Source organism: Salmo trutta, chromosome 15, assembly GCF_901001165.1.
Source record: "Salmo trutta chromosome 15, fSalTru1.1, whole genome shotgun sequence".
NCBI classification, from domain to species: Eukaryota; Metazoa; Chordata; class Actinopteri; order Salmoniformes; family Salmonidae; genus Salmo; species Salmo trutta.
In genome coordinates this window covers 52,095,092-52,239,270 of record NC_042971.1, presented here as the reverse complement: position 1 = coordinate 52,239,270, position 144,179 = coordinate 52,095,092, and the positions used below count along the sequence as shown (strand labels likewise).

The window sequence follows — 144,179 nt, the reverse complement described above, 5'->3', positions numbered from 1 at the left end:
GTGACACTGTCTGTGATTTGTTTACATGTAGAATTCAAGGCACACTTAACCAGCATGGCTACCACAGCATTCTGCAGCGATACGCCATACTATATATTTTGATTTGTTTAACACTTTTTTCTTACTACATTATTCCATATGAGTTATTTTATAGTTTTGATGTCTTCACTATTATTCTACAATGTAGAAAATAGTACAAATAAAGAAAAAAAACCTTTAATGAGTAGGTGTGTGCAAACTTTCGACTGGAACTGTATGTCCACTTAAAAAGTGGTGAAAATTCATTACATTTTAATGATGGTAGTATAATAAAGTAAAGAAATTATACATTTTCATCAAATGTTTGATATTTTTATGTTTAGTTTTTAAAATTACTAATGGCCCAAAATACCATTAAAACAAAAAATTTATTAGTAGATGCAAAAAAATGTAATTTCATTCTGTTGTGCCTGGACTTAATTCAATCAAGCATGATGGTCTTATGACTTTACAATGTTAGTTTTTACGGTGGTCGTTACTACGGTAATGCAATGTAACAGTGCGTGTGAGTGTGAATGTGTGTGTGTGCATGTGTGTGTGGATGTGTTTGTGACTTCTCTGACACTCTCTCTGCACACTGAGATGAAGACTATCTGTATCCAGCAAGGTCACTCCAGATCCAATGCAATATTCAACATCCGTCCAGGTCCCTAGGACGTTGGGAGAGGGCTTCAATACCTGCCACTAGGGGCATCGGTGAGCTCCAGCTCTGAGGATCACGGGTTCAATCCCAGTGCTAGGCACCTGTTTGAATAGTTTTTTGTTTTAACCCTATCCTAAACCTTAACCGGGACCGGCTCCACAAGTGGGCAAAATAGGGCTTAGCCCCCTCATTTGAAACGTGTGCCCCCTCAGTTTTAGTTTTATGTCCTTATATAAAAATTGCAAAAAAGTACAAACCATTGAGTGACAGGTTGGCGCAAAATCTGTATCTCCGCTGCGCTGTGTCAGCACACTGGACAGGGTGCAATGCGGTGTGTGTGTAGGGGGGCTAAGGAAAGGCACTGGGGTGGTTAAAAAAACGCTTGTCATCTGTTTTAGGCTAAGTGAATAACGTGGTATGCCTCCGCCTGTAATATTTGATTTTGATTTATAAAGGCATGGTCAAGTTTACCATTGAAGCTCCTTCACTGAACTCTGCCTCATGCCCCACTACAAGTTCAGTTAGCTTCTTAGCTAGTTATAAAAAAAGTGTTATCAGCCTTAGCCTAGTTAGCTAGCTCAAACTAGCTAATCTAACACTGCCACGATGGGTTTCAGAAATTAGCTTCGCCAAAGTACCCAAATAAAGCAAAAAGGAGAAGGAGAGTGATGAGCAGCAGCATCAAACCACCAAGGCCACCGCCAAGCACAGCAGCGATGATGCTGCCGAGCTCCAGCTAGCTCCGCGTGCAGAGCCTACCCACCCTTCTACAAGCGCCACCAGGATAACAGCTCCACAGCCCCTCCCCCTACAAATGTTCCTGACAGGTTTACTGTCCAAACATTTATTTAATAGCAACTGGTTCATAGGAAGAGTGGCTGGAATACTTGGTTATTGCAGATGCTGCATGTGTTTTCTCTGCTACCGCACGGCAAGCTGTACCGGAGCGCCAAGTCTAGGACCAAAAGGCTCCTTAACAGCTTCTATCCCCAAGCCATAAGACTTCTGAACAATTAATCAAATTGCCACCGGACTATTACATTGACCCCCCCCCCCCATTTGTTTTGTATACTGCTGCTACTCGCTGTTTATTATCTATGCATACTCACGTCAACCCTACCTACATGTACAAACCACCTCAACTAATCTGTACCCCCACACACTGACTCGGTACCGGAACCTCCTGTATATAGCATCGTTATTTTGTATTAGTGTGTTAGTGTTACTTTTTATTATTTTTTTTAACTTTAGTTTATTTGGTAAATCATTTCTTAACTATTGAACTGCACTGTTGGTTACGGGCTTGTAAGTAAGCATTTCACGGTAAGGTCTACACTTGTTGTATTCGGTGCATGTAACAAATAAAGTTTGATTTGATTTGATTTGTTGGGTCTAACGTTAACGCAGACAAGGACTTCACCCAAGCTAGATATTCTAACTGGAAGCATGATATTGATAGTACCAAAGTATTCGCTAAGCACGCGTCAAGCAAAGAGCATTTGAAATGCACTGCCTGTCACGGCTGTTCGAAGGAGCGGACCAAGATGCAGCGTTTTCGTAGTTCCACATATTTATTTAAACGTGAAACTTAATGCAATACATAAATAACTTGAAAATAGGAAAACAACAAACCGTGGCGCAGGAGGAACAAACACATTCACAAAAGATAATAACCCACAAACAAAAATGAGAAAAACCCCTACTTAAATACAATCTCTAATCAGAGGCAATGAGGATCAGCTGCCTCCAATTAGAGATCAACCCCAAAAAATCCCACATTTTACATTTTACATTTTAGCAGACGCTCTTATCCAGAGCGACTTACAGTAGTGAATGCATACATTTAATTTCATCTCATTTCATACATTTTTTTTTTCTCCGTAGAAATAGACAAACCAGAACCTAAACATAGAAACAGAAAACATAGATTAGCCCAAAACATCCCCTGTCACGCCCTGCCCTACTCTACTATAGAAAATGACATCTTACTAGGGTCAGGACGTGACAGTACCCCCCCCCCCCCCCAAAGGTGCAGACTCCAAATGCACACAGACAAAAAACAAAAAAACAAAAACAAAAAACAACCACAAAACACACAGGGAGGGTAGGGTGGGTGACTAATGTCTATGGCGGGCGTAGTACCCCCACCACCCGCTGATCCCCCCGCTTCTGTATGTCCGGAGGAACCAGACCATGGATCATCGCCAGAGGCTTCGGACCGCCAACCACCGCTGAAGACTCTGGGCTAAAGGCTGCCGCCGAAGGCTCCGGGCTGAGGAGCGCCGCCGGAGGCTCCGGGCTGAGGAGCGCCGCCGGAGGCTCCGGGCTGAGGAGCGCCGACGGAGGCTCCGGGCTGAGGAGCGTCGCCGGAGGCTCCGGGCTGAGGAGCGTCGCTGAGGACCGAGTGCTCACAGCAGGCACTGGCTGTACCGGGATATGGACGCGCACTGGAGGGAGAGTGCGAGGAGCAGGAATCGGTCTCACCGGACTGGGGAGATGCACTAAGGGCCGAGTGCTCACAGCAGGCACTGGCTGTACCGGGTTATGGATGCGCACTGGAGGCCTGATGCGTGGGGCTGGCATAGGATGCGCCAGACTAGTAACACGCACCTCAGGGCGAGTGCGAGGAGCAGGAACAGGACGTACTGGGCTCTGGTGACGCACTGGAGGTCTGCTACGTGGGACTGGTATAGGAGGCGCCAGGCTAGTACCACATACCTTCGGGCTAGTGCAGGGAGCAGGGCGTACTGGGCTATGGTGGCGCACTGGAGGTAGAGTGCAGGCACAGGGTACACTGGGTCTTGGAGGCGCACTGGAGGTCTGGAGCGCACGTCCTGGCTGGATGGTCACTGTAGCCCAGCACGGGCGGAGCACTGGCACAGGGCGAATTGAGCTGTGCTGGGGAATGAGGGCTGCTGTGCGTAGAGCAGGCGCAGGATAAACTGGGCCGAGGAGACACACTGGCGGCCAGATGCGCTGAGCAGGCACACTCCTTCCTGGCCGAGTGCCAACTCTAGCACGGCAACGCTGCGGAGCCCGTACCGACAGCACCAGACTGTGCGTGCGGATGGGCGAGATAGTGCGCATCACCCCGTAATACATCGCTCGCCTCTCTGCACGCCTGCTCAGTCATGCCCTCTCCGCCAGTACTTCCCTCCGGAATCTCACGTCAAGCTCCGATTCTTGGTTCCGGTTTGCTCCACGGCTCTCTCCTGTACGCCCGTGAAGTTAAGTCAGGGCTCCCCCCTGACCTAGCCAAACTCCCCGTATGCCCCCCCCCCCCCCCCAAAGTTTTTGGGGGGGCTGCATCTCAGTCTTGCCTTTCGGTGCATATAACGCCTCGTAGTATCATCGCTCTGTCTTCGCTGCCTCAAGTTCCTCCTTCGGTCGGCGATACTCCCCAGAAAGTCCATTTCTCCTGCTGCTCCATTCCACGCTGCTTGGTCCTTCGTTGGTGGGTTATTCTGTCACGGCTGTTCGAAGGAGCGGACCAAGATGCAGCATTTTCGTAGTTCCACATATTTATTTAAATGTGAAACTTAATGCAATACATAAATAACTTGAAAATAGGAAAACAACAAACCATGGCGCAGGAGGAACAAACACACTCACAAAAGATAATAACCCACAAACAACAATGAGAAAAACCCCTACTTAAATACGATTTCTAATCAGAGGCAATGAGGATCAGCTGCCTCCAATTAGAGATCAACCCCAAACAATCCCAACATAGAAATAGACAAACTAGAACCTAAACATTTAAATAGAAAACATAGATTAGCCCAAACACCCCCTGTCACGCCCTGCCCTACTCTACTATAGAAAATGACATCTTACTAGGGTCAGGACGTGACACTGCCCTGTGGAAAGAAAAAGTTTAAAGTGCTGTACTGAGGTATCAACACTTCTTAATGATGGGCAGCTGGCAAGAAATCGCATGGGTCAGCGATTGTGGACATTGTTGAGTTCCTTGTTTCAAACCAGCAACCACTGTGGGACATTGGACGTAACAAACGTGTTCAGTCAGTACAAAAGAAGCATGCTACACCTGAGGAAAACTCAACTATAACAACTGGCATCTGAGAGAGATCTTACAATACATTTTCGGGGAGAATGGAATGATCGATTAAGCAAATCCAACTGAAAAAATATAAATTATTGGAACCAAGACATAAAAAGAACTGATGTTGGCACTAGATGGAGGGAAAGTTGGAGCTTAACTAACGAAATTACAGTTAACCAAAATGTACGCTTAATCCAGTACAAACTAATGTACAGAATTCACAAATTCTACAGCACAACGGCAGAGTCATGTTTTAAGTGTAAAACTAATAATCGCTCAATAATCCATGCTGTGAAGTCCGAAAGTTATGGGCGGAGGTAGAAAGTTGGCTGTCAGAAGTACAATGTAAATGTACTTGTCACGGTTGTCGTAGGGTAAAGTGGACCAAGACGCAGCGGGGAAATGTGCACTCATCTTCTTTTTATTAAATGGACAAGAAGGTGAACCAAAACAACACGTACACAAAAAAAACACAACGACTAATAACAGGCCGGTAAGGCATAGAAATACATTAACATAGAACAGTGCCCAAAACCCCGGAATAATAAATCAAACACACCACTAAACACACAACCACCCCGAACCACATAAAACAAATACCCCCTGCCACGTCCTGACCAAACTACAATAACAAATAACCCCTATTACTGGTCAGAACGTGACAGTACCCCCCCCCCCCCCCCCCCAAAGGTGCAGACCCCGGATGCACCTCACACAAATAAACAAAATAACCCCAAAACAAAAATAAATCCCCTAAACTAAAGGGAGGGAAGGGAGGGTGGCTGCTGGTATGAAGGGATCAGGAGACAGGCGCAGGAATGCGTAATATTTTTTAAAAATGTCTTTACCCCAAATTACTGCGTGCCGTGTAAAGGCACGGGGACGAAGACCAAACAAACACCATACGAAATACAGGGTTGAAACCCAAACAAAAGAGCCAGGAGTACCTCGAAGAAATAACACAAGCGCACGATGATTAACACACGGGACGAGACCCGTAATCATCTGCGCAATCCACAATGGCACGAAAGCCAAAACACACAGCACAGGTACTCACACGCACTAACGGACATCGTAACAATAATCGACAAGACATTGGTAAACCAAGGGCACACTTATACAATTACTAATCACTGGGAATAAGGGCCTGGTGTGCGTAATGAAAGTTCCGGAGGGATCCGTGACAGTGTGAGCATGTGGGTTTGGGCAGATAACATGTAGTAGTTGTTTCTCTGCATATGTAAGTTGTTGTTCCTATCTATAAGTTTGTATTTGGAGTAAAAAAAAAGAAGGAATGATCGATTAATCAAGAATTTCCACAGAGTATCAAGCAGGCTCCAACTCTTCTGAAAAGGTAAGAAACAATCTAGATGGTTGGCTTTTATCAAAATCGAACTTTAGTGTGTAGGGTGCTGTCCATGGTGCTGATAGAGAGCAGCGGAGATTTCGCGCCAACTTCTTGATCAAAAGCATTTCAACTTTGATGTTTATTGTGGTATACAGTGGCTTCAGAAAGTTTATACCCCTTGACTTATTCTACATTTTGTTGTGTTACAGCCTGAATTCAAAATGGATTAAATTAGTGTTTTTTTCACCCATCTACACACAATACCTCATAATGAAAAAGTGAAAACATGTTTTTAGAAATTTTTACAAATTTATTGAAAATGTAATAGAGAAATATCTAATTTACATAAGTAATCACACCCCTGAGTCAATACTTTGTAGAAGCACCTTTGGCAGCGATTACAGCTGTGAGTCTGTCTAGGTAATAATGGGTAACTATTGGCTAACGTGTAATAATTGGAAAATAAAATTGATGACCTACGATTAAGATTATCCTACCACCGGGACATTAAAAACTGTAATATCTTATGTTTCACCGAGTCGTGGTTGAACGACGACATGAACAATATAGAGCTGGCGGGATTTTCCATGCACAGGCAGAACAGAGAAGCTACGTCTGGTAAGACGAGGGGTGGGGGTGTGTGTCTATTTGTCAATAACAGCTGGTGCGCAATGTCTAATATTAAAGAAGTCTTGAGGTATTGCTTGCCTGATGTAGAATACATTATTATAAGCTGTAAACCACACTATCTACCAAGAGAGTTCTCATCTATATTAATCGTAGCCGCCTATTTAACACCACAGACCGATGCTGGCACTAAGACCGCTCTCAACCAACTCTATAAGGCCATAAGCAAACAAGAAAATGCGCATCCAGAAGTGGCGCTCCTAGTGGCCGGGGACTTTAATGCAGGCAAACTTAAATCAGTTTTACCACATTTTTACCAGCATGTCACATGCACAACCAGAGGGAAAAAACTCTAGACCACCTTTACTCCACACACAGAGATGCATACAAAGCTCTCCCCTGCCCTCCATTTGGCAAATCTGACCATAATTCTATCCTCCTGATTCCTGCTTACAAGCAAAAACTATAGCAGGAAGTACCAGTTACTCGCTCAATACGAAAGGGGTCAGATGATGCGGACACTACGCTACAGGACTGTTTTGTTAGCACAGACTGGAATATGTTCCGGTATTCATCCAATGGCGTTGAAGAGTATACCACCTCAGCCATCGGCTTCATCAATAAGTGCATCGACGACGTCGTCCCCACAGTGACCGTACGTATATATCCCAACCAGAAGCCATGGATTACAGGCAACATCCACATCAAGCTAAAGGCTAGAGTTGCTGCTTTCAAGGAACGGGACACTAATCCGGACGCTTATAAGAAATCCCGCTATGCCCTCAGACGAACCATCAAACAAGCAAAGCGTCAATACAGGATTAAGATTGAATCCTACTACACTGGCTCTGACGTTCGTCGGATGTGGCAGGGCTTGAAAACTATTACAGACTACAAAGGGAAACCCAGACGCGAGCTGCCCAGTGACGCGAGCCTACCAGATGAGCTAAATGCCTTTCATGCTCGCTTCGAGGCAAGCAACACTGAAGCATGCATGAGAGCACCAGCTGTTCTGGATGACTGTGTTATAACGCTCTCGGTAGCCGATGTGAGCAAGACCGTTAAACAGGTCAACATTCACAAAGCCGCTGGGCCAGACGCATTACCAGGACGTGTACTCAAAGCACGCGCGGACCAACTGGCAAGTGTCTTCGCTGACATTTTCAACCTCTCCCTGATTGAGTCTGTAATACCTACATGTTTCAAGCAGGCCACCATAGTCCTTGTGCCCATGGAAGTGAAGGTAACCTGCCTAAATGATTACCGCCCCGTAGCACTCACATCGGTAGCCATGAAGTGCTTTGAAAGGCAGGTCATGGCTCAGAACAACAGCATCCTCCCGGATACCCTAGACCCACTCCAATTCACATACCGCCCCAACAGATCCATAGATGACGCAATCTCAATCGCACTCCACATTGCCCTTCCCCACCTGGACAAAAGGAACACCTATGTGAAAATGCTGTTCATTGACTACAGCTCAGCGTTCAACACCAGTGCCCACGAAGCTCATCAATAAGCTAAGGATCCTGGGACTAAACACATCCCTCTGCAACTGGTTCCTGGACTTCCTGACGGGCCGCCCCCAGGTGGTAAGGGTAGGTAACAACACATTCGCCACGCTGATCGTTAACACTGGGGCCCCTCACGGGTGTGTACTTAGTCTCCTATTGTACTCCCTGTTCACTCATGACTGCACGGCCAGGCACGGCTCCAACACCATCATTGAGTTTGCTGATGACATAACAGTGGTAGGCCTGATCACAGACAATGACGAGACAGCCTATAGGGTGGAGGTCAGAGACCTGGCCATGTGGTACAAGGACAACAACCTTTCCCTCAACGTGATCAAGACTAAGGAGATGATTGTGGACTACAGGAAAAGAAGGACCGAGCACGCCCCCATTCTCATTGACGGGGATGCAGTGGAGCAGGTTGAGAGCTTCAAGATCCTTGGTGTCCACATCACCAACAAACTATCATGGTCCAAGCACACCAAGACAGTCGTGAAGAGGGCACCTATTCCCCCTCAGGAGACAAAACCTATTCCCCCTCAGGAGACTGAAAATATTTGGTATGGGTCCTCAGATCCTCAAAAGGTTCTACAGCTGCACCATCGAGAGCATCCTCACTGGTTGCATCACTGCCTGGTATGGCAACTGCTCGGCCTTTGACAGCAAGGCACTACAGAGGGTAGTGCGTACGGCCCAGTACATCACTGGGGCCAAGCTTCCTGCCATCCAGGACCTCTATACCAGGCGGTGTCAGAGGAAGGTCCAAAAAATGGTCAAAGACTCCAGCCACCCTAATCATAGACTGTTGTTTCTGCTACCACACGGCAAGCAGTACCGGAGCGCCAAGTCTAGGTCCAAGAGGCTTCTAAACAGCTTCTACCCCCAAGCCATAAGACTCCTGAACATAATGGTTATTTTACGCTGCTGCTACTCTCTGTTATTATCTATGCATAGTCACTTTAATAACTCTACCTACATGTACATATTACCTCAATTTCCTCGACTAACCGGTGCCCCCGCACAATGACTCTGTACCGGTACCCCCTGTGAATAGTCTCGCTATTGTTATTTTACTGCTGCTCTTTAAGAACTTGTTACTTTTATTTCTTGTTCTTATTCATATTTTTTAAACTGCATTGTTGGTTAGGGGCTTGTAAGTGACTAATAAACATTTGATTTGATTTGAATTACACTTTGGATGGTGTATCAATGCACCCAGTCACAACAAAGACACAGGCGTCCTTCCTAACTCAGTTGCCGGAGAGGAAGGAAACCGCTCAGGGATTTCACCATGAGGCCAATGGTGATTTTAAAACAGTTAAGAGTTTAATGGCTGTGACTGTAGAAACTGAGAATGGATCAACAACATTGTAGTTACTCCACAATACTAGCCTAATTGACAGAGTGAAAAGAAGGAAGCCTGTACAGAATAAAAATATTCCAAAACATGCATCCTGTTTGCAACAAGGCACTAAAGTAATACTGCAACAAATGTGGAAAAGCAATTCACTTTTTGTCCTAAATACAAAGTGTACAAAGCAAATCCAATACAAAGCAAATCCAGTACAACATATTACTGAGTACCACTGTCCATGGTTTTAAGCATTGTGGTGGCTGCATCATGGGTATACTTGTAATTGTTAAGGACTGGGGAGTTTTTCAGGATAAAAAAGAAATGGAATGGAGCCAAGCACAGGCAAAATCCTAGAGGAAAGCCTGGTTCAGTCTGTTTTCCACCAGACACTGGAAAATGAATTCACCTTCCGGTAGGAGAATAACCTAAAACACAAGGCCAAATCTATACTGGAGTTGCTTACCAAGAATACAGTGAATATTCCTGAGTGACCAACAGGGCTGACGTTGTGGGTGGGCCTTAAGGGGCCTGGCCCGCCCTACCGTACTTCCTTGCCCGTCCAAATAAAATATTGAAATATTGATCATTTATTTGAACGAGACGCGCGCCAACAGAAAGACGCATCAGTCTCAGATAAAGCATCCGAACGAGTGAAATAGCACCCCTCTATCTCACTATGTGTAAACCATGTAAACATGCTTTATCTGGACAAAAATGGCTGAACAAAAAAAGTATGGCATGTCATACTCTTTCTGGCCAGACAACATCAGATACATGGGATACATATAGTAAGACAGAGGGGTGCTGTTTTGCTCACTAGGATGCTTTCTCCGGTGAGAGAATTTCAAAGCAAGAGGGCTCATTCTCTCCAAAAATAAGCCCAATATGTTTCTATGGGCATAATATGCAGAACCTAAGCTTGTCGCCTGCCTTCCCGCCTTTGGGACAACAACTCCCATTGTTAGGTCGGAGACATGAGCATCTCCTCATTATATACAGATCACTGGTTTCAGCCTCTTGTGAATGGTAAAGGAAAGTTGGCGGGTGCACAGTGCACTGTTAGGATGCTGTGCCCAAATTATATAGTTACTCGTGTCTAAATAAAAACATTCAAAATACTTCACCAGAGAGTATATGATTTAGCCACAGAGGATCAATAGCTTCTTTTAAAAAATAGCTGTGGATTGTTTCAAATCACAAGTGTAGGCCTATGCCTATTTGGGAAGCCCGCAATTTGGGCAAGCGCGCGTGGCAATTTGGTAAAACATGTCCATAGGGGGAGCAGCAGGGGGGAAGTGAGAAGTGAATGAAACAATAATAAAAAAGAATAATATATACATATTTACAGCTGTAATCTGATGGTCTGGGGGTAGAAGCTATTGGCCAGTCTGACAGTTTTTGCCATGATACTCCGATACTTCCCTTGTCTCAGTGTTGGAAGTTGGGAGAACAGGCCGTGGCTCGGGTGGCTGAAGTCCTTGATGATCTGCTTGGCCTTCCTGCAACATCTGGTGTTGTAGGTGTCCTAGAGGGCAGGCAGATGGTGTGAGCACCCAATGGTGCGTTCGGCTGAGCGTACCACCCTTTGTAAAGCCTTGCGGTCAGCGGCGGTGGAGATTCTCTACCAGGCTGGGATGCAGCCCAATAGTATGCTCTTGATGGTGCTCCTGTAGAACACTGTGATGCGCCCACGGGGACAGGCTGAATTTCTTCAGCCTTATGAGGTTGAAGAGTCGCTGCCGCGCCCTTCCTCACCACGGTATCCATGTGGTTTGACCATTTCAGCTCATCTGAGATTTATACACAGAGGAACTTTTAAGTTTTTGACCGTCTCCACGGCGGCCCGTTGATGAGGATGGGGGCATGCCCAACCTGGTTTCTGATGAAGTCCACAATCAGCACCTTTGTTTTTCTGACGTTGAGGGAGAGGTTGTTTACCTGGCACCACATCGTCAGTGTCTATTTCCTCTCTCAAGGACGTCTCGTTGTTGTTGGTAATCAGGCCTACTACTGTCGTGTTGTCAGCAAACTTAATGATGGGGTTGGTATTGGTATTTTATTAGGATCCCCATCAGTTGTTGCAAAAGCAACAGCTACTCTTCCTTGGGTCCACACAGTACATGAAACATAATACAGAATGACATAATACAGAACATCAATAGACAAGAACACTACATCATTTTTTTTAAAGGCACACATAGCCTACATATCAATGCATACACACAAACTATCTAGGTCAAATAGAACTGTGTGAGGCCACGCAGTCATGGGTATACAGGGAGTACAGGAGGGGACTGAGGACGCATCCTTGTGGGACCCCGTGTTGAGTATCAGTGTGGAGGAGGTAATGTTGCCTGCCTTCACCACCTGGAGGTGGCCCGTCAGGAAGTCCAGGACCCAGTTGCATAGGGAGGAGTTCAGTCCCAGGGTTGGGAGCTTTGTGATGAGCTTATAGGGCACTATGGTATTGAAGGCCAAGCTGTAGTTGATGAACTGCATCCTCACATATGCATTCCTTTTGTCCAAGTGGGTGAGGTTTGTGTGCAGTGCAATGGCGATTCTGTCATCATGATGACGGAAGTGAGTGCTACAGGTCAGTAATCATTCAGTTCAGTTACTTTCCCTTTCTTGGGCACCGGATTATAGTAGACATCTTGAAGCAGCTGGGAATAACAGCCTGGACTAGAGAGAGATTGAAAATGTCAGAAAAACACAACAGCTAGCTGCTCTGAACATGCTCTGAGGCCGCGGCTAGGGCCGGCAGCCTAGCAAAGGTTAACAAAGTTGAATGACTTACATACGTCCTCTGTGAAGACCTCGTTTTCCTCAGCGGCTCTCCTCGGCAGCTCAGAGTTGTTATGTTTCGAAGCGTGAGAAAAAGGTTTTTAGCTCGTCCAGTAGGCGGTGTCCACAACATTACTGGCTTTCTTTTTGTAATCTGTGATTGTTAGTAGCCCCTGCCACATACGCCTCTGAACACCAGATCTCAGCTTAGGTGCACTACTTTTCATGGTTTCATTACACAATGGTGCTGTTTTAGGTATTTCTATTTTAACAGGATGGGGAAAGTGGGAAAGAAAAAGAGAGATAGGAGGAGGGGAGCAAACCCAGTATCTCAGATTATTGTGAAAGGGACACAAATTGCTTATTGTAAATTTGTAAGAAGCACGCAAAAAAGTGTATAGAATGCGTTATGAAGAAAGAAAATCATGTAATACATGAAAAATGTCTGTCACTTTCTTATTCTATCAATCTCGCTAACAATCTCTCTATCAATCTCGCTAACAATCTCTCTAACAATCTCTCTATCAATCTCGCTAACAATCTGTCTAACAATCTCTCTAACAATCTCTCTATCAATCTCGCTAACAATCTCTCTAACAATCTCTCTATCAATCTCGCTAACAATCTCGCTAACAATCTGTCTAACAATCTCTCTATCAATCTCTCTAACAATCTCTCTAACAATCTCTCTATCAATCTCGCTAACAATCTGTCTAACAATCTCTCTATCAATCTCTCTAACAATCTCTCTAACAATCTCTCTATCAATCTCGCTAACAATCTCTCTAACAATCTCTCTATCAATCTCGCTAACAATCTCGCTAACAATCTGTCTAACAATCTCTCTATCAATCTCTCTAACAATCTCTCTAACAATCTCTCTATCAATCTCGCTAACAATCTGTCTAACAATCTCTCTATCAATCTCTCTAACAATCTCTCTATCAATCTTTCTAACAATCTCTCTATCAATCTCTCTAACAATCTCTCTATCAATCTTTCTAACAATCTCTCTTACCTAACTTCTTCTCCATCCCTTACATCTTATTCCTCCACCCCTTCTTCTCTTTCTCCATTCTCTCCAGTGTGTTCCATGATCCCCCTATCCTCAGCACCCTCCCTTGTCCTCCATCTCTTTACCCCTCTTATATCCCCTCTCTCCTGCCCTCTACTGCTTCTCTATTATCCTTCCTTACTCCTGCCCTCTACTGCTCCTCTATTATCCCTCCTTACTCCTGTCCTCTACTGCTTCTCTATTATCCCTCCTTACTCCTGTCCTCTACTGCTTCTCTATTATCCCTCCTTACTCCTGTCCTCTACTGCTTCTCTATTATCCCTCCTTACTCCTGTCCTCTACTGCTTCGCTATTATCCCTCCTTACTCCTGTCCTCTACTGCTTCTCTATTATCCCTCCTTACTCCTGCCCTCTACTGCTTCTCTATTATCCCTCCTTACTCCTGTCCTCTACTGCTTCTCTATTATCCCTCCTTACTCCTGTCCTCTACTGCTTCTCTATTATCCTTCCTTACTCCTGTCCTCTACTGCTTCTCTATTATCCCTCCTTACTCCTGTCCTCTACTGCTTCTCTATTATCCCTCCTTACTCCTGTCCTCTACTGCTTCTCTATTATCCCTCCTTACTCCTGTCCTCTACTGCTTCTCTGCTATCCCTCCTTACTCCTGTCCTCTACTGCTTCTCTGCTATCCCTCCTTACTCCTGTCCTCTACTGCTTCTCTATTATCCCTCCTTACTCCTGCCCTCTACTGCTTCTCTATTATCCAAATCAAATCAAATCAAATCAAATTTATTTATATAGCCCTTCGTACATCAGCTGAAATCTCAAAGTGCTGTACAGAAACCCAGCCTAAAACCCCAAACAGCAAGCAATGCATGTGAAAGAAGCACGGTGGCTGGGAAAAACTCCCTAGGAAAAACTCCTGAGAAAGGCCAAAAACCTAGGAAGAAACCTAGAGAGGAACCAGGCTATGAGGGGTGGCCAGTCCTCTTCTGGCTGTGCCGGGTGGATATTATAACAGAACATGGTCAAGATGTTAAAATGTTCGTAAATGACCAGCATGGTCAAATAATAATAATCATAGTAATTGTCGAGGGTGCAACAAGCACGTCCGGTGAACAGGTCAGGGTTCCGTAGCCGCAGGCAGAACAGTTGAAACTGGAGCAGCAGCATGGCCAGGTGGACTGGGGACAGCAAGGAGTCATCATGCCAGGTAGTCCTGAGGCATGGTCCTAGGGCTCAGGTCCTCCGAGAGAAAGAAAGAAAGAGAGAAGAGAGAATTAGAGAGAGCATATTTACATTCACACAGGACACCGGATAAGACAAGAGAATACTCCAGATGTAACAGACTGACCCTAGCCCCCCGACACATAAACTACTGCAGCATAAATACTGGAGGCTGAGACAGGAGGGATCAGAAGACACTGTGGCCCCATCCGATGATACCCCCGGACAGGGCCAAACAGGCAGGATATAACCCCACCCACTTTGCCAAAGCACAGCCCCCACACCACTAGAGGGATATGTACAACCACCAACTTACCGTCCGAAGACAAGGCCGAGTATAGCCCACAAAGATCTCCGCCACGGCACAACCCAAGGGGGGGCGCCAACCCAGACAGGAAGACCACGTCAGTGGCTCAACCTACTCAAGTGACGCACCCCTCCCATGGACGGCATGGAAGAACACCAGTAAGTCAGTGACTCAGCCCCTGTAAAAGGGTTAGAGGCAGAGAATCCCAGTGGGAAGAGGGGAACCGACAAGGCAGAGACAGCAAGGGCGGTTCGTTGCTCCAGCCTTTCCGTTCACCTTCACACTCCTGGGCCAGACTATACTTAATCATAGGACCTACTGAAGAGATAAGTCTTCAGTAAAGACTTAAAGGTTGAGACTGAGTCTGCGTCTCTCACATGGGTAGGCAGACCATTCCATAAAAATGGAGCTCTATAGGAGAAAGCCCTACCTCCAGCCGTTTGCTTAGAAATTCTAGGGACAATTAGGAGGCCTGCGTCTTGTGACCGTAGCGTACGTGTAGGTATGTACGGCAGGACCAAATCGGAAAGATAGGTAGGAGCAAGCCCATGTAATGCTTTGTAGGTTAGCAGTAAAACCTTGAAATCAGCCCTTGCCTTAACAGGAAGCCAGTGTAGGGAGGCTAGCACTGGAGTAATATGATCAAATTTTTTGGTTCTAGTCAGGATTCTAGCAGCCGTATTTAGCACTAACTGAAGTTTGTTTAGTGCTTTATCCGGGTAGCCGGAAAGTAGAGCATTGCAGTAGTCGAGCCTAGAAGTAACAAAAGCATGGATTAATTTTTCTGCGTCATTTTTGGACAGAAAGTTTCTGATTTTTGCAATGTTACGTAGATGGAAAAAAGCTGTCCTTGAAGCAGTCTTGATATGTTCTTCAAAAGAGAGATCAGGGTCCAGAGTAACGCCGAGGTCCTTCACAGTTTTATTTGAGACGACTGTACAACCATCCAGATTAATTGTCAGATTCAACAGAAGATCTCTTTGTTTCTTGGGACCTAGGACAAGCATCTCTGTTTTGTCCGAGTTTAAAAGTAGAAAATTTGCAGCCATCCACTTCCTTATGTCTGAAACACAGGCTTCTAGTGAGGGCAATTTTGGGGCTTCACCATGTTTCATTGAAATGTACAGCTGTGTGTCGTCCGCATAGCAGTGAAATTTAACATTATGTTTTCGAATGACATCCCCAAGAGGTAAAATATATAGTGAAAACAATAGTGGTCCTAGAACGGAACCTTGAGGAACACCGAAATTTACAATTGATTTGTCAGAGGACGAACCATTCACAGAGACAAACTGATATCTTTCCGACAGATAAGATCTAAACCAGGCCAGAACTTGTCCATGTAGACCAATTTGGGTTTCCAATCTCTCCAAAAGAATGTGGTGATCGATGGTATCAAAAGCAGCACTAAGATCTAGGAGCATGAGGACAGATGCAGAGCCTCAGTCTGACGTCATTAAAAGGTCATTTACCACCTTCACAAATGCAGTCTCAGTGCTATGATGGGGTCTAAAACCAGACTGAAGCGTTTCGTATACATTGTTTGTCTTCAGGAAGGCAGTGAGTTGCTGCGCAACAACTTTTTCTAACATTTTTGAGAGGAATGGAAGATTCGATATAGGCCGATAGTTTTTTATAATTTCTGGGTCAAGATTCGGCTTTTTCAAGAGAGGCTTTATTACTGCCACTTTTAGTGAGCTTGGTACACATCCGGTGGATAGAGAGCTGTTTATTATGTTCAACATAGGAGGGCCAAGCACAGGAAGCAGCTCTTTCAGTAGTTTAGTTGGAATAGGGTCCAGTATGCAGCTTGAGGGTTTGGAGGCCATGATTATTTTCATCATTATGTCAAGAGATATAGTACTAAAACACTTTAGTATCTCCCTTGATCCTAGGTCCTGGCAGAGTTGTGCAGACTCAGGACAATGGAGCCCTGGAGGAATACCCAGATTTAAAGAGGAGTCCGTAATTTGCTTTCTAATGATAATGATCTTTTCCTCAAAGAAGTTCATAAATTTATTACTGCTGAAGTGAAAGCCATCCTCCATTTGCGAATGCTGCTTTTTAGTTAGCTTTGCGACAGTGTCAAAAAGAAATTTCGGATTGTTCTTATTTTCCTCAATTAAGTTGGAAAAATAGGATGATCGTGCAGCAGTGAGGGCTCTTCGATACTGCACGGTACTGTCTTTCCAAGCTAGTCGGAAGACTTCCAGTTTAGTGTGGCGCCATTTCCGTTCCAATTTTCTGGAAGCTTGTTTCAGAGCTCGTGTATTTTCTGTATACCAGGGAGCTAGTTTCTTATGACAGACGTTTTTAATTTTTAGGGGTGCAACTGCATCTAGGGTATTGCGCAAGGTTAAATTGAGTTCCTCGGTTAGGTGGTTAACTGATTCTTGTCCTCTGACGTCCTTGGGTAGGCAGAGGGAGTCTGGAAGGGCATCAAGGAATCTTTGGGTTGTCTGAGAATTTATAGCACGACTTTTAATCTTCCTTGGTTGGGGTCTGAGCAGATTATTTGTTGCAATTGTAAACGCAATAAAATGGTGGTCCGATAATCCAGGATTATGAGGAAAAACATTAAGATCCACAACATTTATTCCATGGGACAAAACTAGGTCCAGAGTATGACTGTGGCAGTGAGTAGGTCCAGAGACATGTTGGACAAAACCCACTGAGTCGATGATGGCTCCAAAAGCCTTTTGGAGTGGGTCTGTGGACTTTTCCATGTGAATGTTAAAGTCACCAAAAATTAGAATATTATCTGCTATGACTACAAGATCCGATAGGAATTCAGTAAGGAACACTGCATATGGCCCAGGAGGCCTGTAAACAGTAGCTATAAAAAGTGATTGAGTAGGCTGCATAGATTTCATCACTAGAAGCTCAAAAGACGAAAACGTCATTGTTTTTTTTTTTGTAAATTGAAATTTGCTATCGTAAATGTTAGCAACACCTCCGCCTTTGCCGGATGCACGGGGGGTATGGTCACTAGTGTAACCAGGGGGTGAGGCCTCATTTAACACAGTAAATTCATCAGGCTTAAGCCATGTTTCAGTCAGGCCAATCACATCAAGATTATGATCAGTGATTAGTTCATTGACTATAACTGCCTTGGAAGTGAGGGATCTAACATTAAGTAACCCAATTTTGAGATGTGAAGTATCACAATCTCTTTCAATAATGGCAGGAATGGAGGAGGTCTTTATACTAGTAAGATTACTGAAGCGAACACCGCCATTTTTAATTTTGCCCAACCTAGATCGAGGCACAGACACGGTCTCAATTGGGAAAGCTAAGCTGACTACGCTAACTGTGCTAGTGGCAGACTCCACTAAGCTGGCAGGCTGGCTAACAGCCTGTTGCCTGGCCTGCACCCTATTTCATTGTGGAGCTAGAGGAGTTAGAGCCCTGTCTATGTTCGTAGATAAGATGAGAGCACCCCTCCAGCTAGGATGGAGTCCGTCACTCCTCAGCAGGCCAGGCTTGGTCCTGTTTGTGGGTGAATCCCAGAAAGAGGGCCAGTTATCTACAAATTCTATCTTTTGTGAGGGGCAGAAAACATCCAGCGATTGAGTTGTGAGACTCTGCTGTAGAGCTCATCACTCCCCCTAACTGGGAGGGGGCCAGAGACAATTAATCGATGCCGACACATCTTTCTAGCTGATTTACACGCTGAAGCTATGTTGCGCTTGGTGACCTCTGACTGTTTCATCCTAACATCGTTGGTGCCGACGTGGATAACAATATCTCTATACTCTCTACACTCGCCAGTTTTAGCTTTAGCCAGCACCGTCTTTAGATTAGCCTTAACGTCGGTAGCCCTGCCCACTGGTAAACAGTGTATGATCGCTGGATGAATAGTTTTAAGTCTAATGATTAGTTTTAAGTCTGCTCCTCCCACAACGGGAGGAGCAGAGACCAGAGAAGTCTCGGCCTCCGACTCCGACTCGCTTAACGGGGAGAACCGGTTGAAAGTTTCTGTCGGCTGAATAAGCGACACCGGCTGAGCATTCCTACAGCGTTTCCCTCCAGACGCCATGAGAAAGATGTCCGGCTGCGGGGACCGTGTGAGGGGGTTTATACTAACGTTACTATCTGTACTTGCTGGTGGCACAGACGCTGTTTCATCCTTTCCTACACTGAAATGACCCTTGCCTAACGATTGCGTCTGAAGCTGGGCTTGCAGCACAGCTATCCTTGCCGTAAGGCGATCGTTCTCCTGTATATTATGAGTACAACGACTGCAATTAGAAGGCATCATGTTAATGTTACTTAGCTTCGGCTGTTTGAAGTCCTGACGAACCATGTCCAGATAAAACCTCCGGGGTAGGAAAGTTGAATGAAAAAAAAGTTGAGTGAGGGAAAAAGTAAAAATATACGGTAATGAAAAAGTAAAAACCGTCAGGTAGCAAAGTAAAAACGGCAACAAAAACGCACAGCAGCGTAAACAAGTCTGCAAGTTGTGACCGGAAACAGGTCCTGCCTCGTTATTCGTATCCCTCCTTACTCCTGTCCTCTACTGCTTCTCTATTATCCCTCCTTACTCCTGCCCTCTACTGCTTCTCTATTATCCCTCCTTACTCCTGTCCTCTACTGCTTCTCTGCTATCCCTCCTTACTCCTGTCCTCTACTGCTTCTCTATTATCCCTCCTTACTCCTGTCCTCTACTGCTTCTCTATTATCCCTCCTTACTCCTGTCCTCTACCGCTTCTCTATTATCCCTCCTTACTCCTGTCCTCTACTGCTTCTCTATTATCCCTCCTTACTCCTGTCCTCTACTGCTTCGCTATTATCCCTCCTTACTCCTGTCCTCTACTGCTTCTCTATTATCCCTCCTTACTCCTGCCCTCTACCGCTTCTCTATTATCCTTCCTTACTCCTGCCCTCTACTGCTTCTCTATTATCCCTCCTTACTCCTGTCCTCTACCGCTTCTCTATTATCCCTCCTTACTCCTGTCCTCTACTGCTTCTCTGCTATCCCTCCTTACTCCTGTCCTCTACTGCTTCTCTATTATCCCTCCTTACTCCTGCCCTCTACTGCTTCTCTGCTGTCCCTCCTTACTCCTGCCCTCTACTGCTTCTCTGCTATCCCTCCTTACTCCTGTCCTCTACTGCTTCTCTATTATCCCTCCTTACTCCTGTCCTCTACTGCTTCTCTATTATCACTCCTTACTCCTGCCCTCTACTGCTTCTCTATTATCCCTCCTTACTCCTGTCCTCTACTGCTTCTCTATTATCCCTCCTTACTCCTGTCCTCTACTGCTTCTCTATTATCACTCCTTACTACTGCCCTCTACTGCTTCTCTATTATCCCTCCTTACTCCTGTCCTCTACTGCTTCTCTATTATCCCTCCTTACTCCTGCCCTCTACTGCTTCTCTATTATCCCTCCTTACTCCTGTCCTCTACTGCTTCTCTATTATCCTTCCTTACTCCTGTCCTCTACTGCTTCTCTATTATCCCTCCTTACTCCTGTCCTCTACTGCTTCTCTGCTATCCCTCCTTACTCCTGTCCTCTACTGCTTCTCTATTATCCCTCCTTACTCCTGTCCTCTACTGCTTCTCTATTATCCCTCCTTACTCCTGCCCTCTACTGCTTCTCTATTATCCCTCCTTACTCCTGTCCTCTACTGCTTCTCTATTATCCCTCCTTACTCCTGCCCTCTACTGCTTCTCTATTATCCCTCCTTACTCCTGTCCTCTACTGCTTCTCTGCTGTCCCTCCTTACTCCTGCCCTCTACTGCTTCTCTATTATCCCTCCTTACTCCTGCCCTCTACTGCTTCTCTGCTGTCCCTCCTTACTCCTGCCCTCTACTGCTTCTCTATTATCCCTCCTTACTCCTGTCCTCTACTGCTTCTCTATTATCCCTCCTTACTCTTGTCCTCTACTGCTTCGCTATTATCCCTCCTTACTCCTGTCCTCTACTGCTTCTCTATTATCCCTCCTTACTCCTGTCCTCTACTGCTTCTCTATTATCCCTCCTTACTCCTGCCCTCTACTGCTTCTCTGCTGTCCCTCCTTACTCCTGCCCTCTACTGCTTCTCTGCTATCCCTCCTTACTCCTGTCCTCTACTGCTTCTCTATTATCCCTCCTTACTCCTGCCCTCTACCGCTTCTCTATTATCCCTCCTTACTCCTGTCCTCTACTGCTTCTCTATTATCCCTCCTTACTCCTGTCCTCTACCGCTTCTCTATTATCCCTCCTTACTCCTGCCCTCTACCGCTTCTCTATTATCCCTCCTTACTCCTGTCCTCTACTGCTTCTCTATTATCCCTCCTTACTCCTGTCCTCTACTGCTTCTCTATTATCCCTCCTTACTCCTGTCCTCTACTGCTTCTCTGCTATCCCTCCTTACTCCTGTCCTCTACTGCTTCTCTGCTATCCCTCCTTACTCCTGTCCCCTACTGCTTCTCTATTATCCCTCCTTACTCCTGCCCTCTACTGCTTCTCTGCTGTCCCTCCTTCCTCCCGTCCTGCCCTCTACTGCTTCTCTGCTGTCCCTCCGTACTCCTGTCCTCTACTGCTTCTCTATTATCCCTCCTTACTCCTGCCCTCTACCGCTTCTCTGCTATCCCTCCTTACTCCTGTCCTCTACTGCTTCTCTATTATCCCTCCTTACTCCTGCCCTCTACTGCTTCTCTATTATCCTTCCTTACTCCTGCCCTCTACCGCTTCTCTATTATCCCTCCTTACTCCTGTCCTCTACTGCTTCTCTATTATCCCTCCTTACTCCTGTCCTTCTACTGCTTCTCTATTATCCCTCCTTACTCCTGTCCTCTACTGCTTCTCTATTATCCCTCCTTACTCCTGTCCTCTACTGCTTCTCTGCTATCCCTCCTTACTCCTGTCCTCTACTGCTTCTCTATTATCCCTCCTTACTCCTGTCCTCTACTGCTTCTCTATTATCCCTCCTTACTCCTGTCCTCTACTGCTTCTCTATTATCCCTCCTTACTTCTGCCCTCTACTGCTTCTCTATTATCCCTCCTTACTCCTGCCCTCTACTGCTTCTCTATTATCCCTCCTTACTCCTGTCCTCTACTGCTTCTCTATTATCCCTCCTTACTCCTGTCCTCTACTGCTTCTCTATTATCCCTCCTTACTCTTGCCCTCTACTGCTTCTCTGCTGTCCCTCCTTACTCCTGCCCTCTACTGCTTATCTGCTGTCCCTCCTTACTCCCGTCCTCCCTTCTCCCTCTCTATCTGCCATCTTCCTTGAGAGTAGCGTTTAGTGATTAATGTGAGTTTTAATTGTCATGCTCACTTTCATACTCATTAGAGTGTATTATGCAGCAGTTAGGGTATTACAGTTCAGCCTGAGATTTCATGCATACTGATGAGGATGCAAATGAGCCTGGCATGACAGGATCTCTCTCTCTCTGTGTGTGTGTGTGTGTGTGTGTGTGTGTGTGTGTGTGTGTGTGTGTGTGTGTGTGTGTGTGTGTGTGTGTGTGTGTGTGTGTGTGTGTGTGTGTGTGTGTGTGTGTGTGTGTGTGTGTGTGTGTGTGATCCCCTGGTGCTAGCAGCAGTGTCGTCCGTTATCTTCCTCAGTTGCCGCCTTAGCCTCTGCGTTAGAGAGGTCTGGCTATAGAAATCATGTTATCGTAGCTTTGAGAGGAACCTTTATGACTGAATAAGATGAAAATACTTATATGCTCAATGGAAGATGCTGTATAAGTCCTTATTCAATAAGGGGCAACAGTGTCAGGTAGGAATAGGAATCCATCTACAATTAAGTCCATCAAACTTATAGGACTATGAGTTTTGTATATATTCCGATTTTATGCAGTATTTCTGTCACATGTCCATGATTTATGAAGTTCCAAGAGTCATGTCAGCCATGTTCTTATTGCAAGTGAAATTCTTGGAGAGAGAGAGAGCGAGAGAGAAAGAGAGAGAGAGAGACACGAGCAGAAAACCTACGAAAATGAACAACCATGACAAATGGTTTGATGAAGAATGCAAAAACCTAAGAAAGAAATTGAGAAACCTATCCAACCAAAAACATAGAGAACCAGAAAACCTGAGCATACGCCTTCACTATGGTGAATCACTAAAACTATACAGAAATACACTACGGAAAAAGGAACAGCACGTCAGAAATCAGCTCAATGTAATTGAAGAATCCATAGAATCTATCCACTTCTGGAAAAATTGGAAAACAAAAAGCAACATGACGAGTTATCTATCCAAAAAGGAGATGAATAGGTAAACCACTTCTCCAATATGTTTGGCCCTATAACAAAGAACAAACAGCAAAAACATATACATGATCAAAAACAAATATTAGAATCAACTACTAAAGACTACCAGAACACACTGGATTCTCCAATTACATTGAATGACCTACAGGACAAAATACAAACCCTCCATAGGCCTGTGGTGTTGATGGTATCCTAAAGAAAATTATTAAATATATAGACCACAAATTCCAATTGGCTATACGTAAACTCTTTAACATCATCCTTAGCTCTGGCATCATCCCTAATATTTTGGAACCAAGGACTGAACACCCCAATCCACAAAAGTGGAGACAAATTTGACCACAATAACTCCCGTGGGATATGTGTCAACAGCAACCTTGGGAAAATCATCTGCATTATTATTAACAGACTCATACATTTCCTCAGTGAAAACAATGTACTGAGCAAATGTCAAATTGGCTTTTTACCAAATTACAGTACGACAGACCACATATTCACCCTCCACACCCTAATTGACAAAGAAACAAAAAAAACAAAGGCAAAGTCTTCTCAGGCTTTGTTGATTTCAAAAAAGCTTTTGACTTAATTTGGTATGAGGGTCTGCTATAGAAGTTGATGGAAAGTGGTGGTGGGGGAAAAACATATGACATAAAATCCATGTACACAAACAACAAGTATGCAAAAAAACACACACTTCCTTTCCACAGGGCTGTGGGGTATTTGGTATTATATTAGGATCCCCATCAGCTGTTGCAAAAGCAGCAGCTACTCTTCCTGGGGTCCACACAAAACATGAAACATTACATAATACATAACATTAATAGACAAGAACAACTCAAGGACAGAACTACATCAATAAAAATGTTATTTTAAAAAGGCACAGGCAGCCTACATACCAATACCAACACATACACACAAACTATCTAGGTCAAATAGGGGAGAGGCGTTGTGCCGTGAGGTGTTGCTTTATCTGTTTTTTTTTAAACCAGGTTTGCCGCTCTGTTCTGGGCAAGCTGCAGCTTAACTAGGTATTTCCTTGCAGCACTCGACCACACTACTGGACAATAATCAAGATAAGACAAAACTATAGCCTGCAGGACTTGCTTTTGGAGTGTGGTGTCAAAAAAGCAGAGCATCTCTTTATTACAGACAGACCTCCCCACATCTTTAAAACCGTTGAATCTATATGTTTAGACCATGACAGTTTACAATCTAAGGTAACGCCAAGTAATTTAGTCTCCTCAACTTGTTCAACAACCACACCATTTATTACCAGAACTTAGGGAATGATTTGTACCAAATACAATGCTCTTAGTTTTAGAGATGTTCAGGACCAGTTTATTACTGGCCACCCATTACAAAACAGACTGCAACTCTTTGTTAAGGGTTTCAGTGACTTCATTAGCTGTCGTTTCTGATGCGTATATGGTTGAATCATCAGCATACATGGACACACATGCTTTGTTTATTGCCAGTGGCAGATCATTGGTAAAAATAGAAAAGAGTAAAGAATCTAGAGAGCTGCCCTGCGGTACACCACACTTTACATGTTTGACATTAGAGAAGCTTCCATTAACGATAACCCTTTGAGTTCTATTAGATAGATATCTCTGAATCTGTCAGCTGCGTTGTAAAAAGTGGACCAAGGCGCAGCGGGTCTCGTGCTCATCTTCCTTTTTTATTTGGATACACGTGAACACTTAACAAAAATAACAAACAACGACGAAAAACAGTCCTGTAAGGCTACACAGCTATACATGGACCATAACTACCCACAAACACAGTGACAAAAACCCCCTACTTAAATATGGCCTCCAATTAGAAGCAACGAAGAACAGCTGCTTCCAATTGAAGGCCAAACCAAACCTGAACATAGAAATAGACTAAATAGACATTCAAACATAGAAATAGACAACATAGAACATACCCAAAAACCCAAGACACATAAATCAAACACACCCCCTGCCACGTCCTGACCATACTATAATAACAAAATGACCCCTTACTGGTCAGGACGTGACAGAATCCATGATATGACAGAGGTTGAAAAACCATAACACATACATTTTTTCAACAACGGATTATGGTCAATAATATCAAAGGCTGCACTGAAATCTAACAGCACAGCTCCCACAATCTTCTTATGATCAATTTCTTTCAACCAATCATCAGTCATTTGTGTCAGTGCAGTACATGCTGAGTGCCCTTCTCTATAAGCATGCTGAAAGTCTGTTGTTAATTTGTTTACAGAGAAATAGCATTGTATTCGGTCAAACACAATTCTTTCCAAAAGTTTGCTAAGAGCTGGCTGCAAGCTTATAGGTCTGCTGTTAGAACCAGTAAAGGCCGCTTTACCACAAAGTAGCAGAATTACTTTGGCTTCCCTCCAGGCCTGAGGACAAATATTTTTCTCTAGGCTTAGATTAAAGATATGACAGATAGGAGTGGCTATAGAGTCAGCTACCATCCTCAGTAGCTTTCCATCTAAGTTGTCAATGCCAGGAGGTTTATCATTATTGATCTATAACAATAATTTTTGCACCTCTCCCACACTAACATGCTGATCAGACCAGACACGTTGCGTGCGCGATCATTGCAAAATAAATGTACACATACCTGTTATTCAATCATTGCATCCACACTGCTCGCGAGCGTCTAGGTAGCCAGGCGCTGAAATAGAACATGGTTCTATTTGTGACGCTCGACGCACTGCAAGTCCTGCCTCTCCCATCTCCTTATTGGTTTTTAGGAGCATATACTCACGTGGGTGATTGAAAGATGAACTGAGGTCCACACTCCAGTCGGTTGTGGTAATGCACCTTAAAGTTGGTTGCCAACCGGCATATAATGTCCAAAGAAAAATAAGAAGCCTGATGGAAAGAGGAGAGAGTACTAGAAAGAAACTTTGTTGACCGTTTTATCAGTGGATTAATTGTCGGAGTAGAGGACCTTGTGCATTTCAGGTAAAATAACAACCCAATGTTTATATCCCAGGACAAATTAGCTAGCAACAGCAAGCTAGCTAGCTAAATTGCCATAAATCTTTAATGCTTTTCAACTTGTCCCCAAATTAATACAATTGGTTCAGAGTTTGCTTTGATATTCCAACCTGCGTGTCCTGATCACATCTGGTGTGGGTGGACAAAATCAACTTGCGCTCGTGCAGTCTGGTCAGCATGTTACTTTACGAAATTCAAAGCAAAGCTTTTTACGAAATTCATTGCAATGCTTTTCTTCATTGTTAGTTTTTCTTATGCATGAACACGATGGCTCACTGTTCATTGTTGGCATTTCCTGCCTAAGTTTGCCCACTTTGCAAATGAAGTAATCATTAAAATAATTAGCAACATCAACTGGTTTTGTGATGAATAAGCCATCTGATTCAATAAAAGATGGAGTTGAATTAGTCTTTCTGCCTATAATTTCAAGTACTCACCTTTTTTTCCATCGTTCTTTATATCATTGAACTTTGCTTCATAATACAGTTTCTTCTTTTTTTTGTTGAGTTTAGTCCCATTTCTCAATTTGCAGTAAGTCAGCCAGTCAGATGTGCAGACAGACTTATTAGCCACTCCTTTTGCTCCATCTCTTTCAACTATACATTTGTTCAATTCCTCATCAATCCATGGAGCCGTAACAGTTCTAACAGTCAGTTTCTTAAAATGTGCATGTTGAGCAATAATTGGAAGAAGGAATTTCATAAATTCATCAAGTGCAGCATCTGGATGCTCCAACAGACCAACAAATATTTTTTACATCATCCACATAAGAGTCACAGCAAAATCTTTTGTATGATCTCTTATACACTATTTTAGGCCAAGATTTTGGAACTTTGGCCTTCCTAGATATAGCCACAATATTGTGATCACTGTATCCAATGGGTATGGATACAGGGATGCAGCTTAATAAGCCCCACCCTCTTCAACATACAGTTCCTTCAGAAAGTATTCAGACCCCTAGACTTTTTCCACATTTTGTTAGGTTACAGACTTACTCTAAAATTGATAAAATAGTTTTTTTCCCCCTCATTAATCTACACACAATAACCCATTACGACAAAGAAAACACTTTTTTTTTTGGTAATTTATTAAAATATCAGATATTGGAGCAGGTTTTTATGAAGGATCTCTCTGTACTTTGCTCCGTTCATCTTTGCCTCTATCCTGACTAGTCTCCCAGTCCCTACCGCTGAAAAACATCCCCACAGCATGATACTACCACCACAATGCTTCACCGTAGGGATGGTGCAAGGTTTCCTCCAGATGTGACGCTTGGCATTCATGACAAAGAGTTTAATCTTGGTTTTATCAGACCAGAGAGTGTTGTTAAAGAGTCTTGATGTGCCTTTTGGCAACCCCAAGCCGGCTGTCGTGTGCCTTTTACTGAGGAGTGGCTTCCGTCTGGCCACTCTACCATAAAGGCCTAATTGGTGGAGTTCTGCAAAGATGGTTGTCCTTCTGGAAGGTTGTCCCATCTCCACAGAGGATCTCTAGAGCTCTGTCAGAGTGACTATTGGGTTCTTGGTCACCTCCCTGACCAAGGTCTTTGTCCCCCCATTGCTCTAGGAAGTGTCTTGGTGGTTCTAAACTTCTTCCATTTAAGAATGATGGAGGCCACTGTGTTTTTGGGGACCTTCAATGCTGCAGAAATGTTTTGGTACCCTTCCCCAGATCTATGCCTCGACACAATCCTGTCTCAGAGCTCTACAGACAATTCCTTCAACCTCACGGCTTGGGGTTTGGTCTGACATACACTTTCAACTGTGGGACCTTATATAGACAGGTGTGTGACTTTCCAAATCATGTCCAATCAATTGAATTTACCACAGGTGGACTCCAATCAAGTTGTAGAAACATCTCAAGGATGATCAATGGAAACAGGATGCACCTGAGCTCAATTTCGAGTCTCATAGCAAAGGGTCTGAATACTTATGTAAATAAGGTATTTCTGTTTTTTGGTTTTAAAAAATTTGCAAACATTTCTAAAAACCCGTTTTCGCTTTGTCACTATGGGGTATTGTGTGTAGATTGCTGAGGAAATTATTTTATTTAAAACATTTTAGAATAAGGCTGTAACCTAACAAAATGTGGAAAAAGTCAAGGGGTCTGAATACTTTCCTTAGGCACTGTATATATTAACGAATTGGCAAGGGCACTAGAACAGTCTGCAGCACCCGGGCTTACCCTACTAGAATTTGAAGTCAAATGTCTACTGTTTGCTGATGATCTGTTGCTTCTGTCCCCTAGATCTTCGGTACAGATTCTGTCAGACCTGGGCCCTGACAGTAAGTCTCAGTAAGACAAAAATAATGGTGTTCCAAAAACGGTCCAGTTGCCAGGACCACAAATACAAATTCCATCTAGACACCGTTGCTCTAGAGCACAAAAAAACGATACATACCTCGGCCTAAACATCAGTGCCACAGGTAACTTCCACAAAGCTGTGAACGATCTGAGAGGCAAGGCAAGAAGGGCCTTCTATGCCATCAAAAGGAACATAAAAATCGACATACCAATTAGGATCTGGCTAAAAATACTTGAATCAGTTATAGAACCCATTGCCCTTAATGGCTGTGAGGTCTCGGGTCCGCTCACCAACCAAGAATTCACAAAATGGGACAAACAACAAATTGAGACTTTTTGCAGAATTCTGCAAAAAATATTCTCCGGGTACAACGTAAAAGGCCAAATAATGCATCCAGAGCAAAATTAGGCCGATACCTGCTAATTATCAAAATCCATAAAAGAGACATTAAATTCTACAACCACCTAAAAGGAAGCGATTCCCAAACCTTCCATAACAAAACCATCACCTACAGAGAGATGAACCTAGAGAAGAGTCCTAAGCAAGCTGGTCCTGGGTCTCTGTTCACAAACACAAACAGACCCCACAGAGCCCCAGGACAACAACACAATTAGACCCAACCAAATCAGGAGAAAACAAAAAGATAATTACTTGACACATTGGAAAGAATTAACAAAAAAACTGAGCAAACTAGAATGCTATTTGGCCCTAAACAGAGAGTACCTAAGCAGAATACCTGGCCACTGTGGCTGACCCAAACTTAAGGAATGCTTTGACTATGTACAGACTCAGTGAGCATAGCCTTGCTATTGAGAAAGGCCGTTGTAGGCAGACCTAGCTCTCAAAAGAAGACAGGCTATGTGCACACTGCTTACAAAATGAGGTGGAAACTGAGCTGCACTTCCTAACCTCCTGACAAATGTATGACCATATTAGAGACACATATTTCCCTTAGTTTACACAGACCCACAAAGAATTCGAAAACAAACCCAATTTTGATAAACTCCCATATATATTGGGTGAAATACCACAGTGTGCCATCACAGCAGCAAGATTTGTGACCTGTTGCCACAAGAAAAGGTCAACCAGTGAAGAACAAACACCATTGTAAATACAACCAATATTTGTTAATTTGTTTTCCCTTTTGTACTTTAACTATTTGCACATAATATGACATTTGAAATGTCTTTTATTCTTTAGAAACTTTTGTGAGTAAAATGTTTACTGTAAAAAATATATAGTTTATTTCACTTTTGTTTATTGTCTATTTCACTTGCTTTGGCAATGTAAACATATGTTTCCCATGCCAATAAAGCCCTTAAATTGAATTGAGAGAGAACATGGTTTACTCAATGTGATTTCAGCCTGATGAAAAGATACAGGGTGGAAAATAGATGATAAGAACCACGTTACTCTAATGAGTTATAAAATATAAATTGAGACTGTAAAATGACATGGAAATACAGAATCATATTTATGTAACGGCTGTCGTCTGAAGAAGTGGACCAAGGTGCAGCGGAGTTAGTGTTCATTATTAGAATTTAATGTAAACAACGTGAACACTATACAAAACAAGAAAATGAGCAAACCGACAGCAAACAGTCCTGTCTGGAACAAAACACTGACAGAAACAATTACCCACAAACCCAAAGGAAAAACATGCTCCTTATGTGTGACTCCCAATCAGCAGCAACGAGCTTCAGCTGTGTCTGATTGGGAGCCACACACACGGCCCAAAACAAAGAAATACAAAAACATAGAAAAAGGAACATAGAACGCCCACCCAATGTAACACCCTGGCCTAACCAAAATAAAGAACAAAAACCCCTCTCTATGGCCAGGGCGTTACAGTACCCCCCCCCAAAGGTGCGGACTCCGACCGCAAAACCTGACTCTGAAGGGGAGGGTCCGGGTGGGCCTTCTTACGGCGGCGGCTCAGGTGCGGGACGTGGCCTCTGCTCCACCCTTGACGTCGCCCTCTTCGGTGGCGCACCTGGCCGCGCCGAAGGTCTGGTGGGCGACACTGACTGCGCCCGGCTGGCGGCCGGCGATGGTTGCGCCCGGCTGGCGGGCGGCGATGGTTGCGCCCGGCTGGCGGGCGGCGATGGTTGCGCCCGGCTGGCGGGCGGCGATGGTTGCGCCCGGCTGGCGGGCGGCGATGGTTGCGCCCGGCTGGCGGGCGACCCTGGCTGCGCCCGGCTGGCGGGCGACCCTGGCTGCGCCCGGCTGGCGGGCGGCGATGGTTGCGCCTGGCTGGCGGGCGACCCTGGCTGCTCTGACGGCACTGACCCAGGATTCACCAGGCTGGGGAGACATGACAGAGGCCTGGCCCTAGGCGTAGGCACAGGACTCACCGGGCTGGCGGGCGTCCCTGGCCACTCTGGCAGTTCGGGGCAGTCTGGCCACTCCGGCAGTTCGGCGCAGTCTGGCCACTCCGGCAGGTCAGGGCAGTCTGGCCACTCCGGCAGGTCAGCGCAGTCTGGCCACTCCGGCAGGTCAGCGCAGTCTGGCCACTCCGGCAGTTCAGCGCAGTCTGGCCACTCCGGCAGGTCAGGGCAGTCTGGCCACTCCGGCAGGTCAGGGCAGTCTGGCCACTCCGGCAGGTCAGGGCAGTCTGGCCACTCCGGCAGGTCAGGGCAGTCTGGCCACTCCGGCAGGTCAGGGCAGTCTGGCCACTCCGGCAGGTCAGGGCAGTCTGGCCACTCCGGCAGGTCAGCGCAGTCTGGCCACTCCGGCAGTTCAGCGCAGTCTGGCCACTCCGGCAGTTCAGCGCAGTCTGGCCACTCCGGCAGTTCAGCGCAGTCTGGCCACTCCGGCAGTTCAGCGCAGTCTGGCCACTCCGGCAGTTCAGCGCAGTCTGGCCACTCCGGCAGTTCAGCGCAGTCTGGCCACTCCGGCAGTTCAGCGCAGTCTGACCTCTCTGGCGACTGTTGACTGGCGGGCAGCTCTGACGACTGTTGACTGGCGGGCAGCTCTGACGACTGTTGACTGGCGGGCAGCTCTGACGACTGTTGACTGGCGGGCAGCTCTGACGACTGTTGACTGGCGGGCAGCTCTGACGACTGTTGACTGGCGGGCAGCTCTGACGACTGTTGACTGGCGGGCAGCTCTGACGACTGTTGACTGGCGGGCAGCTCTGACGACTGTTGACTGGCGGGCAGCTCTGACGACTGTTGACTGGCGGGCAGCTCTGGTGATGGTTGACTGGCGGGCAGCTCTGGTGATGGTTGACTGGCTGGCAGCTCTGACGACTGTTGACTGGCGGGCAGCTCCGACGACTGTTGACTGGCGGGCAGCTCCGACGACTGTTGACTGGCGGGCAGCTCTGACGACTGCTGACTGGCAGGGCTGGGGACACGCACCTTGGGCTTGGTGCGGGGAGCAGGGACGGGCCGGACAGGACTGGGGACATGCACTGTGGACTTGGTGCGGGGAGCAGGGACGGGCCAGACAGGACTGTGAACACGCACTGGTGAACTGAAGCGTGGAGCTGGTTTTGCCACTCGTCCTGGCTGGATGCCCTTCCTAGCACGGCATGTGCTGGGCATGTCCACCGGACGCACCGGGCTGTGCGGACGCACTGGCGACACAGCGCGCAACTCCGCCTCCCATGGCTCCTCCTCCAGATCTTCCTTCAGCAGGTCCTCAATAAACCACCTCATCTGCGTCTCCTCCTCTGCCGTCATCCCCCACGAGAGCAGTGGTCTGGGCTCCTCCTCTGCCCTTCCGGACCACCCCATTAGCCCCCCCCCAAAATTTTCTTGGGGGTGTCTTCCGGGCTTCCTCGATCGACGCCAGCGACCCCGTCTGCTGGCCGGCGTCTCCTCCATTGACCGAACCTCCCTCTTCCGCTGCTTGGTCCCTTGGTGGTGGGTAATTCTGTAACGGCTGTCGTCTGAAGAAGTGGACCAAGGTGCAGCGGAGTTAGTGTTCATTATTAGAATTTAATGTAAACAACGTGAACACTATACAAAACAAGAAAATGAGCAAACCGACAGCAAACAGTCCTGTCTGGAACAAAACACTGACAGAAACAATTACCCACAAACCCAAAGGAAAAACATGCTCCTTATGTGTGACTCCCAATCAGCAGCAACGAGCTTCAGCTGTGTCTGATTGGGAGCCACACACACGGCCCAAAACAAAGAAATACAAAAACATAGAAAAAGGAACATAGAACGCCCACCCAATGTAACACCCTGGCCTAACCAAAATAAAGAACAAAAACCCCTCTCTATGGCCAGGGCGTTACAATTTAAAACATGAAGGGCAGTATTTCTTCTCCAGCTACAGTAGAAACTGTCATTTTGTCTGCATTTATGTGACTCATGAAAGGACCAATATTTCGCAATCAATGTTGGGTTCTATTATTTTATTTCACAAATCAATAGAACTAAAGAGATTTGATTTGTGTCACTATACATTTACAGCATATACATTAGACAACACATGTGTACTGTACTGTTTGTGTATGTGATGTGTGTGTGTTTGTATGTGTGTGTGTTTGCATGTATCTGTGTGTGTGTATTAATGTATATATCTCCCCAGACCCCCGCTGCTCCTCCCATGCTGAGAGAATAGGCTCAGTTATCCCAGAGGCTGCTTGACTGTATCTGCCTGTCACTGCATGGTGAGATGAGACAATGGAAAACATATTCAGCCACCAGCCTCATATCACTCACCCAGCGTGGAGCAACTACCGTTCATTAGAATGGGGAAGATGGGGAAGCATCGGCAGGTGGTAATGTAAGTGTAAATGGATATATGCGGGAAATGGTTGCCTACGGTAGAAAGAGAAACAACTAAGCTGATCAGAGGAGAAACATACAAAGATATACCAGAGGTATGCCAACACCAACACTGATGATAATAACTATTGCATAAGCATCACTATGGACCATATTGTGCCAGGTATACTTCAGTCAAATAAAATGATTTTAAGTAAGTACCAGTAAGACAGTAAAGTCAAACAGAATGTCAAAATGGCAGATGACAGAAAAACCGACAGGTAGGGTCTGTAAACAAACATGGCTGCCTTTCTAACAATGAAGAAATCAAACACACTTAGCACATCAGTGGCCAGCTCAGAGGATGTTGCCAGCTGCTTCAATTAAATGCTGCCAGGACTTGTCAGATCAGACGGGTTTGTTTTGGCCAACGCTGCTCAGATTATTCGATCAATTACCTGATTAGGGCAGCAGTAACCCGTGGTGGTGTTTCAGAGCCACCAGCAGTAACCCGTGGTGATGTTTCAGAGCCACCAGCAGTAACCCGTGGTGGTGTTTCAGAGCCACCAGCAGTAACCCGTGGTGGTGTTTCAGAGCCACCAGCAGTAACCCGTGGTGGTGTTTCAGAGCCACCAGCAGTAACCCGTGGTGGTGTTTCAGAGCCACCAGCAGTAACCCGTGGTGGTGTTTCAGAGCCACCAGCAGTAACCCGTGGTGGTGTTTCAGAGCCACCAGCAGTAACCCGTGGTGGTGTTTCAGAGCCACCAGCAGTAACCCGTGGGGGTGTTTCAGAGCCACCAGCAGTAACCCGTGGGGGTGTTTCAGAGCCACCAGCAGTAACCCGTGGTGGTGTTTCAGAGCCACCAGCAGTAATCCGTGGTGGTGTTTCAGAGCCACCAGCAGTAACCCGTGGTGGTGTTTCAGAGCCACCAGCAGTAACCCGTGGTGGTGTTTCAGAGCCACCAGCAGTTATCTGTGGTGGTGTTTCAGAGCCACCAGCAGTAATCCGTGGTGGTGTTTCAGAGCCACCAGCAGTAACCCGTGGTGGTGTTTCAGAGCCACCAGCAGTAACCCGTGGTGGTGTTTCAGAGCCACCAGCAGTAATCCGTGGTGGTGTTTCAGAGCCACCAGCAGTAACCCGTGGTAGTGTTTCAGAGCCACCAGCAGTAACCCGTGGGGGTGTTTCAGAGCCACCAGCAGTAACCCGTGGTGGTGTTTCAGAGCCACCAGCAGTAACCAGTGGTGATGTTTCAGAGCCACCAGCAGTAACCCGTGGTGGTGTTTCAGAGCCACCAGCAGTAACCCGTGGTGGTGTTTCAGAGTCACCAGCAGTAACCCGTGGTGGTGTTTCAGAGCCACCAGCAGTAACCCGTGGTGGTGTTTCAGAGCCACCAGCAGTAACCCGTGGTGGTGTTTCAGAGCCACCAGCAGTAACCTGTGGTGATGTTTCAGAGCCACCAGCAGTAACCTGTGGTGATGTTTCAGAGCCACCAACAGTAACCCGTGGTGGTGTTTCAGAGCCACCAGCAGTAACCCGTGGTGATGTTTCAGAGCCACCAGCAGTAACCCGTGGTGGTGTTTCAGAGCCACCAGCAGTAACCCGTGGTGATGTTTCAGAGCCACCAGCAGTAACCCGTGGTGGTGTTTCAGAGCCACCAGCAGTAACCTGTGGTGGTATTTCAGAGTCACCAGCAGTAACCCGTGGTGGTGTTTCAGAGCCACCAGCAGTAACCCGTGGTGGTGTTTCAGAGCCACCAGCAGTAACCCGTGGTGGTGTTTCAGAGCCACCAGCAGTAACCCGTGGTGGTGTTTCAGAGCCACCAGCAGTAACCCGTGGTGGTGTTTCAGAGCCACCAGCAGTAACCCGTGGTGATGTTTCAGAGCCACCAGCAGTAACCCTTGGAGGTGTTTCAGAGGCCGAGTTGGACCCAAACACACTTATGCTCACACACTTTTTTAAATATTAAAAAAACACACACACTTTCCCCCTTTTTATTTTTTTTTGCTGTATGGCTTTCATTTGGCTGCCCCGTGTCACCAACACCTAAACAATTCAACACAACTTTATTTATCCCCTGGGGACAAAACAGAAGGACACTTCTGGGTTCCCCCGGGCTCTCTCCCCACTCTAGCGAGACATGAATCACACTGAGAAATGACCTCTTTGGCACAGTGGATTCCTGCCTGCCTTCAGGGGAGCATTGAGGCAGGGCAGTCCGTTAAGGCCCATTGACAGCAGCTGGGCTGAGGGACTTGGTCTGTCTTGTTCCTGTGTAATTACTCCTCTCAATAAGGGGAGAAAATGTGACATGGGAGATCTGTCCTAGTGTAATAACAATGTTGTGGATAGGAATAATACCCTTAAAATAACAAAAATTATGAAAATAAATCAAAGAGAATAAAATCTAAGATAGAGGGGGAACGAGCTGACTTGTCTGAATCTGTTGCAATGAATGACATTGCATTGATTGTCCAAAGATTACAACACTCTCCATTTTAGATGCAATAATACATCACATTTTCTAATCAATTAAGCCTGCCTCCAGGCTGCCGGGTTTTACTGAACACCACTGAGACTCCCACATCAGATTAAATTAACCTCCACTCTGCATATTTATCTCTACCCTTCTCTCTCTCTCTACCTTTTCCCCATTTTCATGGCTCTCTCTCCCCCCTCTTTTTCTTTCTCACTCCTTCTCTCTCAACCTTTACCTATTTTCATGCCCACCACATTCCTTTAGAACTGTACGTCACATAGGGCGTCTCTGTATTCCAGCACGCCCGTCCCCCTCTCCCCGAGCCACGAGGCCCGGCCAACTGACAGTTACAATCACCACCCAACGGATACAACCCCCCCTTTACCCCCGTTTGTCTTGTTTTGCGGCCACGACTACCTTCTCAGTCCGTCAATCGCGAGAGAAATGTCAATGGTCGCCCATCATTTTCATTACAATGCCTGTTCATCTTGAAAAACATATGTACACGTTTCCCGGCCCCTTCCCAACTCGTCCTGTTCGAACGAGCGGCCTCACAAAGGATTTGCCGACGTTCGGGAATTCCGCCTTTCATTCCCTTTTTAGAACCGGATAGGCCCCGCCCCTTTCTTCATTTGTCAACACAAAGGGATTTGACAACATTGTAAACGGACCGCCCACCATGCCCAAATAAGGTCCATTTGCCCATACACGGCATACAATCGATTCAAGCGTAACCTTTTCCCTTCCTTATCCCGTTTATATGGTACGTTGACTTCCGCCGTCGATGTTAAAGCAGTGCTATCATGGCGGAGCGCGTTCAGCAGCCCCCAGCCAAACGGCTCTGCTGTAGACCGGGTTATAACACGAATTGTAGACAGGGACAACGGGCCGGGGGTACGTTATGTGGCGGTTCGGGTGCGGCCCAATGCGGGTCGAGCAAAAGCCAGACCCCGGAGTCTCTGTTGGACATCTCGGCCCGGAAAGTGGCTGAGAAGTGGCCGTTTCAACGGGTAGAGGAGCGCTTCGAACGGATCCCGGAGCCTGTACAGAGACGGATCGTTTACTGGTCTTTTCCACGGAGTGAACGGGAGATCTGCATGTATTCTTCGTTCAGTACAGGGGGAGAGGAGAGTGGAACTAGCGGGGAAAATAGTGATGAGACGCGGCTGCCTTTCAAACGAGGCATCGCTCTGTTGGAGAGCGGCTGTGTGGACAACGTACTGCAAGTCGGTGAGTAGAAGGACCCAAGCGGAGGAAAACTAACATTTTATTTTATTTGAGTTATGGTCAAAACTAGAACACGAAACAACATAGGTTGAAATATATTACTAAAGCAGCGAGAAACGAAAAAGGAAGTGTGTTGAATTAGGTTTGAACAAAGGGGAATGAGGCGACAAAAGGGGGGAGGGTTAAATCGCCGAGCTGCGTTGGCGCTGTGTGTGTTGGCTATACGATGGTCCTTTTTTACTAAAATGCTAATTCTATTTTTCTAACAATGTAACGGCTATTATAATACACAGTTGGCTATGTCTATGTACCATAATACATGTGCTATGCTTGAAGGGATTTTGTCTGTTGAAAAATAGCGTAACCATTACGGAAGTACATGGGGGATTTAATAAATGTGACCATATACTTGACTCGCATTCGAACATTTGGTTCATATTTTCATTTAGCCTGCCACAAATAGGCTAATAGCCTAGTTTCATACTTTGACCTGAAAAAGGCGATGCTTTTCTGGGCAGTGAGTGTGTCGCGTAATAAGGTTCAGGGCTGAACCTTGTCGACTGTGTTTATTTTCCGAAGTGAAAGGCATGGGGGAGGTTTTCTGGTTTAACCAGCTAGAACATAGCTCTCAGCTGAATTGACAGTTTCTACGTACGTGCCATCCTATTTCTTCACTAGAAATATGTAGACTAAAACGACTGTGTTATGCAATCAAATCATGTGATATTTGAGAAACTGAGAAATAGCAGTTTTGGTAAGACAGCTTTGACCGAGGATCGTATTGTAGCCTACCCAGTGCGCATATCGAACAGCCGTGAGGCATTCCCATTGAAAGCCTTGGTACTTTGTTCCCATTTTCATGTTCATTTGTCTTTTCAGCTTTCTGTCACCCTCCAAAAGGAAGGCAAACAAAGGCGTGTTTTTATTTATTTTCACTGCTTGTGGAAAAGAGTGGAAGTAATCGCGATTTAAAGCCACATAGACTATTTTTTTATGGACCTTGATATGCACAAATTTGCTGCTAATTGGGTCAAGTGTGCTTATTTCCTTGTTATTTTAGCAAATGTTCTGACGCCAGGATGGAAATAACTGAGACACGTCATTGTAATAATCATTAGCAGGCCTACCAAAATGTATCCTTACACACTCTAATGAACGCATGGTCACGTAATGTACCCCCTGCCGACGCTGAGATACCTGCGGGGCTCCCTCCATATTCCAACTCATATGCCACCTTTGTTGTGAGTTCATTAGAGCTCTCCATCCCCCGCCTTTGGAAAGCGTTCAGCGTTCTAATCCCATTACTCTGCGTGGTTAATCTGAATTGTAATACAATATGCAAAAGTAATTTTCTGCATGGCAATCCATCCATCCCTCCCTGTCCCCTCCTCCGTCCCCTCCTCCCTCCCCGTCCCCTCCTCCCTCTGAAGCAGTGGATGGGCTGGGCTTTGTGCCCTAGCCACAGTGCCAACAGAGCTCCAGGCTGCTGACTATCTAACACATTATACTATAGACCCAGGCCTGTGTCTTTATCTGGTTTATAGGTAGAGCACCGCTACAGCGGCTCTGAAATTGTCACCCTTGATAAAGATGAGCAAATGACTGTATAATATTAATAATTCAAATATTGAGCTCTATTGTATGCTCAAAATCATTTGGAAATTATATTTTTTACTAATACAATTGCTCAGATAAATATTTTTTGTAATATTTAGTAAAAGGTAATATTTTTATTGACTCCCCTGTTTTCAATACATTTTCAATAACACACCTTTAGAGGATAATGGCACTGACCCTTTTTCTAAAAGAGTTGGAAAACACATCCATACAGAATCCTTCCAGATCCTTGAAATCCTTCATCTGCTCTTATGGACTGCCCTTTCATCCAAAAATCCACCACCATATTTCACAGTAGGTATGGGGCTCTTTTTTGCTTATGCATTCCAATTTCTACGCTAAACCGAACATAGGTGTGTGTGGCCATAGAGCTCTATTTTCATTTAATCTGACCAAAGCACTGGTTCCAATCTGTGCAAAATGTCGTTTTAGCAATATCCAGGCGTTTACATTTGTTAGATGACATTAAAATAGAGCTCTTTGGCCAATCACACCAGTGTTGGGTTTAATGTTGAAATTAGAATGCATAAGCAGAAAATAAACCCATACCTACTGTAAAATATGGTGGTGGATCTTTTATGTTATGGGGCTATTTTGCTTCCATTGGTCCTGGGGCTTTTGTTGAGGTCAACGACATCATGAACCCAGAAGCAGGACATTTTATCTGAAGACCTGGTTACCTCTGCCTAGAGGCTGAAAGTTGTCCGTAAGTGGATTTTCCAGCAAGACAATAACTGCAAGCACTCATCAAAATCCACAAAAATGGTTAATTGGTCTCAACATTTCAGTCTCCAGACTGGAAACCCGTTGAAAACCTGTGGTTTGAATTAAAGAGGGCAGTCCATAAGGACTGATGAAGGATTTCAAGGATCTGGAAGGGTTCTGTATGGAGGAATGGTCTAAGATCTCTCCCAATATGTTCGTCAACTCCTCAAACATTTTAGAAAAATGCTCAGTGCCGTTCTCCTCACCACGGGAGGTATTGAAAGGTATTGGAAACAGAGGTGTCAATCATTTTGACCCCTACCTTTTTTTGGAGAAATGTTTTTGTTTGTTGACTTGTTAAATAAAATCTCTTTCTCTGAGAAAGTGTATTAATATAAAATATAATTTCCCCCTTTGTGCATACATTATAGCTCAGTATTTAAATGATTTATTTGAGTCATTTTTGCTCATCTTTATCAAAGGGTGTCAATTATCTCCGACCCTGCTGTATATTCTCTAGTCTTTCTGCTCATATTGGGAAAGAAAGAAGATAAATGATTCCTCCTCTATCAAGAGGCTCTCCTTTCTCCTTGTTTTCCACGGGGTTTGCTGCCGATTTTCCCTTTTTTTTCTGGCAGAGATGAGCATGCCTCTCTCCTTTGTGTGTGTATAGGCGTGTGCGTAGGGCTCAATCTGCATGCTAGCAATGGGGAATGACAGCATAAAAAACCCAGGGAGGGTTTCTTGGCTGCTTGCACCACAGCCTGGAATTTACTGGAAGAATGGAGCCAAGAATTGATAAATAAAACATGCAATCTTCCCACACGTGCTTCAGCAAGAGGGGGAAGAATAGGAGAGGGGGGTTCGTTGTGAACAGACCTGGGGGAGAGGATCCGTTACAGATCTGTTTGGCACACATGCATATGTACAGTGTGGTATACAGTACACACCCTCTCTACACAGGAAGTACACATACACACACAGTATATGTGACATGTAGGTTAACTGCCTGCTTAACCTAATTATTATTACCTTAATGAAGGTCAAAATCATATGATAAAAATTTACTTGACACCCATAACACGGTCATAACATGTCATAACAGCTGACATAACCTGTTTATAATATGGTCCTAACACTGACATATAGTTAGACCTGTTGTGATATATATTGTTTTATTTTATGGCTGGTTATGACATCTACATAAGTGTCAACCTACCACACAAGACAAAACATTCCATTACACCATAGCCTATGTATCAACAGTATGTTTCTGATATATTTCTATACACAGAACCATTCAAAAGTTTGGTCACACCTACTCAATCCATTTATTTATATATATAAATAATATAATATTTTTTTTACTATTTTCTACATTGTAGAATAATAGTGAAGACATCGAAACTATGAAATAACTCACTGTGTCATGTGTTAAACAAATCAAAATATGTTTGAGATTCTTCAAAGTAGCCACCCTTTGCCTTGATGACAGCTTTGCACACTCTTGGCATTCTCTTGGCAGCATACCACCCTGCATCCAACTGCTGGCTTGCTTCTGATGCTAAGCAGGGTTGGTCCTGGTCAGTCCCTGGATGGGAGACCAGATGCTGCTGGAAGTGGTATTGGAGGGCCAGTAGGAGGCACTCTTTCCTCTGGTCTAAAAAATATCCCAATGCCCCAGGGCAGTGATTGGGGACACTGCCCTGTGTAGGGTGCCGTCTTTCGGATGGGACGTTAAACGGGTGTCCTGACTCTCTGAGGTCATTAAAGATCCCATTGCACTTATCGGAAGAGTGGTGGTGTTAACCCCGGTGTCCTGGATAAATTCCCAATCTGGCACTCATACCATCACGGCTGTCTAATCATCCCCAGCTTACAATCATTCATCCCCCTCCTCTCCCCTGTAACTATTCCCCAGGTCGTTGCTGTAAATGAGAATGTGTTCTCAGTCAACTTACCTGGTAAAATAACGGTAAAATAAAAAAATAAAATAAAAATTCTCTCAACCAGCTTCATAAGGAATGCTTTTCCAATAGTCTTGAAGGAGTTCTTGTTGGCTTGAGAACTTGTTGGCTGCTTTTTCTTCACTCTGTGGTCCAACTCATCCCAAACCATCTCATTTGGGTTGAGGTCGGGTGATTGTGGAGGCCAGGTCATCTGATGCAGCACTCCATCACTCTCCTTCTTGGTCAAATAGCCCTTACACAGCCACACAATGTTGGGCCATTGTCCTGTTGAAAAACAAATGATAGTCCCACTAAGCGCAAACCAGATGGGAAGGCATATCGCTGCAGAATGCTGTGGTAGCCATGCTGGTTAAGTGTGCCTTGAATTCTAAATAAATCACTGACAGTGTCACCAGCAAAGCACCATCACACCACCTCCTCCATGCTTCAAGGTGGGAACCACACGTGGAGATCAGCCGTTCACCTACTCTGTGTCTAACAAAGACACAGCTGTTGGAACCGAAAATCTCAAATTTGGACTCATCAGACCAAAGGACAGATTTCCACCGGTCTAATGTCCATTACTCGTGTTTCTTGCCCTAAGAAAGTCTCTTCTTATTATTGGTGTCCTTTAGTATTGGTTTCTTTGCAGCAATTCACCCACAAAAGCCTGACTCATGCAGTCTCCTCTGAACAGTTTATATTGAGATGTCTTTTACTTGAATTCTGAAGCATTTATTTGTGTTGCAATTGGAGGTGCAGTTAACTCTAATGAACTTATCATCTGCAGCAGAGGTAACTTGATTACATATATGTTATTTCATAGTTTTGATGTCTTCACTATTATTCTACAATGTAGAAAATAGTAAAAATAAAGAAAAACCCTTGAATGAGTAGGTGTGACCAAACTTTTGACTAGTACTGTGTGTATAAATATATCAGAAACATACTGTTGACACGTAGGCTAATTTGAATAAATGTTTTTTTTTTAACTTTAGGTGTCATATCCAGTCATAAAATAACACCATATATGTCACAGCAGGTCTAAAAATATGGGTCATTACAGTGTTATGACCATGTTATGTTAGCTATTATGACATGGTTATGACTGTGTTACGACACTGGGTATTAAGTCAAGTGTTACATATCATATTCCTCAATGTTGTTTTGGATGAAAAACATACTGTTGTTTATGTCTCTGTTGAACTGTCTGTCACTGGCAGCTGTCCCAGTCAGTCTGTTTTATCCCAAGGCCAAATTAGAGGCCCTACCTATCTAGCCTGCTCAGGTCCTGCTGCTTGGAAAGCTACTTATCTGATAGCCAGCCCATAGTAAACATGTCATGGACATGACTGCCTGGACGAGAGAGAAACACACACACACAGGACGGGCTATGGCTAGCACTCCTCTCTCTCACAGGGATCTATCACTGCTGTTAGCGGTCTATAAACACTGACACGTTGCGGTGTGTGTGTGTGTGTGTCCGTTCTGTGTGGATAAATACACGTTTCACTGTGCAAGCAGGTACAGGCAAGGCAGAGTCCTTTTCCATATGGGCATGTGGAATACAGAATCGTGATAAGGCAGACGTAGAAAAGTCAAGGGAAATAAATATTAGCCTTTTTTATAACCAATGTCTTCATACGTGCCTACAAGGTTGTTGTTATTATGCAATGTGTTGTCATCCTCCAATAACTGGTTATAAATGGTGTAGGCCTATTACACGTTTATAACCATGTCTTTCTATTCACAGACCTTAATGTAGTGTCTTATGTATCATGCATTCATAACCTCATTATTAGACGTTAATATTCATTATCCCCTTTATAAATGCATTATCCTGTCCTCTAGCAGCGCGTGTCGTGTCAACATTGATCCAGCTTGTGAAGCAGCTCCTAAACCCCTCCCACGGCACCCCAACGGGGTCAAGTTCAACCCCTCCCCCTCTCCTTTACCTCGGTGACCCCATCTTTCACCCTCTCCTCCCCCCTGTCTGTCTGTTTCCATCTGTCTCTGTTCTATGAGGTCAGAGTTCGTCAACACTGATCCTATTAGCTGTGAGTGTCTTATTGCTGAGACAGGACTTTGGAGGATTTGAGTGAGACGTTAAGGTCTGTGCGCGCGGATCCATGGGTGCGTGTCTGCCTGTATGTGTTGTTTTGGGGGATGGGAGAGATGCTGTCTTCTGGTTATGATTATCAAAGATATCAAAGGTTTTACTCTCTCTACTGAGGGAAGTCAGAGTGTATTTGTGTCGACCAGAATGTAGGCTGGTGTGAACTGTCTTGCTCTCAGTCATTCACTGACCAGTATCTAGTGTTGACAGGACAGTTTGGCCATTTAACATGACATACCAGATGAATATGCTGCTAGATAAAGATACAAGCACCCCAGTATAACCTGATGTCATGTTTGTACAACAACGTTTCCTCTGACCATATGACACTGGGCCAGGAAGGAGAATGTTGTGGTTGCAACTTAATCCAGAAATGATTGGCATTAAGACTGTCTGCCATAAGATATGTGAGCGCCGTAGACCCAGTCTATCATCAGACAGAGAGCTGGACATGTTTCTTTTCTTTGTGTGAGCCCCAACACTGTTTAGTGGGCTGCGTTCATTAGAACCATGCAGGCCATACACACTGCTAGTCATGCATGACAGAATATGCATATCAGGGCCAAGGTCTACAGAACCTAGGCTTCACTGCCTAACTGTTTCTCTGGTCCTCTGAAGTGACTTCATTCCTCTGTCTCCTCTCCTCCTTCTGTACTGATATGAGAGAGTTGAGCAGGTGAAAGACAGCCATGAGGAGCTTCCGCCATGTTACTCCTCTCCTCCTTCTGTACTGATATGAGAGAGTTGAGCAGGTGAAAGACAGCCATGAGGAGCTTCCGCCATGTTACTCCTCTCCTCCTTCTGTACTGATATGAGAGAGTTGAGCAGGTGAAAGACAGCCATGAGGAGCTTCCGCCATGTTACTCCTCTCCTCCTTCTGTACTGATATGAGAGAGTTGAGCAGGTGAAAGACAGCCATGAGGAGCTTCCGCCATGTTACTCCTCTCCTCCTTCTGTACTGATATGAGAGAGTTGAGCAGGTGAAAGACAGCCATGAGGAGCTTCCGCCATGTTACTCCTCTCCTCCTTCTGTACTGATATGAGAGAGTTGAGCAGGTGAAAGACAGCCCATGAGGAGCTTCCGCCATGTTACTCCTCTCCTCCTTCTGTACTGATATGAGAGAGTTGAGCAGGTGAAAGACAGCCATGAGGAGCTTCCGCCATGTTACTCCTCTCCTCCTTCTGTACTGATATGAGAGAGTTGAGCAGGTGAAAGACAGCCATGAGGAGCTTCCGCCATGTTACTCCTCCCCTCCTTCTGTACTGATATGAGAGAGTTGAGCAGGTGAAAGACAGCCAATGAGGAGCTTCCGCCATGTTACTCCTCTCCTCCTTCTGTACTGATATGAGAGAGTTGAGCAGGTGAAGACAGCCATGAGGAGCTTCCGCCATGTTATCCTCTCTCCTTCTGTACTGAATTGAGAGAGTTGAGCAGGGTGAAAGGACAGCCTGAGGAGCTTCCGCCATGTTACTCCTCTCCTCCTTCTGTACTGATATGAGAGAGTTGATGGCAGGTGAAAGTACAGCGCCATGAGGAGCTTCCGCAATGTTACTCCTCTCCTCCTTCTGTACTGATATGTAGAGAGTTGAGCAGGTGAAAGACAGCCATGAGGAGCTTCCGCCATGTACTCCTCTCCTCCTTCGGTACTGATATGAGAGAGTTGAGCAGGTGAAAGACAGCCGATGAGGAGCTTCCGCCATGTTACTCCTCTCCTCCTTCTGTACTGATATGAGAGAGTTGAGCAGGTGAAAAGACAGCCATGAGGAGCTTCCGCCAGTTACTTCTCCCCTCCTTCTGTACTGATATGAGAGAGTTGAGCAGGTGAAAGACAGCCATGAGGAGCTTCCGCCATGGTACTCCTCTCCTCCTTCTGTACTGATATGAGAGAGTTGAGCAGGTGAAAGACAGCCATGAGGAGCTTCGCAGCCATGTTACTCCTCTCCTCCTTCTGTACTGATATGAGAGAGTGAGCAGGTGAAAGACAGCCATGAGGAGCTTCCGCCATGTTACTCCTCTCCTCCTTCTGTACTGATATGAGAGAGTTGAGCAGGTGAAAGACAGCCATGAGGAGCTTCCGCCATGTTACTTTCACTATTTCTTCCAACTCTTTTCAGATCATTACAGATTAAGTAGAGGACACGATGCAAAGGGTTTGTGTGTCAAGTGTTTCTGGAGGCTTCTGTATTTAGAGCTTCTGTCACTATTATTCTGGATTTTACAGCCGTTTACCTCTATTTACCTCCATTTACAGCCATTTACCTCTATTTACAGCCATTTACCTCCATTTACAGCCATTTACCTCCATTTACAGCAGTTGACCTCTATTTAAAGCTATTTCTGTTCAACCTAGGCTAACTTCATTACAATATCACTGAGATTAGTGTTGCCGAGGTTTTCACCATCAGAATGCAGAGTGCAGAATTGAATACTTGGCATGGGCCTGTTGCTGTAGAGGCTCTAGGGGTACTGGGCTGAGGGGAGGGAAGGGAAGGAAGACGGTATACTTAAGGGTCAGTCAGTATCAAAGCCTGAGCTCTTATAGCTGGTCGTCTACTCATGTTTCAGAGACATGAAGGAGGAGGAGCGCAGGAGAGTGATAGAGCAAGTCTTCTTCCTCATTACAGGTGCATCCTGCTGGTCAGTGGTTAGAGCTGTGGTCTGGTCCTGGCTTGGGGATGGCAGAGTGTCACCACACAGTCAAATCTCACCCTGCCTCAGATCAGACTCTCACACAGGGCTTTGATGTCCCTCCCTCTGCTACAACCAGACTACATCACAGGACACTACTTCTGGCTACGGTCACTATAGTGTACCAGAAGGCCGGGTTTTGTTCCAGATAAAGCAAGTGTAAAGGTTGCGCGAAGGACGGCAGAACAGGCCTGACATGATCTCCAGCTACCAGACGAGTGTTCAGGGTAATAATGGTAGGATAATGAAACGTTGAGTAATAATAACACATTCATAACCTCCATTGTCGCTCAGTAAGACCAATGTTGACCTTTCCCCTCCTATCTTCATCATCTCAGTTAGACACACACACAGTGTATATATTCACACACACCTTGACCCGTGTGCTTTGAAGTGTGAGATGGTGAATGTTCATATGTATTCTCTATAAAACATAGGGTCTGTACATATGGTAGAGATCTGTACAGCCGTTTATGGTTTACACACCAGACAATGCCTTATGGGGAGGCTGGCTAGGCTTTATAGACTCATGTCTGTTATGTGAGAGATGTGGCCTAGCCTGTTGGCGAATTCCACTGTGGTAGAAGGAGGAGTTTGATTCTGAAGTGATTGTGTTGAACACCACAATAGAATTGTACTGAACAGAATGCAAGTAGAATATGTTTGTTTACTGACACTATTGTAACACTCAGTCACTGCAGTGCACGTGAAACCCCAAGGCCCTACCAGATTTAGGCACTGATTTTAATGCTGGCTATCTCATCTGCAATCCTATATCCAATCAATGTTCCGGCGTTCTCCTGAACGATCGCGTGCACTCACTCACTCACTCACTCACTCACTCACTCACTCACTCACTCACTCACTCACTCACTCACACTCTGTCTCTCTACTGGGCTCGACTTTGTTTATCAGTATAAAAGTGAGAGCAAATGGCGACTGTTTCTGCCTCACATTATCTATTTTTATTGGTGCTGCAGTATGGCTAGGCAGTGAACCAAGGCAGAACAAAGGGTATCACACACATTATAGCAGAGAAGCCCAGATCTGTACAGCCTACATGAATATGAAGCGTTTTCGAGATATCAGAGTTAGTCTGACGTACTTTATCAATAGGCGGGGATGTAGGCCTATTTAGGCTTTTCTTAGTATGGTGTACAGATTGGTAAATATTTCATAAGATTGTAAAATATGTTGTAGTGGTTCTGCGGTAGTGGTAGTTGGAGAGGGAGGTTGACAGGGATGGTAGAGAGAGGTTGAAAACTAAAGTGGTATGGTGAAGGGTGGGAAGAGAGGTCGCTGTGGTAGAGGTGAAATGTTTCCTCTGGTGTCGTTTCTCATGTCCCGTGTGTAAATCCTGTCTAGTTTTCCTGTTGTTCTAAGTCCTGGAGTTCTGCCTAGGTATTTTCCAGCTCCGTGCGGCTGAAATTCCCAAACTACATCATTTACCCCTGGATTCAGGAGGAAAAATACAGACATGAGCAAAAGTAGACACTCACTCTCACACACACACATTATTGTTGTTACATTGTCGAGAAGGAACCTGCAAGAAGCATTTTGTTGGACGATGTATACCATGCATATCCAATTTAGCTTTATCTTTCTTCTTATCAGCCGTACAGACCACATCTATCACACACACACACACACACACACACCCACCCAGTGGCCTCCCTTAAAGGGGATGTGTCTGTAAAGGATTATTTGTACCCATAGAGCTCTGATCAAGTCAAAGCCTGCTGCTCCCAAAGCATCATGGGATTGCTGTTGCTCAGCGCAACACCCAACAAAACTCTGGCAGCATGGAACTATTAGGCTATGGAACCAGTCCCCCGGGCCAACAACTACCTGCCTGCCTGTAACATTCCAAACACACCATGCTTGATACTTCTAGAACATTCTAACACCCAAAACACACTGCTTTGCTACTTGCCATGTTTCCTAAATCTTATTTTCTTCAGTGGGTCAGCTAAAGGCAGAGGAGAGGCCTAGCTAGGCCAAGGGTCATTAGAAGACGGAAAATACCTCGTCTACAGATGAGAGCTTCTATGTGCTGTACGTACCTTTCTTAATGAGATGTCAGACAGACCCACACATTTCCTCTCCCGTCCCCTCTTCTCCTCACCTATCCCATCTCTGAATAGAAATAGTGTTAGCATGTTGAGGTGCCAGAGCTCTGTGGGACTCTGGTTGGGCATCACACACGTTGGGGTGTCAGCCGTATGCCCGGTGTGTTTAGCCAGTATCCTGAGGAAGGGACGGGGATGGCCAGACAGGATGCTAGGTACTAGGTAGGCTCCCAGGGTAATACCCTGTGTTTGGACCTTGGCCTGCTCTCTGTTTTATAGAACACTTCTACTGAACCTGTAGAGAGACGTAATGGTGTGTGTGTGTGTGTGTGTGTGTGTGCTCACTGACCTCCTGAACCCCCAGTCACCTATTATCAGGCATTTGCTGCTTCCTGCTTTAACGCACCACTTCCTTCAGGGACTCTCTGGGTTGGGTTACATTCCCTCTCTCCCCTATCCCGCTCTCTCTCCTCTCTCTCTCCCCTATCCTGCTCTCTCTCCTGTTCTCTCTCTCTCCTGTTCTCTCCCTCTCCCCTATCCTGCTCTCTCCTGTTCTCTCTCTCTCTCTCTTTCTCTCCTCCCTCTCTCTGTCTGACTAATGACAGACAAATTAGAGATTAGGGGCTTTGGTGGGCCCCTCTGGTTACCATAGCAGCCAGACTACTAACACACACACCCCTCTGGGTCCTACACAGGCTCACACATGCCCTACCTGGCTTTCCTGTGTGTTTTGTGTGAACGCGTATTCTCTGTGTGTGTGATGGCCAAATCCATCTGAACGAATGAAGCAGAGAAAACCAGACCAGCCTGAAGGGAAACTGGTTCACTGGTACAGGGTGAGGGGGAGGGAAATGGAGAGTAGGGGAAAGGTCAGGGAGGGGCAAGCAGAGGGGCAAGCAGAGGGGCAAGCGTATCAGTAGGTGCGTGTGCTGAGTAAAGCAGCGAGGAGAGGAAGTGCTGAGCTGGTCTGCTGATTTTCCAGAACAGACAAGCAGGGCTGTAGCCTATGGCCCTGACAAACACACACAGCTGAAGCGGTTATTCTTAGTCACACTCAAAAGCCATAAAGGATTTCCACATCTGCTGTCTGTTATTTTGTCATCTGGCAGTTATTGTTCCACTGAACATTACTGTACAACAACTCCCTCAGTTATCAGTAAAACCCACCCCCACACTGACTCTTACAACTTCACCCCCACACCCCCACACTGACTCTTACAACTTCACACACACACACCAACAGTCAGAATGTCTGAGTCACAGAAGGAGTGTTACTACCTCTCTCTGTCGTGTACCATGGCGTAAGGTGTGTGTGTGATGTTTGTGGGTAACTGTGTGTCATTGCCATAAATCAGTTACTCATGAATTTCCTGCTCGTTGAGGGTTAGTTAGGGTTGGGGGTTTCTGCTACAACAGGACCCTACCAGTCAGAACCAGGATGTTGGTGTAATGTTAGACAAAGAGGAGGAAGAGGCTAGACCCTAACACTGAAGTAAGCGTGTGTGAACTTGCATGGTAGAAGTACGTGATGGGGCAAGGGAAAGGTGCTGTCTGCTGACAGGTGGAAGGAGGTCACGTGCTGCCCTCGTCACCTACACTGGGATGGATTCTCCAACTGTTGGAGTTGAAATGTTAAAGGTCATGTGGGTGACCCCCCCCCCTCCTCCAAATGCAGGTGTGTGTGTTACTCTCTTTTTAAACATTAGGACGGAACCAGAGGTAATGGACGGTAACACACACCGCTCTGCAGCTGGCCATTATAACAGCTGACCAAACTTGGCTCACTGGAAGGCTGCTCTGCTGTGAGAGGCTGTGAGAGCTCTGTCATGTTCCACAGCTCAACACTGGAGGGGTTTAGCAAACACATCTCTGTAATAAAACCCAGAGCTGCATCCTTTTCCCATATCTCTCTCTCGGTCTCTCTCTCTCTCGGTCTCTATCTCTCTCTGTCTCTCTCTCTCTGTCTCTCTCTCTCTCTCGGTCTCTCTCTCTCTCTCTCTCGGTCTCTCTCTCTGTCTCTCTCTCTCTCTCTCTCTCTCTCTCTCTGTCTCTCTCTCTCTCTGTCTCTCTCTGTCTCTCTCTCTGTCTCTCTCTCTCTCTCTCTCTCTCTCTCTCTCTCTCTCTCTCTCTCTCTCTCTCACACCTTTATGTAATTCCTTCATTTTCAGTAATGAATGGTGTCTATCGTTGTTGAGTAAATGTTTCCCAGCCTCATTGAAACCTCCTGGCTGTGTAGCACAGCTTGGTCACACTGTTGTTCTGAGGTGCCATTCATCTGTTCTAGTTTGAAACTGTGTAGCTAGTTTAGTTTCTTTAACATGCTCCCTCTGCCAACACCAGCAGAATGGATCTTTTGTCTGGAGTTGTTTATCCGAGTGGTGGGAACGAGAGACCTTTGGGAAAGATAACTATTTGTGCTCCCAGCAGTGTGTGTGTGTGTGTGTGTGTGTGTGTGTGTGTGTGTGTGTGTGTGTGTGTGAGGCTAAAGAAATGATTTGGGACAGTATACGTCAGGGAACGCTACTGAAATTAAAAAGAGAACAAATGTAATGCCAGCCATTTTTATTTTCCCTCCTCCACCTGATACTCTGACAGTTGAATTTCTCAGCAGGTCTTTGTTTCCAGGAGTTGGACTGGTAATCAGTGCAGTCAGTGTGTATGTGTGTGACAGATTTGGGTTACAGTGTTGTGCTGTTCTTAGGAGAGGGAATGTGTTCGTTAGCTGTGGATCATAATCAACTCTTCATCTTTCCCCCTTGCCCTCTGTCCTTTTCACTTTTCCTTGATTTTTCCATACACTTATGAGAAATAAATACAATTGTTTGTTATAGAAGTACAACTAATTGCTACTTAACTGCTACTAATTATCAATAAAAATAGAAAAGCAACTTACCCCTCTCTGAGGTAACTATAGTGTACTATGCTTGTCTGTGCGTCCCCTCTCACTTAAAAGCAGCCAGATTCGCTCTGTCTGTACTGTCTGTAAAATCTGTTCATCCCTTTCCGTCTGTCCCTCTCTCCCTCCCTAAAGTGTCCTTTCTAAACGCCACCCCCTTCTCTCTGTTTTCAAGTCTTAAGTCAGTGAGCATAGGAAAGGGATGATTGCTGTTTGCAATGCAGTGACTGCTCTGAACACTTCAACTGAAATACAAGATGGAGGAGAAGAATATCAAAAACAGCCAAAACAAGAAAGAAACTAAATAAGTAGAAGTTCTCCAATGCAGAGAACATTTTGGTGGATCAGTGTGCGTGTGTGACTGTGTCACTGTTGGAGGCCATAAACAGAGAAAAAGAGAGCGGCCTACACCAGCTAACTTAACGCGTGACAGCACACACACACATCGGTCCCTTTTGTAGCCAGTGAAATGGACGCCATAAAAAACACAGCTACAATAGTGTCCAGTCTGAGCTGCCAGACTCTTTACACCTCCTCCACTGTTGTTAAGGACCTTTCTTTCTCTCCTTTTTCCAAGGTCTCTCTGCTTTTCTGAGGTAGTTTTAAACCATTGCTGTTTTGTTTGAGTCTCTTGTTGTATAGGGTGTCTGTCCTTTTTCCTGAGGTCAATTCATGTTGTTTTCAGACAGAGCTGCAGGGTGTCTGGTTGGGAAGAATCTCTTCTTCTCTGAGGTATACAGTCTGTATACAGTCTGCTACTGGCTTTAGTGGCGTAAAGGAAAACGTAAAGGAAAACGTAAAGGAAAACGTAAAGGAAAACCTAGACATTGAAGTTCAATAAAAAATGATCCTTATAGTTATTGAATAGTCCAATGAATTGTAGTCAGTAACCCCTTATATTTACATTTGAGTTATTTAGCAGACACTCTTATCCAGAGCGACTGGAGAGTGCATATATTTTTGTACTGGTCCCTGGGGGAATCGAACCCACAACCCTGGCATTGCAAGCAGCATGCTCTACCAACTGAGCCATATGGGAACCCCTTAGATTGTGGAAATGGCCAAATTGAAATGTTTCTAACATATGCATGACCATGATAGCAATTAAAAGAGAACACTTTGGACATTATGGGGAAATTATCAGACCAAAAGGTGAGGACACAACAGGTCACATGACACAAGACTGAATCCAAACATTACACTGTTGATTTGATGTGCATTTTACATGTACTGTACTTTTCACAGCATTTATTGATAATGAAATCTGAAAATACTCTGGATACATTCCGTAACATGATAAGAATATTTGGAGTAGGTGCAAGATGAGGGGAGAGAAACTATTAGAAGGGATTGAGTACGAGATCTAACTGGAGTCTCCAAGTGGTCACACTTCTTCCAACTGTGTACAGTTCCTACGTCATGTTAATGCACCTTTATGACTCAAGGAAAGAGCCTTCAATGATAAGGTGCTTTTTTGAGCTCTCTTAGCTTTGCCATTGAGGAACTGAAACAAACACACTTGTAGTCTTTTGTTTGGAACACAGCCTTGCGTCCCCAGAATCACACAATTACTGTTGCTGTTTACGCAATCCCAAAAAGTTCCATTATAAATCGCAATCTGTGTCAAGTGGGCATCATTTGAAAGCTTTATTCTACTGCCAATGTGGAGACCATAATGGTTGACACTGGAAATGGAAACACGTTTAGACTCATGGGTGTGTGGTTTGCTTGTATGACATCAAAGCGGTATTTATTATACTCCTCAACATCAGATCTGTCTGTTTGAGCTGTGTGCCAGTAGTTCCGACACCCATGTATACCCTACAAGACATGCCACGAGGACTCTTTACAGTCCCCAAGTCCAGAACATACTATGCGAGGCACACAGTGCTACATGGGGCCATGACTACATGGAACTCTATTCCACATCAAGTAACTGACGTAAGCAGTAAAATTACATTTAAAAAACAGATTAAAAAAAAACTTTATGGAACAGCGGGGACTGTGAAGCAAAACAAACATTGGCACAGATACATGCACGCACACACACAGGATAACATACTATACATACACATGGATTTAGTACTGTAGATATGTGGTAGTGGTGGAGTAGGGGCCTGAGGGCACACAGTGTGTTGTGAAATCTGTGAATGTATTGTAGTGTTTTAAAATGATATAAACTGCCTTCATTTTGCTGGACCCCAGGAAGAGTAGCTGCTGCTTTGGCAGGAACTAATGGGGATCCATAATAAATACAAATCTCATCTTTCAGAACACATCGACTCCTCATGATTTAAAGCATTGTCCTCACTCCGACAACAACAAATGTGCAAAAGTGGCCCAATTAGCAGGCGGGATGGGGGCATCTTCTTGTTGAGCGCAGTCCTCAAGTTCAGAACGACTGTCAGTCAAAACCAATAGAGCACTGTATAGCGCAGAACCTGAGCTCTGACACAACGTAGAGCATGTTACTGTACAGCCACTGCATTAGGCACTCATCAATGACAAAATCTGCCGTTTTCATCGCGTATACGGGATGACGGAAGCTCTGAGTTGAAAGGTTTAACTTGTCAGTTCGTGCACCTTGGTTTTACGGCACCACACGTAGCGACAGCGGCAGTGTTGTCAGATATAACCTTCTGTTAATTGGTGAGTGTGTGTTGGTACAGTGAGGAGACGCTCCATATGAGGAGACGTCTTCAGAGGGACACAGATTGGCCTACTTTACTCAAATCCTCATTGACCCAATTCAGAGCTTTGTGGAGCATCCTCCTCCACACACACACACACAGACACACGCCTCTCCACCCTACACCCTGTTCCCCCCTCATGCACTCCCTCTCACACCCTCCCCACACCTCTTGTTGCTGTCTACAGAGCATGTTCTATTCCTATTGGCTGTGTGGCAGAGATAAGGAATGGGAGGGTAGCTAGCCATTGTCTAATAACTACACAGTTAAAGGCGGTCTTTGTCACAGTGCTGTGAGAACCAGAATGGCCCCTCTAGCCAGCCGTCTCGACGGGCAACCAACTGGACAGCCTCTGGCATGACAGGGTCCTTACAGACCTCCCCATAGGGTGCCACTGCTCTCTCACAGGCCATGATGGGCTGACCCTTATTATGCCCCACTAAAAGCCCTTCTCAGTTTTCTATTTACTGGACCTATAGTTAATCATCCGTTGACTCCATTGTATGTGGAGTGATAACATTGATTCCTCTAATTCAGAGCAGCACCGCAGATATTGACATCAGCGAGATGCAAGACTTTGCTCTTACACAGTCTCACACAGCATCTGCGCATGTGCACGGGTTCGCTTTACGCTGTTCCAGGGTGGTAGTCACGGGACCAAAACAGAGAAGTCGAGCCTCGCGCTTCATTGCTCTTAGTTGTTGCGGAAATTGACCGACTATGCTGATTACTTTCTGAATCTACGTCATATCACAGTCTACCTTTTAAAATGGTAGTTAAGCCTAGTTGCCGTGGTAGGCAGTTAAGGGTTAATGCAGCTTTAGATAGTCTGTAGTGGTAGTTGAGGGTTAAGGCTGGTTGCCGTGCACTGCTAGGCAGTATTATGTTCTGTAATGGTAGTTAGTCTTTTTTTGTATTTTATTAGGATCCCCATTAGCTGTTGCAATAGCAGCAGCTACTCTCCTGGGGCCGGATTCACTAAACCTTCTTAACAACCTCTTAAGGATCCGCCACTTTTTAAATTTTTTTGCCTGAAATGACATACCCAAATCTAACTGCATGTAGCTCAGGCCCTGAAGCAAGGATATTCTTGGTACCATTTGAAAGGAAACACTTTGAAGTTCGTGGAAATGTGAAAGGAATGTAGGAGAATATAACACAATAGATCTGGTAAAAGATAATACAAAGAAAAAACCAACCGTTCTTTTGTAAAATATTTTGTACCGTCTTTGAAATGCAAGAGAGGCCATAATGTACTATTCCAGCCCAGGTGCAATATACATTCTGGCCACTAGATGGCAGCAGTGTATGTGAAAAGTTTTAGACTGATCAAATGAACTATTGCATTTCTGTTCAAAATGTTGTATCAAGACTGGCCAAATGTTCAAAATTGTGCACTCTCCTCAAACAATAGCATGGTATTCTTTCACTGTACTAGCTACTGTAAATTGGACAGTGCAGTTAGATTAACAAGAATTGAAGCTTTCTGCCAATAGCAGATATGTCTATATCCTGGGAAATTGTCTTGTTACTTGCAACCTCATGCTAATCGCATTAACCTACGTTAGCTCAACCGTCCCGTGGAAGGGACCCCGAAGAAGTTTTAAGAAGAAATTTCTTCTTAACTGCCATTTTTTCCTTAACTATAGACTTAAGAAGAAAGTTAAGCAAAGTTGCTATTCCTTAATAAAGTTATTGGAAATGTTCTTAAGGGTTTTCCTAAGTTTCTTCCTAAGAAAAAAGTGAAGAATAAGTAGGATTCTTGAAAATAATGCTTTAACTTTAGGACAGCTAAACTCTTGTCTTGAGATAAATGGATACTTTTGTAACCATGAACATTTTCTTGCGCTGCAGACACAGTTGGCTACCGGATATTTAAATACAGAAAGAATACAAATTATACACACATTATCTAGCTAGCTAGTAATTAACAATATATTACAGTATTCTAGAAGTGTTAAACAGCTAGCGCTATCTCATCAATTTGCAAAGAAGAACTTGGCTGACTTAGCTAATGACGTTAACGTTAGCTAATGTTGGCTATAATGTCTTTACACGTTAGCTAGTTAACGTAGCTAACTAACTTACTGGTCGCACAGTCCCTCTACCACCATCTCTATGATGGACGACACCTTCTCCTCCATCTGGTCCACATGAATGGTCTCTCAACTCCCTTCTTAGTAGCCGACTTGATGTCGAACCACTTTTTTTTTACGGCCATACCCCCGATGGCAGAGACCGACTCGGCCACTCTCGCCCGTCCTTTCTTTTTGGTCTCTGCAGTGACCCCGCAGTTATCAAGTCTCCCCAACATCAACCTTTTCCTGGCTGCTATTTCCTCCACCACGACTTCAATCTGTTTTTATGCATTTTTGATTTTGATATAGCTAGTCAGATGGCTATAATGTGTGAAAAATAACCACAAAAAAAGTGCCTTCCCTGTCACAGGCTTATTTATTGGTTTCAAGCACGTCACTATTGTCAATGCTACATAAGAAGATATTTGCGACGATCTTAAAGATATTTACAAATTCCTAAGAACATTTTGAGGAATTGCATTTACGAACTCTTATGAACTTCCTATTTTTCTCCTTAAGAAACTTCTTACGTTTTTTTCATAAGTAATGTTTCGTGAATCCGGCCCCTGGGGTCCATATGAAACTTGACATAATACAGAACATTTAATAGACGAGCTCAAGGACAGAACTACATAAAACATTTTTTAAAGGCACATGTAACCTACATATCAATGCATACACACAAACTATCTAGGTCAAATAGGGGAGAGGCGTTGTGCCGTGAGGTGTTGCTTTATCTGTTTTTTTTTAAACCAGGTTTGCTATTCACTTGAGCAATATGAGATGGAACAGAGTTCCATGCAATAATGGCTCTATATGATATTGTACACTTTCTTGAATTTGTTCTGGATTTGGGGACTTTGAAAAGACCCCTGGTGGCATGTCTGGTGGGTGGGTGTGTGTGTCAGAGCTGTGTGTTGACTATGCAAACATTTTGGGATTTTCAACACATCAATGTTTCTTATGAAAAGAAGTGATGCAGTCAGTCTGTCCTCAACTCTTAGCAAAGAGAGACTGGCATGCATAGTATTAATATCAGCCCCCTGATTTTACAAATCAAAATCAAATTTTATTGGTCACATACACGTGTTTAGCAGATGTTATTGTAGGTGGAGCGAAATGCTTGTGCTTCTAGCTCCGACAGTGCAATAATACCTAACAGTTTCACAACATATACCGTTGAAGTAGGAAGTTTACATACACCTTAGCCAAATACATTTAAACTCAGTTTTTCACAATTCCTGACATTTAATCATAGTAAAAATTCCCTGTCTTAGGTCAGTTAGGATCACCACTTTATTTTAAGAATGTGAAATGTCAGAATACTAGTAGAGAGTGATTTATTTCAGCTTTTATTTCTTTCATCACATTCCCAGTGGGTCCGAAGTTTACATACAGTCAATTAGTATTTTGTATCATTGCCTTTAAATTGTTTAACTTGGGTCAAACGTTTTGGGTAGCCTTCCACAAGCTTCCAACAATACATTTTGTGAATATTTGGCCCATTCCTCCTGACAGAGCTTGTGTAACTGAGTCAGGTTTGTAGGCCTCATTGCTCGCACATGCTTTTTCAGTTCTGCCCACATTTTCTATAGGATTGAGGTCAGAGGTTTGTGATGGCCACTCCAATACCTTGACTTTGTTGTCCTTAAGCCATTTTGTCACAACTTTGGAAGTATGCTTGGGGGTCATTGTCCATTTGGAAGACCCATTTGTGACCAAGCTTTAACTTCCTGACTGATGTCTTAAGATGTTGCTTCAATATATACACATAATATTCCTGCCTCATGATGCCATCTATTTTGTGAAGTGCACCAGTCCTTCCTGCAGCAAAGCACCCCCACAACATGATGCTGCCACCCCTGTGCTTCACGGTTGGGATGGTGTTCTTCGGCTTGCAAGCCTCCCCCTTTTTCCTCCAAACATAACGATGGTCATTATGGCCAAACAGTTCTATTTTTGTTTCATCAGACCAGAGGACATTTCTCCAAAACGTACGATCTTTGTCCCCATGTGCAGTTTCAAACCGTAGTCTGGCTTTTTTATGCCGGTTTTGGAGCAGTGGCTTTTTCCTTGCTGAGCGGCATTTAAGGTTATGTCGAATAGGACTCATTTTACTGTGGATATAGATACTTTGTACCTGTTTCCTCCAGCATCTTCACAAGGTCCTTTGCTATTGTTCTGGGATTGATTTGCACTTTTCGCACCCAAGTACGTTCATCTCTAGGAGACAGAACGCATCTTCTTCCCTGAGCGGTATGACAGCTGTGTGGTCCCATGGTGTTTATACTTGCGTACTATTGTTTGTACAGATGAACGTGGTACCTTCAGGGGTTTTGAAATTGCTCCCAGGAATGAACCAGACTTGTGGAGGTCTACAATTTTTTTTCTGGGGTCTTGTCTGATTTTCTTTTGATTTTCCCATGATGTCAAACAAATAGGCACTGAGTTTGAAGGTAGGCCTTGAAATACATCCACAGGTACACCTCCAATTGACTCAAATGATGTCAATTAGCCTATCAGAAGCTTCCAAAGCCATGACATAATTTTCTGGAATTTTCCAAGCTGTTTAAAGGCACAGTCAACTTAGTGTATGTGAACTTCTGACCCACTGGAATTGTGATTCGGTGAATTATAAGTGAAATAATCTGTCTCTAAACAATTTTTGGAAAAATGACTTTTGTCATGCTCAAATTAGATGTCCTAACCGACTTGCCAAAACAATAGTTTGTTAACAAGAAATTTGTGGGGTGGTTGAAAAACAAGTTTTAATGACTCCAACCTAAGTGTATGTAAACTTCCGACTTCAACTGTAATAGCACTGGAATGATCTAATTTACAGACATTATGCCACTTTGGAGAGGTTTAGGGACACTTGGAAACATCCCGAGACCACACCTGACACCGTTTACTAAAACATCTGCCCATTTCTAAACTCAGCAAAAAAAGAGATGCCCATTTTTCAGGACCCTGTCTTTCAAAGATAATTCGTAAAAATACAAATAACTTCACAGATCTTCATTGTAAAGGGTTTAAACACTGTTTCCAATGCTTGTTCATTGAACCATAAACAATTTATGAACATGCACCTGTGGAACGGTTGTTAAGACACTAACAGCTTACAGACGGTAAGCAATTAAGGTCATAGTTATGAAAACTTAAGACACTAAAGAGGCCTTTCTACTGACTCTGAAAAACACCAAAGAATGATGCCCAGGGTCCCTGCTCATCTGCATGAACGTGCCTTAGGCATGCTGCAAGGAGGCATGAGGACTGCAGATGTGGCCAGGGCAATGAATTGCAATGTCCGTACTGCGAGACGCCTAAGACAGCGCTACAGGGAGACAGGATGGACAGCTGATCGTCCTCGCAGTGGCAGACCACGTGTAACAACACCTGCACAGGGTCGGTACATCCGAACATCACACCTTCGGGACAGGTACAGGATGGCAACAACAACTGCCTGAGTTACACCAGGAATACACAATCCCTCCATCAGTGCTCAGACTGTCCACAATAGGCTGAGAGAGGCTGGACTGAGTGCTTGTAGGCCTGTTGTAAGGCAGGTCCTCACAAGACATCACCGGCAACAACAACACCTATGGTCACAAACCCACCTTCGCTGGACCAGGCAGGACTGGCAAAAAGTTCTCTTCACTGACGAGTCTCGGTTTTGTCTCACCAGGGCTGATGGTCAGATTTGTGTTTATCGTCGAAGGAATGAGCGTTACACCGAGGCCTGTACTCTGGAGCGGGATTGATTTGGAGGTGGAGGGTCCGTCATGGTCTGGGGCGGTGTGTCACAGCATCATCAGACTGAGCTTGTTGTCATTGCAGGCAATCTCAACACTGTGTGTTACAGGGAAGACATCCTCCTCCCTCATGTGGTACCCTTCCTGCAGGCTCATCCTGACATGACTTTCTAGCATGACAATGCCCCCAGCCATACTGCTCGTTCTGTGCGTGATTTCCTGCAAGACAGGAATGTCAGTGTTCTGTCATGGCCAGTGAAGAGCCTGGATCTCAATCCCATTGAGCACGTCTGGGACCTGTTGGATCGGAGGGTGAGGGCTAGGGCTGTTCCCCCCCAGAAATGTCTGGGAACTTGCAGGTGCCCTGGTGGAAGAGTGGGGTAACATCTCACAGCAAGAACAGGCAAATCTGGTGATGTCCATGAGGAGGAGATGCACTGCAGTACTTGATGCAGCTGTTGGCCACACCAGATACTGTTACTTTTGATTTTGACACCCCCCCCTTTGTTCAGGGACACATTATTCAATTTCTGTTAGTCACATGTCTGTGGAACTTGTTCAGTTTATGTCTCAGTTGTTGAATCTTGTTATGTTCATACAAATATTTACATATGGCAAGTTTGCTGAAATAAACTCAGTTGACAGTAAGAGGTTTCTTTTTTTGCTGAGTTTAGTTAGGTGTGTCAATCCCATTTCTATTTCCTGATATTGTTCACATGTTGTGGAAGCCATCTGATGTGTTTCCAGCTCTGGGCTTCAGTAATTCACTTTTAACTTGTCAGTCAAAAATAACTTTCAAAATAAAAAAAACAAAGAGTTGTTTTGTGTGTGCTTGATCTTGTGTTTTCTGAACTATGCAACTCTTATCGATCTTCTGATAATTTCCTCATAATCTCCCAGATATCATCTTTCCAAATATACCAAGTTTTGGCATGTCAGAATCATGTAATTACACATGAATAGCATTTACTTTTGGGTGTGTCTATTTAGGCAGCAATCTACATTTTGCTATTACATCTAAGAGGTTAAGGGTTAAGTCTGGTAGCCGCTCAGCGCTAGGCAGTATTATGGTCTGTAGTGGTAGTTAAGGGTTGTCTCGTTGTTTTGGTAAGTAAGGGTTAAGTCTGGTTGTCGTGCAGCGCTAGGCAGTATTATGGTCTGTAGTGGTAGTTAAGGGTTGTCTCGTTGTTTTGGTAAGTAAGGGTTAAGTCTGGTTGTCGTGCAGCGCTAAGCAGTATTATGCAAGCTACAGAGCAGAAGAGGGGAAGTGCATTACAGAATGCTGAGCTCAGGGCTCTGGCACGTCGCCAAATATCTCTACACACACACAGCTGAGGGCTTTCCAAGCTTCCCACCAGCCCAGCAGTCTCCTCCCCTGTTTTGGAATTCTCTCTGCCTCTCCCTTCTCTTTCTCCCTCCTCCCTCTCTCTCTTTCCCTTCCTCTTCTCTGACGTCAGTAGTTCAGCTGTGGGCCATGCATGACCTGGGTTGGGCCATATAATACAGGGGAGTGCCCTCAGTGTTAGTGTGTGTGTGAACTAGTACATTAGCAAGCAACTGCCAACCGGGGGATGTACTTACGCAAGCGTGTGTGTAAAAGGTGATCCCCTGTGTCGTTGTGTCAGCTGGTTGCTAGGAAGGAAATGGAGGAGTAAAAGGAGGGGGTTTTCCCTCTTTCTCTCGCCTATACCTCTCTCTTTGCTCGCTGCTTTTTTACATTTACATTTAAGTCATTTAGCAGACGCTCTCTTTGTCACTCACCCTCTCTCTCCCCCGTCTTCTGTTAGTCACGTCTGAGTGTGAGTTTCCTGTGTTTTGATTGAGCAAAAGCCTGTCGCGAAACGTGTGTGTGTGTGTGTGTGTGTGTGTGTGTGTGTGTGTGTGTGTGCTGTCTCCCAAACCTCCCCTGTGACAGTTATTGAATTCTTATAAAATCTATCTCAGACCAAAGGACTATTTGTCCCCTGCTTAAGCACAGATTTATTTTTTCATCCACACCGTTTCTGACAGGTGTAGAAAATCGAGCACACAGCCATTAATCTCCATAGACAAACATTGGCAGTAAAATGGCCTTACTGAAGAGCTCAGTGACTTTCAACGTGACACCGTCATAGGATGCCACCTTTCCAACAAGTCAGTTCATAAAATTTCTGCCCTGCTGGAGCTGCCCCGGTCAACTGTAAGTGCTGTTATTGTGAAGTGGAATTGTCTTGGAGCAACAACAGCTCAGCCGCGAAGTGGTAGGCCACACAAGCTCACAGAACGGGACAGCTGAAGCGTGTAGCGTGTAAAAAAAACAACTCACTACCGAGTTCCAAACTGTCTCTGGAAGCAACATCGGCACAAGAACTGTTCGTTGGGAGCTTCATGAAATGGGTTTCCGTGGCCAAGCAGCTGCACACAAGCCTAAGGTCACCAAATGCAATACCAAGTGTCAACTGGAGTGGTGTGAAGCTCGCCGCCTTTGGACTGTGGATCAGTGGAAATGCATTCTCTGGAGTGATGAATCGCACTTCACCGTCTGGCAGTCTGAAGGATGAATCTGGGATTGGCGGATGCCAGGAGAACGCTACCCGCACGAATGCATAGTGCCAACTGTAAAGTTTGGTGGAGGAGGAATAATGGCCTGGGGCTGTTTTTCATGGTTCAGGCTAGGCCCCTTAGTGCCAGTGAAGGGAAATCTCAACTCTACATCAAACAATGACATCCTAGACGATTCTGTGCTTCCAACTTTCTGGCCCAACTTTGGGGAAGGCCCTTTCCTGTTTCAACAAAGCAATGACCCCATGCACAAAGTGAGGTCCATACTGGAATGGTTTGTCATGATCGGTGTGGAAGAACTTGACTGGCCCGCACAGACCTCTGACCTCAACCCCATCGAACACATTTGGGATTAATTGGAACGCCGACTGCGAGCCAGGCCTAATCGCCCAACATCAGTGCCCGACCTCACTAATGCTCTTGTGGCTGAGCGGAAGTAAGTCCCTGCAGCAATGTTCCAACATCTAGTGGAAAGCCTTCCCAGAAAAGTGGAGGCTGTTATAGCAGCAAAGGGGGACCAACTCCATATTAATGCCCATAATAATGTTCGACAAGCAGGTGTCCACATACTTTTGGTTATGTTGTGTAGATACACCATTTCAGCCCATCAATATCAGGCTCACAGAGGATTCTCAGTAGATAGTCAGGAAAAGTAGCAATGTGATAGATTAGCATATCATAGTGGGGAGAACCTGATCCAGAGCCTCCAGTACCGGGTAGCAGAAGCTCTCCTCCTTGTGTCTATGTGTGTGTACTTTGAGAAAGCCCAAAATAAAATGGATACCTTTGTTTGGACTTCCCCTTTCTCCTCAAGCCAAAAGACTGCTAAATAGTTAGTCGGGTAGCTATTTCAGGGACTGAGTGGCGCAGCAATGTAAGGCACTGCATCGCAGTGCCAGAGGTGTCACTACAGACCCGGGTTCGATCCCGGGCTGTATCACAACCAGCCATGATTGGTGGTCCCATAGAGCAGCGCACAATTGGCCCAGCGTCGTCCGGGTTAGGGGAGGGCTTGGCCAGAGCAGGCTGTCATTGTAAATAAGAATTTGTTCTTAACTGACTTGCCTAGTTAAATAAAGATTCAATAAAATAAACATATTTAACTATCTGCATTGCCCCCCCCCCCTCCCCCTTTGCACTAACTCTTCTGACTCATCATATACGCTGCTGCTACTGTATATTATCTATAATGTTGCCTAGTCACTTTACCCCTACCTGATGTGTACATACAGTATCTACCTCGGTTACCTCGTACCCCTGCACATTGACTCGGTACTGGTACCCCGTGTAGAGCCAAGTTATCGTTGCTCATTGTGTTTTTTCCCCCTTGTGTTATTATCTTTCAGATTTTCTCTGTTGTTTACGAAAAAGGAGGTTTAAATACAGTGGAGGGAACACAGCTGTAGCAGTAAAGAGCCTGTACATTATGTGAATTTGTTATTTTACTGTTGGGGCTATGATTTTCTTATTTTGTGCAGATCTGTGATGTCAAGAGAAGGAAACCTGAATTCAGACTTTGAGCAGGATGTTTTTGAGAAGAGATGTACTCAGTAAATGTAGCCTACTTGCTTATCAGTTTGCACAATATCATCCCTTTTTAAATCCTCTCTAACATGGCCGTTTAGAGCTAACTGATCTGATCCCAGGCCCAACCAGACAGGATATATGGCTGCCATTTTGAGGGCCTCTCAGTGATGTCTGTATTACGCCTGTGGTTTTCAGAGGCCTGCTACGTTATCGGCAGGAAAGGGCTTCCTCCCAGACATTTTCCCACAAGTCCTGGCTGTCGGTGTGGATTTCAGAGGCCTGCTACGTTATCGGCAGGAAAGGGCTTCCTCCCAGACATTTTCCCAAAAGTCCTGGCTGTTGGTGTGGTTAGCGGGGGGGGGGAAACTAATGAGTGACCTCTTAGCCAGAGAATGTCATGTTTACAGAAAATAGGTGTGTGGGTGGGGGGATCGTGCGTGAGTGACGGCTGAACTCTGTTGCATTAGGAGGGCATCACTCGTCACACGAGGGACTCTAGAGATCAGCAGTTTGACAATTTCCCCAGAGAGAGAAAGAAGAGAGAGATGTTCCCCTCTCTTCGCTTCAGGGACTGCTCTTTCTCTTCCCCCCTTACCATTATAATCTGACTAGTAGCTAGCTGGTACAGTGGGTCTTCTGCACGTATAGGATGCTGAGCCACACACCCACAGGTTAATGACAACAACATGAATGCCATTGGGGTGTTCAAATATTCCGAACATGACTTTGTTACGCACTTCTGTGTTAATCTATTAGGCTACATGAATACAATTTGATTGACTTCTTGATTGATTGACTGACTGATCGTCTAAAGGTTCTCCTCTTGTCTTTCTCAGGGTTCCACCTCAGCGGAACGGTAACAGAACCGGCCACGCCGTCGGAATCCGAGCTCATCTGCAGCGTGAGTGTCAGCTTCGACCGCTGCAAGATCACCGCGGTCACGTGCAGCTGTGGCAACAAGGACATCTTCTACTGCGCGCACGTGGTAGCGCTGGCCCTGTACCGCGTACGGAAGCCCGAGCAGGTCAAACTGCACCTGCCCATCTCAGAGACTCTGTTCCAGATGAACAGAGACCAGCTGCAGAAGTTTGTTCAGTACCTGATAACAGTACACCACACGGAGGTGCTGCCCACTGCTCAGAAACTAGCTGATGAGATTCTGTCTACCAACTCTGAGATCAACCAGGTCCATGGTGAGTGGGGTTGGTTGGGTGTGGGTGTGGGTGTGGGTGTGTGTGTGTGTGTGTGTGTGTGTGTGTGTGTGTGTGTGTGTGTGTGTGTGTGTGTGTTTCGGAATAGATTTCCCCCTTGCTGATATGATTGGCTGGCTCCAGTGAATCCCTACCGGATATGATTGCAAACTTGACTTTCATTGAAATGAAGCTGCAGCAATGTGGTGCTTTCAGAGCAGGGCAGGGAAGAGAAAAAGAAAGATGTAATTGTAACCAAAAAATGACCTAAATTAACACATTATTTTAGTAAAAAGACAGGTGCTGCTGATAATACTGCAATCGTCAAGGCAGAGATCATGTACACTATGTGGACACCTGCTCGTTGAACATCTCATTCCCAAATCATGGGCATTAATATGCATTTGGTCCCCCCTTTGCTGCTATAACAGCTTGTACTCTTCTGGGAAGGGTTTCCACTAGATGTTGGAACATTACTGCAGGGACTTGCTTCCGTTCAGCCACAAGCATTAGTGAGGTTGGGCACTGATGTTGGGTGATTAGGCCTGGCTCGCAGTCGGCAATCCAATTCATCCCAAAGGTGTTTGATGGGGTTGATGTCAGGGCTCTGTGCAGGCCAATCGAGTTCAGGAAAGGGCCTTCCCCAAACTGTTGCCACAAAGTTGGAAGCACAGAATTGTCTAGAATTGCAGACCAGTATTCCTCCTCCACCAAACTTTACAGTTGGCAATATGCATTCGGGCAGGTAGCGTTCTCCTGGCATCTGCCAAACCCAGATTTGTCCGTTGGACTGCCAGATGATTAAGCGTGATTCATCACTCCAGAGAACGTGTTTCCACTGCTCCAGAGTCCAATGGTGGCGAGCTTTACACCACTCCAGCTGACGCTTTGCATTGCGAATGGTGATAGTAGGCTTGTGTGTGGCTGCTTGGCCATGGAAACCCATTCCGTGAAGCTCCCGACAAACAGTTCTTGCGCTGATGTTGTTTCCAGAGGCAGTTTGTAATTTGGTAGTGGGTGTAGCAGCCAAGGACAGACGATTTTTCGATTCTTCAGCACTTTTGTATTTCTAGTCCCGTGTGGCTCAGTTGGTAGAGTGTGGTGCTTGCAAAGCCAGGGTTGTGGGTTCGATTCCCATGGGGGAATTCCCCAAAGTATGAAAATGTATGCACTCACTACTGTAAGTTGCTTGTCTGCTAAAATGTTAAAAATGTAAATATATATAGTGTGTGTGTAGCCCATGTATCTGATGCTCTCTGGACTCTTTTTGGCCAGACAGCATCAGATACATGACCTACATATAGTAAGACAGAGGGGCACTGTTTCGCTAGCTTGGAGGCTTTCTCTGGTGAGATGGTTTCAGCCACTTGATGTGATGATACTTTACTTAAGCTGGTGTCATATGAGGGCTATTTTCATCTTGTTTGGTTTTTGTTTGTCTGAGAGAGCCCAATGCTTTTGCTGAGACATGGAAAATCATTCAATCTAAATAATGAGCTGTGTGTGTGAGACTAACCTCTCTCTGTCTCCATGTGTGTAGGGGCCCCAGACCCCACGGCAGGAGCCAGTGTAGATGATGAGAACTGTTGGCACCTGGATGAGGAGCAGGTCCAGGAGCAGGTGAAACTCTTCCTCTCACAGGGAGGATACCATGGATCTGGGAAACAACTCAACCTGCTGTTCAGCAAGGTAACACACACACACACACACACACACACACACACACACACACACACACACACACACACACACACACACACACACACACACACACACACACAGCCCTTGTCTCTTTGCTGACCTCTCTCCCCCCCGCTCTCTCCCCCTCTCCCTCCCTCTCTCCTCTAGGTGAGAGAGATGTTGAAGATGCGCGACTCCAACGGTGCCAGGATGTTAACGCTGATCACAGAACAGTTTATGGGCGACCCTCGTCTGGCACTGTGGAGACAACAGGGAACCACCATGACCGACAAATACAGACAGCTGTGGGATGAGCTAGGTAAGAGGCAACGCACACACACACACACACACACACACACACACACACACACACACAAGGACCGACATCACTTGGAAGAACTAGGCGCTGAAGAGAATACACATGCACACATATGAGTGTCGCTGTGAACCTGGTACTGTTTGATTCTGTGTTAGTCAGTGGTGTTAGACCTACAGTGCCTTCAGAATGTATTCATACACCTTGACTTACTCCACATTTAGTTGTGTTACAGTCTGAATTCAAAAGTGATTTAAATAAATAAAAAATTGCACCCATCTACACACACTCTCCCATAATGACAAAGTGAAAACATGTTCTTAGAAATTAGTGCACATTTATTGAAAATTAAATGTAGAAATATCTCATTTACATACAGTAAGTATACACACCCCTAAGTCAATACTTTGTAGAAGCACCTTTGGCAGCGATTACAGCGGTGAGTCGTCTTGGGTATGTCTGTATCAGCTTTGCTGGGTTCTACTAAGCTAACATATGGAATTGTTTTAAGATTGTAATTTAGCTATTTGATTTAGAGTTTTAGGACCCCTTTTAGGTATAAAAAAAAATGTATACATACAATTATTTGATGAAACATTGAATTTGGCCTTACTGCTATTGTCCCATAGAAACTCATTGAATAACAGATTCATACGTGTGTAAAAAATATCAAAAGATAGTTTGTTTTAAAGTGTGTGTCCTATATCTGAGACATATAAGAAAGATCAGGATGTTTTAGTAATTTTTTTTTTACTCATATTTAACAAACAAAAAATGGCACTTAACTGCTTCCATATACAGTACCAGCCAAACGCTTGGACACACATACTCAATCAAGGGTTTTTCTTTATCTTTACTATTTTCTACATTGTAGAATAATAGTGAAGACATCAAAACTATGAAATAACACATATGGAATCATGTAGTAAGCAAAAAAAGTGTAAAACAAATCAAAATAGATTTTCGATTCTTCAAAGTAGCCAAGTGGCATTCTCTCATCCAGCTTTACCTGGATGCTTTTCCAACAGTATTGAAGTTCCCACATATGCTGAGCACTTGTTGGACTGCAGAGTGAAGGAAAAGCAGCCAACTCGTCCCAAACCGTCTCAATTGGGTTGAGGTCGGGTGATTGTGGAGGCCAGGTCATCTGACACAGCACTCCATCACTCTCCTTGTTGGTCAAATAGCTCTTACACATCCTGGATGTGTTGGGTCATTGTCTTGTTGAAAAACAAATGATAGTCCCACTAATGCCAAACCAGATAGATGGCGTATTACTGCAGAATGCTGTGGTGGCCAGGCTGGTTAAGTGTGACTTGAATTCTAAATAAGTAACAGACTGTCACCAGCAAAGCACCCCACACCATCACACCTCACCCTCCATACCTCACGGTGGGAATCACAGATGCGAGATCATCAGAGATCATCTGTTCACCTACTCTGCGTTTCACAAAGACACGGCGATTGGAACCAAAAATCTCAAATTTGGACTCATCAGACCAAAAGACAGATTTCCACCGGTCAAATGTCCATTGCTCGTGTTTCATGGCCCAAGCAAGTCTCTTCTTCTTATTGGTGTCCTTTATTAGTGGTTTCTTTGCAGCACTTCGACCATGAAGGCCTGATTCACACAGTCTCCTCTGAATATTTGAGGATGAGATGTGTCTGTTACTTGAACTCTGTGAAGTATTTATTTGGGCTGCAATCTGAGGTGCAGTTAACTCTAATGAACTTATCCTCTGCAGCAGAGTTAACTCTGGGTCTTCCTTTCCTGTGGCGATCCTCACGAGAGCCAGTTTCATCGTAGTGCTTGCTGGTTTTTGTGACTGCACTTGAAGGAACTTTCAAAGTTCTTGACATTTTCCAGATTACTTAAAGACATGAAGGTCAGTCAATGATAGACTGTCATTTCTCTTTGCTTATTTTGAGTTGTTCTTGCCATAATGTGGACTTGGTCTTTTACCAAATAGGGCTATCTTCTGTATACCACCCCTACCTTTTCACAACACAACTGATTGGCTCAAGCTCATTAAGTTGGAAAGAACTTCCAAAAATGAACTTTTAACAAGATACACCTGTTAATTGAAATGTATTCCAGGTGACTACCTCATAAAGCTGGTTGAGACAATGCCAAGAGTGTTTAAAGCTGTCATCAAGACAAAGGGTGGCTTCTTGAAGAATCTCAAATATAAAATATATTTTTTTATTTTAACACTTTTTTGGTTACTACATGATTCCATATGTGTTATTTCATAGTTTTGATGTCTTCACTATTCTTCTACAACGTAGAAAATAGTAAAGATATAAATAAAAAAAACTTGATTGAGTATGTGTGTCCAAACTTTTGACTGGTACTGTATATTTTTCAAATTGGTACTGGGCTACCTTCAGACGAGTCTTGTGGGTGTCCTAGAGCAAAACAATATTAGTGTGTTGCCCAAACTGTTCGGACACTACAGACGCAGATCGGTGGTACCGACTTCAGACGCGTTCCGTGACGCCATTGGCAGACTTGGGGGATTGAGACGCAGCCCATGCAATAGAAATGACATCTCTAGTTTAAACAGATCAATTTTAATGGGGATGTTTTTATTATACTATTTAGATTTCCACGGAGGCGCGGACATCGACTCTAGGGGGTGAAGTTGGATGGGGAGCGTGGTGAACAGCAAGCTTGAAGTCTTTCCACATATTTTTCATCGGTATTCAAGTCTGGGCTTTGGCTGGGCCACCCAATGACTTTCACATTCTAGTTCTGAAAACATTCCAGCATTGCTTTGGCTGTATGCTTGGGGTCATTGTCTTGTTGGAACGTAAATCTTTGCGCCAGTCTAAGGTTGTTTGCACTCTGGAGCAGGTTCTCATCAAGGATTTGCCTGTATTTGGCTCCATTCATTGTTCCCTCTATCCTTACAAGTCTCCCAGTCCCTGCCGCTGAAAAGCATCCCCATAGCATGATGGTGTGATGCGCTGTGCCTGGTTTTCTCCAGACATAGCACTTTGCATTCAGGCCAAAGAGAAACATTTTCATCTCATCAGACCACAGAATCTTTTGCCTGAGTCTTTCATTTGCCTTTTTATAAACTCCAGGTGTGCTGTCATGTGCCTTTTTTTATAAACTCCAGGTGTGCTGTCATGTGCCTTTTTTTATAAACTCCAGGTGTGCTGTCATGTGCCTTTTTTTATAAATTACAGGTGTGCTGTCATGTGCCTTTTTTTATAAACTCCAGGTGTGCTGTCATGTGCCTTTTTTTATAAACTCCAGGTGTGCTGTCATGTGCCTTTTTTTATAAACTACAGGTGTGCTGTCATGTGCCTTTTTATAAACTACAGGTGTGCTGTCATGTGCCTTTTCTATAAACTACAGGTGTGCTGTCATGTGCCTTTTCTATAAACTACAGGTGTGCTGTCATGTGCCTTTTCTATAAACTACAGGTGTGCTGTCATGTGCCTTTTTTATAAACTACAGGTGTGCTGTCATGTGCCTTTTATAAACTACAGGTGTGCTGTCATGTGCCTTTTATAAACTACAGGTGTGCTGTCATGTGCCTCTTTTTAATAAACTACAGGTGTGCTGTCATGTGCCATTTTTTATAAACTACAGGTGTGCTGTCATGTGCCATTTTTTATAAACTACAGGTGTGCTGTCATGTGCCTTTTTTATAAACTACAGGTGTGCTGTCGTGCCTTTTTATAAACTACAGGTGTGCTGTCGTGCCTTTTTTTAAATAAACTACAAGCGTGCTGTCATGTACCTTTTTATAAACTACAGGTGTGCTGTCGTGCCTTTTTTATAAACTACAGGTGTGCTGTTGTGCCTTTTTTATAAACTACAGGTGTGCTGTCGTGCCTTTTTTATAAACTACAGGTGTGCTGTCATGTGCCTTTTTTATAAACTACAGGTGTGCTGTCGTGCCTTTTTTATAAACTACAGGTGTGCTGTCATGTGCCTTTTATAAACTACAGGTGTGCTGTCATGTGCCTTTTCTATAAACTACAGGTGTGCTGTCATGTGCCTTTTTTTATAAACTACAGGTGTGCTGTCATGTGCCTTTTTATAAACTACAGGTGTGCTGTCATGTGCCTTTTTTATAAATTACAGGTGTGCTGTCATGTGCCTTTTTTATAAACTACAGGTGTGCTGTCATGTGCCTTTTCTATAAATTACAGGTGTGCTGTCATGTGCCTTTTTTATAAACTACAGGTGTGCTGTCATGTGCCTTTTTTTATAAACTACAGGTGTGCTGTCATGTGCCTTTTTTAAATAAACTACAGGAGTGCTGTCATGTGCCTTTTTTTAAATAAACTACAGGTGTGCTGTCATGTGCCTTTTTATAAACTACAGGTGTGCTGTCATGTGCCTTTTTTATAAACTACAGGTGTGCTGTCATGTGCCTTTTTTATAAACTACAGGTGTGCTGTCATGTGCCTTTTTTTATAAACTACAGGTGTGCTGTCATGTGCCTTTTTTATAAACTACAGGTGTGCTGTCATGTGCCTTTTTTATAAACTACAGGTGTGCTGTCATGTGCCTTTTTTATAAACTACAGGTGTGCTGTCATGTGCCTTTTTATAAACTACAGGTGTGCTGTCATGTGCCTTTTTTAAAATAAACTACAGGTGTTCTGTCATGTGCCTTTTTTTAAATAAACTACAAGCGTGCTGTCATGTGCCTTTTTATAAACTACAGGTGTGCTGTCATGTGCCTTTTTAAAAAATAAATTCCAGGTGTGCTGTCATGTGCCTTTTTTATAAACTACAGGTGTGCTGTCGTGCCTTTTTTATAAACTACAGGCGTGCTGTCATGTGCCTTTTTATAAACTACAGGTGTGCTGTCATGTGCCTTTTTTTATAAACTACAGGTGTGCTGTCATGTGCCTTTTTATAAACTCCAGGTGTGCTGTCATGTGCCTTTTTTTATAAACTACAGGCGTGCTGTCATGTGCCTTTTTATAAACTACAGGTGTGCTGTCATGTGCCTTTTTATAAACTACAGGTGTGCTGTCATGTGCCTTTTTATAAACTACAGGCGTGCTGTCATGTGCCTTTTTATAAACTACAGGCGTGCTGTCATGTGCCTTTTTATAAACTACAGGCGTGCTGTCATGTGCCTTTTTATAAACTACAGGTGTGCTGTCATGTGCCTTTTTTATAAACTACAGGTGTGCTGTCATGTGCCTTTTTTTATAAACTACAGGTGTGCTGTCGTGCCTTTTTTTATAAACTCCAGGCGTGCTGTCATGTGCCTTTTTATAAACTACAGGTGTGCTGTCATGTGCCTTTTATAAACTACAGGTGTGCTGTCATGTGCCTTTTTTTTATAAACTACAGGTGTGCTGTCATGTGCCTTTTTTTATAAACTACTAAACTGTGATGTGCCTTTTTGTCAGAAGTGTAATCCGTCTGGCCACTCTCCCATAAAGGCCAGATTGGTGTGCTGCAGAGACGGTTGTTCTCCCATCTCAGCCAAGGAACTTTTTAGTTCTGTCAGTGGTCATTGGGTGCAAAAAAATCTAAACATTTTCCCACTTTTGTCATTTCGAGGTATTGTGTGTAGATGGTGAGAAAAAAATTGCCTGAAGGCACTATCTCTCTGCACATTGTAATATGACGACTGATTGCATGATGGGTAGTGTTTGGCATGTACCAGGAGTGTATTGTCAGTCTGTTATGTATTTGTAGGGTGTGAGCTAGGTGTTTTGTGAAATATGCTTTTTACAACCTAAAATGGGTTCTGATATTGTGAGCTGGGTATTTTGCTCTCTCTCGTTTGCTCTCTCTCTTTCTGTCTCCCTCTATTTTTCTTTCTTTCTCTCTTTCCCTCTTTTGACAGAACAGATGAAATGTGGGCTGAATGCTCAAATTAGACCCATCCAAGGAAATAAAGGGGGGTGAGAGCGAGGGGGTGAAGTGTGATGGCGTGTGTTTGTGTGCTTGTGTGTGTGTGTGTGTGTGTGTGTGTGTGTGTGTGTGTGTGTGTGTGTGTGTGGATTTCTGTGTGAGTGTGTGTCAGGAGATAAATCCATCTTGCTGAGCCCAATGTTGTTTTAATGAATGTGTGTGTTGGATCGTTTGGAGTCTGAGACGCTGGTTCTCATCTGGCTTAGGTTGGAGAGGAGGGAGAAATAGAAGCCATGATTTCTCACTGCGGACGTGTGTGTGGGTGCCAGCCAGCTAAAGGAGACCACTGGATATACAGTGTAGAATGTGTTTCTGTAGTCCCTCTCTTTTCCTTTCCTCTTGTCATAATGAACCACAGCTGAAGTAGCTGTGTGTGAATACTGAACTGTACACTGTCCATATTCACGATAAGCAGGAAGGCTTTAGGAATTATTCCTTGTTAGTGTCTAATCGGGGGGGAGTTTAGATAGACCCTAGTCTAGTAACCAGATCCAGTAGAACTCAGCCCTAGTCTAGCAACAACATCCAATAGTAACCTGCCCAAGCAACATCCCATAACCACAACCCTGTTGTCATGGTAGTTGATTGTTGGAAGTGTATCCCCCCTTTCTTTGTCTGTTTTAGTTTCTTTCTCTCTTTATGTTCTAAGGGTAGTTCACATCTTATTTCTGGATAATTTGAATGCATAATCATTTTTAATGTTTTGGAGATTCTTCCTGCTTGATGGATGCACATTTTCCTCTTCCCTTTGTCTTCTTTCCTTCTCTCCCTTTCTGCAATCTTGCCTCCTCTTCATTCTTTCTCTTAATTTTCTTCATTCCCTACCTTTCCTTCCCATCTCATCCATTCTCTGTTTTCTCCCCTCTCCTCTCTTCTTTCTGTTGTCCTTGATGCCGTGCAAACAAAGACAGAGAATAAAGTGACTCCTCCCCCCTTCCTTCCCTCCTTCCCATCTCATCCCCCTCTCCTCCTGTTCTCTAGCTTCACCTCTCTCTCCTCGTGTCTCATTCTGTCATCTGTCCTCTTTTTCTGTTCATTTTTCATAATTGTCACTGTTTTTCCCTGTTTTTTTCCTGCATACTTATTTCTGATGCCTTCGGTTTACTCTCTAAATCTCTCTTCTTTCCTCTGCCTCTATCCTTCCCTCACTCCCTTCATCCATAACCCATCTCCCTTTCAGCTTATGCTTCAGGTAATCAAAGTGTGTGTGGCAGGCTTGTGTTTATTGAAAAGATAAACACAAGGTCCAAAACCTTTTAATGGCATCTATTTTTCCCTTTTCACAGAATCAAATGACATGATTCAAGGATGAATAATAATGACAGAAACATCCTTTGTGTGTGTAGGCACCCTGTGGATGTGTATTGTGCTGAACCCCCACTGTAAGTCGGAGCAGAAGTGTGTGTGGCTGAGACAGCTTAGACGGTGGAACAGCGTCGATGTGTGTCCATGGGAGGACGGAAACCATGGCAACGAACTACCCAACCTCACACACGCACTACCGCACGGCAACCCAGGTGAGAAAACGCACACGTAGACAGACAAACATGCACACATCTCACACACACCTGACCAACACACTGCCTCAGGGCGCCCCTGCCACCCAGGTGGGACAACCACACTGCGTGTGCGAGAAAAGCTTCCTTCTTTTCATCATGTTCTCTCTGTTGATCCCTCGCTCGGTCTCCATGCCTCTCTTTTAATCAACTCTCTCCATGTTTCTGCCCTACGAGCTGTTCTTATTAGTTTCTCTGTCTGATGGAATAAGCCCAATAACCCAAGCGGGGTCTTATCGCTACGGCTGCCCCTGTCCCTGCCTGAGCTAAATTAGAGAAAATACAATCCCTTTAAAAAATGTATATCAGGCTTCTGAGTAGGAACAGTGCAGTGAATGAGCATTTCACCCAGGAAGCTTTAGCTTTAGGTGGCTGATCAAAGCAACGTTTTCTAATGAAAATTCTCACATTGTCCTCTTCTTTCGCTCCCCTTTTCTACCCACCCTCACCCCTCTCCCTAATCGCCCTCTCTCACCCCTCTCTCTCTCCCAGACTTGTCGTCTCGTCCTCATAGGACAGTGTTTACGAGGGCCATTGAGGCCTGCGACCTGCACTGGCAGGACACACATCTGCAGCGTGTCATCACACATGACCTCTGCACACACACACACACACACTGTCCACACGACAACCACGGCAGTGGAGGGGCACTGTTTGACGCCCGCGGCTGGCCCCTCTGGCACGGTGAGTGTGTATTTGTTGTTGGCAATGGCGAAAGGAGGGGAGGGATTTAGAAGGCAATTTTGGGGATTTTTTGTTTTATTTAGTTGAAGTAGCTTTGGTTTTGGTAGTCTATTGAAATCCCCCCTCCTTCTTGCAGAGCACGTCCCAACAGCGTGTGCGAGGGTTGACGCGCTGCGGTCACATGGTTATCCTAGGGAAGCCTTGCGATTGGCCATTGCTATTGTCAACACACTCAAACGGCAGCAACAGAAACAACTACAGCTCCTCCGCAACCACAAAAAAGGTCAGATAGTTCTTCATCGTTTCATTTATACTGTTTCACTAAAGGACGGCCTCACTCTCACTCCTGTCTTTGTCTGTACCTGTATGTTAACAATATAACAAATCAAATCAAATTTATTTATATAGCCCTTCGTACATCAGCTGAAATCTCAAAGTGCTGTACAGAAACCCAGCCTAAAACCCCAAACAGCAAGCAATGCATGTGAAAGAAGCACGGTGGCTGGGAAAAACTCCCTAGGAAAAACTCCTGAGAAAGGCCAAAAACCTAGGAAGAAACCTAGAGAGGAACCAGGCTATGAGGGGTGGCCAGTCCTCTTCTGGCTGTGCCGGGTGGATATTATAACAGAACATGGTCAAGATGTTAAAATGTTCGTAAATGACCAGCATGGTCAAATAATAATAATCATAGTAATTGTCGAGGGTGCAACAAGCACGTCCGGTGAACAGGTCAGGGTTCCGTAGCCGCAGGCAGAACAGTTGAAACTGGAGCAGCAGCATGGCCAGGTGGACTGGGGACAGCAAGGAGTCATCATGCCAGGTAGTCCTGAGGCATGGTCCTAGGGCTCAGGTCCTCCGAGAGAAAGAGAGAAAGAGAGAATTAGAGAGAGCATATTTACATTCACACAGGACACCGGATAAGACAAGAGAATACTCCAGATGTAACAGACTGACCCTAGCCCCCCGACACATAAACTACTGCAGCATAAATACTGGAGGCTGAGACAGGAGGGATCAGAAGACACTGTGGCCCCATCCGATGATGATTTTAGGGAGTTTTTCCTAGCCACCGTGCTTCTACACCTGCATTGCTTGCTGTTTGGGGTTTTAGGCTGTGTTTCTGTACAGCACTTTGTGACATCGGCCGACATAAAAAGGGCTTTATAAATACATTTGATTGTATTAACTGTGTAAATAGAGTTAGTAGTGTATTAACTGTGTAACTAGAGTAATAACAGTGTAAATAGAGTAATAACAGTGTATTAGCTGTGTAACTAGAGTAATAACAGTGTTAACTTTCGGATCAGTGGGACGCTAGCGTCCCATCTCGACAACTTCCGGTGAAATTGCAGCGCGCGAAATTCAAATGACAGAAATAGTCATATTTAACATTCATGAAAATACAAGTGTCATACATCAGTTAAAAGCTTAACTTGTTAATCCAGCCGCTGTGTCAGATTTCAAAAAGGCTTTACGGCGAAAGCACACCATGCGATTATCTGAGGACAGCGCCCAGCACACAAAAGCATTAAAAACATTTTCCAACCAGGCAGAGACGCCACGAAAGTCAGAAATAGCGATAAAATAAATAACTTATCTTTGAAGATCTTCTTCTGTTGGCACTCTAAAGGGTCCCAGCTACATCACAAATGGTCGTTTTGTCTTTATATCCCCAAAAACTCAATTTAGCTGGCGCACTTCATTCAATAATCCACCGGTTTCCCTCCTTCAAAATGAATCCCAAACGTTACCAATAAACTTCTCCAAACAAGTCAAACAAAGTTTATAATCAAACCTCAGGTACCCTAATACGTAAATACGTAGGATAATACGTGTGTTAGCTGCGTAGCTAGAGTAATACGTGTGTTAACTGTGTAGCTAGAGTAATAACTGTGTGTTATCTGTGTAACTATAGAGTAATAACAGTATGTGGTCCGTGTCCTCTCCAGAGCTGCTCCATAAAGGCATGACGTCAGTCACTAACATGGAGGGGTGGGTGGGCCACCCCCTGGACCCTATTGGCACTCTGTTCAGCACCCTACTGGACACTGGACGGGGAGACGAGGAGGGGGGCAACGCCTTCCTAGACTTCTCAGGTACACGTACGCACACACTTTCTCACTCTCTTTCCTGCATATGTAATGCATTGTAATTCTACAGTTTTTTTTTTTATTCTGCTCCATCTCTTATTCATGAGCTGTGATTGGAGGATGGCTGAGGAAGAAATTAGTGATGTCATCAGTGATGATTGGGTGTGATTGGTTCTGTCAGACAGGTACTAGTGTTCCTTTTCTTCTAGACCAGACACTGTGTGTGCTTCATTAAATAGTACCCGCAAAACACCAGTCTCAACGTCAACAGTGAAGAGGCGACTCTAGGATGCTGGCCTTCTAGGCAGAGTTGCAAAGAAAAGCCATATCTCAGATTATCCAATAAAAATCAAATATTAAGATGGGCAAAAAGAACACAGACACTGGACAGAGGAACTCTGCCTAGAAGGCCAACATCCCGGAGTTGCCTCTTCGCTGTTGACATTGAGACTGGCGTTTTGTTGGTACTATTTAATGAGGCTGCCAGTTGAGGACTTGTGAGGCGTCTGTTTCTCAAACTAGACACTTTAATGTACTTGTCCTCTTGCTCAGTTGTGCACCGGGGCCTCTCACTCCTCTTTCTATTCTGGTTAGAGCCAGTTTGCGCTATTCTGTGAAGGGAGTAGTACACAGCGTTGTACGAGATCTTCAGTTTCTTGGCAATTTCTCACATGGAATAGCCATCATTTCTCAGAACAAGAATAGACTGATGAGTTTCAGATGAAAGTTCTTTGTTTCTGGCCATTTTGAGCCTGTAATCGAACCCACAAATGCTAATGCTCCAGATACTCAACTAATCTAAAAAATACCAGTTTTATTGCTTCTTTAATCAGAACAACAGTTTTCAGCTGTGCTAACATAATTGCAAAATGGTTTTCTAATGATCAATTAGCCTTTTAAAATTATAAACTTGGATTAGCTAACACAACGTGTTATTGGAACACAGGAGTGATGATGGTTGCTGATAATGGGCCTCTGTACGCCTATGTAGATATTCCATAACAAATCTGCCGTTTCCAGCTACAGTAGTCATTTACAACATTAACAATGTACACTGTATTTCTGATCAATTGTATGTTATTTTAATGGACAAAAATGTTATTTTCTTTCAAAAACAAGGATATTTCTAAGTGACTCCAAACTTTTGAACGGTAGTGTATGTATATACACACACACACACACACACACACACACACACACACACAGTACCATTCAGAAGTTTGGACACACACAGTACCTTGCGACATGGGGCCAGGCATTATCATTCCTCAACACCTCAACATGAGGTGATGGCGGTGGATGAATGGCACGACAATGGGCCTCAGGATCTCGTCACGGTATCCCTGTGCATTCAAATTGCCATCGATAAAATGCAATTGGGTTCATTGTCCACAGCTTATGCCTGCCCATACCATAACCCCACTGCCACCATGGGGCACTCTGTTCACAACGTTGACATCAGCAAACCGCTCACCCACACAACGGCATACACGTGGTCTGCGGTTGGGAGGCCGGTTGGACGTACTGCCAAATTCTCTAAAACGACGTTGGAGGTGGCTTATGGTAAATAAATTAGCATTCAATCCTCTGGTAACAGCTCTGGTGGACATTCCTGCAGTCAGCATGCCAATTGCAAGCTCCCTCAACTTGAGACATCTGTGGCATTGTGTTGTGTGACAAAACTGCACATTTTAGTGGCTTTTTATTGTCCCCAGAACAAGGTGCACCTATGTAATGATCATGCTGTTTAATCAGCTTCTTGATATGCCACACCTGTCAGGTGGATGGATTATCTTGGCAATGGTGAAGTACTCACTAACAGGGATGTAAACAAATTTGTGCACAAAATGAGAGAAATAAGCTTTTTGTTGCTATGGAACATTTCTGGGATCTTTTATTTCAGCTCATGAAACATGGGACCAACACTTTTACATCTTGCGTTTATATTTTTGATCAACGTATATATCTCAATTACGGAACCAGCACATCAAACATTGATCATTGTGAAGCCCTAAGAGACTTTGGCCTTGGTTGAAATAAGTCATTTTGGTGCTGGAGGTAAACTAGCACCTGGACACCCAGTAGCTCTGCATCACAGAAATGGCATGTTGTAGTGTTCTGGGACAGCACAGAGCTAATTTCATAATAATGGAGGTGACTGTATTGTAGGTTATTATAGTTTTGTGTTTTTATTTATATTCGTTTTTAAGGTTTTATTTGAAATTCAGTTTAGTTTTAGTTTGTTTTCAGATCCACTTTCTTCATTTTTATTGAGTTAAAGCTTTATAAAAATGTATTTAGTTTTTATATTATTTAGTTTTTATGTTAGTGACAGAAAGAAGCCTATCCAATACACTGTTTGTGGGGGGGATGTCACTTCTTGCCACTGTGAGGCAGTAATGTATAAGGTGATGGGTCAGTTCATAGGTTAGGTTTAAAGGTAGACTCAGTGAGATGAAGTAGATACATGAAGTAAACAGCAGTAGTGGTTCAACAACCAGGAGCGTTGAAGCGCGACGCTAAACTTCTTCACTGTTTTGGTCCAGTAGCTACCAGGTTGTAGCAGCGTGAAGAGCACCGGTGCACATGCGCAGATACTCGGTGTGACCGTGTGAGAGCACTCTTGCATCGTGCTCATCTCAAAAGACGCGTTGGAGCAGATCGCTTTTGTCAAGTCGGTGCCTTTTTAACCTGTTGAGGATCTTATCCCGATCTTATCCCGGTATTGGGATTCATTGTCATGTGACCATGGCGGGGAATTCAAAACTGCAAGAGTAATCATTTCAAAAAATCAAATAATCAACTATTTTCCTCCATTTGAAAGATATATCTCCTAAATCTAACCACGCTGTCCGATTTTCAGAGGCATTACGGAGAATGCATAAAGTTAGGTTATGTGAGGAGAGTACATTGACAATAGCTGCGTGTAATGTTTAGCCAATTCAAAGAAGGGCATCAACAGACAGAAAACTAGCTAGAATTATGCACTTACCTTTGACAATCTGCATCAGATGACACTCATAGGACATTATGTTATACAATACATGCATTTTTAGTTCCATCAAGTTCATATTTATATCCAAAAACAGCATTTACAGTCGCGGTGAAATTCAGAATTTTTTTCGGCTCGAATGCACCCAGTGAATCCAGCATTACAAATCACGGAATTACTATTCGAAAACATTGGTAAATTATGATATTGTCATTCAAAGAATAATATATTATCATCTCGTAATTGCTACCGAAGGGCCAGATCTCAAAATAACTTTACTGGGAAATCACATTTTGTATAAACTGGGTACTATGCTAACAACAATAAGCTATATGCTAAGCTAAGCTAAGCTATACCGTTAGCATTAGCATCATCTAATATCGATAATAACATTCTAAATATCCCCTTACCTTTGATTATCTCCATCAGAAGGCGCTGCCAGAGATCCCAGGTCCAGAACAAATGTGGTTTCTTTTGACAAAGTTCATAATTTATGTCCAAATAGTTAGCGTTCAGTAGGCTCCCACAAAATGAGGTGGGCAGTGTAAAGTCACGTCGAAAAACTAAAGAAAACCTAGTAAATAATCTATTTACGTTTGTTTAAACATGTCAAACGTTGTTTAGCACTAATCTTTTGTTCCATTTTTAACGTGAAACATCAGTAAACATCAGTAATATTTTCACACAACCTATCAAGTGTCTAGAATAAACGATAATGACAAAGGCACTCTTCTCAGATTCATGCGCAGGCGCAAAAAATGAAGTGATGACGTGTCAACTTGTAAGCTTTCTAATTCGGTGTGTATTTATCACAGATGCTTCAAACAACTTTCTAAAGATCGTTGACATCTAGTGGAAGCAGTAGGAGTTGCGAACTGAATCCTTTCTCACTGTGGTATCTTTAAAACAATGACACTAAATAGTACAGCCACAAAATTCTCATTTTTTTTAATCTATTTTTCTCAGGTTTCTGCCTGCAATATGAGTTTTGTTATACTTACAGACACCATTCAAACTGTTTTAGAAAATTCAGAGTGTTTTCTATCCGAATGTGTTAATAATATGCATATCCTAGCTTCTGAGTTGGTGTAGGAGGCAGTTAAAAATGGGCACATATTTTTTTCAAAATTCTCAATACTGCCCCCGTGGCCCGTAGAGGTTAAAGTGTGTTGCGTTCTGGGGAAAAGAATTGTCAGACATGTCGACTGCATGAACTTTACAAAAATGATGTGGTCTAAGGTGAAGTTTTGACTGCAGTCGATTGCAAGTTTCTGCAGTTGCTCCTCACGGACTTCATCCTGCAGCCATCGCCTGCACGGTGGGAGGCTCAATTGTCAAATAATCATTAGGGTGTTTTTGTTTGACCCACACGAATGTGACCAAACACATGACTGAAACAGGAACCAATTTTCCTTAATTTATGTGTACAGTGGATATATAGAAATACATGTGATTTGAGGCTCTCTCTAATTGATTCTGCATGGTGTACATGCATAATAATAATAATATGCTTTCAGTGTGTGATATGGGGGTGGGACATTACAAAGAAAACCTTTTTAGAAACAGTGGCAACACTGCCATGTTGATCTGAGTGAGCCTTGCTGTTAGAAAACCACATTAGTGTCCGACTGTTGCAGAGTCACCTCCCCCAACTCCACTCCTTGACTTTTGTCTACAGTTGATTTCTTTAGCCTTGCCACTCAAATGTGCCCAATCTCTGCAGGGCTGCTCGTTATCTCACTGAGTCTATCAGTAAATTATAAAGTCAATCTCAATGTGCCCTGCCAGATTCAGAAGCTTGAAAACCCCACTAGGGGAAAAAAGCTTGAAAACCCCACTAGGGGAAAAAAGCTTGAAAAATAGCTTGAAAACCCCACTAGGGGGAGAAAAGCTTGAAAAATAGCTTGAAAACCCCACTAGGGGAGAAAAGCTTGAAAACCCCACTAGGGGGAGAAAAGCTTGAAAACCCCACTAGGGGGAGAAAAGCTTGAAAACCCCACTAGGGGGAGAAAAGCTTGAAAAATAGCTTGAAAACCCCACTAGGGGGAGAAAAGCTTGAAAACCCCACTAGGGGAAAAAAGCTTGAAAACCCCACTAGGGGGAGAAAAGCTTGAAAACCCCATTCGATTTTTGCCTCTCAAGAACTAAAACTGAACATAATTCAAGATGTTTTTTATTTTGTTTTCGAGTCAAAGATGATAATAGGAGTGTTTTTTTTTGTTGTTGTTTTTTTTAAACAGATTTTATTAATTATATATATTTCAGTTGAGTTTCAGTTTTAATTTACTATAATAACCTTACTGTACACACAATCTGACAGATTGATCCACAACCTTGCTGTAGATTGAATCTGACAGATTGATCCACAACCTTGCTGTAGATTGAATCTGACAGGTTGATCTACAACCTTGCTGTAGATTGAATCTGACAGGTTGATCTACAACCTTGCTGTAGATTGAATCTGACAGATTGATCCACAACCTTGCTGTAGATTGAATCTGACAGATTGATCCACAACCTTGCTGTAGATTGAATCTGACAGATTGATCCACAACCTTGCTGTAGATGGAATCTGACAGATTGATCCACAACCTTGCTGTAGATTGAATCTGACAGGTTGATCTACAACCTTGCTGTAGATTGAATCTGACAGATTGATCCACAACCTTGCTGTAGATTGAATCTGACAGGTTGATCCACAACCTTGCTGTAGATTGAATCTGACAGGTTGATCTACAACCTTGCTGTAGATTGAATCTGACAGATTGATCCACAACCTTGCTGTAGATGGAATCTGACAGATTGATCCACAACCTTGCTGTATTGAATCTGACAGATTGATCCACAACCTTGCTGTAGATGGAATCTGACAGGTTGATCCACAACCTTGCTGTAGATTGAATCTGACAGATTGATCCACAACCTTGCTGTAGATGGAATCTGACAGATTGATCCACAACCTTGCTGTAGATGGAATCTGACAGATTGATCCACAACCTTGCTGTAGATTGAATCTGACAGGTTCATCCACAACCTTGCTGTAGATTGAATCTGACAGATTGATCCACAACCTTGCTGTAGATTGAATCTGACAGATTGATCCACAACCTTGCTGTAGATGGAATCTGACAGGTTGATCCACAACCTTGCTGTAGATTGAATCTGACAGATTGATCCACAACCTTGCTGTAGATTGAATCTGACAGATTGATCCACAACCTTGCTGTAGATTGAATCTGACAGGTTGATCCACAACCTTGCTGTAGATTGAATCTGACAGATTGATCCACAACCTTGCTGTATTCAATCTGACAGATTGATCCACAACCTTGCTGTATTGAATCTGACAGATTGATCCACAACCTTGCTGTTTCACTGTATTAGATTTGGTAACATTTCAAAGACGTGCTGTTTTTTTATGTGGTTTCTTTTGTTTCGTTTCTTTCTTTTTCTTTCTACAGGCTCTGTGAGTTCAGCCAAAAGGTCGGAGCCCCACCTCTTCCCAGCACAACACTTCCTGGACGATGGCCAATCGTTCGTAGCACTGGCTGTAGAGACGGCTCTGATTGGCTTAGGGCAGCAGAGGGTGATGCCTGACGGCCTATACGCCCAGGAGAAGGTGTGTCGCAACGAAGAGCAGCTATTGGCCAAGCTCCAGGAAGTGGAACTGAATGATGCCCTGGTCAAGATCTTCCGCAAGCAAGCAGTCTTCCTGCTAGAGGGTGAGGGGGAGATATACACACACACATATCACACACACACACACCCTCTCTCTCTACCTCTCTACCTCTACTCCCTAACCCGGTATTCTGTCTCCTGTAGCTGGTCCATACAGTGGTCTAGGAGAGTTGCTCTACAGAGAGAGTGTTCCCATGCATACTTTCGCCAAGTATCTCTTCACCTCCCTACTACCTCACGACGCTGAACTGGCGTACAAAATTGCACTGAGAGCCATGAGGTGAGTACAAAACGCACACACAAACCTGTATCAGAAAATAACACTTCAGTTGAAAAAGGAGCTCAGCCTCATTTGAGTCTCAAATTCTGTGTGTGTGTCTGTGACGAGACAGGAAGCTATCCTGGGTGCTGTTTAATCACAAAGCTCCCTTTCGCTGGAATCCTTATTAAATAATTAAACAGCACTGAAAATGAGTTCAGGAGAATGGTTGGTTGAATAATACAGTTTTATTTATATATCAACTCAGCAAAAAAAGAAACATCCCTTTTTCAGGACCCTGTCTTTCAAAGATAATTCGTAAAAATCCAAATAACTTCACAGATCTTCATTGTAAAGGGTTTAAACACAGTTTCCCATGCTTGTTCAATGAACCATAAACAATTAATGAACATGCATCCGTGGAACGGTCGTTTGGACACTAACAGCTTACAGACGGTAGGCAATTAAGGTCACAGTTATGAAAATGTAGGACACTAAAGAGGCCTTTCTACTGACTCTGGAAAAACACCAAAATCAAGATGCCCAGGGTGCCTGCGCTCATCTGCGTGAACGTACCTTAGGCATGCTGCAAGGAGGCATGAGGACTGCAGATGTGGCAAGGGAAATAAATTGCAATGTCCATACTGTGAGACACCTAAGACAGCACTACAGGGAGACAGGACGGACAACTGATTGTCCTCGCAGTGGCAGACCACATGTAACAATACCTGCACAGGATCTGTACATCCTAACATCACACCTGCGGGACAGGTACAGGATGGCAACAACAACTGCCTGAGTTACACCAGGAATGCACAATCCCTCCATCAGTACTCAGACTGTCCGCAATAGGCTGGACTGAGGGCTTGTAGGCCTGTTGTAAGGCAGGCCTACAGGCCCGGCTGTGGAACTTGTTCAGTTTATGTCTCAGTTGTTGAATCCTGTTATGTTCATACAAATATTTACACGAGAGAGAGAGAGAGAGAGAGAGAGAGAGAGAGAGAGATCTACAAGGTGTCGAAGCGGTCCACAGGGATTCTGGCCCATGCTTCCTACAGTTGTGTCAAGCTGGCTGGATGTCATTTAGGTTGTGGACCATTCTTGATGCACACGGGAAACTGTTGAGCGTGAAAAACCCAGCAGGGTTGCAGTTCTTGACACAAACTGGTGTGCCTGGCATCTACTACCATACCTTGTTCAAAGGCACTTAAATCTTTTGTCTTGCCTATTTACCATTTGAATGGCACACACACAATCCATGTCTCAAAGCATAAAAATCCTTGTTTAACCTGTCTCCTCCCTTTCATCTACACTGGATTTAACAGGTGGCATCAGTAATCCAGCTTTCACCTGGATTCACCTGGTCAGTCTATCATGGAAAGGGCAGGTGTCCATAATGTTTTGTGCACTCGTTTATGACGTGGAGTTTCATTTGGGTATCTTTCTGACCGTTGAGAGGCTTATGAAAGGTTTATACAACTTTATTTAATTTTGCCCATGTTAAACTCCTCTGAATTGTATTATATTTAAATCTTTATTTTCAACAACCCAGTCTAGAATCAGCATCAGATATAGCAAGTGGCATGAAGACTTTCTATTTCTGAACTCTGCTTTAACAGAAGTACTGAATCTTGCAGAGAGACTAGGATTTCCCATAAGCCTTAGAAGACCCCTTAAAGGCCCATGCTTCCTTATTAGAAGCAAAACAGTTATATTAAACATCAGTGTATTAAATGTGTGTCTTTAGGTTACCGGTCCTGGAAACCACAGCTCCATCAGGTGATCTATCCAGACCTCACCATATAGTATCTATGGTCCCTAACCGCTACCCTCGCTGGTTCACTCTGTCTCACATAGAGTCACAACAATGTGAACTGGCCTCCACCATGCTTACCGCAGCCAAAGGTACGTACATAAACAAACGTACTGTATGTACGAACACACACGCTGTACAAACACAAAAATACACACATGCTCAGACAATAATGTTATTTTTTCTGCAAATAGGTGGTTTTAAATTGGGTTTTTGTCTCTCAGGTGATGGGCGTAAGTTAGAAACGGTGTTAGAGTCCATCCAGAAGAACATCCACTCCTCGTCTCACATCTTCAAACTGGCTCAGGATGCCTTCAAGATCGCTACTCTGATGGACAGCCTGCCAGACCTCACACTGCTTAAAGTCTCACTGGAGCTGGGCCTTCAGGTAACATATTTCCCCTACGGTCAAATGTTTTAGCCACCCCCATTTTCCCAGTTTTATAGACATTTATGCAGTTCAAGTCCAGTGAATATCCTGAAATGGTACAAAGGTAAGTGGTAAACTGCCAGAGGTTTAAAAAATGTTTAGGTTACCAAAAACTGAAAAATAATGTACATTTCACAGTTATTTAAAAAGGCCTTTTTCAGGGAACAAATAATGGGTTAACAACTTACAGCTGTTCTGCAGCGATGGAAGTAAATTTGAAAATTGATGCGAAAAATTCCTACATGTGTCCCAACTTTTGTTGATTACTTACAAACCCTCTGTCTGTATTAAAGCGGTGTTGGAACAGACTGTTACTACACACTCTTAAGCATTATTTGGACAGTATTGTACTACAGGAAGTAGTATATTGCTATCATAATGGCGAGGAAAAAGGCAATTAACAAAGGAAGACAGACCATTATAACCCTTAAAAGTGTAGGTCTTTCCTTTCGAGAAATTGCAAAGAAAGCCAAGGTGTCACCATCAAAAAGCACTTGAAACTCTGACAGGAAGAGGTCTGGCAGACCCAAAGCCACAACAGAATCAGAAGACATGTTTCTGAGAGTCAACAGCTTGGGTGATAGGCGACTCACAGGATATCTTCTTCAAGCACAGCTTAACACTGGTCGAAGTAATCAAGTCTCAGTTTCAACTGTGAAGAGAAGACTTCGAGCTGCATGTTTGACAGGTCGAGTGGGGGTAAGAAAGCCATTGCTAAATATGAAAAAGAGGCTTGCCTGGGCCATGAAGCACTGCCAATGGACTACTGAAGACTGGCAGAAGGTCTTATGGACTGATGAATCAAAATGTGTAATCTTCGGTTCATCACGCAGGGTTTTGGTACGCCGTTGAGTAGGCGAAAGGATGGTTCCTCAGTGTGTGACACCAACTGTCAAACATGGAGGAGGAAGCGTGATGGTCTGGGGCTCTTTGCTGGATCCAGAGTCGGCTACTTGCACAGAGTGAATGGCACCCTGAACCAAAACGGCTACCACAGCATTTTGCAGCACCATGCAATACCCTCTGGTGTACACCTAGTTGGTCAGGGGTTCATCCTACAGCAAGATAATGACCCAGAACATACTCCCCAGGCTATGGGGTTCATCCTACAGCCAGATAATGACCCAGAACATACCCCCCAGGCTATGGGGTTCATCCTACAGCAAGATAATGACCCAGAACATACTCCCCAGGCTATGGGGTTCATCCTACAGCCAGATAGATAATGACCCAGAACATACTCCCCAGGCTATGGGGTTCATCCTACAGCCAGATAATGACCAAGAACATACTCCCCAGGCTATGGGGTTCATCCTACAGCCAGATAGATAATGACCCAGAACATACTCCCCAGGCTATGGGGTTCATCCTACAGCCAGATAATGACCCAGAACATACTCCCCAGGCTATGGGGTTCATCCTACAGCCAGATAATGACCCAGAACATACCCCCCAGGCTATGTCAGAACTACCTTAGAAGAAAAGAACAAGACGGAAGGCTTCAAATCATGGAATGGCCAGCACGGTCTCCAGACTTAAACTCCATGGTGCTGGTTTGGGATGAACTGGGCAGAAGGGTGAAAGTAAAGCAACCTACAAGTGCAACACATTTGTGGGAACTTCTGCAACAGTGTTGGGACGGAATTTCCGAGCAATATTTGATTTCCATTGTAGAAAGAATGCCACGAGTGTGTCTGCAAAAGGTGGCTACTTTGAGTCAAAAATGTAGATTGCATTCTGTTAAACAAAAAAGAAATCATGTAATTGTTTTGTTTATTTGTTCTATGATTTAATTTGAGTACGTTAAGACATTAAACTGTGTGAATTTCAACAACAAAAAATGTAGGTGTTCTAAAACTTTTGACCAGTAGTATACATACATACATACAGTTGAAGTCTGAAGTTTACATACACCTTAGCCGAATACATTTAAACTCAGTTTTTCACAATTCCTGACATTTAATCCTAGTTCAAATAACCTGTTTTAGGTCAGTTAGAATCACCACTTTATTTTAAGAACGTGATATGTCAGAATAATAGTAGAGAGAATGATTTATTTCAGATTTTATTTCTTTCATCACATTCCCAGTGGGTCAGAAGTTTACATACACTCAATTAGTATTTGGTAGCATTGCCTTTAAATTGTTTAACTTGGGTCAAATGTTTCGGGTAGCCTTCCACAAGCTTCCCACAATAATTTGGTGTAATAAGCTGGTGTAACGGAGTCAGGTTTGTAGGCCTCCTTGCTCGCCCACGCTTTTTCAGCTCTGCCCACACATTTTCTATAGGATTGGAGGTCAGGGCTTTGTGATGGCCACTCCAATACCTTGGCTTTGTTGTCCTTAAGCCATTTTGCCACAACTTTGGAAGTATGCTTGGGGTCATTGTCCATTTGGAAGACCCATTTGCGACCAAGCTTTAACTTCCTGACTGATGTCTTGAGATGTTGCTTCAATATATCCACATAATTTTCCTGCCTCATGATGCCATCTATTTTGTGAAGTGCACCAGTCCCTCCTTCAGCAAAGCACCCCCACAACATGATGCTGCCACCCCTGTGCTTCATGGTTGGGATGGTGTTCTTCGGCTTGCAAGCCTCCCCCTTTTTCCTCCAAACGTCACAATGGTCATTATGGCCAAACAGTTCTATTTTTCTTTCATCAGACCAGAGGACATTTCTCCAAAAAGTACGATATTTGTCTCGATGTGCAGTTGCAAAACATAGTCTAGCTTTTTTATGGAGGTTTTGGAGCAGTGGCTTCTTCCTTGTTGAGCAGCCTTTCATGTTATGTCGATATAGGACTCATTTTACTGTGAATATAGATACTTTTGTACCTGTTTCCTCCAACATCTTCACAAGGTCCTTTGCTGTTGTTCTGAGATTGATTTGCACTTTTTGCACCAAAGTACGTTCATCTCTAGGAAACAGAACGCGTCACCTTCCAGAGCTGTATGACGTCTGCGTGGTCCCATGGTGTTTATACTTGCGTACTATTGTTTGTACAGATGAACGTGGTACCTTCAGGCGTTTGGAAATTGCTCCCAGGGATGAACCAGACTTGTGGAGGTCTACAATTTTTGTTCTGAGGCCTTGGCTGATTTCTTTTGATTTTCCTATGATGTCAAGCAAAGAGGCACTGAGTTTGAAGGTAGGCCTTGAAATACATCCACAGGTACACCTCCAATTGACTCAAATATTGTCAATTAGCCTATCAGAAGCTTCTAAAGCCATGACATAATTTTCTGGAATTTTCCAAGCTGTTGAAAGGCACAGTCAACTTAGTGTTTGTAAACTTCTGACCCACTGGAATTGTGATACAGTGAAATAATCTGTCTGTAAACAATTGTTGGAAAAATTACTTGTCATGCACAAAGTATATGTCCTAACCGTCTTGCCAAAACTAAAGTTTGTTAACAAAGAATTTGTGAAGTGGTTGAAAAACGAGTTTTAATGACTCCAACCTAAGTGTATGTACACTTCAGACTTCAACTGCATATAAACTCAGCAAAAAAAGAAACATCCTCTCACTGTCAACTGCGTTTATTTTCAGCAAACTTAACAAAATAAGTAAATATTTGTATGAACATGTCAAGATTCAACAACTGAGACATAAACTGAACAAGTTCCACAGACGTGACTAACAGGTATGGAATAATGTGTCCCTGAACAAAGGGTGGTCAAAATCAAAAGTAACAGTCAGTATCTGGTGTGGCCACCAGCTGCATTAAGTACTGCAGTGCATCTCCTCTTCATGGACAGCACCAGATTTGCCAGTTCTTGCTGTGAGATGTTAACCCCACTCTTCCACCAGGAGACCTGCAAGTTCCCGGACATTTCTGTTGGGAATGGCCCTAGCTCTCACCCTCCGATCCAACAGGCTCTTCGCTGGCCGTAGCAGAACACTGACATTTCTGTCTTGCAGGAAATCATGCACAGAACGAGCAGTATAGCTGGTGGCATTGTCATGCTGGAGGGTCATGTCAGGATGAGCCTGCAGGAAGGGTACCACATAAGGGAGGAGGATGTCTTCCCTGTAATGCACAGCGTTGAGATTGCCTGCAATGACAACAAGCTCAGTCTGATGATGCTGTGACACACCGCCCCAGACCTTGACGGACCCTCCACCTCCAAATCGATCCCGCTCCAGAGTACAGGCCTCGGTGTAACGCTCCTTCCTTTGACGATAAACGCAAATCCGACCATCACCCCTGGTGAGACAAAACCGCGACTCGTCAGTGAAGAGCACTTTTTGCCAGTCCTGCCTGGTCCAGCGAAGGTGGGTTTGTGACCATAGGTGATGTTGTTGCCGGTGATGTCTGGTGAGGACCTGCCTTACAACAGGCCTACAAGCCCTCAGCCTCTCTCAGCCTATTGCAGACAGTCTGAGCACTGATGAAAGGATTGTGCGTTCCTGGTGTAACTCGGGCAGTTGTTGTTGCCATCCTGTATCTGTCCCGGAGGTGTGATGTTCGGATGTACCGATCCTGTGCAGGTGTTGTTACACGTGGTCTGCCACTGCGAGAACGATCAGCTGTCCGTCCTGTCTCCCTGTAGTGCTGTCTTAGGCGTCTCACAGTACGGACATTGCAATTTTTTGCCCTGGCCACATCTGCAGTCCTCATGCCTCCTTGCAGCATGCCTAAGGCACGTTCACGCAGTTGAGCAGGGACCCTGGGCAGCTTTTTTATTTTGGTGCTTTTCAGAGTCAGTAGAAAGGCCTCTTTAGTGTCCTAAATTTTCAGAACTATGACCTTAATTGCCTACCATCTGTAAGTTGTTAATGTTTTGACGACCGTTCCACGGGTGCATGTTCATTAATTGTTTATGGTTCTTTGAACAAGAATGGGAAACGGTGTTTAAACCCTTTACAATGAAGATCTGTGAAGTTATTTGGATTTTTACGAATTATCTTTGAAAGAGAGGGTCCTGAAAAAGGACAGTTATTCTATTTTTGCTGAGTTATTTATACACACACACACACACATATATATGCATGCACGCAAGCAAACAAACACACCTCCCTAACCTGTACCTGTTCCTTTCTTCCCTGAAGGTGATGAGAATGACTCTGTCCACGTTGAACTGGAGGAGGAGAGAGATGGTACGGTGGCTGGTCACCTGTGCCACAGAAGTTGGTGAGTTACTATTCAAATGCTGTTTTCCAGTGTGTGTGGCTGCAGAACAGAAGTATCCTGTTGTTGAATGGGTTCCCATTTCCAATGTGCATAATGTCAACTGTGGTGTATCAACTGGGGTGTATGAGTGATGTATGTGTGTGTAGAACATATTTTCATGACCTCACCACCTTCTCCTCTGCTCTCCACTGCTGTAGGTGTGTATGCGTTGGACAGCATCATGCAGAGTTGGTTCACCCTGTTCACCCCGACCGAGGCCACCAGCATCGTGGCCACCACCGTCATGTCCAACACCACCATCGTCCGGCTGCACCTGGACTGTCACCAGCAGGAGAACCTGGCCTCCTCCGCCCGGACACTGGCCCTCCAGTGTGCCATGAAGGACCCCCAGAACTGTTCCCTCTCCGCCCTCACCCTCTGTGAGAAGGACCACATCGCCTTCGAGACAGCCTACCAGATCGTTCTGGACGCGGCCGTCACGGGGATGAGCTACACACAGCTCTTTACGATAGCCAGGTACATGGAGCACAGAGGATATCCCATGAGGGCATACAAGCTGGCCACACTAGCCATGGCCCACCTTAACCTCAGCTACAACCAGGACACCCACCCGGCTATCAACGACGTGCTGTGGGCCTGCGCTCTGAGTCACTCTCTGGGGAAGAATGAGCTGGCTGCCGTCATCCCCCTGGTGGTGAAAAGTGTGAAGTGCGCCACTGTGCTGTCAGACATTTTGAGACGGTGCACATTGACCACGCCGGGCATGGTGGCGCTGCACAGCCGCAGGAACTCTGGGAAGCTGATGTCGCTGGACAAGGCTCCACTCAGGCAGCTGCTGGACGCCACCATTGGAGCCTACATCAACACCACGCACTCTCGCCTCACGCACATCAGCCCGCGCCACTACAGCGAGTTTATAGAGTTCCTCAGTAAGGCCAGAGAGACGTTCCTCATGGCCCAGGACGGACACATCCAGTTTACCCAGTTCATAGACAACCTCAAACAGATCTACAAGGGCAAGAAGAAACTCATGATGCTCGTACGGGAGAGGTTCGGTTGACGAAAGACTAAACTTAAAAACTATTGTGATTGGTCGATGGATCTATTGAGATGGAGATTGAGAGCGATCACGCCCCCTTTTACTTGATTCTGCCTTTGTATCCCTTTTAACTTAAAAAGTGACGGAAAAAGTGAAAGAAAAACCTGAAAACAACAAAGGCCACATCGGTATTAATGTGTATAGACCCTATTTAGTTCACAAACAAGCGAACAAAAAATAAAATTGTCATGTTGTGGAAGTGTGTGTGTGTGTGTGTGTGTGTGTGTGTGTGTGTGTGTGTGTGTGTGTGTCCCTTTATGTATAAAGACAGTGTGAAAGAGTGTAAGAGAGAGAGAGAGAGAGAACTAAAGAGAAAAATAAAATCTTTTTACACTGAGTATATGTTGTCCAGTGGCGAGATGTCCACATAGCACTCCTGTCCCCCTCTGTTAAATGCTCACAGCTCAGAGACAATGAGACAAACAAGGCTTAAAACCAAACAGAGCAACTCCATCAGACGTGACCAGTACCTCGTACGGACCCAGCTTTATTCCCCCCTTGTCCTTAGCCCTTCCTTCCCCCACTCAGTGTAGTCAGTGTGTGTTAACAGTTAAATAACAACACAAACAGTTCACTATCCACTTCAGTCTTCAATTTATTGTTTTTTTTCTCTTTAGTAACAGAGATCACCAACTCCAGGTTGACTGTCTGCTGTGGCTTTAGTAACAGAGATCACCAACTCCAGGCTGACTGTCTGCTGTGGCTTTAGTAACAGGGATCACCAACTCCAGGCTGACTGTCTGCTGTGGCTTTAGTAACAGAGATCACCAACTCCAGGCTGACTGTCTGCTGTGGCTTTAGTAACAGAGATCACCAACTCCAGGTTGACTGTCTGCTGTGGCTTTAGTAACAGAGATCACCAACTCCAGGTTGACTGTCTGCTGTGGCTTTAGTAACAGGGATCACCAACTCCAGGTTGACTGTCTGCTGTGGCTTTAGTAACAGGGATCACCAACTCCAGGCTGACTGTCTGCTGTGGCTTTAGTAACAGGGATCACCAACTCCAGGCTGACTGTCTGCTGTGGCTTTAGTAACAGAGATCACCAACTCCAGGCTGACTGTCTGCTGTGGCTTTAGTAACAGAGATCACCAACTCCAGGCTGACTGTCTGCTGTGGCTTTAGTAACAGAGATCACCAACTCCAGGCTGACTGTCTGCTGTGGCTTTAGTAACAGAGATCACCAACTCCAGGCTGACTGTCTGCTGTGGCTTTAGTAACAGAGATCACCAACTCCAGGCTGACTGTCTGCTGAGGCTCTGCAATGTTGTTTACCCTGTGTTTTAGACACGTGCAGAAACACATAGTAACGGACACATTCAGAAACTCATGCAGTTGCAGAAACAACCTGCAAACACACACTTGCAGAAAAACACAATTATACTGTCATAGTGCTTGCGCTTGTGGAAACTTAGCAACTATCAACATACATTCTCAGGGATTTCTCAACAAAAAAAGCAAAGGAAAATAAAAAAGAGAGAATGAGAGCATTTTATTGTACTGTATATATGATAGTATATGTCTGAATATTGAAAACAAATGTATACGTTAACTAATTTATTAAATCATATTCTATGTAATGCAAAATACTTGAAGCTGCAGTACCATGGTTTTTATAACCAAAACATATCAGAAGGACTTTTAAAACGTGTCGCGTTGCGTCATCAGGGGCCAGGACAATGGTCAAAGGTTAGGGGTCATCTCAGTAGGACTGTTAGCTGGGCGACCCCGGAGAGACAGACAGACTGACATCCACTGGACTGCTTGACAGGATCCGGCTGTTTGCAAAAAATGACATGGATGTTGTATTTTGTATGGACCAGCAAAATATATGTATCCTCCAGTTGAACACAGTTGTATTGGGCAGCGTGGTATAAGAGGAGAGAAAGAGAGAGAAACTGCCCAGGAGCCCGATCAGTGAGCCTTAGCATTACAAATGGAGAACTCCGGCCCAGGGCCTACGAAGCCGTGAAATGTAGATCCCACATAATCCCTGACTCTTTACTAATAATTAGCATAGTAATACGCTGTGGTGAAATTTGGTTTGTTCACGCATCATGTCTCCTTCCACAGTGTTCAAGTCACAAAAAAGAATCTCCATTATATGCACAACAACAAATGAAAACATGTACATGCCTCTACAACGAACCTACAACATGCCTCTTCTGTCGACTCCTTGACTGTGCAGGACAGAAAGTTGCTATGTTGGTCTTGACTGTTCAATTTTGTTTTGTTACGCTTTTTTATATGTTTCTCCTTTTTTAACTTTTTAGTTATCTCTCTAGAATTATTCAACGAGAACAGCCTTCTTTCTTGCCTTGTCTTAACGCTTTAAAACAACCAAACGGGAGTTCTGACTACCAAACTTTGTTCATTGAAATGAAAAAGCCAACCGACTTTGGTTACAACTTTTAGTGTCTTTTCATTTTTAGCGGAATGATTCTGTGTTCTGTGCTTTAAAAAGCCCTTCTCTTCTGTTTGTTTTGGGGTGCAGAAACATTGTCTAGTGTCTCTTGTCCCCTCCTCCCCTAGAGGTTTGTCCATAGGTCCTTTGTCCAGAGACAAATATCGTTCATGTTCCATTTTATTTATTATGATAGGTAAACGATTGTACTTCTTCAACCGTGTCAACATTGCTCATGATGTTAAAATTCAGATTTGATACACCAATATCAATTTATTTATGTAACTAAATCACTGTTTTATAAACTTGTTAATGATTGAACTTTTTTGTTTTAATTAAAATTTGTTTTTTGAGAGGAGATCTTGTGTAGTGTTTAATTGCATTTATTTTTGAAGGTTCCTAGTTCTGCTATTTTACACACTGCATCATCAGTGGAAAAAGGAGAAAAACTGTTTTCCTTTCTTTTATCCCAGAATGTAAGTGAGTGAAACGCTGGACCTCTCCTGGGAAACGATGTATCCACTGAGAGTAGTAGTAGAAAGGAACGTTTTTTTTCCTGCTCACTTGTTTCCTCGAAACAGTGTTAGTGTTTAGTGTATTTGGGGAGTATTCCAAGTGTTCTGTTCTTTATCACTCCAGATATTCCGTGATGTTTCCAATAGAGAGATGTAAACATTCCACTCCAGATGATTCTGTGGAATTCAAAAGTAGTATTTCCCCTAGAATGTTTTTGTGATACAGGCTGGACACTTTAGTTTACTTGGTTAGATGACGATAGGAAGATTCCTTCCTCTTCCTGTCTTTTATCGTTAACAGCATCTAGGGGGGCTGTAGAGGGGACAGGAAGTTTGAGTTGGAACCACAAAGGGAGGGGGATGGAGGAACAGGAACAGCCCCAATTACTCCAAACAATATCAAATCAAACTTTATTTGTCACATGCGCCGAATACAACAAGTGTAGACCTTACCATGAAATGCTTACTTACAAGCCCTTAACCAACAGTGCAGTTCAAGAAGAGTTAATAAAATATTTACCAAATAAACTAAAGTAAAAAAGTAACATAACAATAACGAGGCAATATACAGGGGTTACTGGTACCAAGTCAGTGTGCGGGGGTACAGGTTAGAGGTAATTTGCACATGTAGGTAGAGGTGAAGTGACTATGCATAGATAATAAACAGCAAGTAGCAGCAGTGTACAAAACAAATGGGGGGGTGGGTAATGTAATAGACCGGCGGCCATTTTTGATTAGTTATTCAGCAGCCTTATGGCTTGTCTTATTGTTGACAATGTTTTGACCCCCTCGCCCCCAGTAGTCATTCCATTCAAATCAATCACCACTGTCTGGATTTACTACCTGTGAAGTGTTTTGTGTGTATCAGTTCTGACCACAGTAAATCCCCAAGCTTACAATGAACTCTACTGAACAGGAACCAGATAAAAAAAAGGTTGGGGTTGAGATTAGGCCTATATATCTCCGCCTTCCTATGTATTTGGGAGAGCAAGATAAGACTGACCTCTTATACATGTCCCTGAAACAGGGAGAAAGGTCTGTACCTGACTAGTCAGGACCAGAGTCAGGACTGAGCTGTCCCCTGTCAGGACTCTAACATGCACTATTATATAGATATACTCCAAGATGTAGTCCCCCCCTTCTCAGAAGGTGTTAGAGAAACTGAGACTGGGGGTTTTCATGATAAATGAGCGTTACATACACACACACACACTTTGAATCGTACAGATGTACTTCTACATCTTCATTGTCTGGGGTTTTAGGCTGGGTTTATGGATAAGCACTTTATGACATGCTGATGTAAAAAGGGCTTTTAAATACATTTTATTTTATTTACAGTATCCACGTCAGTGAGTGTATCTCCTGTATAAATAGCCAGGCAGTGGAGAGTTTCTGTAACCCCATATCTGGCACCAGAGATCAGCTGGGACACACACACACACACACATCCTGGCTGAACCAGACCATGATCCCATTCCTGTTCTCGTTCCCGGGAATGCCACATGGTTCCCAGTCCATCTGGGACGGCAATGTTCTTTCTCTGCATCTGTCTTTCTCTCTCTCTCTCCAGATTTCTGTTCTCTCATTACCTCTGGAAGAACAAACTGTTACAGCCTTGACCAGAGAGAAGTTTGTGTTTAAAGCTAAGGTAATATCACCTCTCAGTACTGGCAACTATAGCTGAGGTAATATCACCTCTCAGTACAGGCAACTATAGCTGAGGTAATATCACCTCTCAGTACTGGCAACTATAGCTGAGGTAATATCACCTCTCAGTACTGGCAACTATAGCTGAGGTAATATCACCTCTCAGTACTGGCAACTATAGCTGAGGTAATATCACCTCTCAGTACTGGCAACTATAGCTGAGGTAATATCACCTCTCAGTACTGGCAACTAATCTACTGTTTCTCCATCTATTCTTGGGGGATCCTGAGGGTGCACACATTTCTGATCCAGCCCAGCACTTACTCATCTCATTAAATTGGTTCAAATCCTGTGTCTGCCGTCACACCCATCAGTCACTTCCCATCCTGTCTCTCATGGTGATGCGTCTCCTTCCTGCTACAGAAACAGCTGGTCAGAGAGGTAAGGAGAGAGGAGCTTTGATCTGTCTGTCAAGGGTCAACTTTATCCTACTCCTTTACATCACCACAGAGACTGTCCAGACTCCAGAGGAAGGAGACTCCGTATCCATTTCAGTCTAACGACCACTGCACTAGTGGATGTCTGCATTCCACTTCCTCTCTGGACAGGAAATGACCCGTTGTAAAAGTCTGGTGTTGATGGACACGTCTTGTTTTGTGATTTGTTTCACAGCAGTGCTTTGACACTTTATCAGGAGACAGCCAGCCCCTAAACACAACATTCTCGAACGAGGCGGAGAGCCGTCTAGCAAAGGTGGAATGGAGCCCCTACTGTGAGACTGCTACTGCCATTATTGGAGCTGTGCTGCTTGTTCAGACTTTTGAGTATGATTCTATCGATTGTGCAACGTGGCTGTGGAATATTTTCTTCTTTTAACATTCCCTCTCAACTAAGCCATTCTCTGATCATGACCGTTCTAAGCCATTCTCTGATCATGACCGTTCTAAGGCATTCTCTGATCATGACCGTTCTAAGGCATTCTCTGATCATGACAGATCTAAGCCATTCTCTGATCATGACCGTTCTAAGGCATTCTCTGATCATGACCGTTCTAAGGCATTCTCTGATCATGACAGATCTAAGGCATTCTCTGATCATGACCGTTCTAAGCCATTCTCTGATCATGACCGTTCTAAGCCATTCTCTGATCATGTCAGATCTAAGGCATTCTCTGATCATGTCAGATCTAAGGCATTCTCTGATCATGTCAGATCTAAGGCATTCTCTGATCATGTCAGATCTAAGGCATTCTCTGATCATGTCAGATCTAAGGCATTCTCTGATCATGTCAGATCTAAGGCATTCTCTGATCATGACAGATCTAAGGCATTCTCTGATCATGTCAGATCTAAGGCATTCTCTGATCATGTCAGATCTAAGGCATTCTCTGATCATGTCATTTCTAAGGCATTCTCTGATCATGTCAGATCTAAGGCATTCTCTGATCATGTCAGATCTAAGGCATTCTCTGATCATGACCGTTCTAAGGCATTCTCTGATCATGTCAGTTCTAAGGCATTCTCTGATCATGTCAGTTCTAAGGCATTCTCTGATCATGTCAGATCTAAGGATACTGCAGGTAGGAAAGAGAAGCCGTTCTAATCGTACGTATACAACTAGGAGCTGAGCAATTTTACCTGCCAGCAAAAAATACACATACAAAGCAGCATAAACATTGATTGTTCAAAAGTGTGAATGTGTGATCTTTCTTTTGTAATTTAAAATGTATTTACTTTTTCTCAGCTGGCTTGACCCCAATGTTTTGATTCTACATCTGTTATTCCCTTACCCCTCACCTCCATATTCTAAAGCAATATTGTCCGATCGATGCACTCGCTTTAGAGACTAGCTACTGTTTGTGATTCCTCTGTGCAGGATCAGATTCTCTCACCTACATCTAACCTTAACCATTAGGTAGATGGGTAAACATCTTACCCTGGAGCAATGGTGAGGCAGTCTACAGTACATACTGCTGTTTGGTGAGAATGTATTGAATAGAGAGAGAGATGTAATGTTTCAGCAGCCTTCCTTATAATCCATGTCAGAGCTGGAAGCGACGCGGTTCTATTCACAATCCCACTGGCCTAATGCACCGTGTCTGTCACACTAATTTACGTCATTAGATGTGGTGGTACAATGCTGTGTTAATTCTTTATCGAAACAGACACACGCACCCACACAAACACACACACACACACACACACACACACCCTCACCCAAACCCACCCACATCCACACCCACCTCACCGTGGGACACAGTATGTAAACAAAGAGTGAACATGGAATTCAGGAGGGGACTGAGCACGCACCCCTGAGGGGCCCCCATGTTGAGGATCAGTGTGGCGGATGTGTTGTTACCTACCCTTACCACCTGGGGGCGGCCCGTCAGGAAGTCCAGGATCCAGTTGCAGAGGGAGGTGTTTAGTCCCAGCGTCCTTAGCTTAGTGATGAGCTTTGTGGGCACTAGGATATTGAACGCTGAGCTGTAGTCAATGAATAGCATTTTCACATAGGTGTTCCTTTTGTCCAGGTGTGAAAGGGCCAGTGTGGAGTGCAATAGAGATTGCATCATCTGTGGATCTGTTGGGGCTTTCTGGGATAATGGTGTTGATGTGAGCCATGACCTGCCTTTCATAGCATTTCATGGCTACAGACGTGAGTGCTACGGGTCAGTACTCATTTAAGCAAGTTACCTTAGTGTTCATGGGCACAGGGACTATGGTGGTCTGCTTAAAACATGTTGGTATTATAGACTCAGACAGGGAGAGGTTGAAAATGTCAGTGAAGACACTTGCCAGTTGGTCAGCGCATGCTCGGACTACACGTCCTGGTAATCCGTCTGGCCCTACGGCCTTGTGAATGTTGACCTGTTTAAAGGTTTAACGTATATGAAGATGGCGCCGAAGAACATGGCTGATGTTTTACATTCTCCTAACCAATTGTGCTATTTTTTTTTTTTTTTTGCGTTTTGTGTAACTTATTTTTAAACATATTGTGTACATAATGTTGCTGCTACCATCTCTTATGACCGAACAAAACTTCTGGACATCAGAAAACAATTACTCACCACGGACTGGAAGAAACTTTTTCCTTTAACGAGTCTGACAAGAAGGATATCCTGCTTTCATTGGAACAGGCCCAGATCCACGCCTTTCACGTGAAGAAAAGACCCCGGAAAAGGGGCCGAAGTTCAGGCATCCTTCTGAAAATCCGGATGCGAGCGAGTAAACTCCCACTGCTTTCCGTTCTTCTCGCTAACGTGCAATCATTTGACAATAAAATGGATGATCTACGATTAAGATTATCCTACCAACGGGACATTAAAAACTGTAAGATCTTATGTTTAAGATGTGGCTTAAACGAGACGTGGCTGAACGAAGACACGGACAACATAGAACTAGCCGGATTTTCCATGCACCGGCAGAACAGAGACGCTACCTCTGGTAAGACGAGGGGTGGGGGGGGTTTGTGTCTTTTTGTTTGCTAACAGCTGGTGCGCAATGTCTAATATTAAAGAAGTCTCGAGGTATTGCTCGCCTGAGGTAGAGTACCTTATAATAAGATGTAGACGCACTATCTACCAAGCGAGTTCTCATCTGTATAATTCGTAACTGTCTATTTATAACCACAAACGAAGCTGGCTCTAAGACCGCTCTCAACCAACTCCATAAGGCCATATGCAAACAAGAAAATGCTCACCCAGAAGTGGCGCTCCTAGTAGCCGGGGACTTTAATACAGGCAAACTTAAATCAGCTTTAGCACATTTTTACCAGCATGTCACATGTGCAACCAGGGGAAAAAAATCCTACACCACCTTTACTCCACACACAGAGATACATACAAAGCTCTCCCCCTGTCACAACGTCCACAGAAGGTGGCGCCTCTCCTCGGTCGGGCGGTGCTCGGCGGTCGTCGTCGCCGGCCTACTAGCTGCCACCGATCTATGTTTCAGTGTCTGTTAGTTATGTCTGTTTTTGGTTGCACCTGTTTCGTGTTTGTCATTAGTGTGGGGGTATTTAGTTCGTCTGTGTTTAGTTAGGATTCGCGCGGGATTGTTTTATGTTACGTGTGGTAGGGGTTGTAATTCTTTAACGTAGTTGCTTTTGCTACGTATCGTTTAGGCATTAGGGTTGCCGGGCTGCGCCCCGTCTGTCTTTTAGAGTGGAGCTTTCCTCTCGTCATTTGACTTTTGTGCACCCTGCCTTATATGTGGATTTTGCCCCTTGGCAGTATTAAATTACGTTTGTTCAAACGGACCTCAGTCTCCTGCGCCTGACTCATCCTCCAAGTGTTCTATCTGCCCGTGACAGCCCCGCCCTCCATTTGTCAAATCTGACCATAATTCTATCCTCCTGATTCCTGCTTACAAGCAAAAACTAAAGCAGGAAGTACCAGTGACTCGCTCAATACGGAAGTGGTCAGATGACGCGGATGCTACACTACAGGACTGTTTTGCTAACACAGACTGAAATATGTTCCGGGATTCAGCCAATGGCATTGAGGAGTATACCACCTCAGTCATCGGCTTCATAAATAAGTGCATCGATGACGTCGTCCCCACAGTGACTGTACGTACATATCCCAACCAGAAGCCATGGATTACAGTCAACATCCGCATCGAGCTAAAGGCTAGAGCTGCCGCTTTCAAGGAGCGGGAGACTAATCCAGACGCTTATAAGAAATCCTGCTATGCCCTCAGACGAACCATCAAACAAGCAAAGCGTCAATACAGGATTAAGATTGACGCTCGTCGGATGTGGCAGGGCTTGAAAACTATTACGGACTACAAAGGGAAACCCAGACATGAGCTGCCCAGTTACACCGAGCCTATCAGATGAGCTAAATGCCTTTTATGCTCGCTTCGAGGCAAGCAATACTAAAGCATGCATGAGAGCACCAGCTGTTCTGGATGACTGTGTGATAACGCTCTCCATAGCCGATGTGAACAAATCCATTAAACAGGTCAACATTCACAAAGCCGCTGGGCCAGACGGATTACCAGGACATGTACTCAAAGCATGTGCGGACCAACTGTCAAGTGTCTTCACTGACATTTTCAACCTCTCCCTGACCGAGTCTGTAATACCTACATATTTCAAGCAGACCACCATAGTCCCTGTGCCCAAGGAAGCGAAGGTAACCTGCCTAAATGATTTCCGCCCCGTGGCACTCACGTCGGTAGCCATGAAGTGCTTTGAAGGCTGGTCATGGCTCACATCAACAGCATCCTCCCGGACATCCTAGACCCACTCCAATTTGCATACCGCCCCAACAGATGGCCAGGTTTCCTTTAAACCTTCACTTAGATCTAGATTAACTCTAATCGTCCTGGTAATCAGACTTTTTCAATCTAGACTAGGGCAAATCTGAGACTATTTTCAACCATGTCTGAGAAATGCAATTTCAGTTAGTCCAGTTTAAAAGTGCAATTTAGTCTAGGATTAGGCTTAATATGTGTTTGCGAAATCGCCCCATAGTGTCCAGCTTCTGTGGCATTTAACAGACCAACCCTTCTTCTTATTTTGTCTCTGTGATACTTCTATAATATTACATTATATCAGTTAGAGCATCTGGCCAGTAACTGAAAGGTCACTGGTTCGAATACCCTCGCTGAGATGGTGAAAAATCATTCGATGTGCCTTTTAGCAAGACACTTACCCTAATTTGTTCCAGTGGTGCCGTACTAATATGGCTGACCCTGTAAAGCAACACATTTCGCAACACATTTCACTGCACCTATCTGGTGTATGTGACAATAAAACTACAAAAATACATCAACATGTTGGGCCACCACAAGCCAAAACAGCTTTTAAAAAAGATTCTACAAATGCCTGGATCTCAATTAGAGGGATGCAACACCATAATTTTGTGTTTTTTTAACCGTTGTGGAAAACACTGTCTCAGACGCCACTCCAGAATCTCCAATAAGTGTTCAATTGGGTTGAGATCTGGAGACTGAGACGGCAATGGGATATAGTTTACACGTTTTCATGCTCATCAAACCATTCAGTGACCACTCGTGCTCTATGGACGGGAACAATGTCATCCTATGAGGCATGGCCATGGTAGCCAAAATAATGGCTACCAGGGTATGTTTGTAGGTGCCAGGCGCACCGGTTTGTGTCAAGAACTGCAATGCTGCTGGGTTTTTTATGCTCAACAGTTTCCTATGTGTATCAAGAATGGTCCAACACCCATAGGACATCCAGCCAACTTGACACAACTGTGGGAAGCATTGCAGTCAACATGGGTCCGCATCCCTGTGGGACGCTTTCAACACCTTGTAGAGTCCATGCCCCGAAAGGAATTGAGGCTGTTCTGAGGGCAAAAGGGGATGCAACTCAATAATCGGAAGGTGTTCCTAATGTTTGGTGTACTCAATGTATATATTGTCTCTTTGGTAATTGTATAATATCACAGTAGATCCATCCTGCAGCAGATCCTCACCCACAGATAGAGAACAGAGTCTTCAAACAGCATTGTGTAGGACGCTTTAAGGTAGCCGACACAACTCAGGGCTGGGGGAAATGAAGGGCATCTGATGGTAAATTCAAAGGGTTGTACAAAGGAGATACTGTATTGTGTGTTTTGGTGATGAGACTATCGCTCCTCACAAGATTAAAGAACGCAAAGGGGAATAGAGAGAGTCACATGCGCGCACACCTGAAAGGGTGTCCTTGGGAGATAGGCCTACCTAATCCCTGCTCCTCCTCTGGGTTGGGGGGATAGCCATGAATTAACATACCATCTCAGGCACACACACACTCACACACACTCTCTCACACACAGTGTCCTATATAGGGAATAGGGTGTCATAAATGTCACTTTGAAAGAAATAGGCAACAGCAAATATTTTATTTTTGAAAAGGTCTTTAAAAGCAAAACTATTTTGAGTTTTTAGAGGCATAGATTGAGGCCAACTATGAAAGTCTTTCATAAAGATGCTCTTTTGTCTCAGTAGCACTACTAAGTAATGGCAGTCAGCTCTTTCTCTTGAAATATTTCCCCCTTTTTCTTTCAGTTGCACTTGCGATAATGAATATGAATTATCTTTGATGGTAGAAAGGTTAGTGCTATCTGGGATCCTTGGGGCAACCCTACCCTAAACCCTAACCCTAACCTTAACCATAACCCTCACCTAACCTAACCCTTAATTATTTTACATTTCATATTAAATGGGGTAACATTGGGATGTCCCAAGGATTCCAGATAGCATGAATGGACCATGGTGGAAAAGTGTCTTCAACCAAAATAGCTTCCTATCAGTGTACCACAGTGGAACACTAATGACAGTCCAATCAGAGTCCCAACTAGGGGTGAGGCAGGAAACTCTCCTCTGCTGTTACCTAGCAACAGAGAGGGCCTCCCAGAGTGTTGATGGGTGTTGACAAGGTGTGGGGGTGATTGTGGTGTACCTTCTGCTGCTGCCTCCTCAAGAGTGCTAAATATCTTCTCCTTGCCTCCTCCTCCTTCATAGTCACTGATCTTAGAGAACGTGATGGGTGAAAGCAACAGTAGTAATCATTTGGTGGGTGCTTATATTTGTCCTATTTCACGTGGGAAAAGCATTTTTTTTTTTTACATTCTTGGAAAGGGGGGTCACGTCCAGGGTCAACCCTGGAGCAAATGGGTGAAAGCAATATGGTGGAGACCGGTGGCCTATCTAGGTTAGTAGCCTAGGTGAGATAAAATATGGTGGAGACAGGTGGCCTATCTAGGTTAGTAGCCTAGGTGAAAGCAATATGGTGGAGACCGGTGGCCTATCTAGGTTAGTAGCCTAGGTGAGATACAATATGGTGGAGACCGGTGGCCTATCTAGTTTAGTAGCCTAGGTGAAAGCAAAATGGTGGAGACAGGTGGCCTATCTAGTTTAATAGCCTAGGTGAAAGCAATATGGTGGAGACAGGTAGCCTATCTAGGTTAGTAGCCTAGGTGAGATACAATATGGTGGAGACAGGTGGCCTATCTAGGTTAGTAGCCTAGGTGAGATACAATATGGTGGAGACAGGTGGCCTATCTAGTTTAATAGCCTAGGTGAAAGCAATATGATGGAGACAGGTGGCCTATCTAGGTTAGTAGCCTAGGTGAAAGCAATATGGTGGAGACAGGTGGCCTATCTAGTTTAGTAGCCTAGGTGAGATGCAATATGGTGGAGACCGGTGGCCTATCTAGTTTAGTAGCCTAGGTGAAAGCAATATGGTGGAGACAGGTGGCCTATCTAGTTTAGTAGCCTAGGTGAAAGCAATATGGTGGAGACAGGTGGCCTATCTAGGTTAGTAGCCTAGGTGAGATACAGCCTTTTATTTTTATTTTATTCGTGATGTATTGCCTCGAAGACACAAAGGACTTTCAAATTGACTGTACTGTCTGAGCTTTATATGAACACTTTCCCTCTGTGGGATTTCAATTCAAACAAATGAGGCAATCCACTTAACAAACTGATTTATTTTTCTATTCCACTCTCCTTCCTCTCTCTCATCCCCATCTCTCTCTCCCCCATCTCTCTCGCTCCCCCATCTCTCTCTCATCCCCATCTCTCCCTCATCCCCATCTCTCTCTCATCCCCATCTCTCTCTCTCATCCCCATCTCTCTCTCATCCCCATCTCTCTCTCTCATCCCCATCTCTCTCTCTCCCCATCTCTCTCTCATCCCCATCTCTCTCTCATCTCCTTCCTCTCTCTCATCCCCATCTCTCTCTCATCCCCATCTCTCTCTCATCCCCATCTCTCTCTCATCCCCATCTCTCTCTCTCCCCATCTCTCTCTCCCCCATCTCTCTCTCATCCCCATCTCTCTCTCTCCCCATCTCTCTCTCCCCATCTCTCTCTCATCCCCATCTCTCTCTCTCATCTCCTTCCTCTCTCTCATCCCCATCTCTCTCTCATCCCCATCTCTCTCTCATCCCCATCTCTCTCTCTCCCCATCTCTCTCTCCCCCATCTCTCTCTCATCCCCATCTCTCTCTCATCCCCATCTCTCTCCCTCCCCCATCTCTCTCTCATCCCCATCTCTCTCTCTCATCTCCTTCCTCTCTCTCATCTCCTTCCTCTCTCTCTTCCCCATCGCTCTCTCATTCCATCTCTCTCTCATCCCATCTCTCTCTCATCCCCATCTCTCTCTCATCCCATCTCTCTCTCATCCCCATCTCTCTCTCATCCCCATCTCTCTCTCTCATCCCCATCTCTCTCTCTCTCATCCCCATCTCTCTCTCTCATCCCCATCTCTCTCTCATCCCATCTCTCTCTCATCCCCATCTCTCTCTCTCATCCCCATCTCTTTCTCATCCCCATCTCTCTCTCTCATCCCCATCTCTCTCTCTCATCCCCATCTCTCTCTCTCATCCCCATCTCTCTCTCTCCCCATCTCTCTCTCATCCCCATCTCTCTCTCCCCATCTCTCTCTCATCCCCATCTCTCTCTCTCATCCCCATCTCTCTCTCCCCCATCTCTCTCTCATCCCCATCTCTCTCTCATCCCCATCTCTCTCTCTCATCCCCATCTCTCTCTCTCCCCATCTCTCTCATCCCCATATCTCTCTCATCCCCATATCTCTCTCATCCCCATCTCTCTCTCCCCCATCTCTCTCTCGTCCCCATCTCTCTCTCTCCCCCATCTCTCTCTCTCCCCCATCTCTCTCTCTCCCCAATGTATTCCAGTGAAAGCCTGCTGAATCCCTCACTTTTATTGTTATTTATGGTGAAGGGTTTATAATTAAATACTAATTAATACCTTTAGTGCCGGGTTGCAGCATGCCTTATTACAAATCTCTCCAGTCCCATGATTTCTGATCCCCATTCATCCATTTATGAAGTAACCTAAGGAGCCTATAGGCAGCTCGCCACCATGATGAACAGATCAGGCCTCTACAACTCATTATCTCACACAAAGAAAGGAGGGGTGGATTTAAATTCAAAATGGCCCCCAACCACTCCCCACCAGACACCGTTAGACCCCCCCTCTCCGCTGACACATACCCTGTAAGATTTATGACAGATGGAGGGAGATAGAAAGACATTCATACATTGTTAAGTTCATTGAAAAACCTTAGTTAAAGCAGAGGCCTTTCTACCAGAGGGGATCCAGGGCCATTTCATTGTATCTAATGGAGGGATAATAAACTGTGTCTCTAGGTTAGATTATACCACCACTAAACTATCCTGGCTCCCCTCTGGTGAGATAGAAAGGCGCTATTCTCATTGAAGAGACTTGGAGTGGAACTATCTGGACGAAATGTTAATTAACATAATATGTACATAAGCTTTTCTATTCACATTAGCAACAGGAATGTCATGAGCCGAGAGAGGGCTCGGGCATGGCTCGGGCGTGGCTCGGGCGTGGCTCGGGCGTGGCTCGGGCGTGGCTCGGGCGTGGCTCGGGCGTGGCTCGGGTGTGGCTCGGGCGTGGCTCGGGCATGGCTCGGGCATGGCTCGGGCATGGCTCGGGCATGGCTCGGGGGCTTGAAGCATATGTGCAGCACCTTGACCAGCCCCCTAAAGTATTTTGTTTACCTCAGATCAATCATGACACTCTCCATGGAACAAGTGCTGCTGCTGATGGTACAAATGTTGACATGCCTGTTTGCTAGGGTTTTAAATCCATTGCGACAACGACACAGAGACAAATACGTGGGATTTTGGCTAGATGGACGGAAGCTCCCATCTGCTCTGAGCGAGCGGCTCATGGTAACGTTCGGTGACATAGGAGGCAAGAAGACAAGAAGCTTTGAGAAGGCAACGTTAGCGTCAGCACCTGCCACGGCCAGTCGTCTGATTTGAACACGGGAACACAGTGATCACTGGTGAGTAATCATTGTTGGAAACTTGACCGAAGTGGACTGGGTGAGAAACTTCAAGACACAGACTTTTAACACTCTTTGTAGTGAGTTGCAGCACCGACACTGCTTTGACTCGTCTCCTGAAATGAGCTTTGAATTGAAAAGAACCTCTAACATCACACACACACACAAGCACACTTACGTGCATGTACTCATTCACCGTGTGGTCAGGTGCAACAAGAAAAGGACTTAAGAGTACAACAGGTGTAGACCTTACAGTGAAATGCTTACTTACAAGTCCCTAACCAACAATGCAGTTTAGAAAAATACAGATAAGAATAAGAAATAAAAGTAACAAGTAATTAAAGAGCAGCAGTAAAATTACAATAGCGAGGCTATATACAGGGGGGTGCCGATACAGAGTCAATGTGCAGGGGCACCGGTTATTTGAGGTAGTATGTACATGTAGGTAGAGTTATTAAAGTGACTATGCATAGATAATAACAGAGAGCAGCAGGGGTGTAAAAGAGGGGGAGGTATAAATAGCTTTTAACCAGCCAGCTGTATGTTGATAGTGTTGTCCTTCAGCCACGACTCCGTGAAGCAGAAGATATTACAGTTTTGAATGTCCTGTTGGTAGTTTAAACCTGTGAATGTATTGTAATGTTTTTAAAATTGTATAAACTGCCTTCATTTTGCTGGACCCCAGGAAGAGTAGCTGCTGCCTTGGCAGGAACTGATGGGGATCCATATTAAATACAAATAAAAAATACAAATACTCATAGCTTCAGGGAGCAAATTAGGCCATATCTACTATTCAGTTGCTATGGAGACCAATAGTCACAATTCCTGATCAAGTGTGAGACGTCAGATTTATTTTCCTTCTCTCTCCTCTCCTCCTCTTCTCTCTCCTCCTCTTTTCCCTCTTCTCTCTTCCCTCTCCTCCCACTCTTCCCTCTCCTCCTCTCCTCCCTCTTCACTCTCCTCCTCTTTTCCCTCTTCTCTCCTCCTCTCCTCCTCTTCTCCCACTTCTCTCTCCTCCTCTCCACCCTCTTCTCTGTCCAACTCTTTTCCCTCTTCTCCCTCCTCCCCTCCTCCCTCTTCTCTCTCCTCCTCTCCTCCCTCTTCTCTAATCCTTATGACCTTTACTGTTTGCTTTAGAATAGATCAATCCTTGTCTCTTTCTTCGTTTCTGTTTCTGCCGCTCTCTCTTTCTCTCTCTCTCTCTCTCTCTCTCTCTCTCTCTCTCTCTCTCTCACACGTCTGAGCTTTTGCTTTTTCATTCTGCAGAACAAGCACTCGGCTCTCTCGTTTCTCCTCTCCTTTCTCCTCTCCTTTCTCCTCCTCTCCTCCCTTTCTTATCTTCTATTCACTGAGCCACCTCCAGTCACTATAATATATTATACACACATTTAACACACATTGCTTTCATCTCAGGGAATATGGCTATATACCACGAGAGAGAGAGAGAGAGTGAGTGTACAGCAGCCACAGCTCGACAACACCATCCCACAGAATCCAATTTGTGAAGTCAATGAGGGGTGTGACACATAATGTATACTAATACAGCACCAGGCAAGGCCCTGCAGGGTTCAGCCATCCCTCATGTACATATCATGCATATGTTAATGTCTCCTGCATACCAGACAACAGGAATGAACCACACGTAGCTAGCTATGTGGCTCACACTAGCTAACGCTCTTTTTTTTGTGCATGTATGTTCTCACAGTTTGAATAGGAATATATGTTCTGTTTCTCGCCCTTTTGGACACATAAACATCTACTCAAGCCTCTGGCACACACAAACACAAGAAGGAAAGGGTGGAGAGAGAGAAAGAGGTACAATACTGTAGTGAGAGAGAGTGAGAGAGAGTGAGAGAGAGAGAGAGAGAGAGAGTGTGTGTGTTTATCTGCATTGTGTACATGTATGCATGTGTGAAAAAGAGTATCTATAATTCCTATGGGAGAGAGAGCAAGAGTCAGATAGAAAGAGAGCTTCACTGTAGGGCTGTGTGTGTGTATGTGTGTGTGCCAGGATTTGAGAAGCTCTGTGCATTAGCTGTGTAAGTGTCTGTGTTTATGTTTATGCAATGTGTGGGTGGGAGACGGAAAGAGTCTTGCTTTGTGTTTCCCTTTGTGCTTGTATGTACACTACATGACCAAAAGAATGTGAACACCTGCTCGTCGAACATCTCATTCCAAAATCATGGGCATTAATATGGAGTTCATCCCCCCTTTTCTGCTATAACAGTCTCCACTCTTCTGGGAAGGCTTTCCACTAGATGTTGGAACATTGCTGCCGGGATTTGCTTCCATTCAGCCATAAGAGCATTAGTAAGGTTGGGCACTCACAGTCGACGTTCCAATTCATCCCAAAGGTGTTCAATGGGGTTGAGGTCAGGGCTCTGTGCAGGCCAGTCAAGTTCTTCCACACTGATCTCGACAAACCATTTCTATATGGACCTCGCTTTGTACATGGGGGCATTGTCATGCTGAAACAGGAAAGGGTCTTCCCCAAACTGTTGACACAAAGTTGGAAGCACATGTCATGACATTGGCCTGTGGGTAAGGTTTATGACCCCCCCCATAAATACCTTTCTCCCTTCCCCTCTCTTACTGACCCTACTGAAGGACTGCTGTCCTGTTAAATATAGAGAGTCTGGGAACATCAAACAAATGGGGAAAGGAACCATATTTTGGTAATAAAACCAGTTGGAAATATGCTTGATAACGTAATGAGTATGGATGTCAGTTCATTGTTATCTGTGACATTATGACTGATGACAGGACGACATAAACTGTACCTGGGAAAGTATACACCCTCTAGTTATCAGAGTCACATGGAATTGTTATGCAATTGAAATGTTTGATATTGAAATTGTTTGTTAGGAGATTAAATGTAATTTTAGCTTCCAAATGAGAGAATTGGGTTTTCATAAGGAAAGTGCCCTGCTTGATCAGTGGCCCAACCCTGTGAAGAGACAGGGGTTATAAACGATGAAACACCTCCTTCCCCCTCTCCACTATATAAGCCTTTGACGAAAAGATAACCAGTGGTTCCAGTAAGTGAGGTCTGCAGCCTCTACGTTAGAAGGACACATGTCAAGAACAGAACTAAGCCAACCTTGGCGTGAGCTATGGTATGAACTGGTATGAACTTTGAGCTTATTCACTACAGAAGTGATACTTCCTAGCCGTTGAGTTAGCAGCGGCCGCTGTCGACGTGGGCTAGGAAAGGACGGACGACGGATCCATTCTAACAAACAGACGAAGATACCATCACGTATCCAATTTACCACCAGAGACATTGTTCCGAGTACAGGAAGATCTGTTGGCCAACCCGGCCAGCATCTACGACCAATCTACCGAAGCGCAGCTCAGAGTAAATATTTATTGCATTTTCCTTTTCCAAATGGGCGGTAATTTAGAATGCATAAGATAATGTATTTACGATAGCATAGCTGCTGTTTGTGGTTCCTAAATCTTCCCGCTCTTTCATTCAAGCCCAACCCCCTTTCCTTTGTGTAACCAGGTTCCGTCCACCGGGACGTTTTCTGTATGACATCATTGGTATTCTGTGTATATGTAATTCTGTGTGATTAGTTTAGGTATTTAGTAAATAAATAATTAAACCCAATTTTGTATTGCTGATTCAACTTGTTAGCCAGGGTTCGTGAAGATAACCAAGGATTTACAACTTTCATTATGAGACTGAAAATAAGATAAGGGTTAATATTGACTGCTATCGATGTAAAATATGACTAAGTATTTTAAGAGTTTATTCGGAAGATAACAGCTCAATAAACGTTCTTCCGTGGTGCCCCGACTTTCTAGTTAATTACATTTACATGATTAGCTTAATCAGGTAATATTAATTACAGAGAAATCATTTTATAAGTTAGCATGTCATATCACTTAATCCGGCATAGCCAAAGACACAACATAATGGTGCCCCCTGTGAGGACTCTAAAACTAGGCCGCACAATTTGATAATAACACATTTGGAGCCACCGTGCGAGGAATATAAAATAGGATGAAGCTTTCATTTTGATTCAGCCTATATAAAATTGAAAAGCAGATTACATAATATACCAAGTTGATTATATACATTATGGGAAGTGTAGACCGGAATTATTGGTGCGTGTGTGCTCTGGAGAATCGCCTCCGTGTTGTGCTCTGAGGTAGTCAGTGGCGAGCAGAAGCTATACAGTTCTGTATGAGGGCTGATAAAGCTATCTGATAAATAGCGCGTTTGGCCAAACGCAGGGCTATTTCTGCCTCGCGCGTTTCAGACGCGTGTTGGCTAGGTCATTATTAATTTCTCGAGCGAGGACAAAGAGCCAGCCGATTGAAATTTAGGAGAGATTAGCTTGACCAGCGATAAGTATCTCTCTGTCTCTCTCGCGTTTCGATGCGAGTAGACCACGGTGCATTTTGTTGTTTACCGCGAGTTCCGGTTAAAACATCGTCAAATATCTTCGAAAAGGGTTTGAACATAATACGTGATAAGTAAAACCTTTCCCTTGCCAAGGGAATCCTATGTGAGCATTTTTCAGGCATCAAGTAGCATTAGCTTGCTCGAGACGCTAAGCTAACAAAAGGGAAAACAGCCATGTTGTTTTGTGCCACATTGTAATTCATCCGACTTGCGGAACGAAAGTCCCGCCCTGGGTACTTCCGTTTGATTTCAACGTGTGCCAGCAGACTCCCCTATGAGAGTCACCAGTACTTTCCTTCAAGTATAATTAGTCAGGTGACACTCAAGTCGTTACTCGTGATATCCAGACGGATATCGATGTCTTATTCAATTGAACTAATAAGTGAAATTGCCAGATTTACATTCTCAAGTTTAAATAATATCCAAATTGATGAGTTTTCTAAATGAGACATAGTAATCTTTTTTCCACATTAACCTAGATGAATAAACCTCTCAGGTTAATTAAAGTTTAAATCCCAAATAGCCTATACAGGTTTGATTTATCATTAAAATGGATCAATCAGTAAAATTTGGTTTTTGCAAAACCCATTCAGTAATCCAGTACTGACAGAAGTCCCGCCCCCGCGGGAATCCCATGTGGCTTCGGCCCAAGGAAGAAGTGTACCATAGTGGGGGTGTTCCCAACATTTGAACTACTGTTTACGCTTATGATATCCAATCAATGGAGATTGTATAGATTATCATCTCATTCAATTTAATAAGTTAAATTGTTGAACATACCTTAATGTTCTTCCAATCAAATGAGACACTTTTAAAACTTCTCATATTAACCTGGATGAAGCAACCTCTAAGGTTAATTCAAGTTTAATACCCAGATAGCCTACCCAGGTAGGATTAATCATTGGCATTGATTAATTCTTTCAATTTGCTTTTGCAAATTCATTCACATCCAACTTCCACATTACTGGTACAGTACTGATGGTTCGTCAACATCTATAAATAGATTAAACTTGTCTTTGCAGCTTCCAATGAATTCCAAACCCAAACATTGAAAAAAAAAATAGGAACATTTTTCCTCTAAATTTTTCTAATAATGTGCAAGCTACCAAAGGAGGTGGTCACCACTCCTCCGCTAATTAGTGAACCTCCACCCATAAAAGGATTGATCTCTGACCTCAGCAGCGATACCAACCCTAATTATGCCATTAGTGAAAAATCAGCCGAACGCTGTCCAAAATCAACCATCAAACACAGGCTTTGTGACGGTTCTCTCCACTTTAGCACTTATGTATCGCCATCAAAGGTTGGCATCGATCCAATACCACAGTGCACAGCTGAAGCACGTGCAAGACATGGCTAACATGAGGGCACAGGTGGAGAGAACTGAGCAACTATTGACAAAAGCAGGAAATGAAAACATTCTGCTAGTCGAGGAACTGCGTTTGAAATCGGAACAATTAAAAGTAATTGCAAATACTTATGACGATGAACGAGCACAAGCTCTTCAACAAAATCATATGCTACAGGAACAACTCGATTTAGCCAAAACTAAATACGATGATGTCCATGCCAAACTAGATAAATCTGAAGAGTTATCTACAAACAGGAGCGCTCAACTTGACAACATGCATGCTGTTTTGTTGAATGTTACTCAAAATAACACGGTGCTCCTCAAAGCGCTGCAGACCAAAGACGATCAGTTAATGAACACAGTGACAAAGTTGGATGATAAATCAGCAGAACTTATTGAAGTTGCTGACCAAATGAATGATGAGAGAACTCAGGTGATGAGGATGGAAATATTGATTTCTAAGCAAGCAGAGGAAATCTCATCACTGAATCTCTCGCTCCGTACTCGAGACCTCTATCTGCAAACCATGACAGATAAGTTTGAGACCAAAAGGAGCAGGTGTGACACTCAGGTGTCCAAAATTGGTACTCTAAGCGCTCAAGTGGACTCTGCAATGCAGCAGAAGACCACCCTTAGGTACCATCTGGAGGAAGTCCAGAATGGTCACGCTCTACAGCATGACTACCCATCCAAGCAACCGGAGTCCGGTACTCAAAGGAGTGAAGACGATAGGTTTCAGACATTGCCTCCATCATGTGTCCCTCAGTCTTCTCCTCTTGGCCATTCGGCACTGAGTAATATGGAGCCTCTTGGCCAACAAAGCCAAAGCTTGGCTTCTCCTCTTGGCCTTTCGGCCCCAATTTCTCCACAGGATGAAGCCAATCCTCTCTGCCCGCTTGGCGCGGAATACCTTGACAAACTCGTCAAGAATTTCCCCACCTTTGACCCCGTTCCAGGTCAGCCAAACGATACTGAGACGTTCCTAGCTGACATAGAGGACGCGTTGGGTGGCTACCCGAACGCTACGGGTTCTGACAGGGTTTACCTGTTGAAGCGAACGTCGAATAGACACGTGACGAGGTTCATTCGCCTACAACAGCAACACGTGCTAAATGACTACACTAAACTTGCCACAGCTTTGAAATTAGAATTCAGTGGTTCTGCGACTCGCAAACACGATAGCTCACTGGCTAACACGGTCAAACAAGCTCGGAACAAATACCTACAAGCTTTCTATCATAGGCTTCGTTCAGCTTACTTTCGCCTACTCACGGAAACAGGAATGGAAGAGCTGTTACCATTCAAACAAATGTTTCTGTCGAACATGTATCCCACCTTCATTACCTACTTGGGCCCTGCAGCCCACGTTGGCTTGCCTATCTTACAACTCAGAGAGCTTGCAAGCACAGCTTTTGAGGCATCAAAAGCTCGCAACACTAAGAGCCCTGACCACTCGGTTTTGAAGTTTGACCAGGAGCACTCACTCCAGTTTGAGGGTGAATTATCAGGTATTGGAGCGTCGAGAGATGACGCACAACAACAGTTTCTACCACGAAACCATGGTTCCAATAACCTCCGCGGTCGAAATAACTGTAAAGTACGTAGCCATCAACATGACTACCGCTACAATCGACCCGTTCGCTACGTTCCTGCACCCAACCCACAAAAAGTGTCAGAGCACAAGGGTAACAAAGGGTTGAAGGACGATCAAAACGTAGACCATTGTTCTCCAGAAGTCCCACTACGGGAAGAACTTAAGCGAGAACAATTTGAGAAAAGGGTAAAAGATAAGTCACAAGGACTAGACGGGGAATTACCGGACACCAGGTCCGCAGGAATTAACACCCATAGCATGGACGTTAAAGTTCAAATTTCTCCCGCTCTCATTCAAGACCCTATCCAGGGCCGGCTTGATCAAGAAACAAGCCCCCGGGCTCTGTCTATAGACTCTGATACAAAAGTTGCGAAGATAAAGGTCAAACGCTTCGTTAAAGCCAAGCCCACTCAAAATTGGAAAAGTCAATCTGCTTCCATCTTGAACAGACATGGCACACCACGTCGTTGCGACCGCCCACTCCACTTTGTGGGGAATATGTCCCCTAACCACGAATCTAAACGGCCATACCTGGAAACAGTCCTGGAGGACTGCTTAGCTTGTCATGCGCTAATTGATTCGGGTGCGACAATATCACTCATCTCTCAAATATTGTTTGATGATCTCAAAAGGGCTTTGAAGCCAACTAAACGTTGGTTAAAAGTGGAACGATGCGACACTAAACTTCGAGGGGTCACTCAGACTACCTCGCCTCTCACATTGAGTCATGCTGAAACTACACTTCCAGGACGTATCGCTTGTTCACCCTGTGTATGTTACCAGTCTCGAAACTGTAACCCTGCTACTTGGAGCAGACTTGATGGATCGGTTACTCCCATTGATGGATTGGAAAACCAACCAGGTATGGTCACAGGACACAGTGCCTTCTCCACTGACCACACTGTCTTCCCCTAACGCTAGCTGCAATGCAGTCATTCACGAGGGGTATCTGTCAAAAGCACCCCTTGGGAAAAAGACGTTTAGAAACCTCTTGGTGCAGAATCCGATCCAAGGAGATATTACGATATCTCGACACATTCCATCAGCCAATCTGATTGACCATTCTTTTCATGATTTTGAGCCAGCTGTCTCTGTGAATGAGCAACTTCCCTCCTTCTTGCAGTCGTGCAATACGGTAGTTGAGATGAACTTCTCTTGCCCTTCGGACACTTCCGCAAGCACTGCGGCCGTCTCAGCAAGAAAAACATTGATGCGCAGAGTACACTCTGCTTCCGATGATACACCTTCTGCTTTGTTGGGGACTGTCACCCCTTACAATGACACTAATGGCGTCAGTCCAGCAACTGACCCGATAACTCCCACTGGTGAAACACTTTGCGATATCACAGACCGATATCCTCGTCTCAGTTTGCAGGTACTGAAGAGGTTGCCACACGCGGACGCGGTGGTGACTGACAGACCTCGACAGCCACTGAGGGTGTTGAAGCACAAACACCAGGAGATTTGGTTGAAAGGTTACAGCCATTCTCATAATAACGCGGCCACTGACAACTCGTACATAGGGTCCGACCTTTTCGTTTGCGCCTCGGACACCAACACCACCCGCTGGTGGAGGGGTCCCGAGACACAAAGGGGGGGAATAGTAGCCCAGACCCATGATGAGCCTCATCGAGGCCGGTGGGGGGGTCGAGACTACGGACAACACCGTACGAGGCCGCCAGAGCATAAATCAAATCTAGTTGTAAACTCCCCTATGAGAACAGTGAGGAACAGACAGGCCCCTAGACGGGGATTATCTTAGAACACATCTAAGACAGTACTGAGGTGTACCACACTGGTCGTAAAGGAAGTCCAGTGGACTTGTCCACCTCCAAAACAAATGGCAACAATAATCATTCCTTGCCATGTGTAGGTTCAACTACAATACAACTAGTAATATGCTCCAATCATGTGTTCCGGTAGATAATATTTCAGAATAAATCGGTAGGACAACTGGACCCCTTGAATACCAGTGCCAATACCACAGTCAGTCCAGCAACACTCAGTAAGAGGATTAGTAACCTCACAAGTTAAATTGCTATTGATAATAGCGACATAGGAGTCACTCAGAGTGCAACACGGGGAAGGGAATCTCCAGTGCACTCTTCCAATGGTTAACACATGCCACTAATAAATAGAACCCTCCGTTCAGGAGAAAAGTTATTAGAAGTCATGAACCATGATCACACCACGTACGACTGGTCTAATACTTAGAGTACTTCCGTCGTGAGGTTAGCTCCTCCGTGGATAACATAGCTATGAAATAGACTTCATACCTACCGCCACTACAATAATGGAAGACACCGTGACTTGTAGAAAACTACTACAGACTCCCTTGACACCAATTCTGACTGACCTCCAGGCATTGACCTGAAAATTACCTGACTACGTCAGACTCATTCTGAACAAGTTGTAATCTGCCAGGATACTTGGTTTTCTTCCCTTGACATGCGCGATTGTGTAAGCATAAACGCACATGCACAACGGAACATCCAATTAGGATTAATGCTAGGATCACTTAAGGGTCCAAGCAAAATACCAGCCTTAGTAAAGTTGAACATTTACTTCTAGGCCTTTGACTCTACAGCACTCACCAGTTTTCTAACCAGAAGTCCATAGGTCATCCTGTAGACTGCCCAAAAATAGTGCCTTACAGCTGTAGACTTATCATATCGTTGTCAACTTAGGATAGTACCCTAAGCGCCACCCCGCAAATTAGGAAAGCCCTAGATATGACATTAGACAATGCCATGATAGGGTCATTTTGCCAAGACCATGGACGTAGATAGAATACAGTCCAATTAGATGATTAAGGTGGCATAACTATTTTGTTTTGTTTATGCTTTCATTAATTTTGTTTCATTTTCTTTGGCACATAGAAAGTGATAGAGCCATAAACAACTCCCCCATACAACCATCAGTTAGTGCCACAACGCCGCTCATTTGGGAGGAAATGTAATGATATATTTCATGAGTGTGTGTGCGTTGTTAACATCTGCCTAAGTTACTGCCCAGATATTCCGGTCTGAACGACCTGACGACGGGTCCGGAACGGCGATCCCAATCCGGACATCCGCTGCCGAGCCATGGAACGGACTTCTTCATTTGCAGAGACCCTACCCGGGTCGACCACCAGAGGGGGGACTGCAATAGCAACCACCAACTGGACATCTGCTGCCCAGCCTTGGAGCGGACTTCTTCATTTGCAGACACCCTACCCGGGTCGACCGCCAGATGGGGACCACAACGATGATCCACAACCAGGACAACCCCCGTTCATTTTTATGATTGGTTTACAACATGCAGTTTAATCGCAAGATTGAACCCAACATGGGGGGACTGTCATGACGTTGGCCTGTGGGTAAGGTTTATGACCCCCCCCATAAATACCTTTCTCCCTTCCCCTCTCTTACTGACCCTACTGAAGGACTGCTGTCCTGTTAAATATAGAGAGTCTGGGAACATCAAACAAATGGGGAAAGGAACCATATTTTGGTAATAAAACCAGTTGGAAATATGCTTGATAACGTAATGAGTATGGATGTCAGTTCATTGTTATCTGTGACATTATGACTGATGACAGGACGACATAAACTGTACCTGGGAAAGTATACACCCTCTAGTTATCAGAGTCACATGGAATTGTTATGCAATTGAAATGTTTGATATTGAAATTGTTTGTTAGGAGATTAAATGTAATTTTAGCTTCCAAATGAGAGAATTGGGTTTTCATAAGGAAAGTGCCCTGCTTGATCAGTGGCCCAACCCTGTGAAGAGACAGGGGTTATAAACGATGAAACACCTCCTTCCCCCTCTCCACTATATAAGCCTTTGACGAAAAGATAACCAGTGGTTCCAGTAAGTGAGGTCTGCAGCCTCTACGTTAGAAGGACACATGTCAAGAACAGAACTAAGCCAACCTTGGCGTGAGCTATGGTATGAACTGGTATGAACTTTGAGCTTATTCACTACAGAAGTGATACTTCCTAGCCGTTGAGTTAGCAGCGGCCGCTGTCGACGTGGGCTAGGAAAGGACGGACGACGGATCCATTCTAACAAACAGACGAAGATACCATCACGTATCCAATTTACCACCAGAGACATTGTTCCGAGTACAGGAAGATCTGTTGGCCAACCCGGCCAGCATCTACGACCAATCTACCGAAGCGCAGCTCAGAGTAAATATTTATTGCATTTTCCTTTTCCAAATGGGCGGTAATTTAGAATGCATAAGATAATGTATTTACGATAGCATAGCTGCTGTTTGTGGTTCCTAAATCTTCCCGCTCTTTCATTCAAGCCCAACCCCCTTTCCTTTGTGTAACCAGGTTCCGTCCACCGGGACGTTTTCTGTATGACATCATTGGTATTCTGTGTATATGTAATTCTGTGTGATTAGTTTAGGTATTTAGTAAATAAATAATTAAACCCAATTTTGTATTGCTGATTCAACTTGTTAGCCAGGGTTTGTGAAGATAACCAAGAATTTACAACTTTCATTATGAGACTGAAAATAAGATAAGGGTTAATATTGACTGCTATCGATGTAAAATATTACTAAGTATTTTAGTAACAGCCATTCTTCATGGCTGTTACTGATTTCTACCTGCTTGGCCAGCCAATCAGGAACCTACATTGAGTACCAGGGCGAGACAGAAACCAGCAGGAATGCAGAACTAGAAGGTTTGAGTATGGTGCCCACCTGGTCTATAACTCCTGACCATATGAATATCCACCTGGTCTATAACTCCTTATCATATGAATATCCACCTGGCCTATAACTCCTGACCATATGAATATCCACCTGGTCTATAACTCCTTATCATATGAATATCCCCTTGGTCTATAACTCCTGACCATATGAATATCCACCTGGTCTATAACTCCTGACCATATGAATATCCACCTGGTCTATAACTCCTTATCATATGAATATCCACCTGGTCTATAACTCCTTAGCATATGAATATCCACCTGGTCTATAACTCCTTATCATATGAATATCCACCTGGTCTATAACTCCTTATCATAAGAATATCCACCTGGTCTATAACTCCTGACCATATGAATATCCACCTGGTCTATAACTCCTGACCATATGAATATCCACCTGGTCTACAACTCCTTATCATATGAATATCAACCTGGTCTATAACTCCTGACCATATGAATATCCACCTGGTCTATAACTCCTTAGCATATGAATATCCACCTGGTCTATAACTCCTTATCATATGATTATCCACCTGGTCTATAACTCCTGACCATATGAATATCCACCTGGTCTATAACTCCTGACCATATGAATATCCACCTGGTCTATAACTCCTTATCATATGAATATCAACCTGGTCTATAACTCCTGACCATATGAATATCCACCTGGTCTATAACTCCTTATCATATGAATATCCACCTGGTCTATAACTCCTTATCATATGAATATCCACCTGGTCTATAACTCCTGACCATATGAATATCCACCTGGTCTATAACTCCTTATCATATGAATATCCACCTGGTCTATAACTCCTTATCATATGAATATCCACCTGGTCTATAACTCCTGACCAAATGAATATCCACCTGGTCTATAACTCCTTATCATATGAATATCCACCTGGTCTATAACTCCTTATCATATGAATATCCACCTGGTCTATAACTCCTTATCATATGAATATCCACCTGGTCTATTACTCCTTATCATATGAATATCCACCTGGTCTATAACTCCTTATCACATCACATCTGCATGGTGATGTAACCTGATTTTGCATGGTGATATAACCTGGTTCTGCATGGTGATGTAACCTGGTTCTGTATGGTGATGTAACCTGGTTCTGTATGGTGATGTAACCTTGTTCTGTATGGTGATGTAACCTGGTTCTGCATGGTGATGTAACATGGTTCTGTATGGGATGTAACCTGGTTCTGTATGGGATGTAACCTGGCTCTGTATGGGATGTAATCTGGTTCTGTATGGGATGTAATCTGGTTCTGTATGGGATGTAACCTGGTTCTGTATGGAATGTAACCTGGTTCTGTATGGGATGTAACCTGGTTCTGTATGGGATGTAACCTGGTTCTACATGGGATTTAACCTGGTTCTGTATGGTGATGTAACCTGGTTCTGTATGGTGATGTAACCTGGTTCTGTATGTGATGTAACCTGGTTCTGTATGGTGATGTAACCTGGTTCTGTATGGGATGTAACCTGGTTCTGTATGGGATGTAACCTGGTTCTGTATGGTGATGTAACCTGGTTCTGTATGTGATGTAACCTTGTTCTGTATGGTGATGTAACCTGGTTCTGCATGGTGATGTAACATGGTTCTGTATGGGATGTAACCTGGTTCTGTATGGGATGTAACCTGGCTCTGTATGGGATGTAATCTGGTTCTGTATGGGATGTAATCTGGTTCTGTATGGGATGTAACCTGGTTCTGTATGGAATGTAACCTGGTTCTGTATGGGATGTAACCTGGTTCTGTATGGGATGTAACCTGGTTCTACATGGGATTTAACCTGGTTCTGTATGGTGATGTAACCTGGTTCTGTATGGTGATGTAACCTGGTTCTGTATGTGATGTAACCTGGTTCTGTATGGTGATGTAACCTGGTTCTGTATGGGATGTAACCTGGTTCTGTATGGGATGTAACCTGGTTCTGTATGGTGATGTAACCTGGTTCTGTATGTGATGTAACCTGGTTCTGTATGGTGATGTAACCTGGTTCTGTATGGGATGTAACCTGGTTCTGTATGGGATGTTACCTGGTTCTGTATGGGATGTAACCTGGTTCTACATGGGATTTAACCTGGTTCTGTATGGGATGTAATCTAGTTCTGTATGTGATGTAACCTGGTTCTGTATGGGATGTAACCTGGTTCTGTATGGGATGTTACCTGGTTCTGTATGGGATGTAACCTGGTTCTGCATGGTGATGTAACCTGGTTCTGTATGGGATGTAACCTGGTTCTGTATGGAATGTAACCTGGTTCTGTATGGGATGTTACCTGGTTCTGTATGGGATGTTACCTGGTTCTGTATGGAATGTAACCTGGTTCTGTATATATATATATATATATATATATATATATATATATATATATATTCTTTTTTTTTAATTTCACCTTTATTTAACCAGGTAGGCAAGTTGAGAACAAGTTCTCATTTAGATAAAGCAAAGCAGTTCGACACATACAACAACACAGAGTTAGTTACACATGGAGTAAAACAAACTTACAGTCAATAATACAGTAGAAAAATTAGTCTATATACAATGTGAGCAAATGCGGTGAGATAAGGGAGGTAAAGGCAATAAAATGCCACGGTGGCAAAGTAAATACAATATAGCAATTAAAAACACTGGAATTGTAGATTTGTAGTGGAAGAAAGTGCAAAGTAGAAATAGAAATAATGGGGTGCAAATGAGCAAAATAAATAAATAAATATATACAGTAGGGGAAGAGGTAGTTGTTTGGGCTAAATTATAGATGGGCTATGTACAGGTGCAGTGATCTTTGAGCTGCTCTGACAGCTGGTGCTTAAAGCTAGTGAGGGAGATAAGTGTTTCCAGTTTCAGAGATTTTTGTAGTTTGTTCCAGTCATTGGCAGCAGAGAACTGGAAGGAGAGACGACCAAAGGAGGAATTGGCTTTGGGGGTGACCAGAGAGATATACCTGCTGGAGCGCGTGCTACAGATGGGTGCTGCTATGGTGACCAGTGAGCTGCGATAAGGGAGGACTTTACCTAACAGGGTCTTGTAGATGACCTGGAGCCAGTGGGTTTGGCGATGAGTATGAAGCGAGGGCCAGCCAACGAGAGCGTACAGGTCACAGTGGTGGGTAGTATATGGGGCTTTGGTGACAAAACGGATGGCACTGTGATAGACTGCATCCAGTTTATTGAGTAGGGTATTGGAGGCTATTTTGTAAATGACATCGCCGAAGTCAAGGATCGGTAGGATGGTCAGTTTTACGAGGGTATGTTTGGCAGCATGAGTGAAGGATGCTTTGTTGCGAAATAGGAAGCCAATTCTAGATTTAACTTTGGATTGGAGATGTTTGATGTGAGTCTGGAAGGAGAGTTTACAGTCTAACCAGACACCTAGGTATTTGTAGTTGTCCACACATTCTAAGTCAGAACCGTCCAGAGTAGAGATGCTGGACGGGCGAGCATGTGCGGGCAGTGATCGATTGAAGAGCATGCATTTAGTTTTACTTGCATTTAAGAGGAGTTGGAGGCCACGGAAGGAGAGTTGTATGGCATTCCCTGTAGCTCAGTTGGTAGAGCATGGTGTTTGCAACGCCAGGGTTGTGGGTTCGATTCCCACGGGGGGCCAGCACAGAAAAAAAAAAAAAAAGTATAAAATTGTATGAAATGTATGCATTCACCACTGTAAGTCGCTCTGGATAAGAGCGTCTGCTAAATGACTAAAATGTAAATGTAAATGCATTGAAGCTCGTCTGGAGGTTAGTTAACACAGCGTCCAAAGAAGGGCCAGAACTATCCAGAATGGTGTCGTCTGCGTAGAGGTGGATCAGAGAATCACCAGCAGCAAGAGCGACATCATTGATGTATACAGAGAAGAGAGTTGGCCCTGGTTCTGTATGTGATGTAACCTGGTTCTGTATGTGATGTAAGTGATGTAACCTGGTTCTGTAGGTGATGTAACCTGGTTCTGTATGTGATCCATCTTATGATGTAGGTTGTAAGTCACCTTTAGAAGCACAAGTCAATTTCACTATAAGACGTCATAACATTAACATGGACCTAAATGTGAACCACGTTGTCAGAACCATATACAAGGACACAACAACATAAACAGGATTGTATTGGTCTGCCAGTCCACCATTTCCTCTGAAATGCCACTGTGTGGTGGGGAATGAGAGAAGGTGAACTCACACACAATGATCAAAATGTATAGGGTTACTCCTGGGCTCATTGTGTGTATGTGTGGCATTTCCCAGTCTTCCTCAGAGACTTGCAGTGAAACACACACACACACACACACAGACAGACACATGCACAGCGTCCTCCGAGAGGTGGCCTTGACAAACCTCCAGATGGTAATTGGGTCATTATGACTCTCTGGGATGGTATTGATCCTGTGTTTTAAGACCTGGCTGCTAATAGATGTCTAGACATATCACGGTTCACACTGCAGTCACGGACAGTATACTGTGTGTGTGCATGTGTCACAGTGTAAAGTAACTTAAGTGCTCTTTTCAATCAGATCTGCATAGTGGTTGTTTTGATAGAGGTGGAACTGCGTTAGAGCTGTCAAATGCTCAAGTGGCTCCCAGCATTTTACCTAAAGCGCACATTGGCATTGGCTGCACGGAGTCGCATTAACAGAAAACCCATTTTTTACAAGTTAGAACACTTGAGATGTAATCTACAGCTTGATTAGGCTGATAGATATCCTCATTATTTTGTTGAATGGTTTTTCAATTTGAGTGTAATTATTTCTATATACTGTAGCCTACACGGGTGTCTGCTATCGCAGGTTAATGCTTTATCTGATTGAATCTAGGCCTGGGGTACCTGTACTTCACTTTAAAGCTGCAACAGGTAACGTTTTGGGCGACCTGACCAAATTCACACAGAAATGTCAGTTATAGATCTGTTATTCTCATTGCAAGCAAGTCTAAGAAGTGGTAGATCTGTTTTATGTGTGCTATTTATATGCTTCCCGTTCTTAAGTTTGTTCATCTTTTACTTTCAGTGCTGTACACCAGCTTCAAACAGCTGAAAATACAATATTTTTGGGTTATTGAAAACATATTTTAAATCTGTGGAGATGGTACAATGATTCTCTACACTGCTTGTTTTGTCACATAAATTGAAATTAGACACTATTAGAATTTTAGCAACCAGGAAATGGAGGAGCGACTTTTGCATATTACACTTTTACTCCACTACATTCCTAAAGAAAAGATGTACTGTCTACTCCCATACATTTTCCCTGACACCCAAAAGTACATTTCAAATGCTTAGAAGGACAGGAAAAAGGTCCAATTCACGCACTTCAAGAGAACACATGGTCATCCCTACTGCCTCTGATCTGGTGGACTCACTAAACACAAATGCTTTGTTTGTAAATTATGTCTGAGTGCTGGAGTGTGCCTCTGGCTTTCCGTAAATTAAAAAGAAACAATAAAATCGTGCCATATGGTTTGCATAATATAAGGAATTTTAAATGATTTATAGCATTTACTTTTGACACTTAAGTATATTTAAAACCAAATACTTTTTGACTTTTACTCAAGTAGTATCTTACTGGGTGACTTTCACTTTTCTATTAAGGTATCATTATTTTTACTCAAGTATGTAAATTGGGTACTCTGTGTGTGTGTGTGTGTGTGTACACTCTTTATACTGTTTTTACGGTTGAATTGTGTTGTTTGGTGCATAGCATCCTATTTCAGGACGAGAAGACTCTTTGTCCTCATTCAGCACAATTTCAGAACTTAGGAGAGGAGCAACGAGGAGAGGAGAGGAGCAGAGAGGAGAGGAGCAACGAGGAGAGGAGAAACAAGGAGAGGAGCAACGAGGAGAGGAGCAGAGAGGAGAGGAGCAACGAGGAGAGGAGCAGAGAGGAGAGGAGAGGAGCAGAGAGGAGAGGAGAGGAGCAGAGAGGAGAGGAGGAGAGGAGCAGAGAGGAGAGGAGGAGAGGAGCAGAGAGGAGAGGAGCAACAAAGAGAGGAGAGGAGCAACGAGGAGAGGAGCAGAGAGGAGAGGAGCAGAGAGGAGAGGAGCAACAAGGAGAGGAGCAGAGAGGAGAGGAGCAACGAGGAGAGGAGCAACGAGGAGAGGAGCAACGAGGAGAGGAGCAGAGAGGAGAGGAGCAATGAGGAGAGGAGCAACGAGGAGAGGAGGAGAGGAGAGGAGCAACGAGGAGAGGAGCAGAGAGGAGAGGAGCAACGAGGAGAGGAGCAGAGAGGAGAGGAGCAATGAGGAGAGGAGCAGAGAGGAGAGGAGCAACAAGGAGAGGAGCGGAGAGGAGCAGAGAGGAGAGGAGCAACAAGGAGAGGAGAGGAGCAACGAGGAGAGGAGCAGAGAGGAGATGAGCAACGAGGAGAGGAGCAACAAGGAGAGGAGCAGAGAGGAGAGGAGCAACGAGGAAAGGAGAGGAGCAGAGAGGAGAGGAGCAACGAGGAGAGGAGCAGAGAGGAGAGGAGCAACGAGGAGAGGAGCAGAGAGGAGAGGAGCAATGAGGAGAGGAGCAGAGAGGAGAGGAGCAACGAGGAGAGGAGCAGAGAGGAGAGGAGAGGAGCAATGAGGAGAGGAGCAACGAGGAGAGGAGCAACGAGGAGAGGAGCAACGAGGAGAGGAGAGGATCAACGAGGAGAGGAGAGGAGCAACGAGGAGAGGACAGGAGCAACGAGGAGAGGAGCAACGAGGAGAGGAGCAACAAAGAGAGGAGCAGCACTGGTAAAAACATGGGGGAAAGAAAGGAGAGGAGAGGAAGCTAATCACATTCACAACCTTGGCTTCAATCCAAATCAAAGATGGTGGATGGGGGCTGTGTTTCCATGACAACCTCTCTGCCTGCCCCGGCCAGCGATTACATTTTGGAGGGTTAGCTGAGCTGAGCTGAGCCTGGGCCCAAACGTGAGCAGCATAGATGAACACAGAGTGAACAGATCAGCACGTCAGAAACCTTTTCACCTGCAGACTGGATCAACAGGAGCTGTCCCCTGGGAGACTGAAGACTGATGTTCCACTGAGATATACTGAGGTCATTGGTTTCTGCATGAAGTGGCATATTGTGGCAATTTCTCCAACGTGATGTAGGATCTTAATTTGATCACACAGTATTTCACTTTTCATGTAGCCTACTTTTGGCCAGCTAATAACCTAATCACCAGTCAAGCAACATTATGGACAAAATGTTCAAATCCTGTTGCTGTAGGATTATTTTGCTGTGACATATAGGTCAAATGAAGATCCTACATATGTATATGAATGTCTACTACAATATACCCGGTAACATACTGTTGCTTTTTATTACCTACTGAGTCACCAGAAAACTCTCAAAGGTAGATGGCTCTGCTGCCTTGCTGCATTTAACAACACTGACAGTTTGCAATATCTCAATCCTGTCCTCCCAAAACCTTCCCTTGCCAAGCAATAGTCTAGAATAAAGCCCAGAACATTCTCCCTGTGTCATGTAAACTTTACTTCAACAGGTCTCTTCCTACCACTTAAAACTATAAATCATTTAAAAGCAGAAACTGTCATCCCAATTGTGGAGTGTGTCTGGTTCTGCCAGAGAGGAGTTGGAAAATGGCTGCTGCACCACATGAAGAGGACATTATACTTTCTCAATAGAGATCCTCAGTAGAATAAAATCCATCTCTCCTCCCACTATCTGTAATATCCATCTTGGGTAGTGCTGTCAGAGCTAACCATACATGCTAATGCCTACAAGCACACCTGCCGTGGGCTCTGTTCACAGTGTCATCAAATCAACCATGGATCTACAGTATAGGAGGAAGAGATTCCCTGAGTAGTCCAGACATTCTATCATATATTTAGAATATATTTAGAATGATATTTCTCTGGATTCTATATGCTCCTCCTTGGGGACTGCCTGGGGAGGGATAGGTGGATTCATAGGATTACAGTCCTCAGGTTAGATTGATATTCTATTCTCTTTAATGTGCTGTGGAAATGAATGGGAGGGATGGTTGTATAGCAGGAGATAGATGGATCTCATGTAAGATGAGCTGTGCATATTCACAGCGGACTTGACGAGATTTAGATAGATGGGGTAGGCGGACAGAGGAGGAAGGAGGGGTGAGAGGTAGCGAGAGGAAGGAAGGAACTTGATGAGTTGAAATAGCTTGTGTGCATAGCCTACCTGAGGAGTGGTGTCTGTTGTGTGACTATTTATAGTCTAGCTTTGTCTGAAACAGAACATTTCAGTGCCAACTGCCAAGCCATTGGCAACAGATTGAAAACCCTATCCCTACCCTATCACTTTGCCATGGCTCACAATTCAATTCTACTGTTTTCTTACCATATGGCTGGTGCTGCATTTACATCTGTGGTCAGCACTTTTTCACTTGGTATAAAGGCCCCTCTGTTGTGTGTGTGTGTGTGCGCGTGTGTGTGCGCGTGTGCATGTGTGTGCGTGTGTGTGCGTGTGTTTGCGTGTGTGCGCGTGTGTGTGCGTGCGTGCGTGTGCGTGCGCGTGTGTGCGTGTGTGTACGTGTGTGTGTGCGCGCGTGTGCGTGCGTGCGTACGTGCGCATTTGTGTGGGGAAATCAGTCAGTGTGGTTAGGAGCATCCTCTATAGGTCATGCACTGCAACTGCAGGAAGCCAGTGGCACCAGATGGTTCGGTGCTCTTCATCACTTCCTGGTCCTGCTAAGAGGAGAGGTAGGGAGCTATTAATTACAGTAGGTAGCCATCTTTAATCTGGGTATATTTAATTCATGGGTGACTCTCTGACTCCGAGGACAAGGCCCTGAGAAGCCCATCAGCCATAAATACAGAGAGAGACAGACAGGCCATGGGTTGACGGCCCTCTGTCTGATCGATTACAGACTTCTGCTTTTTTAATCTCTGTAACTCTGTTGTGTAACCGCTATCCTCCCATAGACCTCATGTTGGATGTGCCGTTGTCTTCCTTTTCCCTATTTCATAGTTTTATTCATGTCTTTTCATACCTGGTGAATTAGTTTAAGGTTCTGTGTGTTATTTATCATGACTTGTCTTAGGAGTGTAACTTTGTTTGAGTCCTGATTCTTATCATGCACATGGAGATGTGGGATGTGTCTGACGTTGCAAGCACAGACTGTTCCACACTCCAGTAGCGACGCTTCTCTCAGTGTTATGTGAGTTTGTGGCAACCGAATGCACTTGAAAAGGTAATGAATTATTCCTCAGTGACGATCTGCACTTTGATTTCTTCTTAATCGGTCTGAAGTTTGCCGTGCTGAAGTTTCCTAACACGACAACACATACGTTTTTCATAAAGGCAGATCACAAGAACGCTGTTCGGAGTAAGACGGCGGTGACATATTTTGCGCTGAATACACACCATGCGTATCTCATCAAGAAAACAGTCGTCTCCCCAGCAGCATTGTGGATGCATGTTTGCCGAGGATCTGGGAGCGATCAAGAAGTGTTCTACCGCTGTAAGATGTGAGAATGTGATCTTGTTCAGCTGAGAGGATCATTTGCTACAGTACAGTTTTCATTGGCCCATCTGTATACAGGGCTACTGTATTGTATCGTCTAATGTACCAGGCGGTGTCAGTACAGTACACTTTTCATTGGCCCATCTGTTATACAGGCCTACTGTATTGTATCGTCTACTGTACCAGGCGGTGTCAGAGGAAGGCCTCAAAAATTGTCACCCAAGTCAGACTGTTCTCTCTGCTACCGCACGGCAAGCGGTACCAGAGCGCCAAGTCAAGGCTCCTTAACAGCTCCTTAAAAGGCTCCTTAACAGTTTCTACCCCCAAAATCTGGACTATTTACATTGACACCCCCTTTGTTTTTACACTGCTGCTACTTGCTGTTTATTATCTATGCATAGTCACTTTACCCCTACCTACATGTACAAATGACCTTGACTAACTGTCCCCGCACATTGATTCTGTACCGGTATCCCCTGTATATGGCCTCGTTATTGTTATTTTATTGTGTTACTTTTTTTTAAACTTTAGTTTATTTAGTAAATATTTTCTGAAAGCTGCATTGTTGGTTAAGGGCTTGTAAGTAAGCATTTCACGGTAAGGTCTACACCTGTTGTATTCGGTGCATGTGACAAATACAATTTGATTTGATTTGACTGAGTTTTGCATGAGAGAAGTACTCTTTAGTCTAAGACAACTTGACCAGAGATGTCAAATAATGTTTCATTATTTAACCTTTATTTAAATAAGAACAAATTCTTATTTACAATGATGGCCTACGAACAGTGGATTAACTGCCTTGTTCAGGGGCAGAATGACAGATTTTTACCCGTCAGCTCGGAGATTTGATCTTTCAGTTACTGGCCCAACGCTCTAACCACCTGCCACCCCAACTTTTCTAAAACCTGGTTGGAACCCTTCATAGGCTGACTGAACACAAAATAATTTCTTCAATGTACCTGTATCTATTCAATATTATAAACTGGGTGGTTCGATCCCTGAATGCTGATTGGCTGAAAGCTGTGGTATATCAGATCTTATACCACGGGTATGACAAAACATTTGTTTTTACTGTTATAATGATGTTGGTAACCAGTTTATAATAGCTATAAGGCACCTGGGGTTTTTTGGTATATGGCCAATATACCACGGCTAAGGGCTGTATCCAGGCACTCCACGATGCGTCGTGTATAAGAACAGCCCATAGCCGTGGTATATTGGCCATATACCACACCCCCTCGTGCCTTCTTGCTTAATTTATTCATGTGGCAATATAATAGCATCTGGGGATGGTAACGTTCATGACAGATTCCCCACTACAAACACACATCTCTTCCTCCCAGTCCCCCCTCTTTTTACTGTCATCCCCAGCAGTTTGTCACCATCACACCATCCCATTGATTCCTATTATGACAGCTCTGTGCTCCACTGACAGAGATTCACATAGGTTCTGAGCGTGGCCCCGCATGACAATCTGAATGGCACGCCCATTTGGTGAAATATACATTTTCAAATAAAAATTGACAAAGAAATGTAATCTGGGTTCAGGGGATGGCTCCTGCATCGTCACGGGAGAAAATGAATTGCTACCCGTATGGTGACGGTGTGTGACAGATATTGAATAGCTCAGATAATGGCTTTATCATCTAACCATGAAGTGACCATATTGAAATAAATGACAAGAAGCAGTATGGCAGGCCGGGCATGAAGAACACAGGAACACTCTGGCTGAAAGATAAAGGACATTTGCTGCCTCTCGGACAAAAAATCGATTGAAACATGTTGAGAAACACAAGGAAGATCAACTGACAAGATATACATTTTCCAGCAGTTGACAAGTCTCAGTTGTCAAATTAACATTTTATATGAGAGAGAAAGAGAGAGAGAAAGAGACCACTGTTTATAGTCTATATAGCTGATATGGGATATGTGAAAAGTCTGGCTGCATTGGATTTCTGTTCCACTCCTGTCTTGCATCTCATAGGGCTAGTTTAGATATAGCCGCTTCTGTTTGAGGTCATGTATTGGGTCATTGTAGAGGTAAAGGAGAGCACCATGACTGTAGAAAGTCCCTCTTACTGACACAACCAGGTCTCATACGGTCGTTAGGAAGCCTAGGATCATCTGCTTGGTATCATTACAGAGAGTTTGACACTCTCGTCATGTCTCGAACTCAATGTAGAGACAGATATTTGTTTAGTGGGGACAGGGAGAGGAAGAATACAGAAATCACAGGCTGTAAGGTGTTAGTAGAGTGAATAGGCTACATGTTATTGTCCTTAATGACTAGTAAACTCTGTAAAGAGTACTAGTATAATGAGAATATGAAACCATATTAATGAGGGAAGTGGCTAATGAGCGCCTCCATCTGAAAATACCGTAGACGAGAAAACCATCTATTTCTGCCACTCTCCTATAGTATCCCCTTTAGATTGAATTCTCCTGGACCTTTAGATTCACACAGGCCTCAGGAGGGACAGCCTATGAAAATGTAATGAGCAAGCATCACAGCACGCTATCCCAGAATGCACTTCAAAGTGATGCATCCTGTCCCGAGAGGTCTCCTCACCCGTTTCCCCTTTCACACTCCTCCTCCTTTTCGCCCCCCCCCCCCACCTCTCCTCCTCCCCACCTCTCCTCCTCCCTCTCCTCTTTGTGTCTTGGTAAACGTACTAATAGACTACTATCCCAAAACCATAACCCTAACCCTAGCTTCATGTCTACACCCCTACTCAACCCTAACTAGCCAAAACCCTAACCCCTACCCTAGCTTCATGTCCACACCCCAGCATAACCCTAACCCTAGCCAAAACCTTAACCTTAGCTTCATGTCCACACCCCAGCCTAACCCTAGCAAAACCTTAGCCCAAGACAAGAAAACAGTTCAACTACTCATATGTGATTCCCAAGATTACATAAATACTAAAACATATAAATCCCAATTTAAAACTTCTACCCTGAAAATTGGACTTCATAGAGTTTGGTTGAAAATACATTTCCTATTAAAAAGATGGATGGATAAAGGATATGAAGGGATATGAGGGGATATAGAGGATATGTAGTCTAGCTATAAGAGTACATCAGATATATGCAGAACTTTCTTCTTTTTAATGACGTGTGTAACAAAGGGAGGACAGGAGCGATAGAGTGATAGAATATAGAGGAGGGGTAGCTCTAACAGCCGGTGTACCCCTGGGGGATGTTGCGGCTCCAGTGAACAGGACTAAGGGCCCATCGCTGCCAGAAACCATTAGACACAGAATCTGTTCCCCTGCCTCTGCTCCCAACATAGAACTACATTAGAATGGACATTCCCATTGTAATCAAGGTTCTGTGGCCGGTATGTGCATAGTAGTCATTCTATTTCTATGGCTCACACTGTCCACTAAGAACACAGAATACTGAATGTTGGTTGTAATGCTCCTCCCTCCTGACTGTTCTGTCCAGCTCAGATCTACTGCCATGGCAATGGTAATTAGCACTGGAATGTCTGCCATGTCACAGCATGCACGCACGCACACACACATGGAATGTGGAGTGAGGAAGCCATGCCCGGGTTACCTTGGAGCCAGCGATCTGCATGCCAGACCATGGACAGACAGTGGAACGGCATGACAGGCCTTTCTACAGTTGCAACCATGTTGAAAAGCAGAGTCTCTAAGGAAATGAATAATGAGGATTCACCATTAGAGCTACGCGGGCCTAAGCAGGGCTGACATGCTTTCATTTAGATGGGCATTCTGTGAGAGAGAGAGGGGGGAAGACAAAGAAAAAGAAAGCATTGCTTTAGCTTGTGAGAGCGTACACACTCACTCAGTCTTGGCTGCACAGTGGTAATGGCAATACTGGACATGCCAGGGTTAGTGGCCATAGACTTACACATGAGTGCAGCCATGGTTGGATGGATGGAGGTACCGGTATACGACATTTCCCTATTACGGCTTGAGAGCGAGGCCTGTGCTATTACAGTGGGGAGTGAGGAGTGGCGAGGAGGCTGAATGAGGGGGGAATTGAGCAATCTCCAAATCCTCCTCAGCCCCCTACAAAGGATCTCCATATGCACTGTCTGCTCGCATCCTGAATTATCCATGACTGCAAAATAGACTCCCAGCGATCGCTGCCTGCAGTACATGAGTTATTGGTATGTAAAATAATGCGAATGATCTCCAAATTGCCTATGCATGGCAGGCTGCTCTGGGCTTATGGGCTTACAGTTCAGTCACTGCGTCCGACTGACCAATCAGTTTGGGGAAGAGGTATTTCTATGGCGATGATAATGTAATAAATATGACTTGGTGGCAATGGGCTATTTGTTAAGTACTTCCTTTGATCGTAGGGAAAATCATGCCTATTTTGGATATTGTACACCCACACACTCCAAACACACACGCATTCCCCCAACACGCACACACAACGGCATACGCACCGGCACCCACACAGTCTCCACACACACACACACACACACACACACACACACACACACACACACACACACACACACACACACACACACACACACACACACACACACACACACACACACACACACACACACACACACACACACACACACACACACACACACAGTCTCTCTCCCCATACACATCCACCCCTATACACACAAACAAAGAACAATCATCAAACACCATCAAGCTCCTCCTTAATCCAGTAGGAGACAAGCAGACATACAGAAGGTAGTCCCTCACAGCTGACAGCGAGGGACGTGGTTGCTGGGGAAACAGATAGGCCAGACAACGATGGCCATCACATTGGGGAAGGATGGGCCCTCTGGATTGACAGGAAGAGAGATGCAGGGTGTGTGTGTGTGTGTGCGTGCATGCGTGTGTGCGTGTGTGAGAGAGCGAGAGAGAAGAGAGGCAGGCAGCTTCATTCATCTTTTGGAATGGATTGTGGTTCTGTCTGTGTAGGAGTGACAGCTGCAGCTCAGGGCTGGGTAGAAGAGGGACAGTGTTACTGCTGTTAGTTTCCCTGACAGATGCCTCTGCATATGTGAGACACTGAATGCATCGTCATCATCCTCACCATCATCCTCACCATCATCCTCACCATCCACAGAGTGACTAACAGTGTGTCGTGTTCTGACTGACTGTATGGATGTCTGACTGGGATTAACTTGTGTTTGAGTTGTGTTTGAGTTGTATTAGATTTAGAACAGCACAAAACTATCCAACAACTCACCAAACTATACCTTTCTTCAGCAACAAAAAGTGAAACGTAAAATACCACATGAGAAATACAAGTGAAGGACCTGTTTTAAAAAGTTCAATACGCATCCCTCCGTTCTCACTTCCTTGCCGGAATCTTCCAATCAAATAGGTGAGATTAGGATGTGTTTATAAAATATTCAAATAGGGCCCATGTGAGAGATGCCTACTAGATGGCCCTCTGCTGCCATGGTATGGTTCAAGGTGGGAATGACAAGATGGGACTATACCTCTCGCAGGTTAGCGTTTTTTGTCATGAATCTTGTTCTGGAGGCAGCTCTGCAGAGTGGTCAATAGCTGGCACAGCCACAAAGTAATAAAATCTGATTTTAAACCTAACCCTAACCACACTGAAAACCGTATTTCCTAACCCTAAACTTAAATTAAAACCAAAAAGCACATTTTTGTTTTCATGAATTTAGCCAATTTTGACTTTGCAGTTGGTCTAAGGCTAAATTGCGCAGTTCTGCCTCCAGGACAAGACTCATGACAATAAACGTCAACCTGCACAACATACTGTATAGTCAGTGTATAGTGGCTCCAATCAACTTTCTCTTCTGTTGGGCTTAACTTAATGAAAATAAGTAGACTTACTTATCAATTGCAATAGTCAATGTTCTGTGGAAATCTTAATGTATAAGTGGGGTTGGGAAAAACTTGATCTAGAAAAAAAGTTTTTACAAATTTGATGACAGAGTTGTGGTACTGGTGTTTTGCTTCTTCTACAATGTGATTCTTTGTAGATTCCCATAGGGAGGAACAATGGTGCATTCTAAGACCATGTCTGTAATGACAACTGCATCACTGATTGAGATGCAGACACACTGTTCTTCCAATGCAGCTATGGAGAGGCACACAGTTAATATCATCCAGATTTGTTTTTCAGAATAATAAAGTGCAGGTGAAATCAAGAGGAGATTAACATTTAGCCTAGTACAATAATAATATCACAATCTAAACAGAGCATTTAACAATCATGTTGACCAATTTAGCATATATACGATATGCATATAATAATATATGTGCATATCATAATTATTTAAATTGTAAACCTTTAAAATAACAATATTACATACTTATAGACTATTATACTCTCAATCACTGGTTATACATTGTGAATTATACGCATTTATAGAATTAGCCAAGTCCACATAAGCCTCTTATCTTGCAATACAGTAAGCGTGCGGCTTTTTCACTCAAATGCACATCAACAGAACATTGCATAAATCTTATAATTGTAGCTAGAAGACAAAATCACAAATAGCAGCCAACTGGCTTCTTGGATGCTTCGGTTCTTTAGCGTTTTCTCGGTTCTGGCGGAGGGTAGGTTGTCTTGGCGCGTGCGCACTTCTGTCTCTCCCTCTATCCTGACCTCCTCCCGGTTTCTCTTCTCTGTGGCGCAACTTGGTCCCCCTCCAATTGAACAACTACACACCCATATTACAGCCATACACACACATACTACACACATGAGGGATGGCCGTCGCTGTCTTCGGAAAGATTCTAATCGGCATTTACGTGGAAATCAAACGGAGTGATGGTAAGACAGATCTCCCCTAGTCGACCGCTAGCAAGCTAGCTGGGTGAAGATGCATTTTTCATTGAGGCGCTGTCGCGTTAGCTACATCATCTTTGTTGCTTCCAGGCAGCGCCTAGGCAGGATGCTGAGTTGGATAACTAGCGTAGCAATGGCATGGAGATCTGTGCTCGGCGCTACTGCCATGTCCCTGTCTGACATAGCATCACAGTCTGACATAGCGTCCCTGTCTGACACAGCGTCCCTGTCTGACATAGCGGCTGTCAATCAAATTGGTTATTACCTGAATGACGTAGCCTTTAGTGGATGAGGCTAGCCGGCTAGCTAGTAGCAGGGAGGATGCATCCACCTGTGCCGTTATAGGCCGTGCTGGCTGGCTGGCAATGATACTCCATTCATCCGCTATAGCATTTAGCTAACAGGCAAAGTAAGAATAGTCACAGTAGACTGTTCAGCTCTAGCATTCATGCGCTTGTCATTACAGTAGCTTACACTCTCATTGAACAAATATCGGGTGATCATCTTGATTTCATTGCTTTGTGATTAGATTAGATTACAATGGCCTATCATATCCACTTCATTGCCTGAGTGTGAGATTATGGGGTGATATGGTGTGTGGTGAATACATCTAAGAGCATCTCCAGAATGATGATGATGATGATGATGATTTGTGACTGTTGTCTTTGCTCGGATCTGTGATAGTAGTAGACAAATGTAATCAAACATCAGGACCACGCCCATTGCGCATAGTAGCCAAGTATTGTAGCTGGCAGTAGCCACTGACTATAGCCTACTACCTACTACTTTATAAAGTAGGGCTTGCTACTCTAAAGTGAATAGTATTTGGTTGTTATTTATTTAATTCCCGCCTGTTCTTGCGCTGGGGAAGGACTAGCAAAATACATGTTCTGTTAGTGTTTCAGCAGCAATGAATATGTCTTGATTGTTTTATTATCTGCAACTGTATGACTATTTTTTATCAAGCAACTGTATGTGATTGTATTTTTGTATGTTTGTTAGCTGTTTAGAATGAGACATGGATCAAACCATTTTCCGTGTACAGTAACAAAACGAAAGGCAAACAATCTAATGTTAACATGCATAAAAGCTTTTGACAACCAATCAGATCCAGGGCTATTGACACATCTGTCACTGAAGGCCTCTTGCCCATCCTGGCAGATTCTGGCTGGCTTGCCCATCATCCTCTTTGTTCAGTGTGACCTAATGTATTTTGGTCATGGCTGCATTTCAATAGTCAAGAGTGTGTAACTGTATGAGTCTACAACTGTTTTCTCTCATCTATGGCAGCCAGGAACGAATTCTTCATGATGTGGTCACATGGCTGAATGAAGATTTTATGGTTCTGTAGTAGAGGTCGACCGATTATGATTTTTCACCGCCGATACCGATTATTGGAGGACCAACAAAAAGCCGATGCCGATTAATCGGCCAATTTAAATTTTTCCACATTTATTTGTAATAATGACAACAATACTGAATGAACACTTATTTTAACTTAATATAATACATAAATACTATCAATTTAGCCTCAAATAAATAATGAAACATGTTCAATTTGGTTTAAATAATGCAAAAACAAAGTGTTGGAGAAGAAAGTAAAAGTGCAATATGTGCCATGTAAAAAAGCTAACGTTTAACTTCCTTGCTCAGAACATGAGAACATATGAAAGCTGGTGGTTCCTTTTAACATGAGTCTTCAATATTCCCAGGTAAGAAGTTTTAGGTTGTAGTTATTATAGGACTATTTCTCTCTATACGATTTGTATTTCATATACCTTTGACTATTGGATGTTCTTATAGGCACTTTAGTATTGCCAGTGTAACAGTATAGCTTCCGTTCCTCTCCTCGCTCCTACCTGGGCTCGAACCAGGAACACATCGACAACAGCCACCCTCGAAGCAGCGTTACCCATGTAGAGCAAGAGGAACAACTACTCCAAGTCTCAGAGCGAGTGACGTTTGAAACGCTATTAGCGCGCACCCGCTAACTAGCTAGCCATTTCACATCGGTTACACCAGCCTCATCTTGGGAGTTGATAAACAGAAGTCATAAACAGCGCAATGCTTGAAGAATTGCGAAGAGCTGCTGGCAAAACACACGAAGGTGCTGTTTGAATGAATGCTTACGAGCCTACTGCTGCCTACCATCGCTCAGTCAGACTGCTCTATCAAATATCAAATCATAGACTTAATTATAACATAATAACACACAGAAATACGAGCCTTTGGTCATTAATATGGTCGAATCCGGAAACTATCATTTCGAAAACGAAACGTTTATTATTTCAGTGAAATACGGAACCGTTCCGTATTTTATCTAACGGGTGGCATCCATAAGTCTAAATATTGCTGTTACATTGTACAACCTTCAATGTTATGTCATAATTATGTACTATTCTGGCAAATTAATTACGGCCTTTGTTAGGAATAAATGGACTTCACACAGTTCGCAATGAGCCAGGCGGCCCAAACTGCTGTATATACCCTGACTGCTTGCACAGTACGCTAGAGAAGTGACACAAATGCATGTTAGCAGGCAATATTAACTAAATATGCAGGTTTAAAAATATATACTTGTGTATTGATTTTAAAGAAAGGCATTGATGTTTATGGTTAGGTACATTGGTGCAACGACAGTGCTTTTTTCGCAAATGGACTTGTTAAATCATCACCCGTTTGTCGAAGTAGGCTGTGATTCAATGAGAAATTAACAGGCACCGCATCGATTATATGCAACACAGGACACGTTAGATAAACTAGTAATATCATCAACCATGTGTAGTTAACTAGTGATTATGTTAAGATTGATCATTTTTTATAAGATAAGTTTAATGCTAGCTAGCAACTTACCTTGGCTTCTTGCTGCCCTCGCGTAACAGGTAGTCAGCCCAAAAAAAAAGTAAATCGGCAAATCGGTGGCCAAAAATACCGATTACCGATTGTTATGAAAACTTGAAATCGGCCCTAATTGATCGGCCATTCCGATTAATCGGTCAACCTCTATTCTGTAGCCTGTAGTAGTCTACAATACAGCTGTTATCTATATGTTTATAACATGTATCTTGCAGGTCGAATCCACCAGGCCATGGTGACGTCACTGAATGAAGACAACGAGAGTGTCACGGTGGAGTGGATAGAGAATGGAGACACGAAAGGGAAAGAGGTACTGTGTGTGTTATGCATTCATGTCTGACCCCCTATCAGCTTGTATCAGAAAGAGGATTTACTGCAAATCAGCTTTACTGTAGATGCCCTTAAAGTGGAACTGACAGCGTTTTAACTACTTTGTAGATATGAAACAAACAGACAATCGTAGTACACTACATATACAAAAGTATGCGGACACCTCTTCAAATGAGTAGATTCGGCCACACCCATTGTTGACAGGTGTATAAAATCGAGCACACAGCCATGCAATCTCTATAGACAAACATTGGCAGTAGAATGGCCTGAAGAGCTCAGTGACTTTCAACATGGCACCGTCCTAGGATGCCACCTTTCCAACAAGTCAGTTTGTCAAATTTCTGCCCTGCTAGAGCTGCCCAGGTCAACTGTAAATGCTGTTATTGTGAAGTGGAAAAGTCTAGGAGCAACAACGGCTCAGCCGCGAAGTGGTAGACCACACAAGCTCACAGAACGGGACCGCCAAGTGAAAAGGATCTGTCCTCGGTTGCAACACTCACTACAGAGTTCCAAACTGCCTCTGGAAGCAACTTCAGCACAATAACTGTTCATCGGGAGCTTCATGAAGTGGGTTTCCATGGTTGAGGAACCGCACACAACCCTAAGATCACCATGCGCAATGCTAAGCGTCAGTTGGAGGGGTGTAAAGCTCGCCACCATTGGACTGTGGAGCAGTGGAAACGTTTCACCGTCTGGCAGTCCGACGGACTAATCTGGTTTTGGCGGATGCCAGGAGAACGCTACCTGCCCGATTGCATAGTGCCAACTGTAAAGTTTGGTGGATGAGAAATAATGGTCTGGTGCAGTTTTTCATGGTTTAGGCTCCTTAGTTAGTTCCAGTGAAGGGAAATATTAACGCTACAGCATACAATGACATTCAGAGTATGAGTATCTATTTATGTAGCAAGCTAAAAACGCGGAGCCTAACGTTAACTAGGTAGCTAGCTGCTAGGAGGATGTCATGTCAAGTCATTGAAGGAGTGGGTGAGTGACTGACGTTTTCCCCTCATATTGTTTTTCGGTGGCTACACAGCTAGAGATGCAGGGGTCATTTGGTTAGCTAGCAAGAACTTGAACGACTTATTCACTTAATTAACATTCACAAGTTAACTCTGGCTATCTACTCCGATTTCAGGGCATTCTCGCCTGAGTGTGCCAGAGCGTAGAGTAATTGATGAATTTACGAACGCGCACAAAACACCGGGTGAATGTAAATGTTTTATTGTTTTATTTAACCTTTATTTTAGCTAGTCAAGTCAGTATGACCGGCAAGTCGTTCATACTAGGCAAGTCAATATGACCGGTGTCAGTAAATATAGGCACAAAAACGAATAGTTAGTCACAAACGCTCTAGATAACATGTAAACAGCCTAGCTAAACAGCTCTGCTAGGGAAAGTAAAATGTTCAGTGAGGTGTTCTCTCATTTGTGCCTGGAAGTAGCTAGCTAGTAAGCTAACCAACTGTAGCCAGTTTGCTTGGGTGCTTGGTTGCAGGGAAGCTGCAGAAGGATGAATAGGCTACACTTCCCCATCGTTTATCAGTGCAATTTTGATGGCTAAAAAGGTTTGAAAGGGTTTATCTATGTTCCTTCGTTAGATTTTAGCTCATCTTGCTCTGGCTAGCATTAGTTGTTGATCTTGTTGATGTGCATAACTGAGGCTAGAGAGCCTACATTTTCATGGTTTGATCAATAGGACTGTAACGTTCCCAAATGTAAGAGGACTCCCGTGGTATTGACATAATTATTTGCAGGCCTGTGTGGCAAATGGCTTGTTTGCATAGCATAAAGGCCTACTGTAGCTCTGGTTGGCTATGGTGCACCCATCTGCGTAGACTCCAGTCCTGTACGAGACAGATGTTTTATTTACTGCAGTGACCAAACGTACGGCCGCTTTCCCACTCTATACTGCTAGAGAATTTTCACAAATGCCTTAGTTTACGGAATGCCCAAACATTTTAAGAATGACCATAATATGACCATGCCATATTCTTCCTAGGGGTGTATATGAACAGATTTGAATAAGATTTCATGTTGCTAAAATCAGTTCCACTTTAAGTAGTGTGCTTTAGTGTGTGTGTGCCTTGCGATAGACATATAGATCATAACACTTTAGATAGGTGAACTTTTGGAATCATAGAAATACAATGATTTATATTAAGAAGCAAAGTGGAAAGCAGAGTTGTCTTGTTTTGAACAATCTGTTGACTGCATTTGACAGAACAGCATGTAAACTTACACTGAGTATACAAACATTAAGAAAACCTACTCTTTCAATGACATAGACTGGCCAGATGAATCCAGGTGAAAGCTATGATCTGTTAGTGATGTCACTTGTTAAATCCACATCAATCGGTGTAGATGAAGGGGAGAAGATGGGTTAAATACATTTTTTTTAAGCCTTGAGACATGGATTGTGTATGTGTGTCATTCAGTGGGGCAAGACAAAAAAAATGTAAGTGTCTTTGAACAGGATATGGTAGTAGGTGCCAGGCGCACCAGTTAGTGTCAAGAACTGCAAAGCTACTGTGTTTTTCACGCTCAACAGTTTCCCGTGTGTATTAAGAATGGACCACCATCCAAAGAACATCCAGCCAACTTGGCAAAACTGTGGGAAGCATTGGAGTCAACATAGGCCAGCGTCCCTGTGGAACGCTTTCAACACCTTGTAGAGCCCATGCCCCGACTAATTGAGGCTGTTCTGAGGGCAACTCAATAGTAAGAAGGTGTTCCTAATGTTTGGTATACTTACTGTGATTCCTACAGCAAGGAGGAACTGCGCTGCTTGATTGACAGGGGCGGGGCTTTTGTGTGGGAAGCAGCCGAGAGAGAGTGAGAGAGGACAAACAGAGTAAACTATAAAAACGGACGGTACACGCTGCTGAGTGGCTCTCTTGCGATATGGACATTGCATATGTCAATATTTAGATTTCGATGTGAATTAGATTAATTGTGCAGCCCTTGTGTGAGTGAGCTCCTTCAGACATGCCTTTTTAAAAACATGGTAGCCTATTTCTTTTCTTAAATGTCACTGGTTAATCAACCTCACTGCACATGAAGCGAAAAAGTGTGACTTTCATGTCTTCCTGAGTTACGAGATTACTTTATTAGTCCATACAAGACAAACATTTGTCTTCAGCTTTTTTTCACCCAACACCACCAATACAGTGGGCTTTGGAATTATTGGATACCTTGATAAAGATTAGCAAAAAAGACTGTATAATATACATTTTACAAATACTGAACTTTTTACAACGGGTGGTTTGGAATTCCCATTGTTAGAGTCTATCCTGCCCATGACATACTAGGCAACACACATGGCCAGTACATTCATAAAAAGTGCCTTTGTTTATGTTGTTACCTAGCAACGCACTACTACCTCTACTTCTACTACTAGCCTTACCATTATTGGATACCTTGATAAAGATTCGCAAAAAATACAGTATAAAATAGTTCTGAGCTAGGCCTATATTGTATGCCAAAAAAAAAACATAGGGGTCAAAATGACTGGATCCCCTGTTTTCAATACTCCAGCACCCTCCCCTTGCGAGGATGACGACAATGAGCCTTTTTCTAAAATGTTTTATGAGATTGGAGAACACATTGGGAGAGATCTTAGACCATTCCTCTATACATAATCTTTCCAGATCCTTGATATCCTTTGTCTGCGCTTATGAACTGCCCTCTTGAATTCAAACCACAGGTTTTCAAGTCCAGAGACTGAGATGGCCATTTCAAAATGTTGATTGTGTGGTCAATTAACTATTTCTTTGTGGATTTTGATGTGTGCTTGGGGTCGGAAACGTTTCGGTAAATTTCCATAATTTTTCCAGAAATTTTCCATGGGATGTTAATTTGGAGAATTTTGCTTAAATTCATCAAAAAAGTTATCTTATAACTGAACCTTTTTTGGCATACACATAAGGCAATTCTAGGTCTTGTGGCATATTTTGGTTAGACTATCCCCCAATTCAATGAAATTGCAACCCTCTGCATGCACAGTGCATTCTTCCATCACATGTGCAGTGCACTCTTCCATCACATGTACAGCTGATTCTCAAGATCTTGCACACTAATGAAATGCTATTGAGCCCACACTACTACACTGTCTGAGCCAAGGACAACATGCTTTCTGGTACGTTTTGATTACAATACTGTGTGGGGTGAATATATGTGATATGACATACATGATTTTTTGTTAACTAGTAAATAGTAGCCTACAGCAAAGTGTGTTTAAGTCATTTCTAACTTGTTAACAATTTCTGCTAGTTTGTTTTTTCTACCATGTGGGTTTTAGCTCACTTGAGCCTACTAACTGAGGAATGTTAATTCACCTGTTTCCATACATGTTTCATTTTAAAACATTTATCTTACAAAGGAGTTGTTTAATCGAACTGCTTAACTATTTATCTGTACATGGAATTGTACTCATTTTTTTCTAATCTTTACAGGAAAATGCCTCTGATGCTCACAGGCAATGTGTATTGGAAGAGATTTCTGAATGTTCTTTGCCCAGCATACACCCCTCCAACCAGACATGATTTATATACTCATTTGCTGGATGCAGAGGTCAACAGAGTTCAACTGAAGGTCAAGCAAATCATAGAGAAAGCAGACTGTATTGCAATCATCTTTGATGGGTGGTCGAATGTTCGTGGGCAAGGAATAATTAACTACATCTCCACCCCTCAACCAGTATTCTACAAGAGCACAGACACAAGGGACAACAGACACACCGGTCTCTACATTGCAGATGAGCTGAAGGCAGTTATCAATGACCTTGGACCACAGAAGGTATTTGAACTGGTGACAGACAATGCTGCGAACATGAAGGCTGCTTGGTCTAAAGTGGAGGAGTCCTACCCTCACATCATACCCATTGACTGTGCTGCTCATGCATTGAATCTGCTCCTCAAGGACATCATGGCACTGAAACAATGGATACACTCTACAAGAGAGCCAAGGAAATGTTTAGGTATGAAAGGATCATCAAGTTATAGCAGAAATCTACCTCATCAAGCAA

The 144,179-nt window shown here is 44.2% G+C and overlaps 2 protein-coding genes across 3 annotated transcripts in view; both read left to right on the top strand.

The window, feature by feature from the left end:
* Positions 1 to 36,395: 36,395 nt before the first annotated feature.
* On the top strand, positions 36,396 to 93,779 carry LOC115149308 (zinc finger SWIM domain-containing protein 6-like). The gene is made up of 14 exons (XM_029692061.1): positions 36,396 to 36,863; positions 64,326 to 64,682; positions 66,220 to 66,368; positions 66,528 to 66,678; positions 73,923 to 74,093; positions 74,625 to 74,816; positions 74,953 to 75,099; positions 76,766 to 76,912; positions 83,360 to 83,620; positions 83,721 to 83,856; positions 85,583 to 85,740; positions 85,873 to 86,036; positions 91,133 to 91,214; positions 91,412 to 93,779. The coding sequence occupies exons 1-14, from the start codon at positions 36,437 to 36,439 to the stop codon at positions 92,272 to 92,274; spliced, it is 3,405 nt and encodes a 1,134-aa protein (XP_029547921.1). The 5' UTR covers positions 36,396 to 36,436; the 3' UTR covers positions 92,275 to 93,779.
* Positions 93,780 to 135,757: 41,978 nt separating this feature from the next.
* Positions 135,758 to 144,179, top strand: part of LOC115149307 (kinesin-like protein KIF2A) — a 33,797-nt gene continuing 25,375 nt past the window's right edge. For both annotated transcript variants that reach the window (XM_029692060.1, XM_029692059.1), the window contains exons 1-2: positions 135,758 to 135,956; positions 139,043 to 139,137. In XM_029692060.1, coding sequence (XP_029547920.1) covers positions 135,893 to 135,956; positions 139,043 to 139,137 — 159 coding nt within the window. In that variant the 5' untranslated portion in view covers positions 135,758 to 135,892. The remainder of the gene's footprint in view (positions 135,957 to 139,042; positions 139,138 to 144,179) is intronic.

What these genes read in the sequence shown, in the direction of transcription:
- LOC115149308 (XM_029692061.1), top strand. Translation starts at nt 36,437, where the DNA reads ATGGCGGAGCGCGTTCAGCAGCCCCCAGCCAAACGGCTCTGCTGTAGA. An exon ending in ACTACCGCACGGCAACCCAG is followed by an intron (nt 74,094 to 74,624) that starts GTGAGAAAACGC and finishes TCTCTCTCCCAG; the next exon opens with ACTTGTCGTCTCGTCCTCAT. An exon ending in ATTGCACTGAGAGCCATGAG is followed by an intron (nt 83,857 to 85,582) that starts GTGAGTACAAAA and finishes GTGTGTCTTTAG; the next exon opens with GTTACCGGTCCTGGAAACCA.